This window comes from Podarcis vaucheri (genome assembly GCF_965113315.1).
Source record: "Podarcis vaucheri genome assembly, chromosome: 13".
NCBI lineage: Eukaryota > Metazoa > Chordata > Lepidosauria > Squamata > Lacertidae > Podarcis > Podarcis vaucheri.
In genome coordinates, this window is record NC_138751.1 from 2,475,757 (window position 1) to 2,615,004 (window position 139,248).

General features: G+C 50.0%; 3 protein-coding genes and 2 long non-coding RNA genes across 9 annotated transcripts; 2 read left to right on the top strand and 3 right to left on the bottom strand.

Moving 5' to 3' along the window:
- Positions 1-18,656: 18,656 nt before the first annotated feature.
- LOC309518165 lies at positions 18,657-23,508 on the top strand. Its single transcript, XR_014213380.1, has 2 exons — positions 18,657-19,684; positions 23,427-23,508. It is a non-coding gene; the product is annotated as an uncharacterized lncRNA (long non-coding RNA).
- A 4,788-nt stretch (positions 23,509-28,296) lies between these two features.
- Positions 28,297-30,610, bottom strand: MEI4 (meiotic double-stranded break formation protein 4; the record flags this gene model as incomplete). The annotated part of the gene is made up of 2 exons (XM_082196773.1): positions 28,297-29,749; positions 30,477-30,610. The coding sequence occupies 2 exons, from the start codon at positions 30,608-30,610 to the stop codon at positions 28,396-28,398; spliced, it is 1,488 nt and encodes a 495-aa protein (XP_082052899.1). The 3' UTR covers positions 28,297-28,395.
- Positions 30,611-30,802: 192 nt separating this feature from the next.
- GIGYF1 (GRB10 interacting GYF protein 1) lies at positions 30,803-81,761 on the top strand. 5 transcript variants are annotated; one of them, XM_082197527.1, is made up of 28 exons: positions 30,803-30,963; positions 48,114-48,373; positions 49,295-49,370; positions 50,565-50,662; positions 51,247-51,376; positions 52,093-52,188; positions 53,575-53,686; positions 54,678-54,789; positions 54,885-54,925; positions 56,198-56,425; positions 56,558-56,790; positions 58,318-58,477; positions 58,596-58,790; positions 59,462-59,619; positions 60,953-61,112; positions 62,549-62,715; positions 64,019-64,119; positions 64,961-65,065; positions 68,651-68,751; positions 70,496-70,578; positions 71,173-71,325; positions 72,723-72,839; positions 72,954-73,109; positions 74,788-74,963; positions 75,055-75,212; positions 76,399-76,562; positions 78,368-78,506; positions 80,313-81,761. In XM_082197527.1, the coding sequence occupies exons 4-28, from the start codon at positions 50,628-50,630 to the stop codon at positions 80,363-80,365; spliced, it is 3,333 nt and encodes a 1,110-aa protein (XP_082053653.1). In that variant the 5' UTR covers positions 30,803-30,963; positions 48,114-48,373; positions 49,295-49,370; positions 50,565-50,627; the 3' UTR covers positions 80,366-81,761. The 5 variants fall into 5 exon arrangements, with proteins under 5 accessions (XP_082053653.1, XP_082053652.1, XP_082053656.1 ...); XM_082197526.1 differs by having other exon boundaries at positions 62,549-62,712; positions 64,007-64,119; XM_082197530.1 differs by having other exon boundaries at positions 62,549-62,712; positions 64,007-64,119; positions 75,055-75,167.
- On the bottom strand, positions 81,734-81,932 carry LOC309518144. Its single transcript, XR_014213355.1, has 2 exons — positions 81,824-81,932; positions 81,734-81,773 (listed from the first exon to the last, which is right to left on the bottom strand). It is a non-coding gene; the product is annotated as an uncharacterized lncRNA (long non-coding RNA).
- A 14,488-nt stretch (positions 81,933-96,420) lies between these two features.
- GNB2 (G protein subunit beta 2) lies at positions 96,421-119,233 on the bottom strand. Its single transcript, XM_082197825.1, has 10 exons — positions 119,092-119,233; positions 111,534-111,645; positions 111,029-111,067; positions 109,630-109,736; positions 108,484-108,547; positions 105,962-106,124; positions 102,056-102,122; positions 101,726-101,927; positions 99,914-100,130; positions 96,421-97,455 (listed from the first exon to the last, which is right to left on the bottom strand). The coding sequence occupies exons 2-10, from the start codon at positions 111,588-111,590 to the stop codon at positions 97,349-97,351; spliced, it is 1,023 nt and encodes a 340-aa protein (XP_082053951.1). The 5' UTR covers positions 111,591-111,645; positions 119,092-119,233; the 3' UTR covers positions 96,421-97,348.
- Positions 119,234-139,248: the final 20,015 nt, after the last annotated feature.

Below are 139,248 nucleotides of genomic sequence, written 5' to 3' on the forward strand. Positions count from 1 at the left end.
AGCCATGGTTTTCCCAGTAGTGATGTATGGAAGTGAGAGCTGGAGCATAAAGAAGGCTGATCGCCGAAGAATTGATGCTTTTGAATTATGGTGCTGGAGGAGACTCTTGAGAGTCCCATGGACTGCAAGAAGATCAAACCTCTCCATTCTGAAGGAAATCAGCCCTGGGTGCTCACTGGAAGGACAGATCCTGAAGCTGAGGCTCCAATACTTTGGCCACCTCATGAGAAGAGAGGACTCCCTGGAAAAGACCCTGATGTTGGGAAAGATGGAGAGCGCAAGGAGAAGGGGACGACAGAGAATGAGATGGTTGGATGGTGTTCTTGAAGCTACTAGCATGAGTTTGATCTAACTGCGGGAGGCAGTGGAAGACAGGAGGGCCTGGCGTGCTCTGGTCCAGGGGGTCACGAAGAGGCAGACACGACTAAACGACTAAACAACAACAACAAATATCTCTTTTGTTACACTTGATGGGTGTTTGGTGGAGGGCAAGGAGAACCATGGGACAGGGTCTAGGATGCTCAGATTACGGCCACCAGACCTCCCCTTTCATGATGTATGAGTGATGGAGTTGAGGGGGGGAACATGAGGATTAGCAACTAATAAAAGTTTGGGTTCTCTTTTGTTTGGGGCTTCCACCTTGTTCCACCTGGTGGCAGGTGGGAGTCCTGTTGCGACAGTCTTCAATCAAGACCAAGCCAACTGGCTGCTGTTTTGCTCTGGGATTCCTGGCTAGTGTCCTTGTTTTTTGTCCAAGGGAGCCCTCAGATTTCTCCGTCAACAAGCCCAGGGGCAAAACCCACATCCGCCAAGTCATATAGGGGAGCTGGGCTTGTTCAGCCTTGAGAAGAGGAGACCGAGAGGTGATAGGACGGCCGCCTTTAAATATCTGAAAGGGGCGTCACATGGAAGATGGAGAGAGCTTGTTCCCTGGTTAAACTTTCTGACGGTAAGAGCTGTTTGGCAGTGGAATTTAAGCAAAGGTTGGATGGCCACTTGTCAGGGATTCTTTAGTTGCGATTCCTGCATTGCAGGGGGTTGGACTAGATGACTCTCGTGGGTCCCTTCTCCCCCCCCTCCGTAACACTTCCAACCCTACAATTCTATCATTCTATGTGCCAACTGGGACAAGCTGGTGGGGAGAGAAGCCTGAAGTCCCTTGAACCCTGACGTGTGTGATGGCCTGGGACTTGGGCTTGGAGCCAGAGGAGTCTCAGTCCGCACCGGATCCTTTGCCCCAGGCAGCATCTGAACCAAGTCTGGGGCCTGATCCTGAAGAGTCCCTGTCTGCACAGGTTCCCCTGCAATAAGCACCAGCTGGGCCGAGTCAGGGGCCTGATCCTGCCCTGGCTCCAGATGCGGGGATGACCTCGTTGCCTTCAGCTGGACCATCACTTACAGCTGCTCCACTACCGGTTTGGTCAGGGGAGCCTGAGGCGGCCTCTGGGTCTAGTCACCCACCAACGTCTCCCCAAATGCAGAGACTAAGGTCTGAGAGAAGGAGAGACCTGAGCAGTGGCGTAGCGTGGGGGGTGCCAGGGGTGCCTGCCGCACCGGGCGCAACATTTGGGGGGCACGTTTGGCCGGCCCTCCTCGAGGAAGCAGGAACCCCACTGTCCTCGGACCACCTCCGAAGGCTGGCGGTGGGGCGGAGAGACCTCCTCCTGCCGCCAGCCTTAGGAAGGCTGCTCCGAAGCCTGGCGGTGGGGCGGAGACACCTTCTCCCCGCGCCAGCCTTCGGAAGGCTGCTCCGAAGCCTGGTGGTGGGGCGGAGAGACCTTCTCCCCGCGCCAGCCTTCGGAAGGATGCTCCGAAGGCTGGCGGTGGGGCGGAGAGACCTTCTCCCCGCGCCAGCCTTCGGAAGGCTGCTCCGAAGCCTGGCGGTGGGGCAGAGAGACCTCCTCCCGCCGCCAGGCTTTGGATGGCTGTCCTGAAGACTTGTGGTGGGAGCAGTGGCGTAGCGTGGGGGGTGCAGGGGGGCCTGCTGCACCTGGCACAACATCTGGGGGGGCGCGGAAGAGACTCGAGTGCTAAAATCCACGGGTTAGGGGGCGCAAATTACTTGCCTTGCCCCGGGTTAGGGGGCGCAAATTACTTGCCTTGCCCCAGGTGCTGAGAACCCACGCTACGCCACTGGACCTGAGTACTTGCAGGAGGAGTGCTCGCTTTCAGGCAAAACAGGGAAGTGAGTCAGATCAGGACCGGCCGTTACCCGACAGAGATAAAAGGCTGTTGGACCCCACCTCAGGTTGCGGGAGCAATGTTGCTGTTTGCCGGAACCTGCCTGTGATCCTGTGCCTGACCTCGCCTGGTTTCCTGCCTCGTGTCCTGTCGGACTGACACCTCGTGGAACCCTTGGATTCGGGACCAGACCTGGACCGCGTTGCTCGGGTTACCCCCGGGCCCAGCACAGCGTGGCTTCTATGTGGGGCCTTCCTGGGCCCAGCCCACCCCTCGCCCTCCTTGGCTCCTTACTGCCGTCGGGATAGTCGCCTGGAGGCCCTGTCTCTTCTGTCGGCGTGTGCCCCTTTGCCCACGTCCAGTTCGCCTCGTTGTTGTTGGGCTGCAGCCAGCCGCAGAACGGGTCCGCTGCGTCGTTGAAGTTGCACTCGGCGAAAGTCTCTGAGGGCGAGGAGCACGTGAGGTGAGCGACCCCCAGTTCGCCTCTCCCGCCTGCCCGCCCAACTCTCTCACCCTCCCCACATCCGCCTCCCCTCCTTGCCTAGAGATGACCGGGGCGGATTTTACCTTCGCAGGGCGAGATCCTCACGCTGTCCACTGCGATGCCAGGCTTCCCTGCATAGGTGCCTTCGATGATGAACTAGGAGAGGGAGGACAAGGGTGACCACCAGAGAGGCCCATGGCCAGCCCCTCCATGCCACAGTCACGTTTTCCTAGTTTGTTTTTTTTATAATCATATTTATTAAAATTTCCAATAATAACAAAATAGGAAAATAAGAAAGATAAAGGAAAGAAAGAAAAAGAGAAACTAACTTAGACCCTTCTTTTCATAACCTTCTTTCTGGGACTTCCTCCTTCCCCTCCCGATTGTATTCCCCTTTATCTAAGTTGGTTCCACAAGTTCACATCCCCAATTAAACCTAATATATTATACTCATAAACCAATTTAAATTTACACCATCTTAGCATCACTCCTCGTCTTATAATAGAACAAAATTTTCCCCAAGATCCGCTCTCATTTCTTCCACGAGTTCCCCCTTTCTAAAAAAAAAGAAAAAACAGAAACGTAAAATATCAAAGTTATAAAGAATATAAGATAGAAAGTATAGAGAAATTCAAAAAGTTGGTTACAAAGCCTTTGGATTCTAAGGTTCCCCCTCCCTTCCCCGGTTTTGATTCCCCATGTCCATTTGTCTGTATGTTGTCGGCCTGGAGATCTTAAGTCCACAGCCAAATTTATCTCAGTCCATCATGCTGTTTTCTTCGGATTTGATTGTCTTAATGATGTTTAACGTCGAAAATCCAATCTAATAGAGGCCTTTAATTTTCTTTAATCTTTTGTTGCTCCTCCCATTATTCTTTCCGTGTCGTATTCAGTCATCTACTCTTTTATTTCTTGGTTTCTCAGGTTTCTGTCTTGTTCAGCTGTCAAAACATTCTTGTTCCAAAATTTAACGTCTCTACAGAGGTTTGTTATTCAGGGACACAGACTTACGTCCAGTTCCTTTCTTGCTTCAATAGAAGATTCTATTGTGTTATAGTCACCTCTGTAGACAAAATAATATTTCAGTTCTGCAGCTTTCCCAGGAGATAAGACCTTTACACATCCCAGAGTAGTTTTCCACATACGACACTTGTAATGTCCCGAATCCCCTCTAGAGGGATTACAATAACTTTGTATCCTCTAATCCAAAAGTCAATTTGTTGTTTCTTTTTCCCGACAGTTTATATCCATATTTATATCAAATTGTAACAAAATTAACCAGCAAAGAACTTGTAGCAAAATCCTCTTTATAATTTCCAGTTTTGACAGCTCCTTTGACAGCTGTCAAAATCTCCATCTCTCTTCGCCAGGCTGTCCGAATCGCCCCGGTTCCCAGGGGGGGGGTTGCTTTTTCCTCACCCTCGACTCCTCTCCTCCAGCACAGTTCTTATAATTCACATCGTGGAGTTGGTAATTTTTATCATCAATAAGCTTCTGAATAGATCTTGGTTTCTCAGTCCTTGTTTTAGCATGTTTACAATCAGGGAGGGGACTGACTTCCTTTTTTGGATCCCCTCCCGCTCGTGCCAAATCCGGAAAAAAATTCCTTTTTTCCTCCTTTTAAACCCGGTTGCCCAATTACTCACGGGTTGTTGATCAATTGTCCGAATTTCCTTTGGAAGAAGCCAGCGCTCTCCGCCGAATGGCATGCGGCTGCGCCCGGCAGGGGAAGCGGAGGACTCAAAGCACCACGCTACTCCCCGGCGCCCGATCCGTAGCCTTTAAAAAGGCTCTTTCACAAGCCGGGAGAGCGATAACGGTGCCAGCCGAGTCACCATGTCCACGGGATCCGTTCCCGTGGTTTCTAAGGGTCCCCGCGTCGCCGGCGCGGTAGGACCCAGCCCCTGCCGAGCAGACTCCCTCCGGAGCTCGGAGGGAGTCCGCCATTCGGCGATGGCGCCAACCCGTTTTCCTAGTTTGACCCACAGTACGTTTAACACAGTGTTTTGCGGGGTCAGTCTAGATGATGCCCTGAGTTCCTCCCAGTTCTCAGGGTCCTGCGCCCAGGGAGAGTTAGAATCTTGTGGAGGTTGCTGAGCTAGTCAGACAAGTTTATTTCTTCCCTTGGGAGGGGATGGACTCTCCTCCACTGGAGGTTTTTAAGCAGAGGTTATAATAATAATAATTTATTATTTATACCCCGCCCATCTGGCTGGGTCTCCCCAGCCACTCTGGGCAGCTTCCAACAGAACACTAAAATACAATAACCTATTAAACATTAAAAGCTTCCCTAAACAGATGTCTTCTAAAAGTCTGGTGGTTGTTTTTCTCTTTGACATCTGGTGGGAGGGCGTTGCACAGGGCGGGTGCCACCACCCAGAAGGCCCTCTGCCTGGTTCCCTGTAGCTTTGCTTCTCGCAGGGAGGGAACCGCCAGAAGGCCCTCAGAGCTGGACCTCAGTGTCTGGGCAGAACTATGGGGGTGGAGACGCTCCTTCAGGTCTACTGGGCCTTTGAGGCCCTTTCGGGCTTTCAAGGTCAGCACCAACACTTTGAATTGTGCTCGGAAACGTACTGGGAGCCAGTGTAGGTCTTTCAAGACCAGTGTTATATGGTCCCCCAGTCAGCAGTCTAGCTTGGATGGCCATATGCATTGGATGCTTCAGCTGAGATTCCTGCATTGCAGCGGGGTTCGGCTGGATGACCCTCGGGGTACCTCTTCCAACTCCACAATTCTAGAATTATATGAGGACCTTAGCTGGCCATTCACATGTCCTCCTGAGCACCCCCAAAGAGTGAGCCAAGTTGCCAGAGCTGCAACTAAGCGCCTGACCACATTGCCCTCTTCATTCCCCCAGGGAAACCTGCTCTCTACTGCTGAATCGGAACAAATGCCAGCCGGGTTTTCCATGGATTGTTGTTTGTTCCTATTCAGCACTAAAGAGCAGTTTTACCTGGGGAAAAGCTGTAAATCTCTAGACATGGGACTTCACAAGTGCGGACGACCGCCAAGGTTGTAGCTTTGCTCCCCGTAGGGGACAGCTGCGTATTCCTGCATTGATGGGGGTTGGAATGGATGATCCTTGGATGTCCCTTTCAACTATAGGATTCTGTGATCTATGATGGGGACCTAAGGGTGGGTCTTATCTCCACATTGGGTGAGCAGAGCTGGAGGTAGTCTGGAAGCTGGAGACTCAGAGCCCTGCCCGCTCCGTGCTGGGTTGAAATAGCCTGGGACTCAGCTCGGACTCGGAGCCAGAGGAGTATCAGTCTGCACCGGATCCTTTGCCCTAGGCGGCAGCTGAACCAGGTCTGGGGCCTGATTCTGTAGAGCCCCAGTCTGCACAGGTTCCCCTGCAACAAGCACCAGCTGGGCCGAGTCCAGGGCCTGAGCCTGCCCTGGCTCCAGATGTGGGGATGACCTCGTTGCCTCCAGCAGTGCAACACTTACAGCTGCTCCACTACCAGTTGGGTCAAGGGAGGCTGAGGCAGCCTCTGGGTCTAGTAACCCACTGATGTCTCCTGAGCTGCAGAGACTGAGGTCTGAGAGAAGGAGAGACCTGAGTACTCGCAGGAGGAGTGCTTGTCTTCGGGCGAAACAGGGAGGTGAGTCACCGGAGGATCAGGACCGGCCATTACCCCGACAGAGATAAAAGGCTGCTGGACCCCGCCCCAGGTTGCGGGAGCAATGTTGCTGTGTGCCAGAACCTGCCTGTCATCCTGTGCCTGACCTCGCCTGGTTTCCTGCCTTAGCCCTGGGGGACTGACTCCCCGTGGAACCCTTGGATTCGGGACCGGACCTGGACCGCGTTGCTCGGGTCACCCCCGGGCCCAGCACAGGGTCCAGATCTACGACTGATGGGAAAGCAAGGTCCGTTGGGGTTTTAATGCCGTGAGCTTCTCCGTCTTATGCTCAGATTGTAAATACCTGCCGAGAAAACCACCCTCCTCACCTGGATGTTCTCTGATGTCCCTGAGTAGACGGCTCTTCCCGGTTTCCAGTCGGGTCCATGTTCCCCTGCGAGACTCAGCAAGGCGGGCCCCAGCTCACCCCCTGTTCCGCACGGAAATGGGAAGAGAAACAGGTGTCTCCATTAGCCAGGCCCTCGCTCTCCTCCCCTGGGAAGCAGGGGAAGGTATGTGGCAGGATCCCACTCCTGCCACCAACAGCACCCTTTCCCCGGGCCCGACAGGTCTCCGGACACTTGCCTGGTTGTGCTGCGTACACCTTCAGCCCTGTGTCGTTGGAGACGCCGTGCAAGGTATAGTAGAAGCTGAGAGAGAGGCAGGATCCCAGGGACTGGTAGAGGGGGCTCTTCAGGAGGGCTGTGCCACTGCCGCCCAGAGAATTGAGCAACATGTAGAAGCCAACTGCAAGAGCGATATTTGGAGAAAGTCAGGGTCTGCTCTAACGGGAAGAAACGCGCCAGAGGGGTTTGAAAGAAGCAGGCAGTCATCCTCCGGGGAGGCTCGTCCGAATCTGGGACTGCATCGGTTCCCGCCTGCAATTATTTCTCAATTTATATATCTATTTATGGGGGACGCGGGTGGCGCTGTGGGTTAAACCACAGAGCCTAGGACTTGCCGATCGGAAGGTCGGCGGTTCGAATCCCGTGAGCTCCCGTTGCTCGGTCCCTGCTTCTGCCAACCTAGCAGTTTGAAAGCACATCAAAGTGCAAGTAGATAAATAGGTACCGCTCCGGCGGGAAGGTAAATGGCGTTTCCGTGCGCTGCGCTGGTTCGCCAGAAGCGGCTCAGTCATGCTGGCCACATGACCCGGAAGCTGTACGCCGGCTCCCTCGGCCAATAAAGCGAGATGAGCGCCGCAACCCCAGAGTCGACCACGACTGGACCTAACGGTCAGGGGTCCCTTTACCTTTTCCTTATATCTATTTACTCATCGCATTTATTTAGCTGCGACTCCTGCAGGGGGTTGGACTAGATGACCGTGGGGGGTCCCTACGATCCCATAATTTACGTCCCGCCTTTTCCTCCCAGGAGCTCAAGGTGGCGCACGCAGCTCTCCCCACCTCCTCGTTTTGATCCTCACAACAGCCCTGCGAGGTAGTTGAGGTTAAGAGGCAGTGATGGCGACGATAAATTATGATTAATAATAATGATCATTTGGCCTGATCCTGCTAAAGGCTCTTTGGACGCTCTGACGTGTTCAGGACTCACAGCCGGGTTTTGAGAAGTCGTCCTCTGGCCCCACTCCGGGCAGGTCCCCGGCCCCAACCCACTGCTCCCACTGGACGTCTCCGTCGGCCGGATTCTCCCATTGGCAGAGGTCGCCGTCGTCGTCAAAATTGCACCCGGTCACGCAGGCTGCAGCAGAGGAAGAAGACGAAAAGTCTCTCTCGCACCCCTTTACAGTGGGAATTATAGCGCTTGCTTTGATAGGTAGGCAGCCAAACGGGGTGTAAAGAGAAGACTTCACGGAAGAATAATGTCTTCAGCTTGGAGGGGTCCGTCTGCACGATGGCCAGAGACCCTTCCAGTTCTTGGTACAGTGGTGCCTCGCAAGACGAAAAGAATCCGTTCTGTGATTCTCTTCGTCTAGTGGTTTTTTCGTCTTGTGAAGCAAGCCCATTGAAGGATTAGCGGATTAGCGCTATTAGCGGTTTTAGTGGTTTATCGGATCAGCTGATAAGCGGCTTAGCGGCTTAGAAAAGGGTGGGGGAAGGGGAAAAAACCCGCAGGAACTCGCAAGACATTTTCGTATTGCGAAGCAAGCCCATAGGAAATTCGTTTTGCAAAGGACCTCCAAAACGGAAAACTCTTTCGTCTAGCGAGTTTTCCGTCTTGCGAGGCATTCGTCTTGCGGGGCACCACTGTACCTTCTACGAAGGAAGGGCTTAAGTGATCTTGTGGGGTGGGGGATGTTTAGAGGGAAAGAGGATGGCAGGGGGCTGGTCCTGTTGTTCTTGGGGTGCCTCCTGCTCATTTGGGTGCAAGAGTCCTCGAACCTCGGCCTTTGGAGTCCTACCCTGACGATAATAACAATAATAAGTTTTTAATATTTAATGCTATATTGTTTTTAACATTCGATTGGGAGCCACCCAGAGTGGCTGGGGAAACTCAGCCAGATGGGCGGGGTATAAATAAAATATTATTATTATTATTATTATTATTATTATTATTATTATTATTATTATTATTATTTTATTTTATTTATACCCCATCCATCTGGCTGGGTTTCCCCTGCTGCTCTGGACAGCTCCAAACAGAAGATTAAAAACACAATAAAATGTCAAACATTAAAAGCTTCCCTAAACAGGGCTGCCTTCAGAGGTCTTTTATAAGTTGGACAGTTGTTTATTTCCTTGACATCTGGTGGGAGGGAGTTCCACAGGGCGGGCGCCACCACCAAGAAGGCCCTCTGCCTGGTTCCCTGTAACTTGGCTTCTCGCAGGGAGGGAACCGCCAGAAGGCCCTCGGAGCTGGACCTCAGTGTCCGGGCTCAACGATGGGGGTGGAGACGCTCCTTCAGGTCTACAGTGGTACTTCAGGTTAAGTACTTAATTCGTTCCAGAGGTCCGTACTTAACCTGAAACTCTTCTTAACCTGAAGCACCACTTTAGCTAATGGGGCCTCCTGCTGCTGCCGCACCACTGGAGCCCAATTTCTGTTCTCATCCTGAAGCAAAGTTCTTAACCTGAAGCACTATTTCTGGGTTAGCAGAGTCTGTAACCTGAAGTGTATGTAACCTGAGGTACCACTGTACTGGGCTTTTGAGGCCGTTTAGGGCTTTCAAGGTCAGCACCAACACTTTGAATTGTGCTTGGAAACGTCCTGGGAGCCAATGTAGGTCTTTCAAGACCGGTGTAATGTGGTTTTGGCGGCTGCTCCCAGTCACCAGTCTGGCTGCCGCATTCTGGATGACAGTGGTGCCTCGCAAGACGAAAAGAATCCGTTCCGTGAGTGTCTTTGTCTTGCGGTTTATTCGTCTTGCAAAGCAAGCCCATTAGCGGCTTAGCGGATTAGCGCTATTAGCGGCTTAGCGGATCAGCTGATAAGCGGCTTAGCGGATCAGCTGTTAAGCGGCTTAGCGGCTTAGCGGATCAGCTGATAAGCGGCTTAGCAGCTTGGGAAAAAGGGGGCGAAAGGAAAAAAACCCTGCAGGAACTCGCAAGACATTTTCGTCTTGCGAAGCAAGCCCATAGGAAATTCGTTTTGCGAAGCACCTCCAAAACGGAAAACCCTTTCGTCTAGTGGGTTTTCCGTCTTGCGAGGCATTCGTCTTGTGGGGCACCACTGTAACTGTAATTTGCGGGTCACTTTCAAAGGTAGCCCCACGTAGAACGCATGGCAGTAGTCCAAGTGGGAGATAACCAGAGCATGTGCCACTCTGGCCAGACAGCCAGGGGCAGGGATGGTCTGGCCACCTCAGGAACCAGCACCCACTTGATGCAATAATAACAGCAAAAAGCCCAGGGGTGCTTACGTGCACAAGGCCCGATCCTGACGGAGATGCTGTCCAGAGCGATGGTGATTTCTTCGGTCTTGACCTGGGTGGCAGCGAAAACAACCTGTATGGGCAGAGAGAGAGAGAATGAAAAGTGGAACTGGGTTCCCCTGGAAGGTGGTGGACTGCCATTCCCTGGGGGCTTTTAAGCAGAGGTGGGATGGTCAAGGATTCTGTAGCTGTGAGCCCTGCACTGAAGGGGGTTGGATTAGATGACCTTCGGGGGTCCCTTTCCAAGTCCATCATTCTATGGTTCTTGTGCATTTTCTCAAAGCGGTAGTTTGCCCGACAAAGCGAGGCTCCGTGAGGGCCCTCGGGAACCGGCATGGGGATCGGCGGAGCTCCCTGGGGGCGAAAGGAGCAATTCACCCTTCTGCTGGACCTCTCAGCGGCGTTTGATACCATCGACCATAGCATCCTTCTGGACCGTCTTGAGGGGCTGGGAGCTGGGGGCACTGCCATACAGTGATTCCGCTCCTTCTTCGTGGGCCATGTCCATAAAGTGGTGGTGGGGGATGAGTGTTCAGACCCCTGGGCTCTCACTTGTGGGGTGCCTCAGGGTTCTGTCCTCTCCCCTATGCTTTTCAACATCTACATGCAGCCACTGGGAGAGATCATCAGGGGGTTTGGGCTGGGTGTTCATCAGTATGCAGATGATACCCAGCTCTACCTCTCTTTTAAATCAGAACCAGTGAAGGCGGTGAAGGTCCTGTGTGAGTGTCTAGAGGCGGTTGGAGGATGGATGGCGGCTAACAGATTGAGGTTGAATCCTGACAAGACAGAAGGACTGTTTTGGGGGGATAGGAGGTGGGCAGGTGTGGGGGACTCCCTGGTCCTGAATGGGGTCACTGTGCCCCTGAAGGACCAGGTGCGCAGCCTGGGAGTCGTTCTGGACTCACAGCTGTCCATGGAGGCGAAGGTTAGTTCTGTGTCCAGGGCAGCTGTCTACCAGCTCCACCTGGTGCGCAGGATGAGACCCTCCCTGCCCACAGACTGCCCACTGAGGTCCAGCTCCGAGGGTCTTCTGGTGATTCCCTCCCTGCGAGAAGCCAGGTTACAGGGAACCAGGCAGAGGGCCTTCTCGGTGGTGGCGCCCGCCCTGTGGAACTCCCTCCCACCAGATGTCAAAGAGAAAAATAACTACCAAACTTTTAGAAGACATCTGAAGGCAGCCCTGCTTAGGGCTACATCATAGGTTATTGTATTTTAATGTTGTTGTTGTTGTTGTTGTTGTTGTTGTTGTTGTTGTTGTTGTTGTTATTATTATTATTCCAGTTAGCAGAAGCTTTCCAAGAGCTGAGCTGCAACCACAAATCCGAGCTCACAGCACCTGCTCAGTCTCTCCGCCTATGCCTGAACTGAGCTGCAAGAAAACTGGCCACAGATTGCACATTTAAAAATAAATAAAACAAGGTTTGTAAGAAACCGATGAGGTTCCTACAACAGACGTTTACCCTGAGCTCAGCTCTTCCGCATCCTAAGGTAAACTTGGCAATGTCTGCTCCGCTACATCGGATCAGTGCTCTTTTATTGCTAACGGGAATTTATTATTTTATTATGTTTATTTTACATCATAAAACATACACATTTGCTTGTGGGAAACAAACAAAGCGGTTTACAGAAAGCCATAAAATTATCAGGAAGAACAGTTTAAAAATCAACCATTCAAGGTATTCCAAACATTATTTTAAAAACCGGTCGTGGTTAAATGGAATAGAGTTTTTACCTATCTTTTTAAGGCTTGCCTAAATAAGAAAAAAAAATGTTTTTAGCAGGTGCTGAAAAGGCTTTGCAAGGAACTGGAATGGGAGATCGGGGGTGAAAATGAGAGGAAAAAACCCACCTTCCATTTTTAGAATTGCAAATATGGGAGGACCCTGCGAGGAGTCTGAATCGTTTATTTCTTCATTAAATTGTCCTTTTCCATTTCAAGTGAGCTTAATGGCTGAGTGGGAGGATTCGAACCCTGGTCTCCCAGGTCTCGGCCCAGCGCTCTACACCACCCACACTGAAACGTCTCCTCGAAAGCAGCGACACCGCTTACCTTGAAGGGGCGTTGCGATGGATTCTGGATAGTCACAGCTCCTAGCAGCCAAGACGAACTCTGCATCCCTCTCCGTGTCCACAGGGTGGAGGAGTTCCCCGAAGGATATTGAACTTTCACCGCCAGCTGGCCCTTGCTGTCTAGGCTGTACAGGTAGTAGAGGAACTCGACGCAGGTCTCTGGCGCGGCCGGGTCCAGATCCGGGCTCTGCAACAGCACGGATGCTCCTTCCTCCGGGTAGACGTAATGGCCTCCTGGAATGGGGTGAGAAGTCGCTCGTTTCATGCGGGGACAGCGATGGTGTGCATTTACCTGCTCTGGAGGGCAGGATCCGAACCGACGGATTCAAATGAGTAGGAAACAGATCCAACAGGCCTTCTGGGTGGTGGCGCCCGCCCTGTGGAACTCCCTCCCACCAGATGTCAAAGAGAAAAACTACTACCAGACTTTTAGAAGACATCTGAAGGCAGCCCTGTTTAGGGAAGCTTTTAATGTTTAATAGTCTATTGTATTTTAATATTCTGTTGGACGCCGCCCAGAGTGCCACCACCGAGAAGGCCCTCTGCCTGGTTCCCTGTAACCTGGCTTCTCGCAGGGAGGGAACTGCCAGAAGGCCCTCGGAGCTGGACCTCAATGTCCGGGCAGAAGGATGGGGGTGGAGACGCTGTTCAGAGCAATAAAAACATAAAACTGGACAATAAAAACCATACAGATGTTATAAACAGGCCTCCATTAACCATTAACTGTTCAATACAGATAGAATAAAGTACGGTGCAAAGTTAAACTATGGAAATTGCCCGGCAGGAGGCAGGGGTGGCCACCTATCTAGATTAAAAGAGGATTAGACAAATTGGTGGTGGAGGAGAAGGCTCTCAATGTCTATAAGCCACGATGCTCTGTATCAGAGGCTGTATATCTCTGAGGACCAACTTCCAGGACTCATAGAGTGCCGCGTTACCCTCAGGTCCTGTTTGCGAGTGTAATACAGTGGTGCCTCACAAGACGAAAAGAATCCGTTCCGCGAGTCTCTTCGTCTTGCGGTTTTTTCGTCTTGCGAAGCAAGCCCATTAGTGACTTAGCGGCTTAGCGGATCAGCTGATAAGCGGCTTAGCAGCTTAGCGGATCAGCTGTTAAGCGGCTTAGGGGATCAGCTGATAAGCGGCTTAGCGGCTTGGGAAAAGGGGGGGGGGAGGAAAAAAACCCGCAGGAACTCGCAAGACATTTTCATCTTGCGAAGCAAGCTCATAGGAAATTCGTTTTGCGAAGCACCTCCAAAACGGAAAACCCTTTCGTTTAGCGGGTTTTCCGTCTTGCAAGGCATTCGTCTTGCGGGGCACCACTGTAAACAGAAATCTGGCCTTATTCCCTTATGGGGGACACAAGAGCCCTTATAGAGTCCTTTGCAGGTTCTCCATTGGTCAAAGAACATAACAGAAGCCAGCCAGAGAATATTGAGAAGCAAAGCAGCTCGTAAGCCTGATCTTTATTGATCTGTTGCAACAGGGTGCTCCCCTCACACGCAGGAGAAGGAGGAGGACCCAGAACCCAGGTGCGTCCGCCCTTATATAGACATTTTAAATTGCCAGCCCTGGAGTCCAAGACCACCTCCAGAAACATAATACCTATATCACAGAAAGGGGTGGTCTACAACAGAAATCTGAGTGCGTTTTTTATCTCCCATCTGGCAGGTTACCTGTTAATGCTCACTTGATTGGATACCTTGGGGAGCTTGGCCAGTCTTTTGTAAGGACAAATACTTAGTTCCTGAGCCAGGTCACAGGCTCACACCCTATCCATATCTTAAGTGTGCCCTTAAGACAGGATTTGTGAAGGAAAAGACAATGGGGAGGTTTCCCAGTTTGACCTTGCAGAGAAATATTTGAGGTCAATTTGTTCAGGACTTTTTTTCTGTGGGGTTTTCAGACATGTGGTTTATATATTTATGTCCGTGTTTGCTTGGTACATTTATGAACATTTATTACATATCTAAGACCTTAAAATTCTCACAACATGAGGACAGAACGCTGGACTTGACAGACTTCGGTCCCGATCCTTTGGTCCCGATTCTTATTTCCTTAAGATCTTAATCATACATTGCTGGAAGGAAGATTTCCTCATCTCTGCCCTGAACCTTCCATTTTATTGATCCTGAGTTCCGGGGTTACGAAAGGAGGAAAACCTCTGTCCACTCTCTCCGCACTCCCTGATACGATTTCCTAAGAACATGAGACGCGCCTGACTTCACCCCTCTAGTCCAGGGTCCTGTTCTCACAGTGGCCGACCATATGCCTCAATAGGGAAACCCGCAGGCAGGATTCGAACACAAGACCCTCTCTCCCCTCCTGTGGTTTGAAGCAAGTGGGATTCAGATTTTATCCTTCTCCTGGGGACGTTTCTGCAGCCTCCAGCCTCAAAGCAGGCCAGCCCTTCCTCTGGAGCAGGGGGGCTTTGGAAAGATACCCTCCACCAGGGCCAGGGCCTTCTCAGTGGTGGCTCCGACCTGGTGGAATGCTCTGTCCCAGGAGACCAGGGCCCTGCAGGATTTAACCTCCTTCTGTCGGGCCTGTAAGACAGAGCTATTCCGCCTGGCTTTCAATTTGAATTTAGCCTGATCTTTTATTCCTCTTCCTTCCCTTTTTATGAAGATTACCCGCTCTGGGATCCCACAGCTAATTCTCCCCTGGTCTCCTCACTGGTCCAAGTGGGACTAATTTAGCCAGCTAGCCCTGGTGATCATCTGTTTATTGGATGGATTTCCCCCCCTAAATTGATTTTTGATTTTATTGTTATTTATGCTTTATATCGTATTTTATGCTTTTTTAATAGCATCAATTAAGTGTTTTAAATTTGTTGTTAGCCGCCCTGAGCCCGCTTTCCTGAACCGGGAAGGGCCGGGTATAAATAAAAAAAAATTATTATTATTACTCTGCTATAAGAAAAAAACTGCTCCTTTGTCCCCTTTGGGGTACTCAAGAGCCCGTATAAAGTCCTTATATAGGTTCCCTATTGGTAGGAGAAAATAACAGAGGCCAACCAGAGAATATTGAGAAGCAAAGTGGCTAGTAAGCCTGATCTTTATTGAACTGTTGCTACAGGGTTCCCCACTCACCCCACGCAGGGCGGGGCGAGAGCAACCCAGAACATTGGTTTGCAAGTTCTTATATAGACTTTTGAAACTGCCTCCCCTGTAGCTCAAGACCACCCCCAGAAACATCATACATACATCGCAGAAAGTGGTGGTCCCCGGCAGAAATTTGGGTGTGTTGCTTCTCTGCTGTCTGCCAGGATATCTGATCATGCCTTATCAATTGCCTTTTCTGGGTAGCCTGGCCATTCAATGGAGATGGTAATTACTTAGTTCTTGGTATTGATAGTGTGCTCAGCTTAACAGATACTTGCCAGACTGTATTTGAAAAGGGAGGTGTAAGCCCCAAAGACCATTGGAAAGCTTTCCCCATTTCCTTCCTCCTTGCAGAGAAATATTTGAGGTCAATTTGGGAGAGTCAAAATGGCTTCGGGATTGTTCTCCTGTACTAGGACCCATGTACCTACGGGTCCGCCTCTCCTGGTATGCCCTCAGAGGACCTTAAGGTCCAGAAATGACAACACCTTGGAGGTCCCAAGTTGCAAGGTGGTTAGATTGGTCTCAGCTAGGGCCAGGGCCTTTTCAGTACTGGCCCCGACTTGGTAGAACGCTCTGTCCCAAGAGACTAAGGCCCTGCGGGACTTGACATCTTTCCGCAGGACCTGTAAGACAGAGCTGTTCCGCCTGGCCTTTGGTTTGGACTCGGTCTGACCCTTATGTTTCCCTCCCCTTTTATGGTCTGGATTTATCAGCTACCGTATTTTTTGCACCATAACACTCACTTTTTTCCTCCTAGAAAGTAAGGGGAAATGTCTGTGCGTGTTATGGAGCGAATGCCTGCGGGTGGCGGGGGGGGGATCTGCTGCAGTCGTGAGCAGAGGATCCATGGTTCCCCTTCCTTCTCCTCCGCGGCTCGCTTTGCTCGCTTTGAAACAGCAAAGCGGGAGAAGGGCTGCTGAGTGGGGAGAAGAGAGGGACAGAGAGCCTGGTTACAAAGCACGGATCCACATGGATCCTCAGGATTTTTGCATTGGGTCACCCCAAATTCACCATCAGATCACATAGCATGTCCATGGCTACAGCTTGCACCAAAAAAATCATGCACCCACTGTTGCCTGGGGTCGCAGTGGTGCAAAAACGTAGTTACAAAGCACGGATCCACATGGATCCTCAGGATTTTTGCATTGGGCTACCCCAAACTTACCATCAGATCACATGTCTGTGGCCACATAATGAACCACAAAAATCATACATCCACTGTTTCGTTTAGAATATTTTTTTCTTGTTTTCCTCCTCTAAAAACTACGTGCGTGTTATGGTCGGGTGCGTGTTATAGAGCGAAAAATACGGCACTTTAAAATGAGGCTGCATTTTAAATTACATTTTAACCTGTATTTTAAATTGGTTCCCCACCCCTTATGTTTTTATTGTGATTTTATTGGTGTTAGCTGCCCTGAGCCCGGCTCTGGCCGGGCAGGGTGGGGTATAAATAAAAAATTATTATTATCTATTATTAATAAATTCTTATAACGTACTCCGTTCGGGGACCCCTCCTGGCGGTCCAGGGCTTTCCCCGGGCTTCTTCCCCTCTCCTCGGATCCAGTCCCCGCTGTCTTCCTTAGGCTGGGTCCAGTCACAGAACGGGCTGCCGGCGTCATCGAAGTCGCAGCTGGCGAGGGCGGCTGAGTGGAAAGAGAGGAGGCAAGCATAAGGGGCTGCAGCAGCTGCAGGATACGCACAGGCACCAAGACCAAACTTCTGCACGACTCCTGCGCTGCAAGGGGCTGGACTAGATGGCCTTTGGGGGCCCCTTCCAACTCGGCGGTTGCAAAGGTTCAACACCTTCTGCATTTCGGCAGCGGCACAGGCTGTCTGACCCGGAGGTCCGGGGTGGGGAATGGCGTCGGCAGGGGCGTGTGATGGGAACGCTCGGCACACGCTCAAGAACAGTTTGACGGAGCGTGGGCCACGTGCATTGTCTGCGTGGGGATTCCCAGCCTTACTGGATCCCATCCCAAAGGATAAATCAGCATGGTGCTGATTAGCCAAAAGGTTCCCAAAATGCTAACGCCGTTGGCAACTTCGCCCAGAAAAGTCCTCATTTGCAGCTAGTGGGGTCCAAACTTTTTTCAAAGACGGCCAGATTTGATGAAGTGAAGGGCCGTGGGGGCCGACCAAAGTTGTTGACCTTTTGTTAGGACTGAAGTTTGTTATGTAGGAATAGGATCCAAACTGCAGCAGTCTGATTGGTCCTAGAACAATAGGATTCAGAATGCAGCAGTCTGATTGGTCCTAGAACAATAAGATCCAGAATGATTGGTCTGCAGGAGCCGCCCAATCCAACTCCAGGTGGAAGTGGATCTGCAACCTGATTGGCCTACAGGAGAATCCCAGAACTAGCCAATCACATGGGGCCCATTGTCTAAATAATGTATATAAAGCAGACATTTTGGGGGAACTTCCATTCCTCACTACTATGAGCTGAATAAAGAGCATGAAATCCACACTTGACTCCAAGTATACAGTGGTACCTCGGGTTACATACGTTTCAGGTTACATATGCTTCAGGTTACAGACTCCGCTAACCCAGAAATACCGTAGTACCTTGGGTTAAGAACTTTGCTTCAAGATGAGAACAGAAATCTCATGGTGGCAGCGCAGCAGCAGCGGGAGGCCGCTTTAGCTAAAGTGGTGCTTCAGGTTAAGAACAGTTTCAGGTTAAGTATGGACCTCCGGAACGAATTACCGTAAGCACTTAACCCGAGGTACCACTGTATTTCAAAGTTGTTGACCTTTTTTAGGGTTGAAGTTGCTGAGGTTTTTTCTTAGTATTTTACCCCAGGAAATAAACTGCCACAGGGGCCAGATTAGGCCCCTGAAACGGACTTTGGACATGCTTGAGCTTTATAAGAGAGTTACAGTGGTGCCTCGCAAGACGAAAAGAATCCATTCTGTGATTCTCTTCGTCTAGCGGTTTTTTCGTCTTGCGAAGCAAGCCCATTGAAGGATTAACGGATTAGCGCTATTAGCGCTATTAGCGGCTTTTAGTGGCTTTTAGCGGCTTTTCTGCTGATCGGATCAGCTGATAAGCGGCTTAGCGGCTTAGAAAAAGGGGGGGAGGGAAAAAACCCCACAGGAACTCGCAAGACATTGTTGTCTTGTGAAGCAAGCCCATAGGAAATTCGTTTTGCGAAGCACCTCCAAAATGGAAAACTCTTTCGTCTAGCGGGTTTTCCGTCTTGCGAGGCATTCGTCTTGCGGGGTACCACTGTATATGAGAGAGGTCAGGGCAGGAGAGCCTTCTAGCCTCGTCCGGGAAGCAGTTGTCGTCACTTACATTTTGCTGTGAAAGGCTTTGATGGTAGCTCAGCCCCAAGGAACTGCTTTGCCCTGAAACAGAGGAACAAAGAGTTAAAAGGGTAATAACCCCATAAGCCTTAAATGCTTCTCAGGTCCCTTCCACAAAAGCAGCATGAATGTCGACCCAGCGGGCTGCAGCTGCGGAAAAGGAGAATTACACACCAGGGATAATTAGGGGAGGAACTGAAAATAAAATTGCTGGTATCCTGCGAGCCGTTCTTTTAAGGTAAAGGTAAAGGGACCCCTGACCATTAGGTCCAGTTGTGACTGACTCTGGGGTTGTGGCGCTCATCTCGCTTTACTGGCCGAGGGAGCCGGCATACAGCTTCTGGGTCATGTGGCCAGCAGGACTAAGCCGCTTCTGGCGAACAAGCGCAGCGCACGGAAATGCCGTTTACCTTCCCACCGGAGTGGTACCTATTTATCTACTTGCACTTTGACGTGCTTTCGAACTGCTAGGTTGGCAGGAGCAGGGACCGAGCAACGGGAGCTCAACCCATTGCGGGGATTCGAACTGCCGACTTTCTGATCGACAAGTCCTAGGCTCTGTGGTTTAACCCACAGCGCCACCCGCATCCCGCCTTATATAGCCTTGCCTTATATAGGATGGGGTAGAGCTGGGGAAAGGGTTTAGAAAACGGCAACCAAAATGATGGAGGGGGATGCAGTGACTGCTGCTATGAAGAAAGGCTTCAGCCTTTGGGGCTGTTTAGTTTAGAGAACAGCCAGGTAAGAGGCAACGCGATCGTTGCTCACAAAACGATGCACAGAATGGAGGAAATGGATAGATCAAAAGGTTTTCTCCCTTTCGTATGACACCAAAACTCACAGACAGGCAGTAGTGTGGGAAGACTCGGGCAGCTGAAACAAAGTCCTTTTTCAGTACTGCATAGTTCTAGATATCCATTCTGAAGGAAATCAGCCCTGAGTGCTCACTGGAAGGACAGATCCTGAAGCTGAGGCTCCAAGACTTTGGCCACCTCATGAGAAGAGAAGACTCCCTGGAAAAGACCCTGATGTTGGGAAAGATGGAGGGCACAAGGAGAAGGGGACGATGGAGGACGAGGTGGTGGGACAGTGTTCTCAAAGCGACCAGCATGAGTTTGACCAAACTGCGGGAGGCAGAGGAAGACAGGAGTGCCTGGCGTGCTCTGGTCCAGGGGGTCACAAAGAGGCGGACACGACTAAACGACTAAACAACAAAAAGTTCTAGACACAAGTAGGTAGCTGTGTTGGTCTGCCATAGTCAAAACAAAATAAAAATATTCCTTCCAGTACCACCTTAGAGACCAACTAAGTTTGTTATTGGTGTGAGCTTTCATGTGGATGCACACTTCTTCAGATACACACGAAAGTTCGTACCAATAACAAATTCAGTTGGTTTCTAAGGTGCTACTGGAAGGAATTATTTTTATTTTGATAGTAAAAGGTAAAGGGATCCCTGGCCAGAATGCAGCAGCCAGACTGGTGACTGGGAACGGCCGCCGAGACCATATAACACCGGTCTTGAAAGACCTACATTGGCTCCCAGTACGTTTCCGAGCACAATTCAAAGTGTTGGTGCTGACCTTTAAAGCCCTAAACGGCCTCGGTCCAGTATACCTGAAGGAGCGTCTCCACCTCCATCGTTCTACCCGGACACTGAGGTCCAGCACCGAGGGCCTTCTGGCGGTTCCCTCACTGCGAGAAGCCAAGTTACAGGGAACCAGGCAGAGGGCCTTCTCGGTAGTGGCGCCCTCCCTGTGGAATGCCCTCCCACCAGATGTCAGAGAGAACAACAACTACCAGACTTTTAGAAGACATCTGAAGGCAGCCCTGTTTAGGGAAGCTTTTAATGTTTGATGTATTACAGTATTTTAATATTTTTTGGGAAGCCGCCCGGAGTGGCTGGGGAAACCCAGCCAGATGGGCGGGGTATAAATAATAAATTATTATTATTATTATTATTATTATTATTATTATTATTATTATTGGTCCAATCGCGGATGACTCTGGGGTTGCGGCGCTCATCTCGCTTTATTGGCCGAGGGAGCCAGCGCACAGCTTCCGGGTCATGTGGCCAGCATGACTAAGCCACTTCTGGCCAACCAGAGCAGCGCACGGAAACGCCGTTTACCTTCCCACCGGAGCAGTACCTATTTATCTACTTGCACTGGTGTGCTTTTGAACTGCTAGGTTGGCAGGAGCAGGGACCGAGCAACGGGAGCTCACTCTGTCATTGCGGGGATTCGAACCGCCGATCTTCCGATCGGCAAGTCCTAGGCTCTGTGGTTTAACCCACAGCGCCACCCGCAGGGATGGCCAGTAACTTAGAAGGCCTTCAAGGAGGACTAGACAAATTCATGGGGGACCAAGTCTATGGATGGCTACCGCTAGCCACGATGGCTATGCCCTGCCTCCACGGTCAGAGGCTTCTGAACGCCAGTTGCTGGAAGACACGGGACAGGAGAGTGTTGCTGTTGTGCTTGCTGGTTCCCCATTGAGGCAACTGGTTGGACCCTGCGAGGACAAGTTGATTTACTAGACGGTCCTAATGCAATGTACTGTATTACCCTGAATATAAACCACACTTCTTCCCCCCAAATTCTGATCGTGAAAAGTGCGGGCTTATATTTGTGACTTTACACCGCCGGCAAAGTGGCGCAGCTCCCTTCGTTGCAGGAAACAGGCCAGGAGCGCAGGGGAACGGTACCCGTCCCGTCCACAGCTCCCAAGCCTCCCCCAAGCCGCCAAATTTTAAAAGTGCAGCTTATTTGTGGGTGTGGCTTATATTCAGGCCAATACGGCATGTTCTCCCCCCCCAATCTTTTTTATTGATTTTCACAACATTATAAACAAACAAACACATAAGCCAAACATAATTCATAACCTTATTAAAAATTACACTTATTAACCTTATTAAGTGACTTCCTCACTTCCCTTTGGTTGGATTTCATTGCGTGTCCTTTTAACGGTTTTCCAAATCGTAGTTCTTAACACAATTTAACTTAAACATTAGCATCCTTAGATCTTCACATTATGAAATTAACCCTGTTAATTCATCCCTTAAATAAAATCCTAAGCCAATTAAGTATCTGCAATCTGTTTTCAGTTAGAATATGGTATGTTCTTATGTTGCATTATAGTGCAAAGTTCCCCTCCCTATGGCAGCAAAGATTTGCACTGGGGAAGCATCACAGAACGATGACCGAAGAGAAACGCAGTGTGGATGGCCCAGGATAACTCTGCCGCTAAAGCACCATGATTGCATCGAGGGCATGTTGCAGAAAACACACATACGCACAGAAGCCCTCCATTGTTTCACAGATCTCAACGCCTTGGGGACATGGCTGCTGTTCCTCCCCATCCTTACTTAGCACACTGGTCTCAAGAAGCCTCCTTCTCACCTGGTGACCCTGACTCTCCACCTGGGCGTTGGCGTTGCTCAAAGTTCAAGGTGGGAGCAAAACAAAGGTCACTGTGAGGATAATACTCTACAGGCTCAGAACAGCCCAGTTAGACTAAGACGTAGCAATAAAGTTCAAGGGCCTTCTCGGTGGTGGCACCCGCCCTGTGGAATGCTCTCTCACCATATGTTAAAGAGAACAACAACTACAAGACTTTTAGAAGACATCTGAAGGCAGCCCTGTTTAGGGAAGCTTTTAATGTTTGATGTATTACGGTATTTTAATATTTTGTTGGAAGACTCCCAGAGTGGCTGGGGAAGCCCAGCCAGATGGGTGGGGTATACATAATAATATATTATTATTATTATTATTATTATTATTATTATTATTATTATTATTATTATTATTATTGAGAAACGGCAAAGCGATAAATACCAGAAAGTAATGGGCTAAGGTACAGTAAGTGCGGAGGGTGAGGAGGACTCGGTTAAGCAAAGTAGGTTTACAAGGCTGGGGGCCGGGGCTTCTGGCTTCTCCAGGAATAAAAGAAAGAAGTCTGCTTGGTGCTACAGTCTCCTGACAGGGCCTTTTTGGTGTTGGTTCCCCATTTGTGGAATGCCCTCCCAGTTGAGGAGTATCTTGTCTCTCTCATCGCTCACTTTCAGGAGGAATTTTGAAACTTTCCTCTTTACCCAGATCTTTTAATGGCTGGAAGATTCTGTTTCAGGCGACCCTGAATTCACTGGGTTCTGGGTACCCCATTTTAAGAGGGATATTGACAAGGTGGAAATTGTGAAGCGAAGGGCAGACAGGCAGATGAAGGGTCTGGGAACCCAGCCTTGTGAGGAACGGTTGAGGGAGCTGGGTATATTTAGCCTGGAGAAGAGAGGACTGAGAGGGTAGACCCCTTCAAAAATCTAAAGGGCTGCCCCATGGAAGATGGAGGAAGCTTGTTCTCTGCTGCTCCAGGGGGGAGGACTTGAACTAACAGATTCAAACCAAAAGAAATGAGATTCCGACTAGACTTTCTGAGAGTTAAGAGCAGTTCAACAGTGGAATGGACTCCTTCAGGAGGCTGTCAACTTTCTTTCATTGGAAGTTTTCCAACAGAGGTTGGAAGTCCACCTGTCAGCTTGGATTCTTGGAGTATTGGCTGGGGGCTAATGGGACTCCTGAGAGTCCCATGGACTGCAAGAAGATCCAACCTCTCCATTCTGAAGGAAATCAGCCCTGAGTGCTCACTGGAAGGACAGATCCTGAAGCTGAGGCTCCAAGACTTTGGCCACCTCCTGAGAAGACTCCCTGGAGAAGACCCTGATGTTGGGAAAGATGGAGGGCACAAGGAGAAGGGGACGATGGAGGACGAGATGGTGGGACAGTGTTCTGGAAGCTACCAGCATGAGTTTGACCAAACTGCGGGAGGCAGTGGAAGACAGGAGGGCCTGGCGTGCTCTGGTCCAGGGGGTCACGAAGAGGCGGACACGACTAAACGACTAAACAACAACAACAACAATGGGACTTGTAGTCCAAATCGTCTGCGGTTCACCAGATCAGGGGGAGGCGGCATTATAGGAGAGGTTAAGGAGAAACTTCCAGAGAGCTTTGAGAGTTCTGGAGCATCATATTATTTGGCATGTCCGCAGGGTTGCCATGAAAATGCAGAGTGTGGTATCCTCTGAAAATCTGCTTTCTGTTCGATCAACAAAGGGTCTCCCTTGTTGTGGGGAAAACCAACGCAATATGTTTACTTGCTCTTTACCCTTTTGCTCCCTTTCCTGTCCCCGCACCCCAAAAATAGGGGGCTGGAAATCCTTTATGCGTCAAAAGAGCCTGCTGGTTCAGGCCAAAGGGAGCACATCTAGTCTAGCCTCCTGTTCTCACAGTGGCCAACCAGGTAACCCAATGAGAACCCCGCAAACAGGATTCGAACACAAGAGCCCGCTCTCCCCTTCCTGAGGTTTCCAGCAACTAGTATTCAGAAGCAGTTGATGCCTCTGACTGTGGAGGCAGAGCTCATGGCTAGTAATAATAATCAGTGGCGTAGCGTGGGTTGTCAGCACCCGGGGCAAGGCAAGTAATTTGCGCCCCCTAACCCGTGGATTTGCGCCCCCTAACCCGTGGATTTGCGCCCCCTAATCCTAACCCCCAGATGTTGCGCCCAGTGCGGTCGACCCCCCCTGCACCCCCCACGCTACGCCACTGATAATAATAATAAAAAATATTTATTTATTTTTTATATCCCGCCCTCCCCAGACGAAGCCGGGCTCACAGTGGCTAACAACAATAAAATAACGCAGCATTCTAAAATCAATTCATTTTAAAATCAATTCAAAATCAAATTAATGGCAACCATTGGGCTAGAGTTCTATGAGGATTACCAAAGGAAGGGGTCAGGCTGTGCCTTGGCCAAAGGCCTGGTGGAACAGCTCTGTCTTGCAGGCCCTGCGGAAAGATGTCAAGTCCCGCAGGGCCCTGGTCTCTTGTGACAGAGCGTTCCACCAGATCGGGGCCACAGCCAAAAAAGCCCTGGCTCTGGTTGAGGCCAGCCTAACATCCCTGTGGCCTGGGATCTCCAAGATGTTTTTGTTTAAAGACCGTAAGGTCCTCCATGGGACATATCAGGAGAGGCGGTCCCGTAGGTACGAGGGTCCTAGGCCGTATAGGGCTTTAAAGGTCAAAACCAGCACCTTGAACCCGACCCTGTACTCCACTGGGAGCCAGTGCAGCTGGTAAAGCACCGGGTGAATGTGATCCCGCAGTGAGAACCCCATAAGGAGTCTCGCCACGGCATTCTGCACCCCCTGGAGTTTCTGGGTCAGTCTCAAGGGCAGCCCCACGTAGAGTGAGTTACAATAATCAAGTCTGCAGGTGACCATCACGTGGATCACAGTGGCTAGGTCAGGGCGAGAGAGGTAGTAGCTACCGATAGTCCTTTCCTCCTCTGTTAATTTGTCCCATCCTCTTTTAAAGCCATCTAGGCTGGCAACCTTCTATTACTGTGTTCTATTATTAGTGATGTATGGAAGTGAGAGCTGGACCATAAAGAAGGCCGATCGCCGAAGAATGGATGCTTTTGAATTCTGGTGCTGGAGGAGACTCTTGAGAGTCCCATGGACTGCCAGAAGATCAAACCTATCCATTCTTAAGGAGATCAGCCCTGAGTGCTCACTGGAAGGACAGAGAAGACTCCTCGGAAAAGACCCTGATGTTGGGAAAGATGGAGGGCACAAGGAGAAGGGGACGACGGAGGACAAGATGGTGGGACAGTGTTCTCGAAGAGACCAGCATGAGTTTGATCAAACTGCAGGAGGCAGTGGAAGACAGGAGGGCCTGGTGTGCTCTGGTCCAGGGGGCCACGAAGAGTCGGACACGACTAAACGACTAAACAACAACAATTATATTCCAGTAACCAAAAGCCGATCCCAGCAGCTCTATCCCCGCATTCCTGCTCCCTTCCACACCGCCTCTCACCTGAACGATTCGCCTCTTGTTTGGCATCCTACAGCAATGCCCTCGAGTACCAGGAGCAACGTCAGGAGGTGCCCGGCTGTCTCCGTGCCCATCCTGTGGGATGCTGGAGCAATCAGGCCGGTGGAAGTGCAACAACCCGTTGATATATCATCTCAGCTCCCCTCCCCACAGGGCAGAGAGCAACAGGAATCACATCCCACAGAGTACCTTTGCCCCGACCATGATGATTAAACGTGTACCTCCGTTAGCCAGCCCCACCCTGCCCCACCTCTGAAGAGAGCTGTCCATCCACACTTTAAGTCCCGAGTTTCCGTGTGGGGTGGCAACGATCTGGAGGAGAGTGGGCAGGCAGAGATTTTGTGGCACGGGGAAATCTAAGGCAGTAAAACTCTACAATTCGATGGTTCTATCTGCTCCGTATCCTAAACTGCTCACATTTGCAGATCTCGCCACCAGGATTCTATGCCAGATTGTGCCACACACAAGATTGATGGGATGAAGCAAATGAAAACTCAACATCTTAATCTCAGGATCGTGTCCGGTTCGAGCCCCACGCAGGACAAAAGAATCCTCAGTTGCAGGGGGTTGGACTCAATGACCCTCGTGGTCCGTTCCAATGCTACAATTCTAGGGGGTGGGAGATGAGATAACAAAAATCTAATGTCACCCCCTAGAAAGAATTTAATGCGCAGAATAGGGGGCCTTCATTTGCAGAGTTTTGCTGACGTGCGACCACTTGAGAGCAGCAACACAGCCTATGTTTAAAGCACCCCTCCAATAATCCTGGGATCTGAGTTTGGTTAAGGGTGCTGGGAGCGGTAGCTCTGTGAGGATTAAGCTACAGTTCCCAGGATCCTGTGTGTGTGTGCTTTAAACAGAGTGTATAAGGGACGCGGGTGGCGCTAGGACTTGCCGATCAGAAGGTTGGCGGTTCGAATCCCCGCAACGGGGTGAGTTCTCGTTGCTCGGTCCCTGCTCCTGCCAACCTAGCAGTTCGAAAGCACGTCAAAGTGCAAGTAGATAAATAGGTACCGCTCCGGCGGGAAGGTAAACGGTGTTTTTTGTGTGCTGCTCTGGTTCGCCAGAAGCGGCTTAGTCATGCTGGCCACATGACCCAGAAGCTGTACGCCGGCTCCCTCGGCCTGTAAAGCGAGATGAGCACCGCAACCCCAGAGTCGGCCACGACTGGACCTAATTGTCAGGGGTCCCCTTTACGCAGCCATATATTGAAAAGCAGAGGAACATTGCAAGGTACTGCAAAACCTCCCAGCCTTTCATCGAGTGCTAATGTGTTTAGACTCAGAGCTGGGCAGAGCATGGTGGCAGCGATACCTTCCAAGTTTCTTGCGTGCCAAGGATGTGTCACGGTAACTGAACCTTGGGATGGATCCAGGGGAACCCTTTGCCATCGTCACCAACAGATAAGAGATAGAGAACATCATCTTGGGGCAACCACCCATAATAAATTAGGTTGGGCCGATAAACAAATTGCAACACATTGCTGTTTCCATGACTGCCTGGATTCCTTCCTGGGACATCTAGCTAGGGCAGCGGACAGCCTTGCCTCCCTGCAGTGCAAGAGTCATCCCTGAAAAGCAGCAACTCCCTGCACCGTCGGCTGGTTTTGGTTCTGCCACTCCTTGGATCAAGGGTGGGCATCCAGATCTTGCTAGACTACAACTCCCATCAAAAATACTGGCTGGGTATGTTAGCTGTGGCCCAAAACAGCCAGGGAGACCATTGCACTGGACTAAAATACACTTTTTTTGGTCTTGCACTCTGTGTGAATCAGCTGGCTCACCCCAGAATGTCAAATGGCAATCGTTTTTTGGTCTCGTGTTCTTGCCTGAGTCAGCTGCTTCCCACGAGAGCTCAGGACCAAAAAAAATGAGCGTACGTATTTTGATCAGTGGGATGCTGGCGGGTATAGTCCCTTGACTGTCCGCCAAGCCCACTTCCCACCATTTCTCTTCTTTCTGGTTGTGGGTTTCTCACAGGGTCATCTGGCTGGCCACTGGGAGAACAGGATGCTGAGATAATTGGGCCGCCCTTTTGCCCGATTCAGCTGCTGCTGCTGCTGGGGTTCTTCTTGTCTTCATACCTTGCTTTCTCCTCTGTCTTTCCAAGAGATTTGTTGCAGAGAGCTGGACCGTAAAGAAGGCTGATCGCCGAAGAATTGATGCTTTTGAATTCTGGTGCTGGAGGAGACTCTTGAGAGTCCCACGGACTGCAAGAAGATCCAACCTCTCCATTATGAAGGAAATCAGCCCTGAGTGCTCACTGGAAGGACAGATCCTGAAGCTGAGGCTCCAAGTCTTTGGCCACCTCATGAGCAGAGAAGACTCCCTGGGAAAGACCCTGATGTTGGGAAAGATGGAGGGCACAAGGAGAAGGGGCAAAGGAGGACAAGATGGTTGGATAGTGTTCTCGAAGCTACCAGCATGAGTTTGACCAAACTGCGGGAGGCAGTGGAAGACAGGAGTGCCTGGCGTGCTTTGGTCCAGGGGGTCACGAAGAGGCGGACACGACTAAACAACAACAACAACTGACTGGAACAAACATCAGAACGTCTTTTTTCAAACACTTGTATGCTGCCTTTTTCCAGCACGTTCAAAAGCGGGTTTACGGCAACAGACTGGAAAGCTGAATCAAAATAAAACCACAGCTCATGCGTCCATCAAATGTTTATTACGGTCAACCAGCCATTGAAGGAGTACAAAATATTTTTTTTAAAATACAAAATTGAAAGAACAAAAGGTGAAAAGCTGGGAACGAACAAAGTTAAAAACCCTGCAGTCATGGACTTTATTTATTTAATCTGTAATCCCCATGCTCTTTATGATGGCGATCTCATTTCCTTTCGGTGGTGGACATGGCTCAGTCCCTGCTAGCCTCATTTTCCAGGCTCAGTCATGAACTGCTATATAGCAGGCCAGCTTCTTCCACCAGTCTGAGTGTGTGCCACATTCAAAAGAGTGCCTAGTCGCCATAAATATATACAGAACAAGGGAAATTCGTCGCAGAGGTGAAAAATGGCTTGGTCAAGCTTCTGTAGAAACATCTTCTTCTCTTCCTCGTCGCAGCCTGAAGGGGCAGCAGCATTTCCCCCCTCTGTCCCTATTTCCAGAAGCTGTTCCAAAGCTCTACACAGAAAGAAAATATTTTCATATCGTGTGTCGCGCCCAGCTTGAACCTCATCGGCGTGCTGCAACTCATCAGCAAATCGGCTGACTTCTCTGAAGAGCAGGAATGTTGTGTGCCTTCTCAATCTGTTGCATTGTCCGATCGAAACAAGGGCATGAGATATAGACTCCTGAACCTGAAATCTGTTGAGGTGGCTACTGTTCAATACAACGTCTATGAGTCTTTCCACAGAGTCTTCCAGCTTCTTAAGCCACTTCCCCAAAATCTGTCGAGATACATCAGCATCGCTTAATAACTCGGTTATGATGGCACAAACTGCCCGAGTCATAAAATCTGAGAAGGGCACTTCGGGGAAACTATAGGCGGCGACCAGGCCATCGAGCAACCGAGAGAAAGAATCAGATATTGCGGAAGAATCCCTTCCGAGTTTTCCCAAGTCTGTTTTTAGACCTCCATGCACCGCCAGCCGCTTGAGCTCAAGGAAACGTCGTAGGAACTGTATGTGAGGAACCAAAGACTTGCTTGGGCCGGCACGGGAGGAAGCCAACATGGACAATACGGATGAAGTGTCATACGCAGGACCACGCTCGCTGTGGCTGAAGGAAACTGAGGCATCTTGTGTGTCCGCCAGGTCGTCATTTGAGACGCTGCACCCGGAATCTTCAAAATGGCCGGAGCGATCGTCCGCACGGACAGGGGCTAGAGCTTCATTGCTGGCGACGGCTGGATCCCCGTTCTCCAAACCGAACCCTGGGTAAACTTTACTCAGGAGGAGCTCCTGCCTCAGGCGAACCACTTCCGCTTCCAAAGCTTCCACTCGCGATTTCTCCCGGGGATCCTTTCCGGACACTATCCTGGCCAGGTGCTCCGCGTGCTCCTTGCCGCTTACGCCGGGCGGCTTCGAACGCAAGACCGCCAAAGCCAGGGCCAGGCGTGAGGCTTCCAGGAACCACGATGCGCCTCCGCCATCTTCCGTCCCCAAAAGCGGAGGCCCCGGGGTCCGGCCTGAAGTGGGGGTCAGTCGCCATAATCCAGCCCCCAGGCGATCCTGGCCTCGTCGGTCAGAAGGCCCAAGGCTGCCGCCGGAGAGCGCCAGGGTCGCCCGAGGCAGAGACGGCCCCAAAAGGCCCCTTTAAGAGATTTTTTTCCCTAATTTTTTTCCTTGGTTATATGTATTTTCTTTTTCCTTTGTATTTTCTTTTGTTGTCAATACGTATGTTTTCTAACTTGTACTTAATAAAAATTATTTGCTTTTTTTTTAAAGGCCCTTTTTTCTGCACGATCGCATATAAACAAGGACTCCTTGCTTCTTAAACTGCGTTGCTTTCACAGCCTGGTATTAATTGTAATTTTTAGGGCGCGTGTGCATGCAAAAAAATATTTATACAGAATATATATATATATCTTTACATGTTATATATTGATATATATGATATGTAAATCTATATAAGGTATATATGGACGTATTTAGATCTCTCTATAAATACCTGTGGGGACATACACAGGTATTTTATTGCTATTATTTTTTTCCAAATTGGAGCCTCCTCCTCTTTGGCTCCCGCGGGGCTATTTCTACCGCGCCCTTGAGAGGCGCCTCAGGGTGCGGCCTACAAGGCCCAGGAGCGGGAAGCGCCTCAGGGACACGTGACCTCGAAAGAAAAAAAAAGGAACAGGCCCCGCCCCCCGTTGGGCGACGCTCGACTCTTTTTTTAAAAAAACTATTTTCTCTTCGCGGGCGTCATTTTTCGGCGTGGCGGCGTCAGAGCGAAGCGCATGACGTCATCGCCGCAGCCAGGTTCGCCGAGGGGGCGGGGAAAGAAAAAAAGGCGCTTCGGGCGCGCGTGTGTCACGTGATACGTCTCGACGTAAGAGCGTTTTCCTCGGAGGGGGCTGCTCCGGCTTCGGCCTTGGTCACGTGACGCTGAGGCGCGGCGCCGGCCTCGCTCTTCTACCCCTGCAACGCTCGAGGGGAGTCGGGTAAGCGCGCGCATGCGCACGGGAAGAGAAAAAACCCCGCACACGTGACACGCTTGAAAGGGGAAACGGGACGCCGGGCGCTCACGTACGGAGGCGCGACTGCGCCTGCGCGACGCCTCGGGTTTTTTTTCAACCTTCTCTACCCGCCTTTCCCCCGCCACGTGACCTCCCCTGCCTTTGGGCGCCCGCGTCACGTGACCGGGAGGAGGGCGGCCATCTTGGTTACAAACACAAACAAGCGGCGAGAGGAGGAAGGAGAGCGAGAGAAGCGGAGCCGTAGACGCCGCTGCGGCCTCCTCCTCTTTCCCCTCTCCCGTCCCCCCCTCTCCTCCTCCTCCTCCACCCCGCGCGCGCGGAGCAGTTGCGGGTAAGAGACGCCGAGGGGCCTCCGCCGCCGCCCCCTCCTCCCCCCGTCGCCATGGGAACCGGGGAGCCCCCACCCCACTCCTCCCTCGGGGCCCCGCCCTCCCCCGTCGCCATGGAGAGGGGCTCCCCCCTTCGCAACACCCCCCCCCAGCACGCACACGCGCCGCCGAGGGAGAACGAGGGCCCCGCCCCCTCGGGCGGCTGCGGTGCCCGGGGGGCCGCCCCTCCCCCCTCTCCTGCGGAGGCGCCTCATGGAGACGCAGGGGACCCCCCACCCCCCATAAAAAAGCGCTTTGCTCCGTCCTGGGAGCCTTTGCATTGCGCCTCCCGTTCCCTTGCACGCCCTTCCTTTTTTGAAAAAAACGGGGGGCGCCTCTGCTGCACCCCCGGACCCCCCTCGCTCTCGTGCATGGCGGCGGAGGTCGTCCTCTTGCGCGTGCATGCAAAGCCCCGGTGCCTCTTGCTCTCGCTGCTGCAAAAAAAAAAGCCCAGCCCATTCGCCTTGCATCCCTGGTTGCATTGTGCCCTTGCCGCGCTCGCCCTGCGGAGGCCCGTGGCACGTTTTTGCAAGCAGGGGGGGGGGGAAGCCCCTGGGGCAGGACGGGCACGAGACTCTCCCCACCCGCCCCGGCGCCCTGTGGTTCCCCGGTGCCCGTGCAAAGAGGACGGGTGCGGGGAGGCTCCGGCGCCCCTGAAGGCTTTGCCGCTTCGCCACTCCCCTCCTGTCATGCTTGCGGAGACCTCGAAATGACGCGGGCTGCGAGAGGATTGCCGTGGTTCCCTGCAACGCTCCCTGTTCCTTAGGAAGAGATTTGGGGGGGGGGGCGCGCAGATCAGAGAGATCCGCAGTTCGGTGGAGTTCCAAGTTCAGTGTTGGGACAGGATCCTGTAAGGTCACCAGCCTGCAGAAAGCTATTGCACGACAGACAAACGCTTCTTGGGCAAGGCAGCGCGACGATAGATTACTGTGGCATTCTCTTGCTAAATGACCCGTAATAATTTGCATCCACAAACTCCACTGCCAAAATGCCTTTGAGAAGCGGAGTGTGATATGTGGGGTTTGGGGAGTCCTAGTTTCCTTTCCTTTCTTTTAGTCTCCTCCTCAAATATTATTCCCTTCCTGCCTGTTGAGTTAGTGTTGATGCCACCTCCTTATAAAGTTTGGGTGTATAACTCGCACGTGGACATCTGTATGTGGAGGTTTTCTATAGCAGGGCACAATGTTTGGACCTGTGCGGCAACAGCTGCTGTTGCCTGGGCTGTGTGGCTGGTTGGCTGAAGAGAACCTCTGGCGGGAAAAGGTGATTATCTGCAACCCTGCAATGTGGTAGCAAAAAATTCCTTTAAGAGATTTTAAAAGGCAGTTTGGCAGTGGGGAGTTTCATTCCTACTGCCCAGTCTTTGATTACTTCTTTGTGCAAACAGTCAATATAGGAATACCTCGCTCCCAGTATTACAGCCTTGGGACATATCCTGAATGCCAGTTTACTTGGCGGTGGGTGGCTTGTGTTGAAGTCTGGCTTCCTGGCCAACAAGCTCTTGTTCTGCTATAAAGCCAAGGGCATGTGTGTGGTGCTGGTTGGCAAATCTGCAACAGATATGGCAGGATTGGAGTGTGTATGGCAGGGGTAGGCAATCTAAGGCCCGGGGGCCAGATGTGGCCCAATTGCCTTCTCAATCTGACCCGCAGACGGTCTGGGAATCTGTGTGTTTTTACACGAGTAGAATGTGTCCTTTTATTTAAAACACATCTGGGTTATTTGTGGGGCCTGTCTGGTGTTTTTACATGAGTAGAGTGTGTGCTTTTATTTAAAATGCATCTCTGGGTTATTTGTGGGGCATAGGAATTCGTTCATTTTTTCCCCTTCAAAATACAGTCTGGCCCACCACATGGTCTGAGGGATGGCTGAAAAAGGTTGCTGACCCCTGTTGTATGGTGTAGGCGACGCTGAGTAAGGCAGAGCAATGGTCTGACTTTGTATAAGGTGGCTTTCTATGGAAACCATCAGAGAGCCGATATATTTTGGAGATTTCTTACCTCTTGTGGGGAAATAAACAGAGAATAGATTTAGAAAGCTGTACACAGTGCTGGGAGTGTTGAATAGATTCACCCATTGTTGGACCACAATGCAGCGGATGCAAAGTTATTCGCTGGCCTGACTGCAACAACTCACTTTCAACCTTCTGTGGTCTAAAAGGGAAAGGGAAAAGACGCTTTTCTTTCTTTTTAAAGAGAAGCCACTTCCTGCCTGGAGGTGGTGACTTGTTGACATGTCTGTTATTAGGTCGTGGTGGACACGTTTTGTGCAGTGTGCTATTAACCTGTGGAATTCATTGCTGCAGGATATAGTAACTGCCTCCATGCTAGGTGGACTTGCGTACGGTCATCAGCGGCAGTCACCACCCATTCCTCCATTGAGAAGCCGTTTCTCCCATTAGTAAATTTTGGTTTAGTTATTTTCATATATTGTTTTTGGGATCTTGGCAGTTGTGTGGTGTTCAGATAGTCTTCTGAAATGCGCAGTTGCGCCTGGCAGAGGACGACAGCTTGTGTTCCCTGGTGTTGTGTGGTGGCTCTCTGTTGCTTCTTCTGGAGTTGGTGCTTCGTTGGCCAACCTGGTCTGGTGAGGCTCTTCCATTTTTTGAATGGTGGGCAGCGTGAGGGTAGCAGGCAGACAGTTCTGAGGCCACATCTCCACAGAGGAAGGAGAGGAAAGTAAAAGAGTTTTAGGCACTCGGGAGACGAGCTCAGCAAGATACATCTTTCCTGGATTTCTAGTGTCTGTGATCGGAAGAAAAATATTTCCCTTGATGAAACCACACTTTATTAGGGGTCATGATTAATCAGATTGCCTTAGACACGGCCACTTAATCCATTATTGTTCTGCAGCCACTAGTGGCCAGATCACACCTAGGGGGTGTGGTCCTGGATTGAGTTCACACAATTACCTGTGCAAACCCATGGTTGTTTGAACTTGCAAAAGGGTGGCCAAAATGGCAAAAGGGACCAGAGTTTTGCAGAACTGAAACAGCAAAGGCGCATGGAGTGCCTTTCACTAGGCTTATGGCTCCTCCTGTGTGGAGAGAGCTTGTTGCAGCTCTGGCGGCGGCCTTTGGGTTAGGCGCCTGCAATGCACTGTGCATCTGTGCATAGTGTGGCCTAGGACCCAGGTACCTACGGGACAGCCTCTCCTGGTACGCCCCGTGGAGGACCTTAAGGTCCACAAATGACAACATTTTGGAGGTCCTAAGTTACAAGGTGGTTAGATTGGTCTCAACAAGGGCCAGGGCCTTTTCAGTACTGACCCCGACTTGGTGGAACGCTCTGTCACAAGAGACTAGGGCCCTGCGGGACTTGACATCTTTCTGCAGGGCCTGCAAGACAGAGCTATTCCGCCTGGCCTTTGGTTTGGACTCAGTCTGACCCTTATGTTTCCCTCCCCTTATGGTCTTCATTTATCGGCTATTTTAAAATGAGGCTGCATTTAAAATTGCATTTTAACCTGTATTTTAAATTGCCCCCCAGTTATGTTTTTACTAAAATTTTATTGGTGTTAGCCGCCCTGAGCCCGGCTATGGCCGGGGAGGGCGGTGTATAAATAAAATTTATTATTATTATTATTTTGAAGACTTCCCAGAAACAGCACCGAGTTCAAGACGCAACCACTCTAAGGCTGCTAATTGGGACCTGGCACTGGCAACTTTTCTCAGTGAGGCTTCAGAAGCCCCACTGGCTTCTGGTCTGTTTCAGAGCAATAGTGCCTGCCCTTCTGGAGGGCCAGAGTTTGCCTATGCCTGATCTAAAGCAAGGCCTGCTTGTGGAGCTCTCTCGCCATGGAGCCTTGCTTCATGCTTCGGCTAATTAATACCCCTGCTATTTTGAACTGAAGGGTGGTGTGGCAAAGTTTTAAATAAAGTAAAACAACAACAACACATGGAGACTGTGGACAATCCTCTGGGGTTTTTTAGCTTTGTGTTGTGTCCTGGGCCCAAACTCTCTTCCTGCAGATAGGAAGGTCTTGTCCCAGCCTAAGCTCATGTGTAAATTGCCTTGAGACGGTGGTTTAGAAGGTGATTAATAAATCAGTGAGAATAACAGTAATACAGGGACGCGGGTGGCGCTGTGGGTTAAACCACAGAGCCTAGGACTTGCCGATCAGAAGGTTGGTCGTTCGAATCCCCGCAATGACAGGGTGAGCTCCTGTTGCTCGGTCCCTGCTCCTGCCAACCTAGCAGTTTGAAAGCACGTCAAAGTGCAGGTAGATAAATAGGTACTGCTCTGGCAGGAAGGTAAACGGCGTTTCCATGCGCTGCTCTGGTTCGCCAGAAGCGCCTTAGTCCTGCTGGCCACATGACCCGGAAGCTGTACGCCGGCTCCCTCGGCCAGTAAAGCGAGATGAGCGCCGCAACCCCAGAGTCGGTCACGGCTGGACCTAATGGTCAGGGGTCCCTTCACCTTTAAAAGTACAGTGGTGCCCCGCAAGACGAACGCCTCGGAAGACGAAAAACTCGCTAGGTGAAGGAGTTTTTCGTTTTCTTAGCCGTTTCGCAAGACGCATTTCCCTATGGGCTTGCTTCGCAAAACGAAGCTTGCCCCGCAAGCTCCGGGGATAGCGGGGAAGCGCAGCGCGTCTTCCCCGCTGTCCCCGGACCTCTTTTGAAGCAAGGGGCGGCGGGGAGAAGATCGCTTCTCCCCGTTGCCAGCCCCGCAATCTCCTCCCCTCCGTCCCTTGCTTCAAAAGAGGGGACAGGGGGAGGTGCGCGCGCCTTCCCCTCTCTCCCCGGACCCCTTTTGAACCAAGGGGCGGCAACGGGGAGAAGCGATTCTTCCCGCTGCCCCTTCCCTTGCTTTAAACAGGTCCGGGGACAGAGGGGAAGGCGCGCGGCGCTTCCCATCTGTCCCCGGATGGTCTCCATAGGAATGCATTGATTGATTTTCAATGCATTCCTATGGGAAACCGTGCTTCGCAAGACGAAAAACTCGCAAGAAGAAAAAACTTGCGGAACGAATTAATTTCATCTTGCGAGGCACCACTGTAGTACAGTGGTACCTCGGGTTAAGTACTTAATTCGTTCTGGAGGTCTGTTCTTAACCTGAAACTGTTCTTAACCTGAAGCACCACTTTAGCTAATGGGGCCTCCTCCTGCCGCCACATGATTTCTGTTCTCATCCTGAAGCAAAGTTCTTAACCTGAGGTACTATTTCTGGGTTAGCGGGGTCTGTAACCTGAAGCGTATGTAACCTGAGGTACCACTGTAGCAAGCTTGGAAATGCTGGCCCCAGGTCCCAGCATTAAAACCAGCCTTTGACCAACCTGGTGCCTTGCATGTCTTGGACTACATCTCCCATCATGCCCGGCCAGCAGAGTTGTGTAGTGCTGGGGCTGATGGGATTTGCAGCCCCAAATGCTTGGAGGTCACCAGTCTGGGAAAAGCTGATTCAAGAAAGGCATTGTGGATGAGGGGACACTGAGGAGCCACATTCACCGTTGGCAAGCAAAGTCAGCCAGAGTGCATATATGTTCATTGCAGCGCCAGAGTCCTTCTTGGTCTGAAGTTCTAAATGGCGTGTGACAAGCCAAATATTACATATTAGAAGCGATTAAAAAGTTGAGATGCATAATATATGGACCGTGGTTCTTCGCTGCCTGTTACGAATTCCTTGATTTCCCATAAATGGTTTTTCCTTGTGTTCCAAGTCATTGGAGTTCTCTTCGCCTCACCTCTGGAAAGGGCAGGCAACATCACCAAGGGGCTGGAGCAATGTTTGGACGCTGGGAAAGGTTTCAGTGTTTGGGGCTTTCCGTTTAGGGAAATGGCTAGCAAGGCTGGGGGACGACATGATAGAGGTGTGTTAAGATTACGCACAATGTGAGGAAAGCAGCTAGGAAGAAGCTTTTTCCTTCTCATAATGCTTGAAGGCAGCGGGGTCATCCTATGATTGACGAACGTTGGAAGTTTCAGGAGAGGGAGGAGAAAGTCCTTCGCAATAGCACGTGGTTAAACTCTGTCATTTGGTCTTGCTAGGTCAGTGATGTCCAAATTTGTTTCAAAGAGGGCCAGATTTGATGAAGTGAAGGGCCATGGGGGCCAACCACAGTTGTTGACCTTTTTTATGATTTTACCCCAGGAAATAGACTGCCACAGGGGCCAAGTTAAACCGACTGGTGGGCCGGATTAGGCCCCTGAAACAGGACATGTTTGTGCTAGGTGTGCTGGAGTCTACCATCTTGCTTTTAAATTAGGTAAAGTCATGGAAGAGAAGGCTCTGATCTACCTTTGCTGCTGAAGGCAGTATATCGCTGAACAGTGAAGGAACGTAGGTGGCGCTGTGGTCTAAACCACTGAGCCTCTTGGGCTTGCCGATCAGAAGGTCGGCGGTTCGAATCCCCGCAACGGAGTGAGCTCCTGTTGCTCTGTCCCAGCTCCTGCCAACCTAGCAGTTCCAAAGCACACCTGCGCAAGTAGATAAATAGGTACCACTGTGGCGGGGAGGTAAACTGCATTTTCGTGCGCTCTGGTTTCCGTCACGGTATCCCATTGCACCAGTAGCGGTTTAGTCCTGCTGCTCACATGAGCCGGAAAGCTGTCGGTGGACAAACGCCACAACCCCGTAGTCGCCTTTGATCGGACTTAACCGTCCAAGAATCCTTTTACCTTGTCTCTGAACACCAGATCCTGGGAATCCCAAGTGGGGAGGGGGATTCTGTTGTTGCGCTCAGGTCCTGCTTGCAGATTTCCCTTTGGAACATCCGGTTGACCAGAGTGAGAACAGGATTCTGGGCTAGATTGGGAGCTTGGTGGGTCTTTGGCCTGATCCAGCTACTCTGCTTTAGGGCTCATCTTATGGACTCTGGATAAATAGTTCTGTTCTAAAGAATTGATTTAGGAAGAATCCCGGGTGGTATTTCAAGGTGATTGAAGGGAGCGAATGATCCAGATAAATAGCAACACACTTCAAAAATATTGTGCATGTAAAAATAATAAGAGTTGGTTGTTCCTTCTGTTTGGTCAGCCAGCATCTTCCGTTCGGGCTGCTCTGTCCAGTCTAGACATGAAACCTCTGGCTGTGTCTTGAGAGGGAAGCTGGATCTGCAAGGAGGACCAAGGAGAAAGACTTTCCTCCGGTGGTGGGGATGATGATGATGATATTAATAATAAAAAATTATTTATACCACACCCTCCCTGGCCAGAGCCGGGCTCAGGGCGGCTAACACCAGTAGAATTACAATTAAAAAACCCAATTTAAAATACAGGTTAAAATATAATTTAAAATGCAGCCTCATTTTGATTGTAGCCCATAGATCAAGACCATAAGGGGAGGGAAACCTAAGGGTCAGACTGAGTCCAAACCAAAGGCCAGGCGGAACAGCTCTGTCTTGCAGGCCCTGCGGAAAGATGTCAAGTCCCGCAGGGCCCTAGTCTCTTGGGACAGAGCTTTCCACCAAGTTGGGGCCACTACTGAAAAGGCCCTGGCCCTAGTTGAGACCAATCTAACCACCTTGCAACCTGGGACCTCCAAAATGTTGTCATTTGTGGACCGTAAGGTCCTCCGTGGGGCATACCAGGAGAGGCAGTCCTGTAGGTACGAGGGATCTAGGCTTCATAGGGCTTTAAAGGTCAAAACCAGCACCTTCAACCTGACCCTGTACTTCACCGGGAACCAGTGGAGTTGGTAAAGCACTGGGTGAATGTGATCCTGCGACAAGGGTCAGCTTCAAGGACAGCCCTGTGTAGAGCAAGTTACAATAATCAAGCCTGGAGGTGACCATCGCATGGGTCACTGTGGCCAGATCAGGGTGAGAGAATGGTGCATTTATTGCACTTCTTATGTGCATTTCATCCCGGGGTGCCTGTGATGGGTTTGCAACAAATAATAATAATAATAATAATAATAATAATAATAATAATAATAATAATTTATTTATACCCCGCCCATCTGTCTGAGTCTCCCCAGCCACTCTTGGCAGCTCCCAATCAAGTATTAAAAACAATACAGCGTTAAATATTAAAAACTTCCCTGAACAGGGCTGCCTTCAGATGTCTTTTAAAGATAAGATAGCTACTTATTTCCTTCACATCTGAAGGGAGGGTGTTTCACAGGGCGGGCGCCACTACTGAGAAGGCCCTCTGCCTGGTTCCCTGTAGGTTTGCTTCTCGCAATGAGGGAACCACCAGAAGGCCCTCGGAGCTGGACCTCAGCGTATGGGCAGAACGATGGGGGTGGAGACGCTCCTTCAGGTATACAGGACTGAGGCTGTTTAGGGCCTTACAGGTCAGCACCAGCGCTTTGAATTGTGCTCAGAAAAGTCCTGGGAGCCAATGCAGATCTCTCAGAACCGGTGTTATGTGGTCCCGGCGGCCACTCCCAGTCACCAGTCTAGCTGCCGCATTCTGGATTAATTGCAGTTTCCAGGTCACCTTCAAAGGTAGCCCCACGTAGAGCGCGTTGCAGTAGTTAAACCAACATTTAAGTTGGTTCAAAAACCTTTATAACCAGAAGAACAGTAAGGTGCAGTAATACAAAATATTGGGAGCGCTGACCATGGTTCTCTTTCCGAATGTATTTTGCATGTCCTGCCTCAAGCCTTGTTCTCCTTCAACTCCTCTCGGCTTTTAGCTGCCCCCTTAAGTGCAATTCAGGTGTTGTATGTGGCGCTCAAGAGACAGGTGGAGTTGGGAGCCTGCCAGGTTGGACTTGTTTGGGCTCTCTTTGCTGCAGGCAAAGTCTGGTTTCCTCCATTGTCTGCTCCACTCATCCGCTGTCAGCGGAAAGGTTCATGCAGCAGCGCTTTATTCTGAGCTACTGCAAAGCACCCTGCCCGTCATCTCAGCTGCGTGGCTCTCCTTGCGGATTTATTTGGTAGCCTTCCCTTTGTCACTTGCGTGGGGTTTTTGTCCGCTCTGAAGCTCTGGCCGTGGAAGCAACATCACAACATGGACTTCAGACCAGTCTGGGACGATACGTTGATATATTGGCCAGCCCTAGTTTGCCAACCAGGCGCCCGTTTTTGGAAGCCGGTAAGCAGGACCTGAGTGCGAGAGTGCTCTGCTCTCCTGTGGTTTCCAGCAACTGGTAATCAGAAGCAGTGGGAGTGGAATGAAGAAGCTGTGAGGGTTAGTAATCATTGATGGTGAAGTTCTACCTACATGACCAGAGTCTCTTCTTGACTTATATTCTACCATCCAGGATTTGGGGCTGGCTATTCTTCAGTAATAATAATAATAATAATAATAATAATAATAATAATAATAATAATTGCAGCACACAGCCAGACAGTTTGACCCCCCCTCCAGTCCCTAGGTTCCTTTGTTCCTTTGGCCTTGCAGGACAGGAGAGAGGGAGGAAGGCTTCCCAAAGAATTGGCTCCCTGCGGTCAGAGGATGTGGGACATTTCTTGGAAGTTGGAACTGAGCAGTTCCAACTGTACTGTTATAGGAATAAAATTTTCTCTCCCTTGAGAGTGAACAAGCAAAAGATTACCTTGTTGTTGTTGATGATGATGATTCCTTTTTTTTTAAAATACATTTTTATTGGTTTTTTAGACATATCATTTCCAACAATCATTTAACATAATTTCTTATCTTATACAATATTTTAGACTTCTGTCAACCACCTCTGAAGATTTTCCGTTCTTTATCACTTGTTCTGCATTTCTTAATTTCAACTATTACTTTTAATTATCATTGACTAGTAATTCACATCATAGTTTTTCTTGCAATATTTCAAATAATCCTCCTTACAGAACTTCTTGCAGTCCTACTAGTGTAATCTATTCATTACAATTGCTTTTCAAATAGTTGAAATATTTGCTCCAGTCTTCTAAGAATCTCTGGTCCTGCAGTTTTTGAATCCCTCCTGTTAATTTATCTAATTCTGCATAGTGCATTAATTTTATCTGCCATTCTTGTTGATGATGATTCCAATTCACTTAAATGTCCTGTGATCTGAGGCTGAACTTTTGATGTTGCTATGGCACCTTTACTTCTCCTTCTTGTTGGGTATTTGTGAGCCGCAGATGAAAAGAATAAGCCATTCTGAGATATCCAGCCTAGCATTTTGTTTCAAAGAGTTTCCATTTTCTGTGGGTGACTGAATGCTCACTGAGGTGACTGAATGCTCCCAAGCTTTGAAAAGGTGCAGGAAGGAGCAACCTAAATGATCAAAAGGCCAGAGGAAGCTGTAGACTCAGTGGGATTGTCCATTGAAACTGAATGATGGAGGATTCAGGATGCACTAAGGAAGATATTCTCACACGACACACGTTAAAAATGTGGAATTCGCCACCACCATCAAATCATAGAATTGTAGGGACCCCGAGAGTTATCAGGTCCAACTAGATCATAAACGGCACATGGCCATCCAACCTCTGCCCCAAAGCACTGCCACCTCTCGTGGAATCTGTTCCACTGTCAAACAGAGCTTACAGTCAGAAAGGTATTCAGGGTATTTAGTCGGAATCGCCTTCCTTGTCATTTGAATCCGTTTGGATCCTGCCCTCTGGAGCAGCAGAAAACAAGCTTGCTCCATCTTCCATGTGATGACAGCCCTTTAGATGCTTGAAGATGGCTGTCCTATCTCAGTCTCCACTTTTCCAGGCTGAACATACCCAACTCCCTCAAACGTTCCTCATAAGGCTTGGTTTCCAGACCCTTGGATCATTCTGGTCTGCCTCCTCTGCACACCTTCCAGCTAGTCAACATCCTTCTTAATTTGTGGTGCCCAGAACTGGACACAGGACTCCAGTTGGGGTCTGGCTAAGGCAGAATAGAGTGGGACTATTACTTCCCTTCATCTGGACACTAGACTTCCATTGATGCAGCCTAGAATAGCATTGTCTTTGTCAATGGAGTGGACAGCATCTTGAAAAGCAGAGACATCACCTTCCCAACAAAGGTCTGTATAGTTAAAGCTCTGGTTTTCCCAGTAGTGATGTATGGAAGTGAGAGCTGGACCATCAAAAAGGCTGATCGCAAAAGAATTGATGCTTTTGAATTTTGGTGCTGGAGGAGACTCTGGAGAGTCCCATGGACTGCAAGAAGATCCAACCTCTCCATTCTGAAGGAAATCAGCCCTGAGTGCTCGCTGGAAGGGCAGATCGTGAAGCTAAGGCTCCAAGACTTTGGCCACCGCATGAGAAGAGAAGACTCCCTGGAAAAGACCCTGATGTTGGGAAAGATGGAGGGCGCAAGGAGAAGGGGACGACAGAGGATGAGGTGGTGGGACAGTGTTCTTGAAGCTACGAACATGAGTTTGACCAAACTGCGGGAGGCAGTGGAAGACAGGAGAGCCTGGCGTGCTCTGGTCCGGGGGGTCAAGAAGAGTCGGACACGACTAAACAACAAGAATAGCATTAGCTTTTTTTGCTGCTGCATCACACTATTGACTTGTGTTAAGCTTACAGTCTACTAAGACCCCTCGATTCTTTTCACACTTACGGTTGACAAGCCAAACGTCTCTCATCTTAACATTTGTGCAGCTGGCTATTCCTGCTGAATACAGAACCTGACATTTCTCCCTGTTACAATTCATTTTGTTAGATTTGGCTCAGGTCTCCAATCTTGTTAAATTCATTTTGAATCCCAAATCTATCTTCAATGGCATTGGCTACCCCTCCCCACTTATTGTCACCTGCAAAATTTGAGTAGCATCCCCTCAATTCCTTCATCCAAGTTGTTTACAAAGATGTTGAACCACAGCAGGCCCAGGACAGGACCCCGCATCACCCCACTTGCCACTGTTTTCTGTGATGACAAGTAACTTTTATCAGAAAAAGAAACGAGATTTGTCTGGCATGACTTGTTTTTGCTGGGTCTTAGTAATCACAGCATCCTTTTCTAAGGGCTCACAGACCGACTGTCGAATTATCTGTTCTGGCCCCGTTAGTAGGTTAACGCAGGTGAGCAGGTTTATGTAAAAAAATTACCTGTGTAAAGAAGGCAGACTATTGCAGCTAATGGCATATGTCCCAAAACTCCATAGAGGAGAGACGTGGACTTTAAAGCCCAAACTCACATGAATTCGTTCCCCCTCCTACCACTAGGTGGCGCTGCTTTTGTGTTCTCAGTGGTTTTCAGTTTAAAAATTTGCTGGCAATTTTTCGCTTTCCAGATGTTCTTCTTGATCCATAAACTCAGGATTTCCAAGTAGAGTGGGACTCCCTTAAATTGCGCTCCTTTCTTCTTGGGATTATTCTGACTCACCTTCTCTGCTCCTCCTCTTTCGTTTTCTCTCTATCTACCTTTTCGGTTTCAAACAATAGCCCCCAGCATCAAATCAGATAAAAACGACCGAAGGTTCAGCAGTGCATTTTCTTTTCTCCCCCCCCCCAAAAAAAAATAATGTTTATTAATTTTCATACAAAAGCATAACTTTAACATAACAGAAAAAGAAAAGACAACAATAAAAGAAAAAAAGAATAAAAGAGATAAAGTAATTCAAACCTCACATATACCATCACATACAATAAGACTTGCTTAGTTAATTAAAATCGAACTTAATAAACATATTACTTGACTTCTTCCAATCTCTTCCAACTGAATTTCCTTGCAATTAAATGTAGCAATTTCCAATATCATTATTTCATATAACAATATTCCAGTCATAATCAAGCTTCCTAACTTTTCTCATCGTGCTTTTTCTTATTTATTTATTTATTTATTTATTTATTTAATCCTGATTTAGTCCTAGGCCTAATTAGTCAACAGTGCATTTTCTCAGCCAGTTCTTCTGCCATAGAATTATAGAAACACGAGTTGGAAGGGGCATCTGACCCAACCTCTAGGCCACGGGTAGGCAAACTAAGGCCCCGGGGCCGGATCCGGCCCAATCGCCTTCTAAATCCGGCCCGCGGACGGTTCAGGAATCAGCGTGTTTTTACAGGAGTAGAATGTGTCCTTTTATTTTAAACGCATCTCTCGGTTATTTGTGAGGCATAGGAATTTGTTCATTTCCCCCCTTCAAAATATAGTCTGGCCCCTGCAAGGTCTGAGGGACAGTGGACCGGCCCCCTGCTGAAAAAGCTTCCTGACCCCTGCTCTAGTCTCAACACGTCCCCCATCCAGTTTGAAACCATACCAGGCCCCGCTTATCTTTGCAAATGTGCTACTAATAGCTGAATAGTTGGTCTTGGTGAAGATTTGACGTTTTCATCCCCAAAACGTTTTTGATTTGAGTTTCTATTGAAATGAGGCTGCATTTTAATGTATTTTAATCTTGTTTTTAAGTTGTATCTTAATCAATTGTTTTATATCTGGTGTTAGCTGCCCTGAGCCCGGTCTTGGCTGGGGAGGGCGGGGTATAAATAAAAATTATTATTATTATTATTAAGAAAGTGAGAGCCACTCAAGAGAGCCTTGGATGATCAAGGAGTGCAGGCCTGCTCCAGCATCCAAGCCCAGCACCAGAGGGGAGTGTGGGGATGCCTGGATAGCTCTAAAAAGGAATTAAGGGGAAACGATGGAAATGGTTGTCAATAACGACTAGTGAAGGCTGATCGCCGAAGAATGGATGCTTTTGAATTCTGGTGCTGGAGGAGACTCTCGAGAGTCCCATGGACTGCAAGAAGATCAAACCTCTCCATTCTTAAGGAAATCAGCCCTGAGTGCTCCCTGGAAGGACAGATCCTGAAGCTGAGGCTCCAAGACTTTGGCCACCTCATGAGAAGAGAAGACTCCCTGGAAAAGACCCTGATGTTGGGAAAGATGGAGGGCACAAGGAGAAGGGGACGACGGAGGACGAGATGGTGGGACAGTGTTCTCGAAGAGACCAGCATGAGTTTGACCAAACTGCGGGAGGCAGTGGAAGACAGGAGGGCCTGGCGTGCTCTGGTCCAGGGGGTCACGAAGAGTCGGATACGACTAAACGACTAAACAACAACAACGACTAGTGTTGGGGGCCAGGAATCCTAAGTGGAGAGAGTGAGACTCATGCATGTCAGCTTCCCATAATGGGAATCTGGTTGGCCACTCTTGAGAACAGGATGCTGAGCTGAATTGGGCTCCCTCTGGCCGCTGGTCCCACTGACGGGTTCTTCGATCCATAGCCCTTTCCTACTGCTTCTCCCCAGCAGCTGCTGGCTCGGGTGCATGCGCCGCCTCTGAAGATGGGGGGGTTCTGTTCTCAGGGGCATCCAGCTTGAAACGGAGAGCCAGGGTCAGACCTCGCTTGACCACGAAGCTTGCTGGTGGTCTTGGGTCATTCGTTCGTAATAGCAATAAGTGTGCCCTCACTGGGCGTGTCGCTTTACAGAATACGGGGGTACCTCTGGATGCGAACGGGATCCGTTCCGGAGCCCCGTTCGTATCCTGAAGCGAACGCAGTCTGCATGTGCACGGGTTGCGATTTGCCGCTTCTGCGCATGCGCGTGATGTCATTTAGAGCGTCTGTGCAAGCGGTGAAACCCGGAAGTAACGCGTTCCGTTACTTCTGGGTTGCTGCGGAGCGCAACCCGAAAACGCCTAACCTGAAGCTACTTCAACCCGATGTATGACTGTACAAGAGGGCAGGATTCTGACCTGGAGGGGTCGGGTGTGCGTGTGTGTGCATGTTCACATTCCTGAAATTAACAGAGGGGGAGTCATTGCTTGATCCCAGGTCCTGAACTAACTTTTGCAGAAAAGAAGTCTGAGAAACTGAGGTAGATAGTGGTGACGAGAGATGAAGTTCTAGAGGCAAAATTAATAGGGGATAGACAGACTAATAAAGGTAAAGGGACCCCTGACCATTAGGTCCATTCGTGGCCGACTCTGGGGTTGCGGCGCTCATCTCGCTTTACTGGCCGAGGGAGCCGGCGTACAGCTTCCAGGTCATGTGGCCAGCATGACTAAGCCGCTTCTGGCGAACCAGAGCAGCGCCCAGAAACGCCGTTTACCTTTCCGCCAGAGTGGTACCTATTTATCTGCTTGCACTTTGACGTACCTTCGAACTGCTAGGTGGGCAGGAAGACAGACTAATAGATAACATTAAAACTGGCAAATTTCTGGGTCCAGATGTGAGTTCTTAAAAGAACTCAAATGTGAAATTGCTGATCTTCCAACAAAATTACTTGCCCCTACGATCAGCGTCTACTGGAAAGTAGCCACCGTGACTCCAGTTTTCAGAAGGGTGTCCAGGGGGATCGTGGAAATTACAGGCCGGTTCTGACCCAGGAAAACTGGCGGTAATTATTGTTAAAGATTTAAAAAGCGTATAGAAGAAAAATCCTGCCGAAGCAGAACCAGGGTGCCTTCTGCAAGAGCAAGTCCCTTCTCACGTCTTCCTTACAGTTCTTTGAGAGTGTCAACAACCATATAGATATAGAGACAATAGTCCTCTTCTCTTCCATGAATTTGCCTAATCCTCTTTTAAAATCTGGGTTGGTCACCATCCCTGCCTCCTGTGGCAGCGAGTTCCATAGGTTAACTATGCGCTGGATGAAGAAGTCCATGAGTTCTAGTGTTACGCGAGCGGGAAGGGAAAATCTCTCCTCTCCTTTCTCCATGTCATGTGGAACTTTAAACTTCTATCTGGCCATAGAATGGTAGACTTGGGAAGGACCCCAGGCATCATCTAGTCCAACCCTGTAGCGTTCCCAAAGCAAAGGAAGGATTGGACTCTGATTAATAGAATACACACAAGGCTTGACCAGCAAGACTCTGGGAGGAGTGCGTATAATAACAATTCCTGCCCACCCCTTGGCCCAGGTCGTTTTATTCACAAAAGAACTTTTTACACAGTGTTCGTGAGAACCAATCCGATATCCTCTGAGCATTTCAAAAAAACCCACGTGGGATAAAGTTAAAGTTAAAACTACAAAGAAACTCTTTCCTACTTGAGCATGCATATGTAGTTCAGAGTAAATAAAAGAGGAAGCAAGAAGGAATGCTTTTAGGAAACCCCAGAGGTCATAAACAAGTGGTGAACAGGAGTGGCAGTATTTATCATCGCCTTCCTGGCCCTTAAGATCTATCTAAAGATTAAACTACATCAAAGTAACCTACCATCTTTATGTACTGAGGATGCCTGATGAAGCAACTGGCCTGTGTTTTAGAATCCTTATACAGTGGTGCCTCGCAAGATGAAAAGAATCCGTTCTGTGATTCTCTTCGTCTAGCGGTTTTTTCATCTTGCGAAGCAAGCCCATTGACGGATTAGCGCTATTAGCGGCTTTTAGCGGCTTATCTGCTGATCGGATCAGCTGATAAGCGGCTTAGCGGCTTAGAAAAAAGGGGGGGGAAACCCAGCAGGAACTCGCAAGACATTGTCATCCCATAGGAGATTCGTTTTGCGAAGCACCTCCAAAATGGAAAACTCTTTCGTCTAGCAAGTTTCCCGTCTTGCGAGACATTCGTCTTGCGGGGCACCACTGTACATGCCTGTCAGGTGTAGAGAACGCAAATGGCAGAGATGCAGAGGCCTGTGGGATTCGATCAGAAACTATTGTCAATGAATCAAGCCCAGTCAGCGCAATGCTTTCATCTCCGACACAAGGGTTTGCTCCGTATTTCATAATTCCTCATAGTAATCCCACATGACCACTACACAGCCCCCTGCAATCTCATCCGAAGCTGGGGGTCAGCCAGCCTCTCCAAGGAAGGAGAGGGTTTTGTCTAAACTTAAAAAGTCCCAAGCGCAGCAACCTTCTACAAGGCAGGATCCGGCTAGTGCGGTTCCCCATCTCCCAGCCCCATGCCGTCGGCCTACGGCCAGGTGAACTAAATAATAATAATTTATTATTTATACGCTGCCCGTCTGGCTGGGCTTCCCCAGCCACTCTGGGCGGCTTCCAACAAAACACCAAAATACAATAACCTATTAAACATTAAAAGCGTCCCTAAACAGGGCTGCCTTTAGATGTCTTCTAAAAGTTTGGTAGGTGTTGTTCTCTTTGACATCTGGTGGGAGGGAGTTCCACTGGGCGGATGCCACCACCGAGAAGGCCCTCTGCCTGGTTCCCTGCAACTTAACTTCTCGCAGGGAGGGAACCGCCAGAAGGCCCTCGGCGCTGGACCTCAGTGTCCGGGCTGGACGATGGGCGTGGAGACGCTCCTTCAGGTCTACTGGACCGAGGCCATTCGGGCCTTTCAAGGTCAGCACCTAAAGCCCCATGTCTGAGCAGTCTCCCCACTGGAGCGCATGGACGCCAACCCCTCCTCTGTCTCTTCTTCCAGAGAGTTTCTCCGATGTGAATTGAGCCGCGGAGGTCGTGTCGCGGGGCCCCCAAGGCCGAGCAGCCTTCTGGGGAAATCGCCCGTGGCTTCTGGCCGTACGGGGCTCCGGGAGCAGCGCCGCCGGGAGGACCGCTCGCGTCAGACAAGGAGGCCGACTCTCCCTCACCTCCGGCCGCGCTCTTGGCTTTGCCAGTGACCCCCATCCCCGTGGCCGCTGGCAAGGAGGCGGCGTGCTGTGGGGTTGGTGCTGAGATATACAGGTATAGGGCGGTTATATTATTATTATTATTAGTTGTTGTTGTTGTTCCATCTCTCCGCCTGGGAGTCCCCAATACAGCGCCAGATCAGGCTGAAGGGGAAGCTACGAGCCCCCATTCTGCGTGGCTGCAGAGTGGGCAGACGCTATTGTATTTTTGGGACAGGGAAGAAGCACAAGCACATTTCCCCCCCCCCCAATAATATTTATTAATTTTCAATAAACATAACACAAAAGAAAATATGCAACAACACAATAGAGAAGTGAAAAGGAAAAGAAAAAAAAGAATAACAAACGTAAAATACCTAAATGGGGGGGGGAGAGAAATTCAATTAATTAATTAAAATCCTTTTTCATATACACTAATTGACTTCCTCTAATCTCCATCTGAATTTCCTCTTTAATTTGAATGTAGCAGTTTCCAATATCATTATTTCAAAAAACAATATTACAGTCATATTCCAATTTCTTTACCTTTCTTATAGTACATTTTCTTATTTGTGTATTTAAATGTAATTTAATCCTAGGCCTGGTTGGTTTTTCCAAGTGGTTACATATCTTTGATGTTAGAATATTTGTTCAAATAGTCTTTAAATTTCTTCCAGTCTTCTTGGTAGTCCTCTCCTTTCTGGTTGTGGGTACTCTCCCGGTGAGATCAGCCAGCTCCATGAATTCCATCATCTTCATCTGCCACTGAAGCACAAGCCTCTTTTGCTGGGCTGCATGTCATTTGTTCTGGCGAGTCAGTGGCACGCTGGACCCAGACCATGCAAAGACGGGCAGCAGAGGCAGTTTGCCCGCCTCACCCGTCTGGGATTCCTGGGCCACCAGCCCCAGGCTTCTGGGCAACACATCCCCAGAGTCACCAGCCCTTCTGATTGAATAAGCTTCAAGTCATAATATGCCTTTGCTCTTTTCTCTGCAGGTTCCCTGCTGTTGTGATTGGACTTCCCAGCCTGAGGGGGTGATCCAGGGCGGATCCTTGTTAAGCGATAACGCAGGTGGGCAGCATCTTTGAAAGACCCCCTTTCTCCTCCTCCTCCTCCTCCTCCTTCTTCTGTCAGCCACCCCCAGCCCAGAAGCCCAGGATCCTGAACCTCTAGTTCTCTAGAGACCCCTTTCTTCCTTCTTTCCACCTCTTGGCTTAACTCTGTAGGGATGTGAGTGCACTTTGTCTCAAACTGAGAAACCCTTTTGCTCTGGTTGCCATAATAATAATAATAATAATAATAATAATAATAATAATAAATTATTTATACCCCTCCCTTCCTGGTTCAAAAACCGGGCTCAGGGCGGCTAACAACAAATTTAAAAGCCCGTTTTTTTCGCTTTATAAGACACACCCAACCATAAGACGCTCCTAGTTTTTAGAGGAGGAAAATGAGAAACAAGAAAGCAACGCAAAGCCTCTTGAGCAAAGAGGCAGGAGTGCTCCGGCTGCGCTCAAGAGGCTTTGCATGGCTATCCCTGAAGCCAGAAGAGCAAGAGGAATCGGTGCGTACTGATCCCTCTTGATAGTCTGCCTTCAGCGATAGCTGCGCAGCCTGCATTCGCTCCCTAAGATGCACACACATTTCCCCTTACTTTTTAGGAGGGGGGAAAATGCGTCTTATAGAGTGAAAAATATGATAATTATAAAAGCAGCATAAAAAACAGTATAAAAACATGAATAACAATAAAATTCAAAAATCAATTAGATAATCCCCAGGGTTAGCTGGCCGAGTTGGTCCTACTTGGGCCAGCGAGGAGACCAGGAGAGAATTAGCTGTGGGGTCTCAGAGCAGGTGATCTTCATAAAAGGAGAGGGAAGGGAAGGGAGATAAAAGATCAGGCTGAATTCAAATTAAAGTGCAGGCGGAATAGCTCTGTCTTACAGGCCCGGTGGAAGGAGGTTAAATCCTGAAGGGTCCTTTGACACCCCTCTCCATCTACCACTGAGCCACTGGTTAAGAGTTTCAGACTAGGACCCGGGCGAGACCAGGGTTCGAATCTCCACTCGGCCCAGGAAGCTCACTGGGTGTGACGTCGGGGGGGGGGGATGGACAGTCACCGCCTGTCGGCCTAAACTACCTGGTAGGGTTGTTGTGGGGGTTAAACGAGGAAAAGGAGAACAACCACATCAGCCACTTTGAGCTCCTTTGGAGGGAGAAAGTGGCCTGTGGATGCAATAGATAACTAAATACAATGAATACCAGGTTTTTGGGGAAGAGAAGAAAGAAGACGAGCACCAGAGGAAAGCCAGCCCAGGAGCGGTAGAGATGGCAGCCGAGACACTGAACTTTGGGCCAGAGTGGTGAGTGTGTGTGTGTGTTTTTATATACATTTTTATTGGGTTTTTTAACATACCATTTCCAACAATCCTATAACATAACTTCTTCTCTTATACAATGTTTTAGACTTCCGCCAACACCTCTGATGATTTTCTGTTCTTTATCACTTATTCTGCATTTCCTAATTTCTCTGTTACTCTTTAAATCATTCTCCTCATAGTCTTTCAATATTTCAGATAATCCTCCTTACAAAACTTCTTGCAGTCCTACTAGCATAATCTGTTCATTACCATTACTTTTCAAATAGTTCGTATATTTACTCCAGTCTTCTAAGAATCTCTGACCCTGCAGGTTTCGAATCCTTCCTGTTAATTTACCCAATTCTGCATAGTCCATCAATTTCATCCGCCATTCTGAGTGTGTGTCTTTTGAGGCTGTGCTGCGCCCAGAAAGGCCCTCTGGGGCAGAGGGAAGCCGGGGCAAGCAGCCGACCTCCAGTGGGAAAGGAGGACTTGCTGGACCTGAGGGGTTGAGTGGGAAGAGACAGCTCCCCCCTCCCTGCTGTTCGCCTGACACACCTCCTCCCTCCTCCTCCCTCTTTCCTCAGGCTCCGCGCTCTCTCCAGTGGCGGGAGCGTCGCTTCCCCCCCACCCTCCCCTGCCATGCCAAAGTACAAGCTAGCCGAATACCGATACGGGCGGGAAGAGATGTTAGCACTTTACGTGAAAGACAACAAGGTGAGTGCCGCACGGTTGCGGGTCGTGCCCCCAGCATGTAGGGCTGCTTGACCCGGGGCGGATGGCGGGGTGGACCCAGGCGCAAATTGCCTTCTCCTCTCTGTTTACAATCTTTGAATTGCCGTATTTTTCGCTCCATAAGACGCACCTAGTTTCTAGAGGGGGAAAACACGGGGGGGGGGGGAAATATTCTGAATCAAATGTTGTACTAAACTGTTTAAAGCAGCAAATCAGGCAGTCCTTGTCTGCTTTTCTGCTTTAAATTTTCTGCTTACTTTCTAAGAGGGGAAAAGTGCGTCTTATGGTAAATTTGCTGCTTTAAAGCAAGCTGCGGAGGGGGGGACGGATGGGGGCCATTGCTCCCCTTCCTTCCCTCCTCCACGGCTCGCTTTAAAGCAGCAAAGCGGACAGGAGCCGCTTACACCTCCCTTCTCCGCGCAGCATTTGCTTCATGAGACGCACAGACATTTCCCCTTACTTTCTAAGAGGGGAAAAGTGCGTCGTATGGACCGAAAAATACGGTACCTTCCCTTTTGTTAAGCTGAAAGGGAACAGCAATTGCTGAGGTTCCAGCTTGCTTCCATCCCCCCCTTCCTGTATCTTCTTTACTTTCCCCACCCGTCTCCAAGGTCGACCCCTGCCAGAGCGTTGGTTTGGGTCGGGAAGAAGCTGGGTGGGCTCCTGATGGCTTCCTTCCCGCGCTTCTCCTTCCGCAGGTCCCGGAGGAGATCCAGGATAAAGAGTTCTCTGCCATTCTCCAGGACGATCCTCTGCAGCCTCTGGCGTTGGTTCCCTTAACGGAAGAGGAGCAGGTAAAAGCGGTGGCGATGGATCCTGGCTCCTGGCCACAACACCTGTGCTGTGCCCTCCACGGTCGGAGGAGCCGTGATTCTGAATCTCAGTTGCTGGAAAGCGTAGGAGCAGAGAGTTTTGCTCCAGCGCTTGGATCCTGGTTCCCCATTGGGGCACCTGGTGGGGCAGTGGATGCTGGACCCGATGGGGCCCTCTTTGGCCACACCCAGCGGTCAGTCAGTTTTATTGCACATGGCCAAAGGCTGCCGCAATGTACAGGGATACCTCAGGTTACGTGCGCTTCAGGTCACACACTCCGCTAACCCAGAAATAGTGCTTCAGGTTAAGAACTTTGCTTCAGGATGAGAACAGAAATCGTGCTCCGGCGGCGCGGCAGCATCAGGAGGTCCCATCAGCTAAAGTGGTGCTTCAGGTTAAGAACAGTTTTAGGTTAACAATGGACCTCCGGAACCAATTAAGTACTTAACCCGAGGTACCAGTGTACACAGAATCATTCAGCAATTCAAAGAAAATATGCTGGATTGATACAAAAAATTCTTAAAACATTTATATTATTCAAGACATTTCCTACTCTAAACAGAGCTAGAAAAGTATCCTAATATACAAATTAAGACATTCAACAATAAAATTTATAAGCTAAAATTGTCACATGGCCACTAATGTATTAAAAATTAATGTTAATTAATACAGTGTGCAATTATATTCGGAGTTTGGTGATAAAGATAGAATATAGCTCGATGTAGATTGGGTCAAATAAATTCATCTCCTTTACAGTTGGTGGCTACCTTGGCTATATAATTTGCTCTAATTTTCCTAGCGGCAGTTGCAAAGAGTGCTACATGCCAGGTCACATACCGAACTGTGTCTGCGAGGAGATATAAAATCATGTCAGTGGGGTTTTGGCCAGGGGACCTTGTCCTTATAGGTGCTAAAAATCTTTCTCTTGCTTCATTGTATAAGGGGCAGTGCAAGATATAATGCATAAGGTCCTTTACTTCAGGACATCCCCTAATGCAAACGCGTTTGTTTGTTGGCATGCCTCTGTGTCTCCCATCTCTATAAGCAGAGTTTATTGTATTTAATCGTAACTCTGTAAAAGCTTCCCGAAGTTGCGCAGAAGTCCATTCATTAAAATAAGACGTATGTTCATTGGCCTCTCTTGAGTTTAAAATAGAATGGGGCGCATGTAGATGTGTACATTGAGTTTAGATCGTTTTTAGTTGCCACTGCCCTTATGGTTCGCTTAAAGATATTTTTCTGGGAATATAAGGGAAGCGGTCTCTTCTTACAGTCTTCATGATGCTTTTGACAAAGCGTGGATCCAGAGGCCGCCTCTTTTCAAATTCTGCTCTCTCTCTCCCCCCCCCCCGCCAAATCTGCTTCAGAGGAACTTCTCCATGTCTGTGAACAGTGTTGCAGTGCTAAGGCTGATGGGAAAGGGGGCTGGGGCTGCCCCGGCCGGAGTCTCCCGGGGGAGAGGCAGCACCCGGAGCCGAGGTACGGAGGTATCCTGGGGACGGGTGGGTTGGCTCCCTTTCCTGAGAGCCAGTGTGGTGTAGTAGTTAAGAGCGGGAGTCTCGTAATCTGGGGAACCGGGTTCGCGTCTCCGCTCCTCCACCTGCAGCTGCTGGGTGACCTTGGGCCAGTCACACTTCTCTGAAGTCTCTCAGCCCCACTCACCTCACAGAGTGTGTGTTGTGGAGGAGGAAGGGAAAGGAGAACGTTAGCCGCTTTGAGACTCCTTCGGGTAGTGATAAAGCAGGGTATCAAATCCAAACTCCTCCTCTTCTTCCTGTCTTGCCACCTTCCCCTGCTCTCACTTGGGGAGGCGGCGAGTGGGTTCCTGTTTCTGAAAGCCGGTGCAGTGGTTTGAGTGCCGGATTAGGACCTGGGAGAGATCAGGGTTCAAATCCTCCTGCTTGGCTATGAAGCCCGCTGGGTGGGTGAGCCTGGAGGCCGGTCAGTGTCTCTCTCAGCCTCACCTACCTTGTTGAGTGAATTAGGGGAGGAAGGGAGAGAACCGTCTACACTGCCGCTTTTGAGCTCCTTGGAAAGACAAGGATGTGATATAGGTAAAGGGACCCCTGACCATTAGGTCCAGTCGTGGCCGACTCTGGGGTTGCGGCGCTCATCTCACTTTATTGGCTGAGGGAGCTGGTGTACAGCTTCCGGGTCATGTGGCCAGCATGACTAAGCCGCGAACCAGAGCAGCGCACGGAAATGCCGTTTACCTTCCCGCCGGAGCGGTACCTATTTATCTACTTGCGCTTTGATGTGCTTTCGAACTGCTAGGTTGGCAGGAGCAGGGACCAAGCAACGGGAGCTCACCCCGTCGCGGGGATTCGAACCGCCGACCTTCTGATCGGCAAGTCCTAGGCTCTGTGGTTTAACCCACAGCGCCACCCGCGTCCCAGGATGCGATACACATGCAGTCAATCAATCGATGTTATTTTGACACCTTGCCTCTCTCCACCCCGCAATTAAATAGGCCGTGGCCGTGGCGAGAGTGGCTTTTACCAAAGAAGCATTGAGGAGGCAGAAGGGGCGTTTGGCCGCGGTGGGGTCCGCGAGATACATCGCAGCCAGAGTTGGGATGACCGGTGAGTAGGGGGTCCCGGGGGAGCTGTGTCTGTGGGTCGCTGTGGGAACCTGCTGCCCTCTTTCCTTGCTCTGACACCCTCTTCTTCTCCTGCAGAGGAGAACGACGGTTTGAGAAGCCCATCCGACGGGAAGGAGGTACGGTGATTTCCCACCTAGATCGCAGGGTGGTCAGCGGGTTGGCAAGATTTGTCCTCCATGCAGTTTGCGCCCGCCAGCTTTCTTCCTCCCTTGTGCAGGAAGGGAACTGGTCCTGCCAGCCCCCTTTGAAATGAGGAGCTGTTGTTAGCCTGTGGGCATTACTGGTAGCAGAGGAGAGCTATGCCCCTATTGAAGTGGCCTGCTGCTGGGGGCTTCGCTCGCCTGTTCTGGTTCTGGAGGGTGGGGCACTCCATAGCTCTCTCACCATTCTGCTAACTCACCTGTACGCAGTTTCTTTTTGCATATGCCTTGCCAGGGAAGCACTTAATTGCAAGGGGTGTGTGTGTGTGCGTGCTCCATCTTTCCCAGCTACTCTTCCACACCTGGCCTGGGCCAGTAAGATCTTGGCTGGGGTGGGAGGGCTCAGAGGACCACACTGGACCCTTCGCACCTAAAGTCTGACTTAGAGACCCTTACGCTCGCTCTCAGGGCTCTTTTTAGAGCTTACCGGGGAGCGAGGGAGTCGCTCAGGGATACCTGCAGTAATACCAGGTCCTCAGAATGCTCAATCTAAGGTTTTTTCGGGGTTCCACAACACTCTTGCGGTCACCCCAGTCTTCAAAGTGCCGGGGCTCTTTCAGCGGAAAGAGCTCCCGTCCGCCATTGATGGGGCGATCAACCGGAAGTCTGTATGCCATACTGTTTTGCTTCATGAGCAGTGTGTCTCTACCAAATAAGCTTGCAAAGATTTGACACAAATTAATTCATCAGCCTCAACTTGATGGGTTTTGAAATAATTGGTCATAGAGCCTGTATAATAAAAAATAAATGAATGGACTTCGGTTACAAACCTTTCAACAGTGGAATGGATGACCGCGGAAGGTGGTGGTTTCAGAACCACGTTGGAGGTTCTGAAGCTAAAACTGGATGGCCACTTGCCACAGCTTCTGCAGTTGAGATTCCTGCATTTCAGGGGGTTGGACTAGATGACCCTCGGGGACCCGTCTGACTACAGTTCTATGATTCCATGAAAGGCACACACAGAAACCCATGGAAACCCCATCAATTTCCCTGTTGAAAAGCTGCCCTCATGGTAGATGTGGCAGGTCCTATCCCACTGATTGGTGTTCCTGAGGTGGGACGGCCCTAATAGAATTAGAAGGGACCCCAAGGGTCATTTAGCCCAACCCCCTGAAACGCAGGAAGCTTTTGGCCCAATGTGGGGCTCAAACCCACGACCCACAGATTAAATGTATTGCACTCTACCAGCTTATCCGCCGCCGTCTCCCTCCTTATTTGAAGCCCGGGCTCCGTTTGAGGAGGTGGCTCCCCCGGGGCGCAAGGAGTTTGCCCGCTCGGACAGCGACAACTGGCGCACCCTCCGAGAGGAGCACGAGGAGGAGGAAGAGGCCAGCACCGGTGCCGTGGCCGTGGCTAGCTGGCGGCAGAGCGGAGGCCCCCGGCGGGAGAGCGAGCGCTGGCGGTCTGCTAGCCCAGGTGAGAGCCCACGGCGGAAGCAAGCTTGGGGGAGCCGGGAGGAAGAGGGCGTCGGGCGTCCGGTTCCGGCCCCCGCAGAGGCCGCAGGAAGGAGAAATGGGTTTGCCCTCCAACCTCCCTCTCTCCCCACAGACGGAGGAGGCCCTCGGTCCGCGGGCTGGCGGGAGCACGGCGGAGAAGGGCGCCGGCGGAAGTTCGATTTTGACTTCCGGGAGCGGGAGGACGAGCCGCGGAGCGGGCGCCGGCACCGGCACAACAGCGGCAGCTTCGAGGACGACAAGGATGGCCTCCCAGAGTGGTGCCTGGAGGACGAGGAAGAGGAGATGGGGACCTTCGACTCCTCCGGGGCCTTCATGTCCCTCAAGGTGTGCAGCAGGTTCCCAGATTCCAACAGCGTTCCCCCAGAAATCGCTAGGGGAAAGGTCTTCTCTGCTCGGGGTTTTTTCCCCATTTGTCTGTCTTTCCGTCTATCTCACCCACACAGACACAGATCTAGGGTTTATCCATTGGGGGGGGCTGCTCTCATCTAGGGGGAGAGAGGAGAAGATGATGATGGTTATTATTGGCTTACTAATTGCCTTCTAAGCCACCCTTTTCCCGCCTGCGGTTGAAGACTTTTATTCCGACAGGCCTTTGGGGGCTGATTGTTCCTTAAGGAAATGGTTTTTTAATCGTTCTGTTTTTCTTAATTGTCTTGTAATTGATCTGCTTTTTAAAAATACAGTGATACCTCGGGTTAAAGATGCTTCGGGTTAAATCTTTTCAGGTTGCGTCCTGCGGCGGACCCAGAAGTGCCAGAAAGGGTTACTTCCGGGTTTCGCCGCTCACGCATGCGCAGACGCTCAAAGTGATGTCATGCGCAGAGGCAGCGAATCGCGACCCGCAGATGCGGGTTGCGTTCTGCTCCTGTTGCGAATGGGGCTCCGGAACGGATCCCGCTCGCAACCAGAGGTACCCCTGTATTGTTTTAACTCTTGCTAAGTTAAGTTATTTTTTAATTAATATATTAACGTGCTGTTTAGCTTTTTGTATTTTTTAAAATTTGTGTAAGCTGTCTTGTGGCCCAGTCTGGGGAAAAGGCAGCAGAATGATAAATAATAATAATAATAATAATAATAATAATAATAATAATAATAATTTACTCTTTGGGGTGAAGGGAGGTCATAAAGCCCCGGCCAAGTATCTCTCTCTCTCCCTCTCCTTGGAGGTTTGGTTGTTCCTTCCCTTGCAGCCTGGTTCTTGTTCCTTCCCTTCCCATAGGCCATCCTTCCTTTCCCAACTGGATCCCTTCCGGCTGAATAAGGTCTGTGTACGTAGATGAGGGGCATCCCCGACCGCCCCCCACATGACTATTCTGTTAGGATATAGTTCCATTCCACTTTTAGAACAGGCATGTGGAGTTGTTTCATGTTACATATCTGTTTACTTCCAACGCAGCTTGCTGGGAACTTCCGTCGTATATAGCTTTTGCTTATGTTTTTTGCTTGGACACGAAGGGAAGCAGACATGTTTTCCCTTGTTCTAATGCCGAATAAACGCTTGTAAATACACCTTGCATATGCCTCTCTCCGCCGCTTCCGTTGTGGAGAGTTATTCACTCTGCTGATTAGAGCGTGCTCAAGTTTCTGAAGCTATGAGTCGCTGATTGATGCTGTGCCAAGGGAGACTGGAGTTTGCCTGGATGCCGGCCGGTGGCTGGAGGCAGCTGGGGGGCCTGTGAATTGCCCCCGCCTCCCAGGCCGCATCCCAACAATAGGGTTATGGGCCCAGATCCACGGCACTTAAATGAGAGTAGGGCTGCTGATGGCTGCTGCGAGACCCGGCAGAGACAGAGGTATGTGAAGCAAGACTTCTCAAAGCTGACAACGGCCTCTTCTCGTCTCCTTTTACAGAAGAGCCCCAAAGAGCCGATCCTTGAGGAGCAGGAGTTAAGCTTCCAGCCCCTGCAAGAGGAGGAAGAGGAGGAGGAGCTGTCGGAGGCCAAGGACGGCGACAGGAGAGAGGGAGGGGAGGTCCCTGCCAGCCCCACGGCCAAGGAGGGGCCGGAGAGAGGTGAGAGGCTGGAGGAGGTGGACCTGCTCATTGGACAGAGGGCAGGAAGGCTGTAGGCTTGACCCCCCACCCCCTCAAATAACCTCCTTCTGCACCCCTTCCCCTCCTTTTCTCTCAGAACGGAAGGAGCCCTGGCAAGTGCCGGAGGAGAAACTGCCTGCTCCTCCCGGTGCCCCATGGCGAACGGGCCCCTCTTTCCCAACTGCTACTGCCCCCGTGGGTGAATGCGAGAGCGTCACGCCGGGGGTCTCGTCGAAGGTGGAGGTCTCGGGGCTGGCGCCTGGTGGCAACAAGGAGAAGGAAGCTCTCGATGGTATGTGGAAGAGGGAGGAAGGGACAGGCCTGCAATTCTCCCCTTCTCCTATTACTTCAAGGGTTGGCAAGGCTTACCAGGCCTGAGCCGGATCACACCCGTGGAGATCCTCCGTGGGCCAGACCGGTGCAGCGCAACGGCAGAAATTGCATCTGTGCATGTCTGTGGCGCCGGAAATTGCATCTGCGCATGACCGTGGCACCGGAAATCACTTCGGCGTGTGCCCAGATGCTGAAAATCGCATCTGCGCAGGAGCAATTTCTGGAGCTGCGGAAGAGAGTCCCTGCGCTGCGCCATGCCAGTTTAGTGCAGCAAGCGGGGACTTCCCAAGCGGGCGGCTGGGTTCGAGGGGCCGCTCGTGGGCCGGTTAAACGGCCTCCATGGGCTTTACGTTGCCGACCCCTGTCCTAGCGCTTCCAGGGCGTCACAACGGGCGGCTGCTTGACCGTCTGCTGCAGACTGGTGGAGAAGGTGGGCAGCAACACCGTTAAATCACGAGGAAACCTGGCAGCAAGGGAAAGGGTTGGCAGGGGCAGAAATGGGCCAGGCTGGCTTCGCAGCCCTCAAGGGAGCCTCCTCTTTTGCCCATGTTGTCTTGTTTGGGGGGGGGGTCTTGGAGACGGGGTCGTTCCGTGCGAGGGGATGAACCCTCCTCCCTCTCCCACCTGCAGGGGATCCGTGCCTCCTCAGCCACCCAGCTCAGCTCAACCCGGCTGCTGTGGCTGCCCTTCCCACGCCGGCGTCCTCGTCCGCAACTGCTGCTGCTGCTACTACTGAATTCACAGTTGGGGACAATGAGGATGAGGACGGGATGAAGCACCTGCAGCAGGTGAGCGGGGGTTGCTGGGCCAAGGGAATCTGTGTTAGGGAATTGCTGTGTTACTTTTATTGTTAGCCATTCTGAGCCCAGCTTCAGCTGGGGAGGGCGGGATATTATTAGTATCCTTATTATTATTGATAATCACTCTGCGTGGGATCGCTCCTGGACTTTGGCTTATGTGGGTGGCTGGTTGGTTGCAGTAAACGTGTTTTCGTGGCTGGCTCCCACATTCACTGCAGAAGCTCTGAATCTTCTTGCTGAGGCGGGGGCTGCCCCCCCCCCCAAATTACTAGGTCAAGATCCCAGCCTTTTGGGCTTTCGTTTGATTCATAACAGACTTTTACGAGACACCTGAAGGCAGCCCTGTGTAGAAAAGCTTTTAATGTTTGACGGACTATTGTAGTTTAATATTTTGTTCGAAGCTGCACTTAGTGGCTGGGAAAACCCAGCCATATGGTCAGGGAATTAATAATAATAATAATAATAATAATAATAATAATAATAATAATAATAATAATAATTTAACACTTTTAGCTGCCCCCAGGTGTAGCTGTGGGTTAAACCACAGAGCCTAGGACTTGCCAATCAGAAGGTCGGCGGTTCGAATCCCCGCAACGGGGTGAGCTCCCGTTGCTCGGTCCCGGCTCCTGCCCACCTAGCAGTTCAAAAGCACGTCAAAGTGCAAGTAGATAAATAGGTACCGCTCTGGCGGGAAGGTAAACGGCATTTCCGTGCACTGCTCTGGTTCGCCAGAAGCGGCTTAGTCCTGTTGGCCACAGGATCCGGAAGCTGTATGCCGGCTCCCTCGGCCAATAAAGCGAGATGAACGCCGCAACCCCAGAGTCGGCCACGACTGGACCTAATGGTCAGGGGTCCCTTTACCTTTATCTCAACCAGGTAAGTGGCTCACAGCAATGACCATGGAAAAGCAGTCGGATTAACACAGGCTTCCTCAACCTCGCCCCTCCAGATGTTTTTGGCCTACAACTCCCATGCTCCCTAGCTAGCAGGACCAGTGGTCAGGGATGCTGGGAAGTGTAGTCTCCAAAAACATCTGGAGGGCCAAGTTTGAGGAAGCCTGGATTAATGCATACCAGGTTTGTAAAGAAGCGAAAATATTTTAGTGACGGTGGGATAGCTAGGAGCTGGTGTTGCAGGTGTCCGACTCTTAAGGTCATCCAGCCCAACCCATCGCAGTGCAAAATATTTGGAAGTAGTGCGGGGAGGGATATCGTGTGCATTTCTCTGTGCGCGTTTTCACAAGCTCACGACAGACGCACATCATCTCACTCCGCATTTCTTCCCCAACCCTCCCTGCCCCCTTTTCCCTGCCTGTCCCCAGGAAGCAGAGAAGATGGTGGCTTCCTTGCAGGACAGCTCTCTGGAGGAGGAGCACTTCACCCAGACCATCGTGGACCACCGCAACACGGCCGCCGCCTTGCCGCTCTCCCACGAGGCAGCCATGAAGTGGTTCTACAAGGATCCCCAGGGGGAGATCCAAGGTGAGCTTTGCAATAGGATTGAAATTGCCCAAAAAAGATGTTAGATTGTTTTTGTATGCCACTACAGAGGCAAGGCGTGGGACGTGGGTGGCGCTGTGGGTTAAACCACAGAGCCTAGGGCTTGCCAGTCAGAAGGTCGGTGGTTCAAATCCCCACGACGGGTCCTTGCTCGGTCCTTGTTCCTGCCAACCTAGCAGTTCAAAAGCACGTCAAAGTGCAAGTAGATCTATAGGTACCGCTCTGGCGGGAAGGAAAACAGCATTTCCATGCGCTACTCTGGTTCGCTGTACGCCGTCTCCCTCGGCCAATAAAGCAAGATGAGCGCCGCAACCCCAGAGTTGGTCACGACTGGACCTAATGGTCAGGGGTCCCTTTACCTTTTTACAGCAGCAATGTAGTGATATATGGAAGTGAGAGCTGGACCATAAAGAAGGCTGATCGTCGAAGAATGGATGCTTTTGGATTCTGGTGCTGGAGGAGACTCTTGAGAGTCCCATGGACTGCAAGAAGATCCAACCTCTCCATTCTGAAGGAAATCAGCCCTGAGTGCTCACTGGAAGGACGGATCCTGAAGCTGAGGCTCCAATACTTTGGCCACCTCATGAGAAGAGAAGACTCCCTGGAAAAGACCCTGATGTTGGGAAAGATGGAGGGCACAAGGAGAAGGGGACGACGGAGGATGAGATGGTGGGACAGTGTTCTTGAAGCTACGAACATGAGTTTGACCAAACTGCAGGAGGCAATGGAAGACAGGAGTGCCTGGCGTGCTCTGGTCCAGGGGGTCACGAAGAGGCGGATACGACTAAACGACTCAACAACAACAGCAAAAAGACTGCTTTTAGCTAAAAATTGGATATCTCAAGAAATACCAACAACAGAAAAATGGCAGATGAAGATGTTGGACTTTTTGGAGCTGGCCGACCCGACTGGAAGAATCCGCGACCGGAAAGAAGAGAAGCGTCAAGAAGATTGGAAGAAATTCAAAGAATACTTAGCCAAATATTGTAACATAAGATAATTAGCAGATACTTGGAAGTATCAAACAGGTTTAGGATTAGAACAAGAATTAATTGCAAAGCATTAAGGATTAGAATACCAATAAAAGAGAAGCGGATAGTAAATTGAAGGAGATCAATTTTATTAGAAATATGATTTTGGAGAACTGTTACAAGGTGATACAATGAAATTCCGTTAGGGGGGATTTGAGGAAGTCATTTAACAATGAAAGTTAAATTAGGTCTTAGAAGTGCCCCCCTTCTTTAGTATTGTAATGTGTTTTCGTTTGTGTGTTTTGTATGTTATTTCTGTTATTAATGTGAAAATTAATTTTAAAAAATTGTGTGTGTGTGTGTGTGTGGAGCACAGCGGCTGCTCTGCGTCCGCAGCCCCGATTCTCCCCCCTCGGATCACTGACCTGCCCCTTCCTGTCTCTCCAGGCCCCTTCACGACTCAAGAGATGGCTGAGTGGTTCCAGGCCGGCTACTTCACCATGTCCCTGCTGGTGAAGCGAGGCTGCGACGAGGGCTTCCAGCCGCTGGGCGAAGTCATTAAGATGTGGGGAAGAGTGCCTTTCGCTCCGGGTCCATCGCCACCCCCCTTGCTGGTGAGAGGACCAGGGAGGGGATGGTGGGGGGGGGGGAGAAGGCGAGGTTTTTGTGTTTTTAACTGAGATCGACAGATGGAGGGCAGTACAGCGGTACCTTGGTTCTCAAACTTACTCCTTTCTGGAAGTCCGTTCCAAAACCAAAGCGTTCCAAAACCAAGGCACACTTTCCCATAGAAAGTAATGCAAAACGGATTAATCCGTTCCAGACTTTTAAAAGCAACCCCTAAGACAGCAGTTTAACATGAATTTTGCAATATAACGGAGACCATGGATCCATAAAATCCATGGCATAGGACCCTCGTACTTAGGGGACCGCCTCTCCTAAGATACCCCGCGGTGGACCTTAAGGTCCACAAATAGCAACACCCTAGAGGTCCCGGGCCCTAAGGAAGTCAGATCAGCCTCAACCAGAGCCAGGGCCTTTTCAGCACTGGCCCCGGCTTGGTGGAATGCTCTGTCTCATGAGACCGGGGCCCTGCGGGATCTGATTTCTTTCTGTAAGACAGAGTTCCGCCTGGACTTTGGCTTGGAATCAACTTGATCCCCTTCCCCTCTTTCCTTTTTCCTTTCTCATTCTGTGATGGAACTCCTATTTGGGGCCTTCCCTGGCTTTTTTCTGGCCCACATAGGACCAGTCTGGATAGCTGGCCTTGGTGAAGACTTGACGTTTTCATCCCCAAAAAAGTTTTTGATTTGAGTTTCTACTGAAATGAGGCTGCATTTTAATGTTGTACTTAATCTTGTTTTTAAGTTGTGTTTTAATCAATTGTTTTTATACCTGGTGTTAGCCACCCTGAGCCCGGTTTTGGCTGGGGAGGGCGGCGGGGTACAAATAAAATTGATTATTTTTTGTTATTATTATAAAATGAAAGCAATCAACAACTTACTGCAGTCACTCAATCAATCAGTAGCTGAACTGGGTTCCACACAGTCACAAAAACAGAAGAAAGAGCCACAAAAACACAAAATAAATAGCGCAAACAGACAGACCTCCGCACAGCACTCAAACGGAAGTGTGGCACTCAAATCGGAAGCACAGCACTCAAAACGGATCACGTTCGGCTTCCGGAAAAAGTTCACAAACCGGAACACTTACTTCCGGGTTTGCAGTATTTGGGTTCCAAGTTGTTTGAGTACCAAGGCGTTTGAGAACCAAGGCACCACTGTAATACACATTTCAATGGTGATGGATTGTGACGCCCATCGCCTGTTGAGCCAGGCTCCCTCCCTCCCTCAACTCCCTCGGCCGCTTCCCTGCTTGTGACCTGGGCTGGTTTTGTCTCTTCTCCTGTCTGCCCAGGGAAACATGGACCAGGAGCGGCTGAAGAAGCAGCAAGAGCTGGCCACCGCTGCTCTCTACCAGCAGCTTCAGCACCAACAGCTGCTTCAGCTCGTCAACAGGTAGCCGACCTCGCAGGGCGCTCGCCGCCGTTCCCTGGAAGATTTTTTTTTATTATTATTTTTATAATTTATACCCCGCCCATCTGGCCGGGCTTCCCCAGCCACTCTGGGCGGCTTCCAAAAGAATATTAAAATACTATAATACATCAAACATTAAAAGCTTCCCGAAACAGGGCTGCCTTCAGATGTCTTCTAAAAGCCTGGTAGTTGTTGTTCTCTTTGACATCTGGTGGGAGGGCGGGTGCCACCACCGAGAAGGCCCTCTGCCTGGTTCCCTGTAACTTGGCTTCTCGCAGGGAGGGAACCGCCAGAAGGCCCTCGGAGCTGGACCTCAGTGTCCGGGTAGAACGATGGGGGTGGAGACGCTCCTTCAGATATACTGGACCAAGGCCGTTTAGGGCTTTAAAGGTCAGCACCAACACTTTGAATTGTGCTCCGAAACGTACTGGGAGCCAGTGTAGGTGTTATATGGTCTCGGCGGCCGCCCCCAGTCACCAGTCTGGCTGCCGCATTCTGGATTAGTTGTAGTTTCCGGGTCACCTTCAAAGGTAGCCCCACATAGAGCGCATGGCAGTAGTCCAAGCGGGAGATAACCAGAGCATGCACCACTCTGACGAGGCAGTCCGCAGCCAGATAGGGTCTCAGCCTGCATACCAGATGGAGCTGGTAAGATTGATTGCATTGCAGAAGAGGGGGAAGGAGGCAGGCCTTGGGGCCTCCTCCTGATGGGCTGTTCCATGGGGGGGGGGTGCACGCCGATCTCAGGAGGTCAGAGCTGCTACTTTGCAAGCAGCAGATGGGTTCCTGACACCCCTTCTCCCCCTTTCCTTTCCCCCCACAGCAGGCAGTATGCCCAGTGCTCCCTCCAGCAGAAGGTGGCGGCGGGGGACTTGACGCAGCAACAGCTCACCACCTTCCTGCAGCAGCTGCAAGCTCTCAAGCCAAGGTGAGGCCTGTGGCCCCAGAGTCCCAGGGAAGGAGGCTTCCCAGCAGCCCTTCTCCCAAGCCCAGTAATAATAATAATAATAATAATAAGGTAAAGGGACCCTGACCGCTAGCTCCAGTCGTGACTGACTCTGGAGTTGCGGCGCTCATCTCACTTTATTGGCCGAGGGAGCCAGCGTACAGCTTCCGGGTCATGTGGCCAGCAGGACTAAGCCGCTTCTGGCGAACCAGAGCAGCGTACGGAAATGCCGTTTACCTTCCCGCCAGAGCAGTACCTATTTATCTACTTGCACTTTGACGTGCTTTTGAACTGCTAGATGGGCAGGAACTGGGACCGAGCAACGGGAGCTCACCCCGTTGTGGGGATTCGAATCGCCAACCTTCTGATCGGCAAGTCCTAGGCTCTGTGGTTTAACCCACAGCGCCACCTGCGTCCCAATAATAATAATAATACTAATTTATTATTTATTCCCCAGCCACTCTGGGCGGCCTCCAACAAAGCACTAAAATACAATAACCTATTAAACATTAAAAGCTTCCCTAAACAGGGCTGCCTTTAGATGTCTTCTAAAAGTCTGGTAGTCGTTGTTCTCTTTGACATCTGGTGGGAGGGCGTTCCACAGGGCGGGTGCCACCACTGAGAAGGCCCTCTGCCCGGTTCCCTGTAACTTGGCTTCTCGCAGGGAGGGAACTGCCAGAAGCCCCTCGGAGCTGGACCTCAGTGTCCTGCTTGAACGATGGGGGTGGTGATGCTCCTTCAGGTATACAGTCTTCTCTCGCTGCACCCAGGGGTGTTTATGATCGTTCATTCAATCTGCTAGTCGCTTTGTTTTGCCCAAGGCAGCCAGAAGTGACTCACAACCACTTAATAATAATAATAATAATAATAATAATAATAATAATAATAATAAATTTTATTTATATCCCGCCTTCCCCAGCCGAAGCTGGGCTCAGGGCGGCTAACAACAATCAAAATAGTCCAATATTCTAAAACATTCATTGTAAAATTAATTAAATCAAATTAAAATCAAATTAGTGGCAACCATAATAATAATAATTTATTGCTTATACCCCAGGGACGCAGGTGGCGCTGTGGTGTAAACCACTGAGCCTCTTGGGCTTGCCGATCAGAAGGTCGGTGGTTCGAGTCCCCGCGACGGGGTGAACTCCCATTGCTCAGTCCCTGCTCCTGCCAACCTTGCAGTTCGAAAGCATGTCAAAGTGCAAGTAGATAAAATAAAATTTAAAAATTCCTTCCAGTAGCACCTTAAAGACCAACTAAGTTAGTTATTGGTATGAGCTTTCATGTGCATGCACACTTCTTCAGATACACTGATAGCTTTATCATGTATAATAATAATTCTTATCTCATTATACATGATAAAGCTATTTTTAGCCATCTCACCCCTTGCTTTTTCCTGTAAGACCAATTGCAGTCGTTAACAGTCATCAACAGGTTTACCTCACCTATCAGGCAATCGCCCATTCCCACCACCCTTCTGAGTAATATGCCTCCCCACCCTCTCACTAAATATAAGGGTCTCATGACTTCTATTTCAGTGTATCTGAAGAAGTGTGCATGCACACGAAAACTCATACCAATAACTAACTTAGTTGGTCTCTAAGGTGCTACTGGAAGGAATTATTTTGTTTTGTTTTGTTTTGACTACGGCAGACCAACACGGCTACCTGTCTGTAACTGCAAGTAGATAAATAGGTACCACTCTGGCGGGAAGGTAAACGGCGTTTCTGCGCGCTGCTCTGGTTTCGCCAGAAGCGGCTTAGTCCTGCTGGCCACATGGCTCCCTCGGCCAATAAAGCGAGATGAGTGCTGCAACCCCAGAGTCGTCCGTGACTGGACTTAACTGTCAGGGGTCCTTTGCCTTTTTTTACTTATACCCTGCCCATCTGGCTGGGTTTGAAAAGACTCCACGTAGCTACATTAAAACCAAAACAGGTGGAGGAGAAGGAGTAATGCACTGAAAACATCCCCCCTGCTCTTTACTGATTATAATTTTCTATGCTTCTAGCTGTTATTATTTTTATCTGTACAGGTGACACTCGAAAATTTAGACTATCGTGGAAAAGTTCATTTATTTCAGTACAGTGGTGCCCCGCAAGACGAATGCCTCGCAAGACAGAAAACTCGCAAAACGAAAGAGTTTTCCGTTTTGGAGGTGCTTCACAAAACGAATCTCCTATGGGCTTGCTTTGCAAGCCGACAATGTATTGCGAGTTCCTGCTGGGTTTTTTCCCTCCCCCCCCTTTTTCTAAGCCACTAAGCCGCTTATCAGCTGATCCGATCAGCAGATAAGCCGCTAATAGCGCTAATCCGCTAATCCGTCAATGGGCTTGCTTCGCAAGACGGAAAAACCGCTAGACGAAGAGAATCACAGAACGGATTCTTTTCGTCTTGCGAGGCACCACTGTAATTCAAATTAAAAGGTGAAACTAATATATGAGATAGACTCATGACCTGCAGAGCGAGATACGTCAAGCCTTTATTTGTTATAATTGCGATGATCATGGCGTACTGCTGATGAAAACCCCAAATTAACAATCTCAGAACATAGAATATTGTGAAAAGGTGCAGTAGCTATTCAATCCATAACACCTTCAATGGGTTCCTGAGCCTTTAAATGGTCTCTCCGTCTGGTTCAGTGGGAAGCACAATCACGGGAAGGTTGCTGACCTGACAGTTGTGCAGAAAGCCATCCTTGAGACCCTCCATAAGGAGGGAAAGCCTCAAAAGGTAATTGCAGAAGAAGTTGGATGTTCCCAATGATTTCATTTAATATTCTGATTTTCCGAGATTGTTAAGTTGGGGTTTTCACCAGCTGTACGCCATGATCATCACAATTATAACAAATAAAGGCTTGACATACCTGGCTTTGCATGTCTTGTGTCTATCTCATATACAGTGGTACCTCAGGCTAAGTGCTTAATTCGTTCCGGAGGTCCGTTCTTAACCTGAAACTGTTCTTAACCTGAAGCACCACTTTAGCTAATAGGGCCTCCTGCTGCCGCTGCGCCGCTGAAGCACGATTTCTGTTCTCACCCTGAAGCAAAGTTCTTAACCTGAAGCACTATTTCTGGGTTAGCGGAGTCTGTAACCTGAAGCGTATGTAACCTGAAGTGTATGTAACCCGAGGTACCACTGTATTAGTTTCACCTTTCAAGTTGAATTACTGAAATAGAAGAACTTTTTCACAATATTCTAGTTTTTCAAGTTTCATCTGTATGCTTTTAGCTGTTATTATTTTTATCTGTAAGCTGCCTTGAGCCCCTGTTAGGGAAAAAGGTGTTGTATGAGAAAATCTATGTGATGATGATAATTAGAACCAGATGTCTCAGTGGAAAACACACAAGCGCCCCCTGAACGTTATCTCCTGTGGTTTCCAGCAACTGGGATTTGTTCAAAAGCATTGCTGTCTCCCAGCCGCGGAGGCGCAGCATAGCCAACCATGGTTTAGCAGCCATGGCTCGTCTTCCCAGCTTCCATGGGTTTGTCCGATCCTCCTTTGAAGCCCTGAGACGCTTGAGTTTCTCCCCTGCCCCCTAACTTTGCCACTTTGCTTGTTTCCAGAGCCGGGGAGCAGGGAATGATTCCTTCTATGAACCGATCAATATCTGTGCCAGATACCGGGTCCCTGTGGGACACACATACCTCAGCCTCACCGCAAGCAGGTGACAACTCGGGCCTCTGTGCATAAGAAGAGTGAAAGGAGGAGGAGGAGGAGGTGGTTTTGCGCAGTTCCAAGAGCAGGGCCTTGGCGTTCAGCCAGCCACAGTTCTTGGAATGCGGTTTAGTACTCGTGGGCTGGGTTCAAATCCTTACTCGCCCCTAACCCCCCGAATGGGATTGTTCCTCAGCTGGCTTGCAAGGTGATTGTATGACCTAAGAATTGCCTGACCCCGCAAGCGCCCGCTCAGCCACTTGGGTCAGTGGAATTGGCACTGCTGCAGATGTTTAGAAAATGGATAATGGTTTTAATCTGTCATTGCTTTAAAAAAATATATATTTTTTTGTTAGAGCGTTTATTAATTTTCCAATAAAAGACATCCAATTAACATATCAGATCATAATCCAATAAAAAAACAAATCCAGTTGTCTTCCGAATTTACCGTATTTTTCGCTCTATAAGACGCACCAGACCACAAGACACACCTAGTTTTTGGAGGAGGAAAACAAGAAAAAAAATATTCTGAATCTCAGAAGCCAGAACAGCAAGAGGGATCGCTGTGCAGTGAAAGCAGCAATCCCTCTTGCTGTTCTGGCTTCTGTGATAGCTGCGCAGCCTGCATTCGCTCCATAAGATGCACACACATTTCCCCTTACTTTTTAGGAGGGAAAAAGTGAGTCTTATAGAGCAAAAAATACGGTAATTCTAATTTTACGACTTCCCACAATCTGAATGTCAAAGCAACTCCAGATTTCAGTCCTGCCTCTCACGATAGTTCCATATTTCCATATCCGATTTTATCTCTTCAAGATTCTTGTTGCTTTAAATTTTTAAAAGTCCCAGATTGCTATTGTTTTTTCTTCCCCTTTGTTTTATTGTAAACCTCTCCGGAGTTTTTCCCCCCTCCTTAAAAAAGAAAGAAAGCGGTGTATAAATTTTGTGAAAGTAAAAAAAGAGAATAAAACAGGATAACTTCCTTATCTTCCAAGCCGGCTCGCCGCTAGCATTCAAAAAGCGAGGTGCAGGCTTCTGGATCTCACAGGGCTCTTCCTTGGGAATTAGGGTTGGGGAGTTTTAATGTTGGTCTCTCGCACACAAGCAAAACAGCAGCTACACGTGCCTCAGTCAAGGGCGTGTGTGTGTGTGTGGTTTTGAGCAACATTCGTTCAATCATCACCTTTCTTTTCCCGTTCCTAGAACTGGAATCACCCTTGGCGTGGGTGGGTCTTCCATTTCCCCGTAGCTCACAGATTAAAGTTCAGCGGTTGCGAAACCTTTATCAAAATACATTCAAAGTCCACTGGGAGAAAAACGCGAGTGCAGGTAGAAGTGTAAGCAGAGCGGCAGGCCTAAGCTTGACTTTACACCCCTGGCTCCCAGAGTTGGCAATGGGGTAACCTGGGATTGGGGGGGGGTGTGCTAATAGCCAGGTTGGGGGGGGGCCTTGGAAGTTTAAATAACCACCAGACGCCAAAAAAGCTGGTATCAGTGGATCAGGCTCGTCAAATAACAGACCAGAGGATTTCATTAAACGAAGCGGCTTCAATTGGATTTGAATAAAGGTGCAATTAAGCGCCACTGTTTTGAGTTTTACCTTCCGGGGTCGGGCAAACCACTGTTCTGAACAATGCTTTTTATAGGGTTGGGGGGCACTGGACGCGAGGGGATCAAACTCGTGATTTTCATATTGCTAACGCCTCTTCTCTTCTCCCACCCACGGCCTCAAATTCCCTCTTTTCTCTTTCCAGGTGGTGAGGCCAGCTTATGGGATATTCCAATTAATTCTTCAACTCAGGGTCCAATCTTAGAACAACTTCAACTGCAACATAAAGTGAGTTGCGCGTTGCGTGGCGGGGCTGGGGTGTGTGTGTGTGGTTGAATTGGGGCCTTCCTGCAACTTAGGCTCCGTGGCAGGGAATCTGCCTTGCCCGTGGAAAGTGTCCCGGACCGATCACCAACGGCACCTTAATAACAATAATAATAATTATTATTATTTATACCCCGCCCTCCCCAGCCAAGGCCAGGCTAAGGGCGGCTAACAAGCAATAATAAAAACAAGTTCAATGAATACAACTTAAAAACAAGAATAAAATACAACATTGAAACATTAAAATATTAAAATGCAGCCTCATCACAGGAGGAGAAAGGAAAAAGAAAAAAGAAAAAGGTGGAGGGAATCAAATTGGTTTGTGGGTCAGCTTCAAGGGCAGCCCCGCGTAGAGCGAATTACAGTAGTCAAGCCTGGAGGTGACCATCGCATGGATCACTGTGGCCAGGTCACATTCAGACAGACTTCCCTGCCTGAAACCCTGGGGCCACTCTGGGCAGGCGGTGCTGCGCTCGATGGGACCCCCGGCCACCTGATTCTGTTCAAGGCGGCTCCTCGCGCCCTAACCGGCTTGTCCAACCCCTTCCCACCCCACAGCTACAAGAGCGGAGAGGCGCCGAACTCAGGGCTAAGAGGGACGAGGACGAGCGGAAACGGCGCCAGGAGGAGCAGAAGCGCCGCGAGGAGGAGGAGGTGTTCCGGCGCAAGCAGGCAAGGGCAGCGAGCGCCAGCACGGCCTCCCATGCGCAGGTGGGACCCCAGCCCGATAGCTCTTCTTCTTCCCCGGCCCAGGCAGCCCCCCCCTCTTCCTCCAGCTCGGACCCCTTGCGAGCGTGTGGGTCCACAGGAGCTCTTGCGCTGTGGGTGTAGAGCGGCTTCCTTCCTCTCCCCCCCCCTTTCTGAAGGCTCTGGGACTTGGCCTGTGTGGGGGTACTCTTTGGAAGAAAGTGGGGGCCTTCTTTGGGTGGCTTTTGGGGGGAAATTCATTTTTTTTTGGAATTTGCATTTTATTTGTTAACATTCTTATATTACATCGGCAAACGTTGTCATATTACATTACAGGACTTACTATAATTTCCAATATGTATACAAAAAAAAAATTATGGTAAACGTCACATTACAGGGCTTACTATAATATAATTTCCAACATGTACAGAAAAAAAATGATGGGATGCGGGTGGCGCTGTGGGTTAAACCACAGAGCCTAGGACTTGCCGATCAGAAGTTCAGCGGTTCGAATCCCCGCGACAGGGTGAGCTCCCGTTGTTCAGTCCCTGCTCCTGCTAACCTAGCAGTTTGAAAGCACGTCAGAGTGCAAGTAGATAAATAGGTACTGCTCTGGCGGGAAGGTAAATGGCGTTTCCGTGTGCTGCTCTGGTCCACCAGAAGCGGCTTAGTCCTACTGGCCACATGACCCAGAAGCTGTACGCCGGCTCCCTTGGCCAATAAAGCGAGATGAGCACCGCAACCCCAGAGTACGCCAGCTTCCTCGGCCGATAAAGCCTGACGTATTAGCGTTGGGCTATTGTGTCTACTATTTGGCCTTCATAGGATAGGCTGTCGACAGCGGTATATAGGCTGATATTTTGCTAGTTGGGGTTGGGTGGAATGGGGGGTATTGATTATAGGACAGGCTCCTCTAGGTTGATATGGGACACCGTCAAGTCCTTTGAGTTTCAAGTTTTTCACTTGTAGTTCTCTGGCGGAAAGTACTGTACAGTGGTGCCCCGCAAGACGAATGCCTCGCAAGACGGAAAACTCGCTAGACGAAAGAGTTTTCTGTTTTGGTGGTGCTTCGCAAAACGAATTTCCTATGGGCTTGCTTCGCAAGACGACAATGTCTTGCGAGTTCCTGCTGTTTTTTTTCCTCCCCCCCCTTTTTCTAAGCCGCTAAGCCGCTTATCAGCTGATCCGATCAGCAGATAAGCCACTAAAAGCCGCTAATCCACTAATCCGTCAATGGGCTTGCTTCGCAAGACGAAAAAACCGCTAGACGAAGAGAATCACAGAACGGATTCTTTTCGTCTTGTGAGGCACCACTGTATAGGTAACTATCGATGTTCAGGCCTTAGCATAGTAGGGTATCTAATCCTAGTTTGTTTCTAAGCTTTTGTGTGGAGTTAATTCCCTCTCTCCTCTGCCTCCAGCTACCCTCTTCCTCCTCGTGGGGCCAGCAGTCCGTGAACAGCTCTTCCTCCACCCAGAACAGCTTCAGCATCTCGGATATCCAGAAACTGGGGGACGTGCGGGCCTTGCGGGAAGAGGTGAGCCCTGCTCTGGTGCGGGTTTTTGGGTGGGGTGGCCCTCCTGGATTGCCACGTGCCAGGCTCACTTCTCGCCCTCCCTTCTTGACGCCTCTCGTCCTCCCCCCCACCCAGTGCCGCCACCAGGAGCTCCTGAAGCTGATCCAGCAGCAGCAGAACTCTCACCCGCTGTGGACCAAGCAGAACGTCTCCATGAAGGCCTTGCTGGAGCTGCAGCAAGAGACCGAGAGGCACATGCAGAAACAGCAGCAGAGGGCGCAGCAGAGAGCCGTGAGTCAGCCCCTCCCCTGCTCCCCCCCCGGGGGGGGGGCAGCTTGAGAGGACCCAGCCAGGCGAAGGAAGGAAGGAATGAGAATCATAATTTATTATTTGGCTGGGTTTCCCCAGCCACTCTGGGCAGCTTCCAACAAAGTATAAAAACACATCAAAATGTCACACATCAAAACAGTGTGACGCGGCAGCTAAAAAAAGCCAATGCAATTCTGGGCTGCATCAACAGGAGTATAGCATCTAGATCAAGGGAAGTAATAGTGCCACTGTATTCTGCTCTGGTCAGACCACACCTGGAGTACTGTGTCCAGTTCTGGGCACCACAATTCAAGAAGGACACTGACAAACTGGAACGTGTCCAGAGGAGGGCAACCAAAATGGTCCAAGGCCTGGAAACGATGCCTTATGAGGAACGGCTAAGGGAGCTGGGCATGTTTAGCCTGGAGAAGAGGAGGTTAAGGGGTGATATGATAGCCATGTTCAAATATATATAGAGGAGGGAGAAAGGTTGTTTTCTGCTGCTCCAGAGAAGCGGACACGGAGCAATGGATCCAAACTACAAGAAAGAAGATTCCACCTAAACATTAGGAAGAACTTCCTGACAGTAAGAGCTGTTCGACAGTGGAATTTGCTGCCCAGGAGTGTGGTGGAGTCTCCTCCTTTGGAGGTCTTTAAGCAGAGGCTTGACAACCTTATGTCAGGAGTGCTCTGAGGGTGTTTCCTGCTTGGCAGGGGGTTGGACTCGATGGCCCTTGGGGTCTCTTCCAACTCTAGGATTCTATGATTAAAAACTTCCCTGAACAGGGCTGCCGGTTTACCTGTGTAAAGGGCCTTCGATGACGATGTACTGAGTTTCCCCAGCCACTCTGGGCTGCTTCTAACAAAGTATAAAAACACCACAAGACATCAATCATTAAAAGCTTCCCTAAGCAGGGCTGAGACCCCACCTGCCCGCAGACTGTCTTGCCAGAGTGGTGCATGCTCTGGTTATCTCTCGCTTGGACTACTGCCATGCGCTCTACGTGGGGCTACCTTTGAAGGTGACCCGGAAACTGCAACTAATCCAGAATGCGGCAGCTAGACTGGTGACTGGGAGCGGCCACAGAGACCACATAACACCCGTCCTGAAAGACCTACACTGGCTCCCAGTACGTTTCTGATCACAATTTAAAGTGTTGGTGCTGACCTTGAAAGCCCTAAACAGCCTCGGTCCGGTATACCTTAAGGAGCGTCTCCACCCCCATCATTCTGCCCGGACGCTGAGGTCCAGCTCCGAAGGCCTTCTGGCAGTTTCCTCCCTGCGAGAAGCCAAGTTACAGGGAACCAGGCAGAGGGCCTTCTCGGTGGTGGCGCCCGCCCTGTGGAACGCCCTCCCACCAGATGTCAAAGAGAAAAATAACTACCAAACTTTTAGAAGACATCTGAAGGCAGCCCTCTTTAGGGAAGCTTTTAATGTTTAACAGACCACTGTATTTTAATACTGGAGGCCGCCCAGGGTGGCTGGGGAAATGCAGCCAGATGGGCAGGGCATAAATAATAAATTATATCCTATTCTATAAGTAATTTATTATTATTATTATTATTATTATTATTATTATTATTATTAATATTGCAGCAGCTGCTGTGTTGGGTTTGGGCTTCTGCAAACAGGTTCACGCTTCTCTCTTTCCCCCCTCAGCACGGCGGCCACAGTCTGACCAGCCTCCCGTCGCAGTGGGGGGCTGACTCGAGCCCGCTGTGGGGAGCCCACGAGAAGAACAGCTCCATCAGCCTCTGGGAGGAGAGCATGAAGAACGCCGGCCCCCTCGCCAGGAGCCTGGGCTTGAAGAACAGCCGCAGCAGCCCGTCCCTGGGGTGAGCAGCGGGGCGGGCGGGCGGTGGGGCTTGGCCAGGGGAGAGGGGCAGGATCCGAGCTCACACAACCCCCCGGTCTCCTCCTTTTCAGGGACACGTACAACGCCTCCTGTCGTCAGAGCCGGAAGAAGACGGACGAGGAGGAGAAGCTGCTGAAGCTGCTTCAGGGAATCCACAAGCCGCAGGACGGTTTCACGCAGTGGTGTGAGCAAATGCTCCATGCCCTCAATACCTCCAGCAACCTTGATGGTATGGGGGGAGGCGGGAGGGGGAGGGGGGAGAAGAGGAAGAGGAGGGACAGCAGGACAGGGCCCCCCCTCCCCCCCAGGCTGCCCCGGGGTGGATCGGAAGGAGGGTAGCGCAGGCCCAGAGGCAGGCGGTTGAGAAAACCCCAAACCTCGGCGGGGGTTGGGATAGATGACCCCCCCCGTGTCCCCTCCAGCTCCACGAAAAAGCTGTTTTTGGGTGCCAGATTTTAGCAGCGCAGTTAGGGGCGGGAGGGGGCAGCTTTAACGGCACCTGCGTGGATCCTTCGCGCATGGAAGAGGGTGGAGGCAGGTTGTGAATACAGGCACCCCCCAAAAAAAAATTTTTAGCTGGAAATTTGGAGGGAGAGACCTGAGCAGCCTAAGCAAAGCTGTGTTACACCTGTGCCTCGCAAGGAGACCCTCCCTGGAGCCCAAAGGGGGGGCCGTCCTCTTCAGGCTCCAGGGAAGGCCTCCTCGTGAGTTGGAAGCACTGTGAGGCCAGCCCCCCCCCCAATTTATGCCCATTTTGCATGAACGGGGAGTCACCTGTAATGAACGGGAACAAATAAAGCATGTTTTAAAAAAAGCAGTCGTCCCACAAAGACTGCATGTACACAGTCCTTGGGTTACAGCCACTTCAGGTTGCGTTTTTTTGGGTTGCGGACTGCCGAAACCCGGAAGTACGAGTTACTTCCAGGTTTCGGCGGCCGCGCATGCGCAGAAGTGCTAAATCGCACTTTGCACATGCGCAGAAGCGCCGAATCGCCACCCGGCATGTGCAGATGCAGGTTGCGAATGCAGCGGGTTGCGAACGTGCATCCCGCACGGATCACGTTTGCAACCCGAGCATCCACTGTACATAGAGAAACGCAAAGAAATAAAAGCCAAGACTCTTCCCCCTCGTTCTGCCCCCCTGACCCAGAGAGAGGCCTTGCTATCATAGAATCATAGAATCATAGAGTTGGAAGAGACCACAAGGGCCATCGAGTCCAACCCCCTGCCAAGCTGTCTTCTGTTGGGAATCGTCTGTAGCTGTGACCCGGGAGGGAGGGTTGATATTTTCTCCCTCTCTTTCCACGCGTCTGTGTAGGGATTACCCTGCAATAGGATGTGGCAATATCCTGTTTCTCCTCTTCTCTCCTCCGCCATCCTCTCCCCCCACCCCCCAAAACACCACCCCAACCCAGTCCCCACTGTGGTGGCCTTCCTGAAGGAGGTGGAGTCCCCCTACGACGTCCACGACTGCATCCGCTCCTACCTGGGAGACACGGTGGAAGCCAAAGAGTTCGCGAAGCAGTTCCTGGAGCGGCGTGCCAAACAGAGAGCCAGCCAGCAGCGCCAGCAGCAGCAGGTGAGCGGCCCTCGGTTGCGGGAACTGGCCCCCAGGTGTCAACATATGCAGAAGAGGGCAAGGGAAGTCCCACCCGGGTCACGTTTGACTTGAGAACACACAGCTCCCCAAGAAACAGCAAGGTTTGGTAGGGTGGCCATCTTTTGAAGAGCAAAAAACTGGACGCATTTGCCGACTTCTGCTTACCTACAGATCACTGACGACACTCGTTTCAAATACCGTATTTTTCACTCCATAAGACGCACCTTTTTCTTCCTAAAAAGTAAGGGGAAATGCCTGTGCATCTTATGGAGGGAATGCGTGGTCCCTGGAGCCAAATTGCCCAGGGGCAAAAAGCAGATCATGCTTTTTTTTTTTTTTATCGTTTGCAGGGAGAGAGATAAGGGACGCTAGAAATAAAGGAGGCTGCCTGGGAGTGGGGAGGTAAAAGCCTAAGGATCCTCAGGATTTTTGCATTGGGTCACCCCAAATTCACCATCAGATCACATAGCATGTCCGTGGCTGCAGCCTGCACCAAAAAAAAAGCGAGCCTGGGGCCGCAATGGTGCAAAAACCTGGTTACAAAGCATGGATCCTCAGGATTTTTGCCATAGCGTGAACCACAAAAATCATGCACCCACTGTTTCATTCAGAATATTTTTTTTCTAGTTTTCCTCCTCTAAAAACTAGGTTCGTCTTACGGTCAGGTGCGTCTTATGGAGTGAAAAATACAGTATATAGGCTATAGAATCTCTGATATATTGCTAGTAGCTAGTTACCTCTCGCCCTCCCAGGCTCCTCCTCCAAGATTTTGTAGCTGAGCCAGAGTCCTTTTAGTTCGGCCAAAAGAGAAGGGATTTATACAGTAGGTAGGGAGTTTAAGATGCTGCTCTGTTGTGATTCTCTGCTGCAGACTAGCTTAGCCGGGCGCCTTAGATCTGAGTCACTAGCATAAAAATTTTGGGTTACTGTAAACAAAAAAACCAAGCAGAAAAACCCAGACATTTTGCCAGATTTTAAAAATCCGCCCAGACCGAAATTTTAATCCTGAAAAAGAGGTTGTGTCCTGTACCCCTTGTGGGGAGCAAAAGGAAGTGAGCCTCGTCAAGTACTCAATTTTATATAGTAAAGGTAAAGGGACCCCTGACCATTAGGTCCAGTCGTGGCCGACTCTGGGGTTGTGGCGCTCATCTCGCTTTATTGGCCAAGGGAGCCGGCGTACAGCTTCTGGGTCATGTGGCCAGCAGGACTAAGCCGCTTCTGGCGAACCAGAGCAGCGCACGGAAACGCCGTTTACCTTCCCGCCGGAGCGGTACCTATTTATCTACTTATACTTTGATGTGCTTTCAAATTGCTAGGTTGGCAGGAGCAGGGACCGAGCAACGGGAGCTCACCCCGTCGCAGGGATTTGAACCACCGACCTTATGATCAGCAATCCCTAGGCTCTGCGGTTTAACCCACAGTGCCAGCCACGTCCCTCAATTATTTTTGTGTGTGTGTGTGTGTGTGTGTGTGTGTGTGTGCATGTATGTATTTTAAAATCTTTGGCTGCCAGCTCGGCTGATAGGGTGCCCCAGTGGTCTGGCTCTCGCCTGCCTGCACTGAAGCCTGTCAATTACTCCTCACTCCTTCACCCGAAGATCACCGGGTGGTTCACAACATAAGAACGCAAAATGCACAATAAAAACAGAAGCGAAAACAAAAGCCCCTCCTACGAATGCCGTTAAAAGGACATGGAGTGTTAAATCAGGCGAGTGCCTGGCTTCGCGCCCTGGGCGTTTTTGTCCAGTCTCCCTTCAAGCCATGCCCTTTTGTGTTCCTCGCAGGAAGCCTGGCTGTCCTCCAGCAGCCTGCAGTCCCTCTTCCAGTCCAACCACAGCCCCAAGGCCCCGTCCTTCGAGAACAGCCAAGCCGCCAAGATCAAGAGGCGCCCGGTGATGCTTCACGCGGACCCCAGCATCCTGGGTGAGAGGCCTGGCGGGGGGCGAGCCCTGGGCCTTCGGGGGTGGAGGGAAAGGGGGGCTGGGACTGGGGCTCCTGTGGGGTACGGGAACGGGAGCCGGGTAGTGGGAACCATGGCTGTCAACTTTCAGATTTGAAAACAAGGGATCAGCAGCCTCACCTGTCCCGGGGACAGTCTACGGGATATCTAACAATCCGGGATAGCTGCGGGAAACGGCGCTGGAATAAGAGAATTTCCCGCAAAAAGAGGGAAGGTTGACCGCTATGGTGGGAACCCACTTCCCCCTCCAAACCCCCACCCCAAGGGAGGGTCCCTAAAACTCCCACCCCAGGGTCCTTAACCCATTTTTGTCTGGAGTCCCTTGCCTGCTCCAGTTCTGTTGCCTTAATTCCTGTAGGGCTGCAGTTTCCAGCATGGGGCAAACGCCCCATAGGGGGGCAATTTGGAAGGTTGTTTAGACTATGGTTACCAGATTTTTTTCAGTGAATCCGGGGACACTTTTTTTTTTTTTTTGACGTTGAGTAGCAACAGGGAGTCAGTACAGTGGTACCTCGGGTTAAGTACTTAATTCGTTCCAGAGCTCCGTACTTAACCTGAAACTGTGAGTCACCACGAATGGGGCCTCCCGCTGCCGCCGGAGCATGATTTCTGTTCTCACCCTGAAGCAAAGTTCTTAACCTGAAGCACTATTTCTGGGTTAGCGGAGTTTGTAACCTGAAGCGTCTGTAACCCAAAGTACCACTGTAGTGGGGATGATGAGGCAAAAGACCCTTGGGCCAAGCACACATGCATATTGTATAAAGGTGCAAAGCCCTTCTTTGACACCCTGTGAAACATAAATCCGCAGTTTTTTTTAAGAAACGGGCAATGGCACGCACTCCTGTGACTCCCAAGCCTTCCCCGATCTCCTGCCCCCTTTGTTTTGACAGATCAGGGGAGGCTCTGGAGTCACGGGCGGGCAGCCGTTGCCCAGGAGGGGCCAGCCTGGTAGCGCAGTTGGCTCTGGCTGGCTTCAGGAGCTGCTCGCTGCCGTGGCGCCGGGAAAATGGCGGGCGCCACGGCAGCGAGCAGCTCCTGAAGCCAGCCAGAGCCAACTGCGCTACCAGGCTGGCTCCGGGCTGCTGAGGCTGCCACTGCCACGTTTCCCGGGGACAGATTTGCAAATCTGGGGACGTCTGGTAACCCTAGTTTAGGCCAAGTTGGTGGCCTTTTAGGCTTCCTCCACGTGAATTGGAGTTCGCTTTTTGAATAACAAGAATCACTGTATTTTCTCGTGCATAAGACTATACAGTCATACCTCGGGTTACAGCCGCTTCAGGTTGCGGACTGCCGAAAACCAGAAGTAACGGGTTACTTCGGGTTCTGGCAGTCGCGCATATACAGAAACGCCGAATCGCAACCTGTGCATGCACAGATGTGGCTTGCGAACGCTGTGGGTTGCAAATGTGAATCCCGCACAGATCACATTCGCAACCCGAGCGTCCGCTGTATTTCCCCCCCAAATGTTTTAAGTTTTAAATTGGGGCTCGTCTTATTATTTTATTTCTTAATTCTGGGCTCAAAAAACAGGGGTCGTCTTACATATGGGGGCATCTTACACACGGAAAAATACGGTGTATGTCACCGTGGCCCCAGGATTTTAGAGATGCTGCGGTGGGGCATGGCCCCAGAAAGGTTTGAACCACTGCTATGGGTTTCCAGGACGGAAAGGGGAGGGAGTGGTTAGGGGGGCGGAAGGATGGGTCAGATAGATTTCAGGGGGGGGCACTGTCCTCGTTCCTGACTGGTTCCCCTTCTTCCCATTCCAGGTTACGCTCTTCACGGCTCCTCGAGCGAGCTGGAAACGGTGGAGGACTACTGACTCACAGCAATAGGAATATCTCTTCGTTTTCATCTCTCTGTGTCTATATCTCTTCTCTCTCTCTCTCTCTGTATCTCTGCCGCTGCTGCCTTGATCTAACCAATTTCAGTTTCGGCTGAATGTGCACTGCAAGAGAGGCGGCCAGGTGCCCCCATCCCAATCATCACCCCCCTTCCCCTCCTGGACCGGAGGTCGGAAGTCGTGGGGAGGGAGCGGTCAGTGGCGGCAACGGTCAGTTGGACACCGGCCAGGAGGAGGATGTTTAAGCACTTCTTTCCTTACGAGAAAAAAAAACAAAAAACAAAAATAAGCACCTTAACGAACAAAAAACTTTTTTTTTTTAATGCCGATGCACTTTATCTAAGAAAAGAAAAAAGAACTTTTTTTTACAGCAACTTGTTAAAAAGGAAAAAGGAAAAAAAAAAGGAAAAAAAGAATTTTTTTTCTTTGCAATCGCAGAAGATTTTTTTTTCCTATATACATATATATAAAGAAAATCGTAAAAAAAACCTACAAAAATTTTTATCTTTGAGAAGAAAACACTTATTTTTCACACGGGGATAAGTTTTCAGAAAACAAAAAAAACGTGAATGGCAATTTCACAAAAGGCTTGATATAAAAAAGATTTATAAGACAAAAAAAAGAAAAACTTGAAGAAATGCACTTAGAAAAAAAAGGAACTGTGTTTTTTTTTTTACCATTGTTTGGATAACTATATATATATAAATATAAATATATACATTTGTGTAAATACTGTTCAGACCTGCCCCGCACAGTATATATATATTTTCTCTTACGAAGAGGCCATTTTTTATAAGACTTTTTTCTTCTGTTGTTGTTCTTGTCGTCATTTTTTTAAAAAAAGAAAATTGCACAAATGCCTACCCTTTCCTCCCCCCCCATCCCGCCCTCTGGACATTACAATTCTATCTGTTTTTTTTTGTGTGGATTGTTTTTTTTTATATAATCAAAGGAAAAAAAGGAGGAGGGGGAAAAAAAGAACTTTGCAAAAAGAGTAATTTTACACTAACGTCGAAGCAGGTTTGCTCGTACCAGAAGCTGCTTTTGCTCTGCAAACCCGGCCCCAAGAATTCCTGCCGGCTCCGGACGAAACCTTCTGGCTTCATCCAAGGAATCCCGCAAAGCGAAGAGCCTTCCTTTTTCTCAAAAGCCGCCTTTTTCGAAATCTCCCCACCTGCGAATTACCGTACAAACCTTTTCTTTCCTGCGTGCTGCAGAAGGCGACGTGATTTTTCCCCCGGCGACTGTTTTGCATGTCTGCATGAGACGCACTTTTTTCCCATTATGAGATATAAGGAGAGGAAGGGAAAAACTCCGAAGGGAGGATTTGGGGGTGCATTGTGAGTCTTCTGGGGTTTTTGTGCGTTTTGTTTTTTTTTAACCTTCCCTACCCTCCTTTCCCACCCCGATTTCTTCCCTTTTTTTTTTAACGTGTACACAGTTGAGAATCAAATCGTTATTGAAAGTGTTGTCTCCCCCCCCCCTTTCGTTGTTTTGCGGAGAAAAAGACCTGAGTTAATTTACCGACGTCAGGAACTATCTCCCTGGTGCACTCAGAGCAGAATTGAATGTACTGCATCCTCGGGCGACAATTTCGAAGCTGCAGAACCACGTTTATTTCCCAAACCCCAAAAGCTGCCTGTTACAAAATGGTGTTTCAAGAGCAACAAAGAGCTGTTTGTAAAGGGGGGGCGGCGGATGTGCTTCCTTCTTAAAATCTCACTTTAAAACCAGGAAGCCACCGCCAATGTCTTACTCGCGGTCTCCCACTCTCGGGAGAAACTGCGTTTTTAAGAGTAAACGCTTCCCCCCTTCCACACACAATTGCACCCCGATTTAGGGAGCTGACAGTTCGGGGTGTGCTTTTCCTGTGCATATGTAGCTGTGGTTGTGCTTGTGTGTATATATATATATATATATATATATATAGTATATTTACAGATGATAACCTTTTATATCTATATATATATATATAATGTTGCTTGAACAGAGATTTTTGTGAGCTCGCAAGGAACTTAATTTTTTGTTCTGTTTACAACCCTTCCCATGCGGGTGGGGGGTGTCGCTGCGTGCACACAAGGTACTACTTGGAAGTCAGAACCCCGAGAAGTGGCGTGGGGCGGCCGGGGGTCATAGGAAACCAATTTCCTTCTCCCCGTCCCCCTTCTTAAGCCCCCCACCCAACCTCTCTTTATAACCTCCCTCTCACGGAGACTCACAGGTTGAGGCTGCAGGGAGACCCTCATCGTCTTCCGCACCTCGCTGGTAAACGTGTGTGTCGTTGCAAAAGCCCACCTGCTCTTGTTATTTGGGGGGGGGCTTATTGTTGCGAACGCCCCTGGCCCAAGGGTGCCGGTCGCGCCAAGGTCTCGGAGGAGCTCTTGCCTGGTGCCATTGGCTCCTCCTCTCTGTGGCATTGTGCGTTTTTTTTAAGGCAGGGTGTGTGTGTGTGTGTGTGTGTAGAAAGGGGGGGGAGAAATCCTTTAAACGAACGCAGCTTTCGAGCCGCGACACAAGCGACAAAAAATACACACACACACCCTCGGGAAACAGTCCCACGCTCATGACCAAAACGCTGGAATGCCCATCGTCGTTTTTTTTGTTTGCAATCTTCTGATGTTCCGTATTTTATGTTTGCGCGAGACCACAAACTCGGAAGGATCGATTGTGTGTGTGTGTTGTTTTGAATACCCACCCCCCACTTAAAATACTGTGATTTTTTTTATAATGGTTCCTGTGTTACAAGGCAGGAGGACGAGGCGATGGCTTGGAGAGGTCCGGTCCTCCCTCTCCGCCTCTTTCTCTCTCTCAAAGTAGGATGGAAGAAGGCTGCTCGTTTTTTCAGGGTGGAGGGGGGATCGGACCCCCCCCCTGGTGCCTCTGCCCCACTCGCATTTACCTTCTGGTCAGTATTCATCTGTGGAGGAGGGGAGACCCCACCCCAGGCGCCCCGAATCGAGGGCCACCTCCTTCTCCTCTTCCTCCTCTTCTGTGACTCCAAAAGCTGTTTCCCCCTTTGGCGGCAGTGGGGCGTGGGGGGTCCACAGTGGGTAAGGCCTCCTCCTGAGTAGACGTCCTCTTTGGAGTGTGTGTGTCAGGGAGTTGGGGTTCCCAAGGTGGCCAACTTTGGCATTATTCCTCCACCTCCAGCGGCTCTCCGACGAGAGTGGCACCCGTCCGTCTCTCCTGCCAAACGGGCGATGAGCTACGGAGACGGCATCTCTCGCGTCCGAAGACTTGGTACCATTTCACCCTCTCCTCATTTTATTTTATTTTTGCCCTGGGGGGGGGGGAGCGGAGAAGGATATTGCCTCAAGAATGTATTTTAGGAAAGCTGCTTCCTTTGCCAATCAAGGGCTGTTATCGTCGTCAGACCCTCGTATCAATCGCTCGCTTGCAAAACGGGGGGCTTTGTTGCGTATGTGTTGGGGGGGGTCTTTTCCCTTCCCGCACCGTCCTGCCATATAATTTTGCGTGTGTCCTGTTGGGATATTGCTCCCCCCCTTTCTTTGTTCCTTTTGCACCGAAACCTCGGGACGGGGTTGCGAGCTGTAATAATCCTAAGACTTCTCTGTTCCTTCGTGCATTTCTTTTTATCAAGGTACGGGCAAAGTTTACAAAAAAACACACAACTGGCTTTGTGGCAGCGGGAGACTCCTCAGCCCTGACCTGTAATCCGGGGGGGGGGTCCTTTGTTGTTGGAGGGGGGGTCTCAAGAGTAGAATGACAGAGACGCAGCCCCTTCCTCTCTTGACTGGAGGAAACGCCCACCCAGAATAATATTATTATTTTCCCCCAATCTGTGAGAAGAGTGCGAGAGACTGTGAGTGAAACGGGACGCGCTCCCCGTCCGCGATCGGCGGATTTGCCACCCCCCTCGCCCCCCACCTCTTAAACATCTTCAATTGCATAAACGCTTGATTTCTCCCACACGCAGAACCTGTTTTGTGCGCGCATGCATTTGTGCGCAAACTTTTGCCTTATCAGTTTATGGGGGGGGGGGCAAAAATGACCTTCAACCACCTGTTGGTCCTGGGGGTGTGTGTGTGTTGGTGTGTGTGTGTTGTTCTCCCAGTATTATCAATGGGTGTTTTTTCTTTAAAAAAAATATTAAAAACCCCGAGCAATAAGGAGATTAAAAAAAGAAGAATTGTAGCACATGAAGAAGCTGGGAAAAGGTTTTAATTCCAGCTGTTAATTGGGACGGTGGAGGGGGGGCTATTCGTGCTTAGGAGGGGGCCCCCAAACCCCTTCTTCCCCCCACCCCAAATTTACGTGGGGCTTTCGTTGCTGTGTTTCGAGAGGAAATCCACCAAATGTGAAGATGGTAGAAAGGGGTTGTGCGTTGGGGGCCGGGGGGGGCGCAACCCCACAGCCGCCACTACAGTGGGGGGACTCCTCTTCCTCCGCCTTTGCCCCCCCCCCCGGAGGAAAGAGTCCGATTTCTGATGCCAGTTTCACTCTACATAAGACAATGTTTTGGTTTTTGTGTGTGTTTTTGAGACACAAGTACTTCCTTCCTTAGTCGTAGCAGCAGCAGCATCAATGCCTTTCTTTAACTGATATATATATATATATATATATATTTGTGTGTGTATTTTGGTCTGGGGGGGGCAACCATTTGGAATGTGACTATGAATGTAAAAATTGCTGGGTTCAACCTCCCCTGGCTGCCAGTGTGGGAGGGTTATGTGTTGAGGTTTTTTCTTTTATTGGTATGTGTGTTTGCTTTGGGGGAACTTGGTTTTAATTTTTCCCACTTTACCGGGTGCCAGAAGGGACGCCAGAGTCCCGTGCGTTGGGGGAAAAAAGGGAATGGATCGCTTTCCAACGTTGGCTGCTGGGACGGGGGAAGGCAGAAAGAGACCGAGGGATGCTCTGCGTCTCGGTTTGGCCATTTTGGGGGAAGATCTCAGAAAAGAGCGTCTCTCCCCTTTCTGCCACGGCGTCCCAAACTCTCGCCGTTCCCAAAATTAGCGAAAAGCTTTGCGGGGGTGTTGTTTTTTCCGTTGTTGCGTTTTTCCCGATGCCTTAAATTGTACAAATTGACTTGCTTCTGGGGAGGGGCGAGATTTCTGGCGGCGGCGGCGACCTCTTTTTGTTCCAGTGGGTGGTTGTGTTTCGATCGGGGAGTGTGTGTGTATGTGTGCGCGCATTATTATTATTTTTTTGTCTCAGAGCCTCTTGAGCCAACCAAAGGGGTGTTAGAACTTGTGCCAGCTCTGAGCGGCGCGAGGGTTTGGGGAGGGGGTGTTGCGAAGCCGGAAAAGAGCCGTCGCCCGGACGCCTGGGTCCCCCGCACTCGGTTTTCGCTCGTCACAGGGGCCGGCGGGAGACGAGCGAGGGGGCTCGCCTGCTTCTACGTTGGCAGAAGGCGGACGGTCGGGGTGGGCAGTGGATCTGTGCCACCTTCCCACCCTCCTCTGGACTCTCGGGTGCGGATCCTGCTCGCCTCCTTTTGTTTTTCATGCTTCTAGTCCTCATCAGCCAAGGGTTGGCTAGAAGCCCATCTACCTCGCCCCTGCTGCTGCTGCTGCTGCTGCCGTCGGCGCGGAGAAGAGACCCCCCTTCTCCCCCCAAGTATTACACGAAACTGTGATGGGGCGTCCTTGGCCTCCCAGCTCCTACTGAGAGTGGAAACATGTTTACAGAGCTTTTTTCCGATTTGTTTTGTTGTGTGTGTGCGTTTATTTCCCCCCGCCTCTGGTGCGAAATCGGCACGGACTTGAAACTCCGAGAGATGGGGGAATCCCCCCTCCTGAACTTTGTGGTTCGCTGAATGTTAAGGGCGGTCGCTGCCCGAGGACTTGACTTCTCTCTCGGCCAGCTGCCCGCAGGACTCCTGGGTTCCTCTGCCGCCTTTGCAAAGAGAGCGCCCCCCCCACCCGTGGGGCGTCGGACGGAGCCACGGCAGCCGAGGAAGATGATTACTAAAGGAGTTAAAAGACTCTTTCCCCCACTACCCGACAACAAAAACGGACTTCTTTTTGTAGCTTCTGACCCCCCCAGGTGCAAAACGTGGCGGGGGGGTGAACGCTTCCACCCCTCTTGTTTCGGGTGGGGGGTGGAGGCAGGACTGTTAAGCTTCTATTCCTGGGCCTTAAGTTTGGGGGATTCTCTTTGCTGTACATAATTGCCAGCCCCCCCCCCCATTTTTGTTATGCTCCTCCTCTGGAAAAAGACGTAGGAACTGTCTGGCTTTTCAATTAGGGGTTATATGTATAAATATTCATGGGTGTTAAAAGATGCCAAATCCCCTTCGCCCCCGCCCCTTTCTGTACAATATCCCCCCCCCAAAAAAAATGCATCTTTTGTAAATAACAAAAGTTTTTCTCTTTCACCCTGCAAAGTTTGCAAGGAAATAAAAGCTTAGATGGTTGTGGAACCGGCTGCTGACTTCCTAGATTTGGATGGCGCTCCTTCCAGGTTGGCCCAGCGATCCGAAGCCCTCGTCCCTCTTCAGTCCACAGCGGGGCCTTTCATTTCGTCATTTTTATCCCTAGCCGTTCGATTGTTAAAAAGGCCTCGGAGTGGTTTGCAAAAAACAAAACCATCCCTGAAAAGATTACCAGCCACGGTTCAAAACATGCAGTTCATTAAAATTCTTAAAGCAGGTTAAAATTCACACTGACCTAAGCATCTGGGCAGACTTCTCTAAATCTTTTGTGCTTTTAGCAGGCCTCCAAAAAGCTTACAGCGAAAGGGTCTGCTTGATATCAGTAGGCAAGGAGTTCCAAGTGCGCAGGCCACACGAAACCATAATGGAGTTTCTGTATACGTCGCCACACCTCCCATTGCCCCAGGGTCTGGTAAGCCAGGGCTGATGGGATTTGTAGTCCAAAGCACACCCCAAGGGCACCGGGCTGGCGAGGGCTCTTGGGCCCTGCCATGAGGCAGGATGAGGCTCCTGCCTCGGGCGGCGAGTGCTGAAGGGCAGGGCAAGTGTTGGGCAGCTGGTAGTAGTAATTATTATTATTATTTATACCCCGCCCATCTGGCTGGGTTTCCCCAGCCACTCTGGGCAGCTTCCAAGAGAATATTAAAATACCGTATTTTTCGCTCTATAACACGCACCTGACCATAACACGCACATCATTTTTAGAGGAGGAAAACAAGGGAAAAAACATTCTGAATTAAACAGTGGATGTATCATTTTTGTGCTTCATGCTGTGGCCACAGACGTGATCTGATGGTGAATTTGGGCTGACCCAATGCAAAGATCCTGAGGATCCATGTGGATCCATGCTTTGTAACCACGTTTTTGCACCATTGCAGCCCCAGACAACAGTGGGTGCGTGATTTGGGGGGGGGCAGGCTGTAGCCATGGACATGCTATGTTCTCTGGTGGTGAATTTGGGGGTGACCCAATGCAAAGATCCTGAGGATCCATGTGGATCCATGCTTTTTAACCACATTTTAAGTGGGGAGGGAAGGAAAAACAGAAGGGCTAAGAATACAGGAGTGGGGTGTTAACGGAAAAATCTGAGGGCTCCCTTGGACAAAAAGTAAAGACACCAACCAGGATAACTTGGAGCAAAACAGCAGCCTGTAGGCTTGGCCTTGATTGAACTGTTGCAACAGGGTATTCCCCTCACTTGCAAGAGAGAGGAAAAGACCCAGAACAATGGGCTGCAAGACCTTATAAAAACTTTTGAAATTCCCCTCCTCTAGCTCAAGCCCACCCCCAGAAACATCATGCATACATCACAGAAAGGAGGGGTTGACATCATGCATACGTTACAGAAAGGAGGGGTTGAGGGAGGAGTTGTGGTGGTAACCTGAGTGTCCTGTCACCCGGCTGGTTCCTCCTTTCCCCCTCCCCATGAGTACTTTCCAGGTGACAATGAGGAGTTTGCAGTTTCCTGCCCCCAGAGGGAAGAGCTGATCATTGTCCTTTGTTTCAGTCTGTGGTGAATCCACTGTTCTTTGTGATTTTGATTGTCTTCTGTCTGGGATTATCAGGGTTGACATAGCAACTGGGCAGGGCTCCTGTGGATGTGCTGGGATGGTGAAGGGATTATGGCTGACCAGAAACCAAACCCTTTGATAGTCCTTGTCACATGGAGTAAAAAAATGGAACAGTGCAAATCCGATGTATGGTTGATTTTCTATGAATTTATAACAGAAATGTGGCGTATGTAGTGTGTGAGTGTGAGTGTGTGTGAAGTTTGTGCAAACAGAATGATTGGGGTGGGGGGGGGTCCTGCTACAGGGGTATAACAGGAGGGAGGAAAGGAAGGCAAAAGTTTCCCCCACGCACCCACCCAAGCCAGCCAGCGCTCTCTCTCTCTCTGTCTCTCTCTCCCACCTGCATGTTTTCAGCAGCACCGGAGCACAGAGAGGAAGGAACGGCACTCTGCTTTCCCCTCTGCTTGCCTGGAGGGGAGGGGCTTTCCCTGCTCTTTGTTCTGTTTGAGCAAACACAGCAACGAAACAGAAAAGGGTGGGCAGTAAGACCCTGAGGCAGAATGCAGGAAAGCAGCAACTTCCTCTTTTCAGCTTTCCCTTCTTCGTGAAGCACGATTTGATTTTTGCCTGATTTTTCGGCTCCAGGGACCACACATTCGCTCAATAACATGCACAGACATTTCCCCTTCCTTTTTAGGAGAAAAAATCTGCGTGTTATAGAAAGAAAAATACGGTACAATAATCTATTCAACATTAAAAGCTTCCCTAAACAGGGCTGCCTTCAGAGGTCTTCTAAAAGTCTGGTAGTTCTTGTTCTCTTTGACATCTGGTGGGGAGGGCGTTCCACAGGGTGGGTGCCACCACCGAGAAGGCCCTCCGCCTGGTTCCCTGTAACTTGGCTTCTCGCAGGGAGGGAACCACCAGAAGGCCCTCGGATCTGGACCTGAGTGTCCAGGTAGAACGATGGGGTTGGAGACGCTCCTTCAGGTCTCCTGGGCCTTTGAGGCCGTTTAGGGCTTTAAAGGTCAGCACCAACACTTTGAATTGTGTTCTGAAATGTCCTGGGAGGCAATGCAGATCTCAGGACTGGTGTTATGCGGTTTCGGCGGCCGCTCCCAGTCTAGCCAGTGTGGTGTAGTGGTTAAGAGCGGTAGTCACGTAATCTGGGAAACCGGGTTCGCGTCTCCGCTCCTCCACATGCAGCTGCTGGGTGACCTTGGGCCAGTCACACTTCTGTGAAGTCTCTTAGCCCCACTCACCTCACAGAGTGTTTGTTGTGGGGGAGGAAGGGAAAGGAGAATGTTAGCCGCTTTGGGACTCCTGAAGGGGAGTGAAAGGCGGGATATCAAATCCAAACTCCTCCTCTTCTTCTAGCTTCCGCATTCTGGATTAATTGTAGTTTCCGAGTCACCTTCAAAGGTAGCCCCACATAGAGCGCATGGCAGTAGTCCAAGCGAGAGATAACCAGAGCATGCACCACTCTGGCCAGACAGTCCGCTGTTAGGGGAGCATGTGGTACCCCATTAAGCAGACCCTTGGCCTCGAGCGCAGTGGAACCCCTGCCCCATGGCAAAGAGCGAGCCATCTGCCAGCCTGGTTGCTTTGCACGTGAGATGGTGGAAGGCTCATAGAATTGCAGAGTTGGAAGGGACCTTGAGAGTCAACCTAGTCCAGCCCCAGGTGTGCAGGAATCCTGCCCATAGCCTTGCCCCCTTCTGGTTAACAGCCAAATACACACTGTGTGTCTGTTGTTTTTTTTAAAGACCTATAGTGCAAATTACCTGCTTTGGCAAGCAAACGTGAACCGATGATGCGCTGTCAGTAATTTCACTTGCAGGCCTTCTTATAAAGAAGAAACCTGTTTTATTTTGGGGTGAACATTAGGAACAAAACAAGGCTGTTCTTACTACGGTGCCCTTTATCAGTTCTGCTAAATTGGCTGCGCTGGAACTGGGAAATGCGTTGGCACCGGCAAGTCTGGTGATTTGGGGGTCTTTTCAGTGAAAATGCAATACCCCATCTCATCTCGTCCTTCGCTTCAGGCAGCAAAATGTCTTGGGCTCTTCTCTTTCCACCAAATGAATGTGAGGTGGGTGGACAGACTTTGTGGATCTAGTCACTCTGCACATATACATTGCCAGGATTTGCCCATTATCCCTCCCCCCCTCTTAAATTTTCTGTTTATTTACAAATTTATGATATTCTGGTTCAAGGGAGTTCTGCAACCACATCCATTCCAAGTGCAATTGCAATAATAGATTTGCGCAAAAGCGTTTGTTGTAGCATTCAAATTTTGCTCTCCCCTTTTCCTAATGATCCCTAACCTGGAACTTGCCATTTGCATATCATTGTTTTCATCCTGCTAACCCCCCCACAAGCCCAATATCATTTCCCTAAGTCAGTCACTGCCAGCTGCAGATCTTCTCAATCAAAACACATCACTTTATCCAACGGCTTTCCCTGCTTTAATTCCCATCCATCTTTTTTTTTGGGGGGGGGGGCGCGTTGAATGTTCCTAACGCATTTTATAATGTATATAAAACAGAACAACTGTAACAGATCAAAAACAGCTGTTCTTGCTAATTGGTTGAGTATCTTTCCATCATTGGCCCGTCCAGATTTAAGTGGGAGTTTATGGTAGACAAATATCACATCCAATTTGCAGGGGATTAAATAGTATACAGGATAGCAAGAAGTGCAGCAAACCTTTTAAATTAGATGTCTCGAAAGCTTTTGATTCTCCAAACTGGTCTTTTTTTTTAACTGAAGTATCAGAATGGTTTCTTTAGATTTAGGAGGTTCTTAAAAACTCTTTGATAGTTGTATCGGGAAAGAACAGCCAGCATTGGACTAAAATGCCTTTGAAAATGGCATTCTTAAAATTAACTTTGCAAGGCTGTCCTGCCATCTCTGCCTTTTGCTCTTGCGGCGGAGGATTCAGACATTAAGGGTTATGAAATTGCTGGTGCACAACATAAAACCGGTTTACTTGCAGATGTCCGCTCCCTTGATTTCAGAACCAGTTTCATCCGCTGCCGAGATGAAACATATAATAATAATTTATCATTTATACCCTGGTGTTTTATTAATTCAGACATCCATCGGGATTCTCAAATGACTAAACCCATTTATAAATTTAGCACCTAAAACCCACTTGCAAAAACTTGGCTTTTCTTTTTGAAACAAAATTGAGAAGTGTTAGCAAACTTTGCCCCTTCTGGACTATTTATGAACTAGTCCCAAAAGCAACTCTTAGTCTGGTGGGAGGGAAACCCCCCCCCCAATTAATATCCCTCTGTTGTGAGATCAATCCATTTATTCCTCTCAGTTCCTTAACCAGTTATTTAAGGGGCCCTCTCTTATCCGGGACGCGGGTGGAGCTGTGGGTTAAACCACAGAGCCTAGGACTTGCTGATCAGAAGGTTGGTGGTTCGAATCCCCGCAACAGAGTGAGCTCCCGTTGCTCGGTCCCTGCTCCTGCCAACCTAGCAGTTTGAAAGCACATCAAAGTGCAAGTAGATAAGTAGGTACCACTCCGGCAGGAAGGTAAACGGCGTTTCCGTGCGCTGCTCTGGTTTGCCAGAAGCGGCTTAGTCATGCTGGCCACACGACCTGGAAGCTGTACGCCGGCTCCCTCGGCCAGTAAAGCGAGTTCAGCGCCGCAACTCGAGTCGGCCACAACTGGACCTAATGGTCAGGGGTCCCTTTACCTTTCACTCTTATCCAGGAGAGGCAGTGTGGTGTAGTGGTTGCTGAGACCAGGGAGAGTCGCTGCCTCTCTTAGCCTAGCCCTCCTCGCAATACTGTTGTGTAGATTAAACAAGACCCTCCCTGGAGGTCCTCGTGTGTGATACAAATGCAATAAATAAATAACCTTACCGTGCGAGCCATTAATTTGCTCCAGAGTCCTTGGCCAGGAACATTTATCAAAAGCCTTTTTTGGGCCGCTGTTCAGCAAGTCACTTACTTTTGAATATGACTCTCTCAACAATTAATTGGACATGATTTGCACCTGCCATGCCAAGTCATCTTCAGCAAGGCTTGCTCTGTATCCTTGAACGTTGTTTAATTTACCTAGAAGATGGAAGCAGTCCAGCCTTGCAGTTCCCAGTATTTATTTTTTAAATGTGAAAGTGTTAGGATTGGTAACTTCTCAGTCGTAGAGTCATGGTACTGGATGGGACCCCTGCCCCCCCCCAAAAGGTCTTTTCGTGCAACTACGTGCAATGCCAGAATCACAACCAAAGCACCCTTGACAGATGGCCGTCCAATGTCTACTTAAAAGCCTCCGAAGAGGGAGAGTCCATCACCTCTTGATGTTTCCGAGCACAATTCAAAGTGTTGGTGCTGACCTTGAAAGTCCTAAATGGCCTCAAAGGCCCAGTAGACCTGAAGGAGCATCTCCACCCCCATCATTCTGTTCGGACGCTGAGGTCCAGCTCCAAGGGCCTTCTGGCAGTTCCCTCCCTGCAAGAAGTTTTAAGTTGCAGGGAACCAGGCAGAGGGCCTTCTCGGTGGTGGCACCCACCCTGTGGAACGTCCTCCCACCAGATGTCAAGGAAATAAACAACTATCCGACTGTTAGAAGACATCTGAAGGCAGCCCTGTTTAGGGAAGCTTTTAATATTTTGTTGGAAGCCGCCCAGGGTGGCTGGGGAGACCCAGCCAGATGGGCGGGGTATAAATAATAAATTTATTATTATTTTATTATTACAGTGGTTGCGAACGTTCCTGAGCCCTGTTTCCATTCTGAAGCGAACGCAACCCGCGCCTGCAAGGATCGCGATTTGCCGCTTCCACGCATGACGTCATTTGGAGCGTCCGCGCATGCGCAAGCGGCGAAACCCAGAAGTAACGCATTCCGTTACTTCTGGGTCGCCATGGCGCACAACCCGAAAACACTCAACCTGAAGCATATTTAACCAGAGGTATGACAGTATTGTGGGCGTCTGTTCCACTGTCAAATAGCTCTTGCCACCTGTTAGTTCTTCCTGTTCAATCGGAACCTCTTGTCACCCGAAGCCATGGATTCGAGTCCTACCTTCTGGATCAGGCGAAAACAAGCTTGCTCCATCTTCCTTTTAGATATTTGAAGGCGTCGCTCATGTATCTCCTCTGTCCTGGGCTAAACATGCCCACGATGGGCAAATGTCCAGGCAGAGTTTAAGAGCAGCAATCTCCCCTCCTGCAGTTTCCAGCAAGCGAAATTCAGAAACATCGCTGCCTCCCCAGCTGCGGAGGCAGAGCTTAAACATCATGGCCCATAGCCATCGATAAGACAAATTTATGGAGGAAAGCCTCTTTTCAAGCCATTCAAGTGGGAGGGAGTTCCATGGTTTAACACTGTGCTGCGCGAAGGACTTATTTGTCCTGAACCTCCCAACATCCAGCTTCATCGGCTAGTGCTATGAAGGGCGAAAACCTTTTCCTCTTATCAGAGAATCTTAGAATTGGAAGGGACCCCTGGGGGTCATCCAGTCCAACCCCTCTTCGATGCAGGAATCTCAGCTAAAGCGTCCGTGACTGATGGCCATCCAATTTCTGTTTAAAAACCTCCAAGGAAGGTGAATCCACCACCTCTTGTGGGAGTCTGTTCCACTGCTGAACAGAAAGTTTTGCCAAATGTTCAGTCCAGGCATAGGCGAACTTGGCCCTCCAGCTGTTTTGGGACTACAACTCCCATCATCCCTAGCTAGCAGGGCCAGTGGTCAGGGATGATGGGAGTTGTAGTCCCAAAACATCTGGCGGGCTGAGTTTGCCTATGCCTGGTTTAGTCAGAATCTCCTTTCTTGCAACTTGAAGCCATGGGTTCGAGTCCTACCCTCCAGAGCAGCAGAAGACAAGCATGCTCCCTCCTCCATGTGGCAGCCCTTAAGATATTTGAATGCGGCTTTTCATATCTCCTTTTTTTCCAGGCTAAACATCCCCAACTCCCTCAACCATTCCTCACAAGGCTTGGTTTCCAGACCCTTGGTTTCCAGATCTCTGCACACTTTCCAGCTTGTCCACATCCTTCTTAAACTGGGGCACCCAGAACTGGACACAGGACTTCCAAGTGTGGCTCAACAAAGGCAAAATAGAATGGTACTATGACTTGCCTTGATCTAGACCCTAGACTTCTGTTGATTCAGTCTAGAATAGGTAAAGGGACCCCTGACCATTAGGTCCAGTCGTGGCCGACTCTGGGGTTGCGGCGCTCATCTTGCTTTACAGGCCAAGGGAGCCGGCGTCCAGCTTCCGGGTCATGTGGCCAGCAGGACTAAGCCGCTTCTGGCGAACCAGAGCAGCGCATGGAAACGCCGTTTATCTTCCTGCCGGAGCAGTACCTATTTATCTACTTGCACTTTGAGGTGCTTTGTAACTGCTAGGTTGGCAGGAGCAGGGACTGAGCAACGGGAGCTCACCCCGTTGCAGGGATTCGAACCGCCGACCTTCTGATCGGCAAGTCCTAGGCTCTGTGGTTTAACCCACAGTGCCCCCCGTGTCCAGCAGCCTAGAATAGCATTAGCTTTTTTTACTGCTGCATCACACTGTTGACCCGTGTTAACCTTCCAGTTTGCTAAGACCCCTCAATCCTTTTCACATTTATGGTTAGCAAGCCAAATGTCTCTCATCTTATATTTGTGCAGCTGGCTATTCCTGCTAAAGTTCAGAACCTGACATTTGTCCCTCCTGCAATTCATTTTGTTAGATTCGGCCCAGTTCTCCAATCTGGTTAAATTCATTGTGAATCCCAAATCTATCTTCAGTGGCATTGGCTACCCCTCCCCATTTATCGTCATGTGCAAATTTGATTAGCATCCCCTCAATTCCTTCATCCAAATCATTTATAAAGACGTTAAACGACAACATGTCCAGGTCAGAACCCTACTTGTCACTTTTTCCCAGGATGACGAGGAAACATTCATGAGTCGTCTTTGGGTTTGGTCTGTCAACCAGCTACAAATCTAACAGTTACCTCGTTGAAACCACATTTTACCAGCTTCCTCGCGGGGATATTATGGGGGACTTTGTCGAAAGCCTTACTGAAATCAAGATAAACTACCGTATTTTTCACTCCATAAGACGCACCTGACCACAAGATGCACCCACTTTTGGGGGGAGGAAAACAAGAAAAACCTATTGTGAATGAAACAGTAGGTGTAAGATTTTTGTGGTTCGTGCTGTGGCCACAGACATGTGATCTGATGGTGAATTTGGGGTGACCCAATGCAAAAATCCTGAGGATCCATGGGCTTTTACCTCCCCCCTCCCAGGCAGCCTCCTTTATGACTAGCGTCCTTTATCTCTCTTCCGATCCCACCGATCAGCTGCTTCCTTTCAACACTCCCTTCCCTCTTGTTTGCCTTAGTGTCTTTTCCTTTTTTGCTCCTCCTTTTCTTCTAATTTCTCTCCTCATTGCTTTGGTCTTCCTGTTTCCCCCCTTTGCAAGTTTGCTGTCTTTACCCCCCCCCCCTCCGCAGCCTCCTTTATCTCTAGCCTCCCTTATCTCTCTACCTGATCGGCAAATGATCAGCGGCTTTATTTCAACACCTACTTTCCTCTTTCAAAAAAAGAAGCATGATCTGCTTTTTGCCCTTGGGCAATTTGGCTCCAGGGACCACACATTCGCTGCATAAGACGCACCAACATTTCCCCTTATTTTTTAGGAAGAAAAAGGTGCGTCTTATTTTTTAGGAAGAAAAAGGTGCGTCTTATGGGGCGAAAAATACAGTACATCCACAGCATCCCCCTGATCCACCAAGCTTGTAATTCCAGCAAATTATTTCTCCTTGCCGTGCAGAATTCTGCAAGCGTCTTATCAGATCGCCTCTTGTCGTTCCATCCCTTGACCTTTCCAGTTTCCCATCCCCAAAATCTCCAATATACTTTTTACGGCCAGTCAACCAGCGCACTGTGCACAGTTACCCTATAGATGTGGGTTTCGCCCTTGCTAAAATCCCACAAAGGTCTTTTCTGTGGCATGCCTGCACGACCCGTCTTGGAAGAAAGGGCAGGTGTGAAATCAAAGCACCTCCCCTCCCCCCCAAAAAAACCTTCCAAGCTCAACTCCCCCCCGACTCCAAATACCACCCCCCAAAAATTAATAAACAATGACAAATGACAAAACACCAGACACGTCGTGGTTGGTTTTCTGTTGTTTACAGGTTTACACACGGACCCCCCACCACCACGGCCGGGGCAGGGCGGGGGTCCCCCAGCGCCGTCACGCTCCTCTTTTTTATTTTTTTACAAAAACCAGCCACGGATTAGGAGGAAACAAGGCCACGGTTGCGGCTGCCACGAATTCCTTGAAAGCACCACCGGGAAGGAGGATGTTGAAAGACGGGGGTGGGGGGTGGAAGTGAGGGAAATAAGAGGACACGAAAGGTTGCCACACTGCAGATTTGGGCCTGCCTTGGATCGGGGCCTCCCCTGCTTGCGAATAAAGGGGAGTAAGCATCTCTTGGGCATGAGAGAGAGAGAGGAAGAATTAGGAGTCTCTCTGCCTCCCTCCCCCCAAAAAATTCCTTCCCCTGCAAAAAAGGCAAGCTCAGCCCCTGGTCCCTGGATGAAGGATGCTGCTGCCATGTTTGGAAACCGTTATGGGATGGCCTCGGCTCTCTTTCTCCCCCCCCCCAAATTTTGCTTCTTGAGAGGAGGGAATGCTTGGACCCCTTCAACCCTAATGATAAGCCCCCAATCCTTTCTTTAAACCGAACCGAAGTTCCCTATACTCTATAGGAGAGACAAACGCGGCCAAGACAGGGCCCCCCCTCCAAGGAAAAAAAAAAGTGTTACCGCTGGAGAAATCAGCCTCTTCCTCCTCCTCCGTGCCGGAAATCTGGCTCGGTCAGGACATCATTTTAAAAACGAGAGCAGGGGAAAATAAAAGGGACGACAAAAAGTTTTGGGGGGGAAGTGTTTGTGGTGTTCAAGGCCACAGGGCCCCCTTCAAGGCAGCAGGAGAGGAGGGGGAAGAGGCTGGGTTATTGGGGGGGGGACGTCAAGGGCTTTCCCTCCTGCTTTTCTCCCTCCCCACACTGTACCCCCCCCAAGCCAGAGCAAGGGGGCTCAGTTCCACACTTTCAAGAAGCTGTCCCAGGAGCCGGTGGCGATGGCCATCCCGTCGTCCGTCACGCCCAGGCAGCTGACGCGGTTGTCGTGGCCGGCGAGGACCCCTGAGGAAGGAAAGGGAGGAAGGAGAGGAATTGGTCGGGGCACCCAAAGGTCATCCAGCCCAGCCGCCCCCCCTGCAGGAACCGGCAGCTGGAGAATCCGTGGTGAGGGGCCACCTATGTTTAAAAATGTTCCAATGGAGGAGAATGTCTGCCCCGTGCAAGGGGGCGGAATGGCAGAGTTGGAAGGGACCTCTGAAGGTCATCTATCCCAACCCCCCGAGCAATGCAGGGTTCACAGCTGAAGCCTCAAGAGAAGAAGGAGGTGCACACGCATGTTTCCTAGCATATGCACCTTCGGGTGAGAAACTCGCGGGAACAGCCATTACGGCTCAAATTCCACACGCGGGAAACTCCGAAAATATTTTTCGTTGGTGCTGTGATGGAAGGTTGCTTGGCAAAATAATAATAATAATAATAATAATAATAATAATAATAATAATAATAATTTATTATTTATCCCCTGCCCATCTGGCTGGGCTTCCCCAGCCACTCTGGGTGGCTTCCAAAAGAATATTAAAATACTGTGATACATCAAACATTAAAAGCTTCCCTAAACAGGGCTGCCTTCAGATGTCTTCTAAAAGTCTGGTAGTTGTTGTTCTCTTTGACATCCAGTGGGAGGTAGTTCCACAAGGAGGGCGCCACCACCGAGAAGGCCCTCTGCCTGGTTCCCTGTAACTTGGCTTCTCGCAGTGAGGGAACCGCCAGAAGGCCTTCGGAGCTGGAACTCAGTGTCCGGGCTGAACGATGGAGGTGGAGACGCTCCTCCAGGGATACTGGGTCTTTGAGGCTGTTTAGGGCTTTCAAGGTCAGCACCAACACTTTGAATTGTGCTCAGAAATGTACTGGGAGCCAATGCAGATCTCTCAGAACCGGTGTTATGTGGTCTCCCAGTCACCAGTCTAGCTGCCACATTCTGGATTAGTTGCAGTTTCTGGGTCACCTTCAAAGGTAGCCCCACGTAGAGCGCATTGCAGTAGTCCAAGAGGGACATAACCAGAGCATGCGCCACTCTGGCCAGACAGTCTGTGGGCAGGGAGGGTCTCATCCTGCGTACCAGATGGAGCTGGTAAACAGCTGCCCTGGACACAGAACTGACCTGCGCCTCCATGGACAGCGGTGAGTCCAGAACGACTCCCAGGCTGCGCACCTGGTCCTTCAGGGGCACAGTTACCCCATTCAGGACCAGGGAGTCCCCCACACCTGCCCGCCTCCCATACTTCTGTCTTGTCAGGATTCAACCTCAATCGCCTCCTCTGCTTTCCAGGGATGAAGAGTCAGGGTACAGCAGCCTCTGGCCATCTGCCCACCCCCATTTCACTGGCTTGGACTACCACCAGCCCTTTCTGGACCTCCAAAAAGGTGGGCCAGTCTATGTGAGGCTCACTGAGCCCAGAAAACCGCAAGCAGGAGTCGAATGCAAGACCAGCATTCTCCCCTCTTGCCCTTTCCAGCAACTGCGGTCCAGAAGCATCACTGCCTCTGACCGTGGAGGCAGATTGCAGCTGTTCTGGCCAGTTACCCATCGATCGCTCTCGCTTCCTCCGTGAATTTGCCCCGTCCTCTTTTAAAGCCATCCGATTTGGTGGCCATCACTGTGGCAGGCAGTTCCACAGCTCAACTGCGCAATGCATAAAGAAGTCCCTTCCGTTGCATGTCCCCAATTTTTACAACGCAGGTACTTCAAGGCAGCCAGTAGGGAGTGGTAGTAATAATAACAAGAATGATTTTATTACCGTATTTTGCGCCCCATAGGACGCTCCGGCCCATAGGATGCACCTAGTTTTTTGGGGGGGAAATAAAGAAAAAAAATTTTATTTCCCCCCCAGGTGCGGGGCTGGAAGAACCAGGTCGGGGAACAGTGGGAAGGCACACTCTGCCTCCCCGCTGTCCCCCGAGCTTGTGGGGCTGGCTATGGGGAGAAGTGCGCTGATCCCGGGACTGCAGGCAGCTCTGCGCAACCCTCGGAGCCTGCATTCACCCCATAGGATGCACACACATTTCCCCTTCATTTTTGGAGGGGGAAAAGTGTGTCCTATAGGGCGAAAAAAACGGTATTTATACTCTAGGTTGCCCCAGCCATTCTGGGTAAAGCTGGAACGAGGCTCTCTTTTAAAAAACTGCCAGGATCAGGCCAGCGGCTGTTCTCAGATGCCCGTTACGGGAAATCCGCGAGCAGGATCCGAGCGCAAGATCAGCTCTCCTCTCCTGTGGTTTCCAGAAACGGAGATTTGGGAGCGTTTACGTTCCAGCTTGTCGATATCTGTCTTAAATTGGGGCGCCCAGAACCGGACACAGTATTCCAGGCTTGGAAACGACTGTTGACTTGCCTATAATAGCATGAGGATTTTTTCCTGCCACTGCATCACGCTTGCGACTTTGAGGGAGGAAAAGGAGTTTTCCCCACCCGGGATAACAACCACCTTATTCTCGAAAGGGACTTTGCGGCGCTACTCACCCGCCCGGTCGCCCTTCATGGAGTCCCAGATGTTGCAGTTGAAGTCGTCGTAGCCGGCCAGGAGGAGGCGCCCGCTCCGGGAAAAGGCCACGGAGGTGATGCCGCAGATGATGTTGTCGTGAGAGTACATCATGAGCTCCTGGTCGGCCCGCAGGTCAAAGAGGCGGCAGGTGGCGTCGTCCGAGCCGGTGGTGAAGGCGTTCCCGTTGGGGAAGAACTGCGGGGGGGGGGGAGAGAAAGGAAGGGGGCATCAGGAGGGGGTAAGGATGGGAGAGGACCCCGGAGCCTCGCCTCCCATGGCCCCCATATCCCGCTTCCCATGGCCCCCATAGCCTGTTTCCCATGGCCCCCATAGCTCGCTTCCCCTGGGACCCAGAGCCTCGCTTCCCACGGCCCCCGGAGCCTCGCTTCCCACGGCCCCCAGAGCCCCGCTTCCCGTGGCCCCCACTGCCCGCTTCCCATGGCCCCTATAGCTCGCCTCCCATGGCCCCCGGAGCCTCGCCTCCCATGGCCCCCATAGCCTGATTCCCATGGCCCCCATAGCTCGCCTCCCATGGCCCCCCATTGCCTGATTCCCATGGCCCCCATATCCCGCTTCCCATGGCCCTCGGAGCTTCGCTTCCCATGGCCCCAATAGCCTCGCTTCCCATGGTCCCTGCAGCTCCGCTTCCTATGGCCCCCAGAGCCTGCTTCCCATGGCCTGCTTCCCATGGCCCCCAGAGCCCGATTCCCACGGCCCCCGCAGCCCCGCTTCCCATGGCCCCCAGAGCCCGATTCCCACGGCCCCCGCAGCCCCGCTTCCCATGGCCCCCAGAGCCCGATTCCCACGGCCCCCGCAGCCCCGCTTCCCATGGCCCCAGAGCCTCGCTTCTCATAGCCCCCGGAGCCTCGCGTCCCATGGCCCCCATAGCCCACTTCCTGCGGCCCCCATAGCTCGCTTCCCATGGCCCACGGAGCCTCGCTTCCCACGGCCCACGGAGCCTCGCGTTCCCATGGCCCCCATAGCCCACTTCCTGCGGCCCCCGCAGCCCCGCTTCCCATGGCCCCAGAGCCTCGCTTCTCATAGCCCCCGGAGCCTCGCGTCCCATGGCCCCCATAGCCCACTTCCTGCGGCCCCCATAGCTCGCTTCCCATGGCCCCCCGAGCCTCGCTTCTCATAGCCCCCGGAGCCTCGCGTCCCATGGCCCCCATAGCTCGCTTCCCATGGCCCCCGGAGCCTCGCTTCCCACGGCCCCCGGAGCCTCGCTTTCCATGGCCTCAGGTCCCTTGGGTGCCTCCTGCCACTGGACTGCACCAGCATCTGGTCATTAGAGGAACATTTTTAGAAGCCAGTGCCCAATATTTATTTCCTCATCCCTCCCTGTTCCCTTTTCCTCGTGTGTCTTCTTCTTCTTCTTCTTCTTACTATTACTATTAGCCTGCAGGGGGCAGGAACCGCCTTCTTTTCTGGGAGCCTTTTGGGCTGGAGGGTGGGGGGCACAAACAACCACATTAACAGCCTTTCCCCACGTTTCTAAAGAACCTGACCGTGTAGCATAGCGGCACCTACACCTATGGAACTCCCTGCCTATTGAGATCAGGAAGGGGCCTTCATTATGTGTAACATAATAATTAAAAATAAAATAAAATGCCCCCTTGTCCACAGAGAAAAAAGGCCACAGGTTGTTTAAACAGGCTGGTTTAAGGGGAATGTTTCCGCCTGGCAACTATAGATATGTAAGGAAGTTGCCAGAGCAGCACACGAATGGGAAGCCACCACCAAAAAGGCCCCGTTCTCATTCTGCACCCCTCCGCAGCCGCCCCGGCACTCACGCAGACGGCGTTGATGTCGGACTCGTGCCCCGTGAAGGTCTGCCGGCACATGCTGTCCCGGATGTCCCACAGCTTGATGGAGGCATCGCAGGCGCCCGAGACAAAGGTCCGCATGTCGGGGGCCAGAGACAGCGACATGACGTCCCCGCTGTGGCCCGTGAAGGCGGTGGTCTGCTGGCCCGTCTCAATGTCCCACAGGGCGCTATTTGGGGGGAAGAGGAGGAGACGCAGAAATCAGAGGGCTGCAGGGATTCGCAAGGGACCCCTAAAGGTCATCCATCCCAACCCTCCGGGGGCGCCAGTCAGGTGGGGCACCCTGGCACTACTCACCACGTTGTGTCTCCGGAGCTGGTGATGATCTGGTTGTCGTTGAGAAACCGGCAGCAGGAGAGGTAGCCTTGGGAAGGAAAGAACGCAGCAGTTGCGGAGAGGGAAGTCTCGAGGGCCGCACCCCTCTCTGGGCAACATTTGGAGGGCCGCACCCCAGCAACACCTGTTGTTTTTCTTCTCTAACCCCCTCAGCCCAACGCAAGTTTATTATTATTACCGTATTTTCCAGAGTATAAGACGACTAGGCATAAAATAATAACACTAATAATACTAATAATACTACTAATAATAATAATTTATTATTTATACCCCCTCCCATCTGGCTGAGTTTCCCCAGCCACTCTGGGCTGCTCCCAATCAAGTGTTAATACAGCGTTAAATATTAAAATCTTCCCTAAACAGGGCTGCCTTCAGATGTCTTCTAAAAGTCAAATAGCTGTTTATTTCCTTGACATCTGGTGGGAGGTGCCACCACCGAGAAGGCCCTCTGCCTGGTTCCCTGTAACTTCATTTCTCGCAGGGAGGGAACCACCAGAAGGCCCTCGGAGCTGGACCTCAGTGTCTGGCTGGACGATGGGGGTGGAGACGCTCCTTCAGGTCTACTGGGCCTTTGAGGCTGTTTAGGGCTTTCAAGGTCAGCACCAACACTTTGAATTGTGCTCGGAAACGTACTGGGAGCCAATGTAGGTCTTTCAGGACCGGTGTTATGTGGTCTTGGTGGCTGCTCCCAGTCACCAGTCTGGCTGCCGCGTTCTGGATTAGTTGTAGTTTCCGGGTCACCTTCAAAGGTAGCCCCACGTAGAGTGCATTGCAGTAGTCCAAGCGGGAGATAACCAGAGCATGCACCACTCTGGCCAGACAGTCTGCAGGCAGATAGGGTCTCATTCTACGTACCAGATGGAGCTGGTAGACAGCCGCCCTGAACACAGAACTGACCTGCACCTCCATGGACAGAGGTGAGTCCAGAATGACTCCCAGGCTGCGCACCTGGTCCTTCAGGGGCACAGTTGCCCCATTCAGGACCAGGGAGTCCTCCACACCTGCCCGCCTCCCATACTTCTGTCTTGTCAGGATTCAACCTCAATCTGTTAGCCGCCATCCATCCTCCAACCGCCTCCAGGCACTCACACAGGACCTTCACTGCCTTCACTGGTTCCGATTTGAAAGAGAGATAGACGACACCCCCCAACTTTTCCAGTTAAAATACAGAGTTTGGGATATGCTCGCCATATGCTCTTCCAACACAAAACCAAATAAAAATTAAAAAAACAAGTCTCCAGTCCGGCTCAGAAATCTGCCCCACTTCCCAGTGGCCGGGGGCTTCTGGGGCCCATTTTCAAGCGTATTTCTGCTTCATTAAAGAGCTTGGTGTCCTCCGATTTAATTTGCTGTCGTTTTATCCTTTGGTGGGGAGTTGCTGCAGGAGCTGCCGCTGTAGCTGGCGTATAAGTCGACCCCCAACTTTTGAGAAGATTTTCCTGGGTTAAAACGTAGTCTTCTACGCCAGAAAATACAGTATTTATTTACTTAACTATTATTTATTATTATTATTATTAATTTACTTGTTGCATCTTTATATATCCTGCAGTTGTTTTTTCTCTCCCAACGCAGAGACAGTTCTCTCCCACTTGATCGTTTCGGGCAGGAGATATAGAAGTATAATCAGTCTAAAAAACAGTTTCTATCCAGGGGCTGTTAGGCTGCTGAACGGAAAATAATATAGCGCGAGTGACTATATTGGGGTTGGTGTGTTGTGCGACAAGCACACGAGAGTGCAATGAGATTGAGGGTTTGTGTGGCAAGGCGGAGAGGCCCGGTTAATTTCATTGCGCGCAAGTTGTCCATGTAGAAAGACTGGGCCATTATAAAGAGATTTAGTGGTTCTTAATTGACCGGCGATGTGGTAGTGTATTGTATTATTTCTGCAAATTGATTTCCTCTGGAGTGAAAGATCGGACTGGGACAAACCTTGTTATGTTGAGCTCGTATTTTGTACCATTTGTATGTGGTGTCTGTTTGATCATGTATGGTTTGCTATGCCTAATAAAGGATTGATTGATTGGCAATAAATATACTATTATTATTATTTGCCTTTTTTGCTGCTGCATCACACTGCGGACTCACGTTAAGCTTCTGGTCTACTAAGACTTCCAGATACTTTTAACCTGGAGCGTAGGAAGGTGCCTTATACCGATTCAGACCACGGGCCATAATTATTATTATTATTAATTATTATTATTATTATTATTAATCCAAATAATGTCCTTGCAAGGCTAGGCTGGGGCAGCAACCGGGCCCCTCAAGGTCGCACGCCAGGCGAGCTTTGCTCACGGCCAAGCGTGGGGCATTTGAACCCTTGGAAACCAGAGGCCGAGGGAACCCTCTGCAACAAGGAAGCGAGTTCGAAATGCGGCGAGGGGTGACTTAGCTGGGCTCCTGAGCGCCACAGGGAAAGAATGCAGCTGGTCTAGGGAGCCATGGACTCAAAATAGTAATAAATTTTCATTTCTAAACCGCCCTTCCCGGTTCAGTAAACCGGGCTCAGGGCGGCTAACGACAAATTCAAAACACTTAATTGATGCAACCAAAAAAACGGCATAAAATACAGTATAAAAACGTGAATTCAGAATTCAAAAATCAATTTATGAGGGAAATCCATCCAATAAACATTAGACGATCACCAGGGCTAACTGGCTAAATCAGTCCTATTGGAAAGGCTTTGCGTTAACGGCACTTTTAATCCGGATCCTGCCTTCTGCGGTGTTAGCTACCCCTCCCGGTTTGGGGTTGAAAGGTGGGAAGGGGTACAGGGGAAGCAAAATTAAGTACAGTGGTATGCTGAAAACCCAGAAGTAAGTGTTCCGGTTTTCAAACTTTTTTTGAAGCCGAACGTCTGTTGCGGCTGTCGGCTATTGTTTCCGGGGCGCCTGCACCAATCAGAAGCCGCGCCTTGGTTTTCGAACGTTTCAGAAGTCGAACGAACTTCCGGGACGGATTAAGTTTGGTGCTTTTGTTTTTGCTATTTATTATGTGTTTTTGAGGCTTTTTTGATTAACTGATCATGTGACTGCAGAAATGGATAAAAGCCCCTCATCCAAACGACGACTATTATCAGTGCAGGTAAGGAAAATAACAATTTTAATTTTTAGCATCTACAACACTGCCTTATTTATTTTACAGTACAGTACCTTGATTGTTGCTTTCATTTTATGGCTCAACGGTGTCGTTAGGTGGCAAAATTCATGATAAATTGCTGCGGTGGTGGCCCCCGCCCTGTGGAACGCCCTCCCACCAGATGTCCAAGAGGAAAAACAACTACCAGACTTTTAGAAGACATCTGAAGGCAGCCCTGTTTAGGGAAGCTTTTAATGTTTAATAGGTTATTGTATTTTAATATTCTCTTGGAAGCCGCCCAGAGTGGCTGGGGAAACTCAGCCAGATGGGCGGGGTATAAATAAATTATTATTATTAAAAAATGCCCCCAGCTGCAATATCCGTGCATAAGACGAGCCCAGATTATGAACATTATTCTACAGTGAAAGAAACCATAGTCTTATACACAGAAAAGTACAGTAATCATCATTATCAGCAATTATCATTGTGAAATAATATATTCTCTTGGCTGGGCAGGGGGGTCAATGTTGTTTATTTACTTCACGAAATTTATGACGCTTTATATTTATTATTATTATTACTTTAGGGGTTGTTTCTAAAAGTCTGGAACGGATCCATCCGTTTTGCATTACTTTCTATGGGAAAGCGCGCCTCGGTTTTGGAACGCTTTGGTTTTGGAACGGACTTCCGGAATGGATCGAGTTTCAGAGGCAAGGTACCGGTGTAACCAGTTTGGTTTCGCGAAGGAGGCGAGAGGGGGGCAAGAGGGCGGGGTTTGGGGGAGCCCCTCACCTGTGTGCCCAGGGAGTTCCCGGCTGACCCGGACGTTCCCTTCCCGGGTCTTGAGGCTGTAGATGGAGCAGATGTTGTCCAGGCCGCCACAGGCCACGTAGTTCCCGGATGGGGCGTAGGCACAAGTCATCACCCACGACGACCGCAGAGGGATGGCGTGGACCTGCAGGAAGCAGGAAAAGGGGGTGCGTGAGATACAAAAAACCAGGGACCCCAACAGATCAGCATCATCTCTTCCTCCCTACAGTGGTACCTCGGGTTAAGGGACGCGGGTGGCGCTGTGGGTTAAACCACAAAGCCTAGGACTTGCCGATCAGAAGGTCGGCGGTTCGAATCCCCGCAATGACGGGGTGAGCTCCCGTTGCTCGGTCCCTGCTCCTGCCAACCTAGCAGTTCGAAAGCACATCAAAGTGCAAGTAGATAAATAGGTACCACTCCGGCGGGAAGGTAAACGGCGTTTCCGTGCGCTGCTCTGGTTCGCCAGAAGCGGCTTAGTCCTGCTGGCCACATGACCCGGAAGCTGTTCGCCGGCTCCCTCGGCCAATAAAGCGAGAGGAGCGCCGCAACCCCAGAGTCGTCCACGACTGGACCTAATGGTCAGGGGTCCCTTTACCTTTACCTCGGGTTAAGAACTTAATTCGTTCTGGATGTCTGTTCTTAATCCGAAACTGTTCTTAACCTGAAGCACCACTTTAGCTAATGGGGCCTCCTGCTGCTGCCGTGCCGCCGCTGCTCAATTTCTGTCCTCATCCTGAAGCAAAGTTCTTAACCCGAGGTACTATTTCTGCGTTAGTGGAGTCTGAAGCGTCTGTAACCCGAGGTACCACCGTACCATATTTTTCCATGTATAAGACGCCCCCTATTTTTGGGGACTCCAATTAAAGACCTACACTGGCTCCCAGGACGCTTCCGATCACAATTCAGAGAATAATTGGGTGAACTCTCCCTACCTTGGATCAAATCTATGCTTACAGGTGCCATAAGAAAGCTGCAGAGATAGCGCAGGATAGTGCGCACCCCGGAAATGATCTCTTTCAGTTTCTGAAACAGTTTCTACCCAAATGAGATTCTTTATTTATTTCTCCTTTATTCTTTATAAATTATTGTATTTTTATATTCTGTTGAAAGCCACCCAGATTGGCTGGGGAAACCCACCCAGATGGGCGGGGTATAAATAATAAATTATTATAAAGAAACCCCTCCAGCTGCAATATCTGTGCATAAGACGAGCCCAGATTATGAACGTTATTCTACAGTGAAAGAAACCATAGTCTTATACGTGGAAAAGTACGGTGATCGTTATTATCAGCAATTATCATTGTGAAATAATATATTCTCTTGGCTGGGGGGGGGGGTCAATGTTGTTTATTTACTTCACAAAATTTATGAAGCTTTTTTTTAAAAAAAAGTGCTTCAAAGCAGTACGAAAAAGGATACAGCAAATAAAGGGATTGCTAAGGAAAAACAGCAGCGGCAACTTTAAAAGTCTGCCAAAAAATTAAACCAGCCACATAGCGGCTAAAAGTCGTGTTGGTTTTTCTAAACGCCTGGGGACAGGCCTGCCTAAACTCAAAATGCTTTTTCGTGACATTGGAATTTGCGGACATCCCAGGAAGTCAATTGTTGGAAGATTCGGGGAAGATAAAAGGACGTCCGCCTTAAGACTCTTAAACTGTGGAACTCCCTGCCACAGGAAGGGCCACTTACCTGGATTCGACCAATTCAGAGGGCTGCAGCCATGAGGACCAGTTTCTGGGTGCCACATGATCCCGCCTGACAGTTTCCCATAATGGCTGGCCACTGGGAGAACAGGATTATGGACTGGATTGGACCCACCCCCCACCCCGCTTTGGCCTCATTCTTCTCACGGTCTTATTTACGAAATGTATTGGTTGCTTTTTTTAAATTTTACAAAGGCAACTCGAAACGACTTACGCTGTATGGTGGTACCTCTGGTTGCGGATGTGATCCGTTCCAGGGTGCCATTCGCACCCCGAAAAGTCCCTAACCAGAGCGGCACTTCTGCGCACTTGCAAAGCGCGACAGAGCGCTTCTGCACATGCGCGAACTGCGCAGAACACTCCTGTGGTTGCAGCAAAACCCGGAAGCAAACACTTCTGGCTTTGCCGCATTCCTAACCCAAAAACATGCAACATGAAGCGTTCGCAAGAAGAGGTACGACTGTATTAACAAATAAACCGATGCATTTTTTAAAAATCGGAAGAGAAAGAGAAATTTATGTTCCAAAAAGGCAGGACTCGGACGCAAACACCCCACTCACACACAAAAAGGGGCCCTGGATAAGTAGAGTCCTGGTGGGGAAAAAGCACCTAGAGATATGCAAAGCGAAGGTGCAAGGAGAGCCCTCCCTGGGGAGAGCTTGCTGCAAGTGGGGAGCCACCACCAAAAAGGCCCCGCTCTCATACGGCCACCCTCCAGGCACTGAGAAGGGCCCCGGGTGACGCTCGAAGGGTCCCCCGGGGCCAAATAGCAGGGCCCACTGACAGCCACACAGGGCTTACCTTGTTTGTGGTGTAGCTGTCCCAAATGATCAGTTTGCCGTCTTGGGAGGCACTAACCAGCAGCCTGTGGAGGTGGAGAGAGGAAGAACGGAGGAGGCGTGAGATTGGGTGGAACTCAGAGTGAGATAGAGGGTTTCCGAGTTGCTCGGGGACAAGAGGAGACCCAAAGCCCTTTCCTCTTCTGCACGCCCAACACAGGGAGATGGGACCAAGCCCATTGGCGTCCATTGAGCTTAGTGTTGTCCACACGGGCCGGCAGCTGCAGCTGCCCAGGCGAGTGGGGTCTCACCCAGCCCTGCCAATACTTGCTACAGGAGATCAAACCTGGCTCCTTTTGCATTGCAGGGGGTGGGACTCAGGGCGGATTTGATTTAAATCAAACTGATTTAAATCCCGATAAAAATCGCTAGTCGGTAAGACTTGATTTAAATCATTTTTTTACAGAAAGACTCATTCCGGCTGGTATAATCTTAATATTTACAACCAGATGGAGGTTTCATTTCTGGAACAAAGAATTTTCAGAGTGGTTTTTACAGTTACATCAAAAATCGCTGATTTGGTTATACCATTAGAAATACACAGACAGATAATGATGGAATGATGGTGAGGTTTAATAAGTTGACTGTTTATAGTTGGGCAACTTTTCTGCTGTACTTCATTGGAAGGAGAAAAAAATAATCATTTCCTTAGTAACCATTTAAACGATCTGTTTAACTAAAACAACAACACTATGGCATATGTATCCATGTTCGTTAACTGATGTGGTCAAACAATTAAAAAACAAACACTTAAGACTGAGTTTTAGCACACGTGAAAAACACACGTTAAAACAAATCCTTATTTCCTGATGAACAGCCTTTGGACTATAATGCAAATGAAATAGATTTAGAAAGACTTTTCCTCCAAAGGCATTTTATTTTACAAATCCAATTTAAATAAAAATAAATAAATCCGATTTAAATTTTAAAAATCCAATTTAAATTTTAAAAATCCGATTTAAATTTTAAAAATCCAATTTAAATTTTAAAAATTCAATTTAAAATTAAAAAAAACATTTTTTTTTTGTCCACCCTGGTTGGACTAGAGGGCCTTTGGGGGTCCCGTCCAATCCCACAATTCCAAGGGGCAGCCGCCCTTTGCTCTCACCTGGAGTCTGTCCCCCAGTGCATGGCGTAGATCTTCGCCAGGTGACCCCGTAATGTGCGCCTCGTCCGCATCTGGATCCGGCCCACCGGATCGAGGCCAGCTGTGATCTGGGGGGGGGGAGAAAGAGAGGGGGGGTGTCAAAAGACGAAAGGCCCCCCCAGAGAGGAGGAACACCTCTGCGCAACACACACAACCTCCAGAGACCCTCGCCTGCTTCTTCCAACAACATCTCAAAGTGGGGGAGGAATTAATAATAATAATAAATTTATATTATTTATTTATACCCCGCCCTTCCGGGTTCAGGGGGGCTAACAACAAATTTAAAACACTTAATCGATGCAGCAAAAAACAGCATAAATACAGTATAAAAACGGGAATAACAATAAATTCAGAATTCAAAAATCAATTTAGGGGGGAAATCCATCCAATAAACATTAGGTGATCCCCAGGGCTAGCTGGCTAAATTGGTCCTATTTGGGCCGGCGAGGAGACCAGGGGAGAATTAGCTGGAGGATCGCATAAAAATCTTCATAAAAAGGGAAGGAGGAAAAATAAAAGATCAGGAGGAATTCAAATTAAAGGCCAGGCGGAATAGCTCTGTCTTACAGGCCCGATGGAAGGAGGTTAAATCCTGCAGGGCCCTGGTCTCCTGGGACAGAGCATTCCACCAGGTTGGAGCCACCACTGAGAAGGCCCTGGCCCTGGGGGAGGATAATCTGACTTCCTTAGGGCCCTCTAAACTATGATTACTCATGGACCTGAAGGTCCTCAGCGGGGCAGACCAGGAGAGGCGGTCCCGTAAATAAGAGGGTCCCCTAAGCCAGTGTTTTTCAACCACTGTTCCGCGGCACACTAGTGTGCCGCGAGATGTTGCCTGGTGTGCCGTGGGAAAAATTGAAAAATTCGAAAGATTTTTTAAAAGAAAAAAGTCAGATTTTCGCCTACTATGCGGGCGCCGGACTGTGTCCACCCTATTTTCCATCCATCCTGGGCGGTCCGCTCTCATCCGATTCCCCATAGAGAGCAGCGGGGTTCTGACATCTCCCTCTCCGCACACAGTGGTGGTGTGCCTCGTGATTTTTTTCATGAAACAAGTGTGCCTTTGCCCAAAAAAGGTTGAAAAGCACTGCCCTAAGCCACAAAGGGCTTTAAAGGTCAAACCCAGCACCTTAAACCTGACCCTATACTCCACCGGGAGCCAGTGCAGCTGGAAAAGCACTGGGTGAATATGCTCCCATGGCAGAGACTCCGTGTGGAGCCTTGCTGCAGCATTCTGCACCCGCTGGAGTTTTTGGGACAGCTTCAAGGGCAGCCCCGCGTAGAGCGAATTACAGTAGTCAAGCCTGGAGGTGACCGTCGCGTGGGCCAAAATATATTCAAGGGGTTTCTTTCGCCTCACCTGGGTCAGCGTGGAGTCCCCACATGCTTTCCTGGCGTCCTGCGGGAAGGGAAAGGGAGAAGAGAGCAGGGGTGAGTGCAAATTATTAATTATTATTATTATTATTATTATTATTATTAATATTATTAATACCCCACCCATATGGCTGAGTTTCCCCAGCCACTCTGGGCGGCTCCCAATCAAGTATTAAAAACAATAAAGCGTTAAAACTTCCCTGAACAGGGCTGCCTTCAGATGTCTTCTAAAGATAGGATAGCTACTTATTTCCTTCACATCTAACGGGAGGGCGTTCCACAGGGCGGGCGCCACCACCGAGAAGGCCCTCTGCCTGGTTCCCTGTAACCTTACTTCTCGCAGTGAAGGAACCGCCAGAAGGCCCTCGCCGCTGGACCTCAGTGTCTCAACCCCGCAAAGTCTCCATCCCCGGAAAAAAAGAGAAATGTTGAGCCCAGCACCTCAATGAGGGCTAGAAACTTGGCTGGCGCTGCCAACTGCAGCCACTCACCCGGATCTGGTTGCGCAGTTGTTCCGCCTCCTGCCTCAACTGCTCCAGTTCGCTCATGGTGGAGTCGGGCGCGGGGGGCTTGGCCAGCAGCCCCTCTCAGCCGGCCGCAATCCTGTTTAATGGGGGGCAAAGAGGTGGTTGCGTTAATTTGTTTGTTGCGAAGCAAGCGCAGGGGGTTGAGATAGATGAGCTCTGGGGTTCCCCTCCTGAATAATTCTTAAGTCCTGGGTCGCCTTCTCCTCCCAGGAGTCTGAAGCGAAGGGTCTAACCAGGCTCACGGGGGAAAAACTAAGAACACCCCCCCCCCCGTCCCTGGGGGTAACTGTGACCCCCCAGGTGACCGTTGGGGTTGCCAAAGCCTGGCGGAGAACGCTTTCTGCTTGCAAAACTGCTTCGTACGGTCTTCCCTGCGCGAGCAATAGCTGCGCCCATTTTACAGATGGAGGCAGGGGAAAGTAGAGGGTCAAAATCGTCAACACTTTGAAAATGAAAGAGTTTTGGGAACTGATCTATAATGAATTGAAAAAGATGCTTAAATATACTTTTCCAAAAAAGCCTGAAGAATTATTGCTAGGTTTGATGGGAGAGGATATTAAGAAGACAGACCAAAGGTTATATTTGTATGCGACGACAGCAGCTAAGAGTTTTGATAGCCCAAAAGTGGAAAACACAGGAGATACCGACTGTAAAGGAGTAGCAGACAAAGTTGGTCGAGTACGCAGAAATGGCAAAACCGACACACAGAATTCGCAGTCAGGAGGAGACGAAGTACCAAAAAGAATGGAGTAAATTTATGGTTTATCTAAGTGAGAACTGTAGAAATTTGAAGATGTTAGCAGGACTGAAATAAATCTTATGTCATGGTGTAATATTTACTTTTTCAGCAGGGGGCCAGTCCACTGTCCCTCAGACCTTGTGGGGGGCCGGACTATATTTTGGGGGGAAATGAATGAACTCCTATGCCCCACAAATAACCCAGAGATGCATTTTGAATAAAAGGACACATTCTACTCATGTAAAAACACGCTGATTCCTGGACCGTCCGCAGACCGGATTGAGAAGGCGATTGGGCCGGATCCGGCCCCCGGGTCTTAGGTTGCCTACCCTTGCCCTATACAGCTTCAGGGGGTCTTCGAAAATATCACCGTGATGCACCCAACGGATCCTGCGCTTACCGAGAGAGGGCCTCGCTGCAGGTAAGCCTATCAGGAGCAGGTCCGTTCTGTACAATTTTTAGGAGCCCGGAAGGACCTAGCCTTTGGGTTTTTTTTAAAATGAATTTATTAGCATTTTCTATAATGAAACAAAAACAAAAATAAACAAGCACAACAAAAAAGAAATATATATATATAACAAACATACAAAAATATAAAACTTAAAAACAATTAAAAACCAGGTCGGAGCCACCACTGAGAAGGCCCTGGCTCTGGTGGAGGATAGCATATTATTTATTTTACTTTTTCTCTTTCATCCATTTCCTCAATTTATTTTTCCTAACCTTATTTTCATTTAATTTAGTTCATTTTTTAAAAAACCAATTTTACCTTATCCAAACTGAAACATCAATACTTATACATCAATACTCATTCTTAAAACATTTTTTCTAAAGTCGATCCAAATTCCCTTCCATGAATTTCCCAATTTTCATACAAATAACAAAACAGCCTTTGGAACTGCCTGCCACTGCAGGGCTACTAGCCAAGAGGGCTGGGGCTCTGCCTCTGTGGCTGGAGGCAGTAAAATGTTCCTGGGTTCCAGTTGGGGTTGGGCTGGATGACCACGAGGACCCTAATAATAATAATAATAATAATAATTTATTATTTATACCCCACCCATCTCTCTGGGTTTCCCCAGCCATTGCAAGACTATGCAGAATTAGACAAACTGACAGGAAGGATTCGAAACCTGCGGGACCAGAGGACCGGAGTAAATATCTGAATTATCTGAAAAGCAATTGTAATAAACAGATCGTGCTAGCAGGACTGCAAGAAGTTCTGGAAGGAGGATTACGCGGAATATGGCAAGGAAGATCACGGAGAGGATGTTAGTTAAGGATAATTAAAAGTAATAAGAGAAATTAAGAAATGATAAAAGAATGGGAAATCTTCAGAGGTAATTGAATATTCTATAAGATAAAAATGTACGTTAAATGACTTCTGGAAACGATATGTTCAAAAAATTAATAAAAATGTATATTAAAAAGAAGAAGAAGAAGCCATTGCAAGGGGGCCTGCTAACGTCCCCCCACTCTTGCCCTCCGGCCAATATTTGCTTTGGAGGATAGAGAGGACCCCCCCAAATAATGCAAGGTGGGGGGCAAAACAGAGGTGGCTTTGCTCCTCCCGGAAAGCAGAAAACGCCCCCCCCCCGGAAAAAATAAACCAAAAATGGTGCGCAGGGAGGGGGTCTCTCTCCCCCCCCCCTTGGGAAAGCCAAATAAAAGAGAGAGGGTCCCGGGTCGTCACCATGGCAACCGGACCCCCACCGCCACCTCTCCCAGCACAAAACACAAGAGCAGCATCTTTAAACTCCAGCTGGCGGTTGCCGTGGCGATGGGATGTGGGGGGGGGAGCCCAGAGACCAAGATGGATTTGCAGCAGCTGAGCTCCCCAATTCCCAATAAATAAATGGGGGGGGGCGGGAAAACGGGTGCGCTGGCTCAGAGGTGCCCCCGCGGCGTGGCACAGAGAGATGTGGGGCGATGATGGTTTTCCACACCAGGCCAGAGATCCGAGGCTTATACGCCTTAATCTCCAATCTCATTTGCTTCGTTAGGGAAAGTGCATTAGGCAAAATAAACAAATAGGCGAGAGCCGAGCCAAATCTCCCGGCAAGTGTAAACGAGATTACAGAGGGATTACGGAGGAGGATGAGTTCAACGCAGCTTGGAAAACTACGTTTCCCCCTGCACAGGGTGGTACGTTAGTGGGCAGCGAGGCCGGGAAGCAAGGCGTTTCGTGGGTTAAAGGCAGAGGGGAAGCCGGACTCCTGGGTTCCTCGGATCAGGAGAAAGGGACTTGGGAACATCCCGGGCGCTGAGCCAAGCCACAGTGCCCTCCTGGGCGCGATCAAAAGCCCTCTCTTGGCGCTTTGCAGCACAAAGCCAGGCGCCTGGTCGGGGTCCGGCGAGGACGCCTGATTTTCGGACCCCCTGTTGAGGGCGGATCAGGAGAAGGCGGATGCGCAGAGCTCTGATCTCTCCGGCAAAAGCTTGTAAGGAGCGATGCTCAGCAAGAACAACCCATCGCTTCCAACCTGTTTGATTTTTCTGTTAAAAAAACCGGGCGCCGCTCCAGACTACAACTCCCACCAGCCCTGACTGCATGAGCCCCTCTAGCCCAACATCTCACAGCGGCTGACCAGATACTCGCAATGGGAAATCCGCCACCCCCCCCAGCATGATCTGAGTGCGAGAGCATCACTCTCCCCTCTGGCTGGGGAGTCGCAGGTAGACTGCGCCTGGGCGTGGAGGTTTTGCTGTTGTAACAGACTCTCCAAAGACCCACCTAATCTGCCCGCATCCTGTTATCGGAGCGGCTAGGCAAACGCCCCAAAGGGAGGCCCGTAAACAGGACTCGAACTCAAGACAGCAGTTTTCAGAAGCCTTACTGCCCCCAATTGCGAAGGCAGAGAACAGCCGTTCTGGCTAGCATCCGTCAACAGCCCTCTCCTCAAACGTGAATTTGTCCAATCCTGCAGCAGGGAGTTCCACAAATTCGCCAGGTGATGACGACAACAACTTCTTGGCTTGCAAACGTAAACAACGCCTTATCCATGAGTTAAAGGTATAGGGACCCCTTGACCATTAGGTCCAGTCGTGGCCGACTCTGGGGTTGCGGCGCTCATCTCGCTTTACTGGCCGAGGGAGCCAGCGTACAGCTTCCAGATCATGTGGCCAGCAGGACTAAGCCGCTTCTGGTGAACCAGAGCAGCGCACAGAAACCCCGTTTACCTTCCCGCCGGAGTGGTACCTATTTATCTACTTGCACTTTGATGTGCTTTCAAACTGCTAGGTTGGCAGGAGCAGGGACTCAGCAACGGGAGCTCACCCTGTCATTGCGGGGATTTGAACCGCCGACCTTCTGATCGGCAAGTCCTAGGCTCTGTGGTTTAACCCACAGCGCCACCCACATCCCTTCTGCCCATGAGTTAGGCGTTCCCAACTGTGGGGCAGCGTTGCCCTTCCTTATCGTCCATTATGATTTATTTAATTCCCGCCCTCTTAAGGTCCCCAGATCAGGTTACGGCGTTAAAGCGCAACATCGGATACAGTTCGCCGGAAGTTGTGCAATGAGGCTCTTTGGGGAGGGAGTATCACAGCTCAGGGGCCACCACTGAGAAGGCCCTGTCCTCTCCCCCTAATTTCTGAAGGGGGGGAAAGGAACTACGAAGAGGACTCCCTCCGCTGGTCTCAGCACCCAAGAGGGTCTGTAGGGAAGGAGGTGGCCTCCGACAGGGCTTTGTTCGAACCCCCTGGATCAGGCCCAGAAACAAACTGGCAGCTGTTTTAGAACAGGGGGAGTTATATGAGATCTTAAAAGGGAATCCCGGCCAGGAATCCGGCTGCTGCATTTTGGATATTTCCGAGTCGTCTTCAAGGGTGGCCCCAGGCGGAGCGCTTTGCAGTAGTCCAGCCTGGAAGTTACCAGCGCATGCAGTACACCGGCCAGCCAAAAGAGCATCGCCAAAGGGCATTGAATTCACATTCAGCGACCCCGAAAAGGTGTGTTTGCTTCACTCCGCACACACAATCAGGTCGATCCGGGATATACAGACACGGGGTTGGACTAGATGACCAACCCCGGTTCTACGAGTCTCAGCTTTGCTCACAAGCGTGCAACGGAAGAGGGCAAGCCAGCCAATTAAGTGGTCTCCACTAAGTGCCCTTTGTTATTTGAGATCGGCACTTAATTTGCACAAATTCTAGATGCCAGAAAAAGCAACAAGGACAAAGGAATGCCGGGAGCATCCTGCTGAAATATTTCAAGATCCGCAGAGGGGCGGAAATCTGGAAATCTGCCCTCCTGGACCCCCTGCCGCCTTTAAAGGCTTTCCTCCAGGCCTTGAGGACTAGGAACCTGCTAAGTCTTGCAGCGGAAAATAAAAGGGGGTCTCTTCTTGATCCTCCAAGAACTGCGACTTTCAGGACCAGTTTACATGGACCTTGCAGCCCCAAGCGCATCTCTTGGGGACATCAATATCGATATTGGTTATATATAGTTTTTCCGGCGCCCTTGGGTGTCCCACTCTGATACACCCACGTGAAGGGTGTCCGAGGGGGAAGGCGCCTGGAAAAAGCACCCCGCTGTTTCCTCGCCCCAAAAGGCACGTCAAAATCATCAGCTGAGCAAGCTAACTATTCCTGGGCGCATCATTAAAAGGCAGGACTCCTGGGTTCCACCCTCAACTCGGAGAGCGAGGGGTATTGGGAGACGTGAAAAGGACGCCCGAGTTGCACGTAAAATGCAAGGCGTGATAATATCTGGGGGGGGGAAAGGAGAAGCAGCGCAGAATTGTAGGGTTGGGGGCCACCCAGCGGTCATCCATCCCAACCCGCTGCTGCAATCACAGCTGAGGATTCCCTGGCAGCCCTCTGTTTCACAACCTCCAATGAAGGACAGTCCACCACCTTCCAAAGTTCAAAATTAAGAGGGGGGGGGGTCTTAATTTTCTACAAAAGCCTCAAGTGGGGTTTTTTTTAGGGGGAGGGTTTTTTTGGGGTCCAGGCATCCCACCGTCTCCCGACACTTATTCCCACCCCTCTCTCTTGCAACGCCATCCCCGCAGCATCCTGCCGCCACCAAAACAGCAGTGGTACATCGGACTCTACTTTCCCTTCTTCAGATCTGTAAAATGGGAACAGCGAGAAACCACACGACGGTTTTTAAAGGAAAAGCAACACCACCGTGAGGGTTTTTTTGTTTTGCTAGCGGGAGGTATTAAAATGTAAACAAAGCAAAATATAAATACTAGGGGGGGAATAAAATGGGTGTTGGCTGTGCCAGATCAGACCTCAGCAAGCACCCAAAGGGCCCCCCACCCTTAATTTTTACTTATTGTGTTAATATCCCACCTCTCCCTCAAGACGGCACGTAGCCCCCTCCTCATTTAACCCCCACAACTACCCTGGAAGGTACGTTAGGCTGAGAGAGGCAGCAACTGCCCCCCAAGGTCAGACAGGGAGCTAAGAAGCCGAGTGGGAAGATTCGAACTCTGGTCTCTCTGTTCCTAGTCCAAACACTCTAACCACTACGCCCCACTGTTTCTGTGGGGAAGAGGGGAGGCCGTCCGCCAACTCCAGGAGGCGTCCAAAGAGCCCCGCTGTCAAGGGAAGAGGGCGGGCCTTGCGGGGCCTCGTTAGCGGTAATTAAAGGTCCCCAGACAAGTTCATTAAGCGGAGAGGGCCTTGGGGAAGCCGCCAGCTGTACCTTCCGGGAGACGAGGGACCCAGGAGTCCGAGGAACCCAGGAGTCCTGCCTCCGCTTGGCAGCAAGCCTGACCCATACCCAACAGGCTCCCAGTTCCTCTTCCGAAGAACCCAGGCGTCCGGGCCCCACACACAAGCACACCTGCTATATCCAAAGAACCCCAGGTGTCCTGGCCCCCATCTCCCCATGGATTCTCTCTCTCTCGGCCCCACATCTGTCCAGAGAACCCAGGCGTCCTGCTCCCCCCCCCCCAATTTCCCCTCCGCTTTTCTTCTCTCTGGGTAGGCCCCACATCCTTTGCGGAGAACCCAGGAGTCCGGCGGGGGACACATCTCTGCTGGCTACCCTATAGATTTTTTTTGGGGGGGGGAGAAGAATAGAGATAACAGAGACCCCCCCCCCAAAAAAGCGTGGTCTACACAGCAAGGTTGTGGGGTGGATCCTGTCTCTTGCTGGGCAAATGCATTAATCCCGGACTTCCTCCATTTGGAAGACCCTGTTGCAAAATTGGGGGGGGGCAGAAAGAGGCCTAAAAATGGGGCGATGTGGGGGGGGGGCTGTTTGACTAGGAAGGCTCCTTGGGCGATGGGGAAGTCTTTTAAAGGGCAGATTTTTGGCAGGGGGGGAGGAAAGTTGGGGGGGGAGGGAAAAACCCACCAAGTGGGGGGGGTGAGAGGGGGGCTACTGCTGCTGCAAAGGGGGGGGGAGGTTGCTATGGGGCGTGGGAAAAAAGGGCAGGAGGTTGCCAGGATGAGATTCCTGGAGGGGGCGGTTGCTAAGGAAGGGGGGGAGAGAAAAGAAAAGGATCTTGGGGGGGACAAACATGGGGGGGCAAAGAGCTTGCAATAAACCAAGAGGGGGGGAGTGAAGGGCTTTGGGGCTGGGGGGGGGGCTGCGCTTTGCAAAGGAGTGGGCGTTGCTATGGGGCAGCTGGGGAGGGGGGGTTGCATGTGCAATGGGGGGCCCGTTGCTATGGGGCAAGGAGCCTTCAAGGGGGGGGGGAGATTAAAAACCAACAGGCATGAATTGTTAGGGGGGGAGAGGGAGGGAGGGAGGGAGGCTATGGGGCGGGAGAAAAAGGAAACCCCCCCATCTCCACCCGCCCCCCTTTCCACCCTGGCCCCACATACCTGCTGCTGCTGCAGCCCCGCCGCCGCCTTGCTGGGGGGGGCAAGGGGGGAGGAGGAGGGGTGGGGGTAGGGACTCGTTTCCGCTGCTGCTGCTGCTGCTGCTGTTCTCCCAGCGGCGGAAGGATCGCGCTCTGGCGGCGCCTGTTTTCGCCCCTTCCGAGGCAGGCGCAGCGGCGGCTTCAGCTTCAGCGGAGGAGGCGGCGGCCGGGACTCGTTCCCCGAGCGCGCGGAGCGATCCCGCCCCACCCAGCCCCGGTGATGCGGCCGCCGCGCCCAGAGCCGGACGCGAGCGAGGGAGATACCAAGTGGCGCCCACTCGCGGAGGGGGGGGCGCCGGGAGGGGGAAAGGAAGAGGGGGAGCAGGGGGGAAGCCAACCGAGGTGGGGTTCAGAAGAATAAGAGACAAGATAAGAAGGGGAGTGAATATGGACCTTCCCTTTCTAGGAAAGTTTCTTTTTTTAAAAAGAGTGGGACGTACCAACTGGGGTCGCCTGGGAGAGGCCAGTGTTGGGAGAGGGGGGTATCCGGGAAAGACCAAGTGACTTTCTCGGGGGGGAGGCAAAAACTCCACCCTGGTTTTTTTGCTTTCTTTTTTAAGTAAAGGGGGATTTCTTGTTTAAGGGCATTTTTATTTTTCTGGTAGGGAGGGTATGTTTCCTCCCAACCCAGGAGGGGATGAATGGGGATTGGGTTATACCAAGTTTTGGAAGGTGCTCCCCCCTCCTCCATGCCCTTAACAAAAATTATTATTAAATTGCAGAGAGGAAATGCTAATTTCAGTCTTAGCCATCAACTTCGGTCAAAGGGGTGGGGAGGAGGGAGTTTGGTGGCGGGGGTGAGTCATTTCTTTAGGGAAGCAGCACCACCCAAAATGGGAGGCGGAGATGGTACAGTCCAAACCACACACACACTCAGTAACCTTTGCACAATTGTGTTGCACAAGCGCCCCAGCTCCTCTCCCTCCCCCTCCTTCCTCCTGCTCTAAATAACTCTGGTCACTGCCAGCGCCTTCCCCTTGCACAAAAAAGCAGACAAGCAGACCTTTTTTTCCTTTAACCTCCCTGCTCCCAAAAAAAGAACCCAGGAGTCCGGGAATCTGCAAGCTCTGAGCCTTTAAAAGCAGCAATCAACAGGTGCAGCTTGAATTCTGGCCCCATCTGTTGAATTTCTGCCTGCCAGGGCGGTGTTGAGAGGCTCAAGAGCCCTGCTTTCGCCACTAGACATCATCATCCTCATCATCATTATTATTATTATTATTATTATTATTATTATTATTATTATCCTCCTAGACTCAGAGGAGCCAGGAATCCTGACCAGCTGATAAGAGGCAGAAACTTGAATTTTTCCTCTGCCTGAGGAAGGAAAAAACATCATCGAGGGGGTGAAAAAAGAGGAAATTCGTGTGGGTGGGGGAGAGAGAGGAAATCCCCTTCCATCTCTTAAAGCGGTGGTTTGGAAAGGCTGAAAAGCACTGTGGGAGGTGAAGAGAAAGCAGACCTTTTGAGGGGCTGGTTTGGAGCCCAAAAGCGTCTACAAGGCAGGCAGAAATTCAACAGGAAGGGGCTTCCAGTCCAGGATGGAGTCTCTGGGCTGCATCAATAGGAGTATAGCATCTAGATCAAGGGAAGTAATAGTGCCACTGTATTCTGCTCTGGTCAGACCTCACCTGGAGTACAGTGTCCAGTTCTGGGCACCACAGTTCAAGAAGGACACTGACAAACTGGAACGTGTCCAGAGGAGGGCAACCAAAATGGTCAAAGGCCTGGAAACGATGCCTTATGAGGAACGGCTAAGGGAGCTGGGCATGTTTAGCCTGGAGAAGAGGAGGTTAAGGGGTGATATGATAGCCATGTTCAAAGATATAAAAGGATGTCCCATAGAGGAGGGAGAAAGGTTGTTTTCTGCTGCTCCAGAGAAGCGGACACGGAGCAATGGATCCAAACGACAAGAAAGAAGATTCCACCTAAACATTAGGAAGAACTTCCTGACAGTAAGAGCTGTTCGACCGTGGAATTTGCTGCCCAGGAGTGTGGTGGAGTCTCCTGCTTTGGAGGTCTTTAAGCAGAGGCTTGACAACCATATGTCAGGAGTGCTCTGATGGTGTTTCCTGCTTGGCAGGGGGTTGGACTCGATGGCCCTTGTGGTCTCTTCCAACTCTAGGATTCTATGATTCAGGATAAAACAGACACCTGTTGATTGCTTTCCTGTTCTCCAGCTCTTAAAAGAGTCTCTTGTGCCCTCAAATGCCAAAATCCACAGCCGCCTTGGAAAGGATGTACCTGCCGGATTTCTGCCCGTTGTTCAGCTCCTGAAAACTCCAGGACCCCTGTCAGGAAAACAAAATAATAGTATTTTTTTAAAAAGGAGAAAAACAACAACAATTGAAGCCCTGGGGGAGGGAAAACTAAAGAGCAAAGTGGGACTTGCGGAAGAAGACAAGACCCGTGAATTTTCAGACAAATTTGGGGTTAAAAAGTACCCTGCTTTTTATTATGGGGGAGAGAGTGTTTCAAAAGTTAGGGTGCAATGAAAGAAGGGTTAGCTACCGCTTTTGATTCCCAATAAAAGCATTCAAATCATAGAGTTGGAAGGGGCCATCAAGTCATCCCCCCCCCAATACAAGAATCTCAACACATGGCCCCCCACCCAATTTGAAACCACACCGGACACTGCTTAGATTTGCAAATGTGCTAGCAGTTTTATTGCTGCCCCACTGGGAGCTGTTCGGCGGGGGAGCGCAGTGGCATAGCGTCGTTTGCTGGTGCCCGGGGCGGTGAACAGCAGCCATGCAGTGGGAGCCTGGCCAGGCAACACAGCCCTCGGCAGGCACACACCCCACCATGCTGCCCGGGTGGCAATTGGCCCAGGGGCCCAACATAGCTGTCAACCGTCCCTTATTTGGCAGGACAGTCCCTTATCCCAGCGCCGTGTCCTGCTGCTGTCCCTTATTTGATGATGTCCCTTAAATTTCCCGGGTTTCAAAGGAAGCAGCTCCTCTCCCTCCCTCCCTCCTGCCGGCCAGGGAGGAGGGAGGCTCCAGCTGTGTTGCTTGGCTGCGTTGCTCACCCAATAAGGAGTCTGAGAATGACTGGGGGGTGGAGCTTGCATGCCTTGTGCCAATCAAATCGGCCGCCTTGCCTGGGGACTCGCCTTTGCTCAGCGCTTCCCAGCAGAGAGGGGACGGGGGTTTTCCTTGCTGCGTCCCCTTTGCTGGGTTGCTGTGCTGTGGGAACCACCGCTTGAGGCTTCGTTTGGCTGCTGGCTGGGCTTTCTGCCTTTGGCTCAGAAGCTGAACATACCTGTGCCCTGAAAATCCCTTATTTTGGCTGCTGATCCCTTATTTTCGAGGCCGCTGGTCCCTTATTTTCAAATCTGTAAGTTGACAGCTGTGGGGCCCAAGGGCCCAGCGGCAAGGTCAGGCCAGGCTCTGGGGCCCAGAGATGCCCAGCAGCAGGCAGGGCAGGGACCCCTGTGTGCTTACACCCCCTCAAAATCATGCACCCAGGTCTACAGCCCCACTAGCCCTCCCCACGCTATTCCCGCCCCTGCTCCCAACTCCCAATTCAAGAAAATATCTGAAAGAGATGTTGTATGGGTGATTTCAACTAGCACCCCACAGACTATGCATTTTGGTCATAACAAAGGGGGACATAGATCGCCAGGAACTAATTTCAGCTGCGGAAAAAACATGTTCCCCTCTTTATTTTCAACTCTCTTGGGCGCAGGAATTTATTTAACCTTACTTATGAATCCCAAGCCAGAATTAAGATTGCCGGAAGAAATATCAACAGCCTCAGATATGCAGATGACACAACCTTGATGGCAGAAAGTGAGGAGGAATTAAAGAACCTTTTAATGAAGGTGAAAGAGGAGAGCGCAAAATATGGTCTGAAGCTCAACATCAAAAAAACGAAGATCATGGCCACTGGTCCCATCACCTCCTGGCAAATAGAAGGGGAAGAAATGGAGGCAGGGAGAGATTTTACTTTCTTGGGCTCCATGATCACGGCAGATGGTGACAGCAGCCACGAAATTAAAAGACACCTACTTCTTGGGAGAAAAGCAATGACAAACCTAGACAGCATCTTAAAAAGCAGAGACATCACCTTGCCAACAAAGGTCCATATAGTTCAAGCTGTGGTTTTCCCAGCTGTGATGTATGGAAGTGAGAGCTGGACCATAAAGAAGGCTGATGGCTGAAGAATTGATGCTTTTGAATTAAGGTGCTGGAGGAGACTCTTGAGAGTCCCATGGACTGCAAGAAGATCAAACCTGTCCATTCTTAAGGAAATCAGCCCTGAGTGCTCACTGGAAGGACAGATCCTGAAGCTGCGGCTCCAAGACTTTGGCCACCTCCTGAGAAGAGAAGACTCCCTGGAAAAGACCCTGATGTTGGGAAAGATGGAGGGCACAAGGAGAAGGAGGGACGATGGAGGAAAGTGCGGGAGGCAGTGGAAGACAGGAGTGCCTGGCATGCTCTGGTCCAGGGAGTCACGAAGAGGCAGACATGACTAAACGACTCAACAGCAACAATTTATAATTTTTGTTTAACCTGCAAGAAAGAAGGGCTTTTCCACTGGCTAGGTTCAATTCTAATCCTTTTAACCTCTTCTGCCCAGATGCTGAGGTCCAGTGCCGAGGGCCTTCTGGCGGTTCCCTCCCTGCGAGAAGCAAAGCTACAGGGAACCAGGCAGGGCCTTCTCGGTAGTGGCGCCCGCCCTGTGGAACGCCCTCCCATCAGATGTCAAAGCGATAAAAAACTACCTGACATTCAGAAGACATCTTAAGGCAGCCCTGTTCAGGGAAGTTTTTAATGGGTGGCGTTTTAATTTTTGGTCTTTGTGGAAGCTACCCAGAGTGGCTGGGGAAACCCAGCCAGATGGGCGGGGTACAAATAAAAAATTATTATTATTATTATTTGGGATAGGTTTGGCAGAAAGAGACAGGATCTGCCCATACGATGCCCACCTGGTGGAAACTCCAGCTCACATGGCCCTTAAATGTAAAACGTATGATGATCTCTGCCAACAATTTTTAGACCATCTATGTATCCCAACATGGAAACCAGAGACTGAGGTTATACGCTTCTTATTACAGGGGAGATACCAGGACCTCACCAAGACAGTAGCTAAGTTGCTCTATTTGGTTTTTTTGTCGCCGAAGTACGCTACAGGATCCTGCCCTTCCTGGAGACCCACAGAGATGAAATAGATTGCTCGCCTCTTCTTCTTCCCTTTGGCAAATGACTGTACTGTTGAAATGGCGACGAGATCTTACTGGCCTATTTATTCTGAATGTTTGTATGTGATGCCAATAAAGGTTTGATGGTGATGCCCTAAATGTCTGTGCCCTAGAAGAGCTGTTTGTGGAACTGACCTGAGGGGCAGCAACCGTGGACTCCATTTTGAGTGGTGACCTTTCGCCCGGGTGCAACATGTCAGTGTTGTCGACTCCACTGGGAGCAGTGAACATCATGCTGTTGGATTGCACATCCGCGCAAATGTCCGATTTCTAAGAAAATCCAGCACGTCGCACTGGGTTTCAAAAGAAGAAACTTCCCCCGAATGAGGAGGTTGGTAAAAAGGAAGTTGAAAGTCAGACGGGTCAGATCACTCCAAAATGCTTGGGACTTCTTTAAGGACACTATACAGTATTAGAAACTCAACTGGAGTTTGGGCTGCAGGTCTGGGAAGTGTGGTTAATGAGCAGAGTCAAAGAAGCTTTCAGAGGCCAGAAGGCTTCTTTCGAAAAAGTGGATGTCTTTAAAAATAAAAATATTCATTTCCCTTTTTCATTCATTACATATACGATATATGATATCTTTATTGTTATTGTCCCATGCAGAACAATGAAATTGAAAAACTACATAAAACATTCAAAACCCCCTAAAAACTCTGAAACCCCATTTTAAAATACACTATACTATACAGACCCCTTATGCTGCGTTTAGAACCAGAATTGCATTTGCGTAGAAACTGTTTCTCAGGCGGCTAATCCTGGTCTTTATAACCCTGGACCTTCTTCCAGAAGGCAGAAGCTGAAAGAGATCATTTCCGGGGTGCGCACTATCCTGTGCTATCTCTGCAGCTTTCTTATGACACCTGGAAGCATAGATTTGATCCAAGGTGGGAAGAGTGCACCCGATTATTCTCTCCGCAGTCTTTACAACCCTGGACAGCGTTGTTTTTTCCCTGGCCGTGCAGCTCCCAAACCACACACACAGACCATAAGTTAATACCCTCTCCACAGTGCAATGGTAAAATGCCATCAACAGGTCATTTGAGAGATTGTTTTTCCAGAGGATTCTCAGAAAATATAACCTCTGCTGTGCTCTCTTCATCAGGTCTTTACTCTTTTCTCCCCAGGTTAGGTCGTCTCTCAACTCCATTCCCAGAAATCGAGACCCCGAGACCTGTTCCACGCACTTCCCCTCAATAATGAGTGGCTGAATATTCAATTTGCATTTCCTAAAGTCCACAATGATCTCTTTTGTTTTATTTAAGTTAAGGAGTAAGTTTCCCCAACTGCTCAACTTCCTTCCTAGAGGCCGCCTCCCCCTCTCCAGCTGTGATTAAACCAACCACCGTTGTATCATCTGCAAATGATATCTCATCTCATATTAATAACATTTACTATGCGTTCCTCCCTTGCTCCCCTCCTGGGCTTCCCCCAACTTCCGCTTCTGATTTATTTCTCCTTTCACCTTCTTTGCTACCTCCTAAAAGAAAACAACTACTAATAAAATATTTATACAATAACATCAAACCTAAAAACATAAAAATAACAATAAATACACCATATTGTTTCTCTGTCTTCTACACATTTTCTAATACTAATAACATGGACGTTTATTTAAATCCTGCCATCAAGTCTACAGACTTCCTTTGTTTCTGCAAGTATAATATAAATGGTTCCCATTCTTTTTCAAAGTCACTGTTGCCTTTTTCTCTTAGTCTGTCTGCCGTTTTTGCCAGTTCTGCATAGTCCATCAACTTCTCTTGCCATTATTCTTTAGTTGGTATTTCTCCAGTCTTCCAGTTTTGTGCAATCAATATTCTTGCTGCTGTACTGGCATACATGAATAAAGATATACCGAAAGAAAAGAGGAAAAAGCGGGTGCCTTTCTTGCAGAAACGAAGAGATCTGAAAGGAACACAAATTCTGGCAAAAATAAACGTGAGCAGACAGTAAGGGATGGGGGGAAAGAACCAGAGGAACACATTGCTAGAAACATGAAGGCTACCAACAGGAAGTTATTTTAAATATATTGTTGTTGTTGTTTAGTCATTTAGTCGTGTCCGACTCTTCGTGGCCCCCTGGACCAGAGCATGCCAGGCCCTCCTGTCTTCCACTGCCTCCCACAGTTTGGTCAAACTCATGCTGGTAGCTTCGAGAACACTGTCCAACCATCTCGTCCTCCGTCATCCCTTCATCCCTTCTCCTTGGGCCCTCCATCTTTCCCAACATCAGGGTCTTTTCCAGGGAGTCTTCTCTTCTCATGAGGTGGCCAAAGTCTTGGAGCCTCAGCTTCAGGATCTGTCCTTCCAGTGAGCACTCAGGGCTGATTTCCTTAAGAATGGATCAGTTTGATCTTCTTGCAGTCCATGGGACTCTCAAGAGTCTCCTCCAGCACCAGAATTCAAAAGCATCCATTCATCGGTGATCAGCCTTCTTTATGGTCCAGGATGAAGAGGAACCATTGATGAGCACCCTTTGGGTTCGGTCAGTCAGCCAGTTACAAATCCACTGAGTGGTAGCATAGTCAAGACCGCATTTTACCAGCTTCTTTACAAGAATATCATGGGGCACCTTGTCAAATGCCTTGCTGAAATCAAGGTAGGCTACATCCACTGCGTTCCCTTCATCTACCAGGCTTGTAATTCTGTCAAAAAATGAGATCAGGTTAGTCTGACATGACTTATTTTTCAGAAATCCATGCTGACTATTGGTGATCACAGCATTCCTTTCTAGGTGCTCACAGACTGTTTGCTTAATGATCTGCTCCAGAATCTTCCCTGGTATTGACGTTAGACTGACTGGGCGGTAATTATTTGGGTCCTCTCTTTTCCCCTTTTTGAAAATAGGGACAACATTTGCCCTCCTCCAGTCTGCCGGGACTTCGCCTGTTCTCCAGGAATTCTCAAAGATGACTGCCAGTGGTTCTGAGATCACATCTGCCAGTTCTTTTAATACTCTTGGATGCAGTTCATCTGGCCCTGGAGACTTGATGTCAGGGAACTGACATCGGAGGAAAGGGAAGTGGTAGGGCTCCCAGAGACTGGGAGAGAGTCAACAGCTAAAGCAGGGACCAGTAGGGGGAGCGCGGGGTCTCTGGAGGAGGATCTCAGTAATGCTGAGAGAGACGCAGCAGCCCAGGCAGGAAGCAGAAGGGGGGAGAAAGGGGTGAGAGAGACTTCGAGCGAAAATAGCGGGGAGGTGTCAGAAGCAACTGCAGGGAGACCTATGCTTCGCCGGAAGCTGTCACGTCGTGAGTCCAGGAGACGCGTTTCCGTTAAGGAACTTCTTTGCTGGAAGCGCTTCCGCAGACAGCCACTGTCGGACTCTACAAGTGACTAGAGCAGACATGTCTGAGGAGCTCTGTCACACACAGAGGTTTGTGGGGTCGCACAAACTCTGAAGGGGCACTATTTTAAGCACAAGCAGCTAATCATCCCCTGACAGCAGTCCGACAGTCTCTGTACGCTGCCTGTGCAGGAGAAGGCATCATGAGCGACCCAGCAGGAGCCGGAGCCGCAGGGGGTGGAGCTGGTCCAAGCTTGGAAGACAGATACCGAGCATTGGAGGTCCAACTTGCGCTGCAGACGGCGAGGCTCGAGGAGAGGAGGGCTCAAGATGCAGACAAGAAGGGGAGAACCACTCAGTTCCCCAGAAAGGTACCAGGATTAGTGCAGAAGTTTGGGGGGGACCCCAAGGATTACCATGCCTTTAGGACTGAAATGCAATATGCCCTGAATGTGCAGTTTGATGAGTTCCCTGATGAGGAATCCCGAGTTGCTTTCGTAATTGGGCATCTTGAGAAGGGGGCGCGGGACTGGGTTCGACCCCTGATGGCAACGCACAACGATATCCTGAAGGACGCTATGAAATTCTTTCGTGCAATGGATATCTTGTTCTCCAGCGATATTGAGGAGGGGGGAGTGCGCAGACAGCTAATGGCTTGCAAGCAGGGAAGCAGATCTGTCCGTGAGTACTGGACTGAATTTACCATGCTGATTCACAGATTGGGGTGGGATTTATCGGCAGCACCCATTCAGATGCTATTTGAAGAAGGTCTTTCTTCAGCTGTGAAAGACGAGCTGGCCAGGAGCCCCAGGGCGGTGTCTATGGATCAGCTGACCAAATCTGCGCTGACCATTGGAGCGCGCCAGGAGGCAAGAGCCTTGGAGAGGCGGGAAGGGAGAGGGGAACGTTGGAAGGAGTTACGCATTCCAGACATTCCTGAGCCAGCTTTCCCGCCGGCAGAGCCGATGGAAATCGGAACAGCCCGCGCGCGCGCAGTTTCAAAGCCCAGTGAGGGGGCGAAGAAGGAGGGAAAGGGACCCCGGAAATGCTATCTCTGCCAACAGCCAGGCCACTTTGCCAGAGTCTGCCCCCAGAGGAAGGAATGGCAAGGGATGGTGGGAACTGTTGAGGGGGAAGAGCAGGGAGAAACGGAGCAAGTAAAAGCCAACGCCTGGTTGCCAGCAGGGCACTGCAGCCAGGCCAAAGAGCAGTGAAAGTGCCCCTTTCCCAAGTGCCAGTGCCAGAAGCTCCTCGACCTGCTCTAGTGATTGAAGTGTCGCTAGAGTTGCAAAATGGACACCCCCTAAAAATAAAGGCGCTGTTGGACTCAGGCAGCTCCTGCAATTTCATGAGCAAGGAGTTTGCGGCTGAACACCAGATACAGACTATCCCCTTAAGCAACCCCCTGCAGGTGACCACGATCGATGGCAGAGAACTGTTGGGAGGAGGCGTCAGCTTGCAGACCATCCCAATGATAATGAGGGTGGCAAGGCACACAGAACTGATAGCGTTTAATGTGGCCACCTTGGGAGGCGCTCCCATTATTTTGGGAATGAGCTGGCTAGCCCTACATGATCCGCTGGTGGGCTGGCATCAAAGAGTGGTTTCCTTCGGTTCCGCACATTGCTTAGAACACTGCAGGGGGGAAAAGGGGTCAGCAGGGGCCCAAGCCACCCTAGCAGGGACGGAAGTGATGGAGAAAGGGAAGGTGCCATCACAGTATGCTGATCTCAGCGACGTGTTCAGCGAGAAGGAAGCTGACCAACTACCCCCGCATAGGCCCTTTGATTGCCAGATCAATTTACTCCCTGGAGCACAGCTTCCTGTAGGCAGGTTGTATGCCATGTCAGACAGGGAGATGCAGGAGTTGCGAGCGTTCATTGACAAGAACCTGAAGAGAGGCTTCATCAGAGAGTCCAAGGCAGCGGGGGGTAGCCCAGTGTTTTTTGTGGATAAAAAGAACACGGACAAGCCGAGACTGGTATGTGACTTTCGGGCCCTAAATGCAGTGACAGAGCCGGCGGCTTTTCCTATGCCCAGGATTGATGATATTTTGACCAGGGTGCGAAAAGGAAAGATTTTTACAAAGCTGGACCTAAGGGGGGCGTACAACCTGATACGTATAAGGAAAGGGGATGAATGGAAGACCACCATGTTCACCCCTTTGGGGGCATTTGAATATCTCGTTATGCCTTTTGGATTACAAGCAGGCTCCGCGTGTTTTCAAGCCTTTATGAACCATGTACTGGGGCCTTTGCTCTACAAGAATTGCGTGGCCTTCTTAGATGACGTGTTGGTGTATTCGGAGAATGAGGAGCAACATGTGAGAGACGTCAGAGAAGTGTTGAGCAGGCTGCATGCCAACAGACTGTGGGTGAAACTGGAGAAGTGTCAGTTTCATACCAAGGAGGTGGAATTCCTGGGGTACCGCTTGTCAGACAAGGGGTTGGCCATGGACCCCGGCAAGGTTCAAGCGGTGCTGGAATGGAAAACCCCCAAGACTAAGAAGGATGTGCAGAGGTTCCTAGGGTTTGGAAACTTTTATCGTAAGTTCATCCGAAACTTCGCTCACCTGACGGCGCCCATCACGGACTGTCTCAGCAGCAAAAAGAAGTTTGTTTGGACGGGGGAGGCGGAGCGAGCGTTTGAGGAACTGAAAAAGGCCTTCGCCTCTGACGAACAACTTCTACATGTGGATTTACAAAAAAAGCTGAGGGTCGAAACAGACGCTTCTGACAGAGCCATAGGGGCGGTGCTTCTTCTGCAGCCAGGGAAGGAGGAGTCCGAGTGGCGACCGTGTGCCTTCTTTTCGCGAAAGCTGAACAAATCGGAGAGAAACTACACGGTGTATGACCGGGAACTTCTTGCGATTTATGAGGCCTTCCGGAGATGGAGGCACCTACTAATTGGTGCACAACAGAAGGTGCAAGTACGCACGGACCATAAGAATCTAGAGTATTGGAGAACTGCGCGAGTGCTCAACCAACGGCAGTTGAGATGGGCCCAGGAGCTCTCCAAATTTAACTTTGAGATTTGTTACGTACCAGGCCAGGAGAACGTTAGGGCGGACGCTCTATCACGCAAACCTGAATATTTGGAGGGAGAGGGTGCACCCGAAGAGACACATGTCATTCCCGAGGATCGCTGGGTGTGTGGGGCGGCACTGGTGGGGCTAAGGGAACTGATAGAGGGAACGGTGCAGGATGAATATGCCCAGGACAAACTCAGGGGTCTCAGGAGGGAGGGAGACAAACCCGGGGGTTTTGAGGAGAGAAACGGGGCGTTGTACTACAAGGGAGCATTATACGTACCTGAAGGAGAATTGAGGGAAAAGGTACTCAAGCAACTGCACGATAGCCCCACAGCAGGGCATTTTGGGCAACACAAAACCATGTGGCTGGTTACCAGGGAATTCTGGTGGCCCAAGGTCAGGGAAGATGTGCGGGAGTATGTGAGAGGGTGTGACCGATGTCAACGAGCCAAGGGGGAGAGGCGGGCACCGGCAGGTTTATTAGAACCACTACCCACGCCGGAAAGACCATGGGAGGCAGTGGCAATAGATTTTATGACTGATCTGCCCAGGTCCAAAGGGAAGACAGCCATTATGGTTGTGGTAGACCTGTTAACCAAGATGGCCCACTTTATAGCCTGCTCACATGCGGTCACAGCAGAAGAAACCGCTAAATTGTTTGTGGAAAATGTGTTTAGATTGCATGGTGCCCCCTTGAGGGTGGTTTCGGACCGAGGGAAACAATTTACTTCCAGGTTCTGGAGGAAGCTCATGAGCTTATTGCATGTAGAGGTGAATTTCTCAACTGCCCGTCATCCAGAAACCAACGGGCAGGCGGAAAGAGCTAATGGTGTCCTCCAGCAATATTTGAGGTGTTATGTGAATGACAGAGAGAATGATTGGGTGGAGAAGCTGGCGTTGGCAGAATTTGCCTATAACAATGCGGAGAACGTGTCCACGGGAATGAGCCCTTTTTTGGCCAATCACGGGTGTCATCCCCGAGCCTTCCCAGGGGGGGAGGGGGAGAACTGGAGCGTTCCAGCCGCAGAACAGTTCGTTGAAGAAATGGAAGCGATCCATCGCCAGCTCCAACTTAATTTAAACAGGGCGAAGGAGGAATATAAGAGGCAGGCAGACAAAACCAGAAGGGAAGGAGAAAGCATTAGGGTGGGGGATCAGGTGTGGTTGTCCACCCAAGGGTTACCATTTAAAGGAGGTTGTAAGAAGTTAAGACCCAAAAGACTGGGCCCATTTGAAGTCACGCAACAGGTCAACCCAGTGGCTTTCAGACTCCGGTTACCTAACCACATGAAGTTGCACCCAGTGTTCCACAGATCATTGCTGTCACCGTATATAGGGGACAGAGAGGGGAGGGTCAATAGGGGACCAGCTATGGAGGAAAAAGCACACAGCTACCATGTAGCGGAGATTCTCGATTCCAGGTGGAGGGGAGAGCAAGTAGAGTATTTGGTAATGTGGGAAGGGGAGCCGGAGTCGGAAAACACCTGGGTCAGGGCAGAGGATGTAGATGACGAGGTTTTGATTGAAACTTTTCATCAGAGATTCCCTCGGAAACCCCAGCCAGTGGCGAGGTTCCGGAGGGAATACTTCGCCACCACCGACGAAGAAGAAGAGTTGGAGGGGTTCGCTGATTCCGAGGTGGAGGAGGATTCAGCGAGTCGGAACGAAGACCGATGGAGGGAAATGTTCGAGACGTCGGAAGATGAGGAGGATTCTTTTAGGGGTTTCAGCTCCTCACCGCCCAGAGGAGAGAGTAGGGGCGGGGGAGAGGGGGGCCCTGGAGGGGAGGTGGATGTCAGGGAACTGACATCGGAGGAAAGGGAAGTGGTAGGGCTCCCAGAGACTGGGAGAGAGTCAACAGCTAAAGCAGGGACCAGTAGGGGGAGCGCGGGGTCTCTGGAGGAGGATCTCAGTAATGCTGAGAGAGACGCAGCAGCCCAGGCAGGAAGCAGAAGGGGGGAGAAAGGGGTGAGAGAGACTTCGAGCGAAAATAGCGGGGAGGTGTCAGAAGCAACTGCAGGGAGACCTATGCTTCGCCGGAAGCTGTCACGTCGTGAGTCCAGGAGACGCGTTTCCGTTAAGGAACTTCTTTGCTGGAAGCGCTTCCGCAGACAGCCACTGTCGGACTCTACAAGTGACTAGAGCAGACATGTCTGAGGAGCTCTGTCACACACAGAGGTTTGTGGGGTCGCACAAACTCTGAAGGGGCACTATTTTAAGCACAAGCAGCTAATCATCCCCTGACACTTGAATACATCTAAACTAGCCAAGTATTCTTGTACTATCTCCTTAGTTATTCTGGGCTGTGTTTCCTTTGCTGAATCATTTGCTCCAAATTCTTCAGGTCGGGCATTGTTTTCTTTATCGGAGAAGACTGAGGCAAAGAAGGCATTGAGGAGTTCAGCCCTTTCTGTGTCCCCTGTTTGCATTTCACCATCTTCTCCTCTGAGTGACCCCATTGTTTCTTTGTTCTTCCTTTTGCTACGAACATACCCATAAAAGCCTTTTTTGTTGCTTTTAACCTCTCTAGCAAGCCTGAGTTCATTCTGTGCTCTAGCTTTTCTGACTTTGTGTCTACACGTGCTGGCTATTTGTTTGAATTCCTCTTTGGTGGTTTCCCCCCTTTTCCATTTTTTGTACACATCCTTTTTTAATCTTAACTCAGTTAAAAGTTCTTTAGATAGCCACCCTGTCTTCTTTAGGCACCTTCCATGTTTCCGTCTCATTGGTATTGCCTGAAGTTGTGCTTTTACTATCTCCCTCTTAACAAACTCCCAGCCATCATGAACTCCCTTTCCTTTTAGTATTACTGTCCATGGGATCTCACCCAGCACTTCCCTAAGTTTTATGAAGTCAGCTTTCTTAAAGTCAAGAAATTGAGTCCTAGTATGCTTGGCTGCTCCTTTCCGCCTAATGATCCTTCCACTTCTACCCCACTAACCAGGTCATCAACATTGGTTAGGACCAGATCTAAAATGGCTGTTCCTCTTGTTGCTTCTCCCACTTTCTGGACAATGAAGTTGTCTGCAAGGCCAGGGAGGAATCTGTTTGACCTTATGCTCTTGGCTGAGTTTGACATCCAACAAATATCCGGGTAATTGAAGTCCCCCATTACTACTGTCTCCCTTCCTTTTGCAAGCTTGGCCATCTGTTCCAGGAAGGCATCATCTATGTCCTCCGTTTGGCTTGGGGATCTATAGTAAACTCCCACAATGAGGTCTCTGTTATTCTTCTCTCCCTTAATTTTGACCCAGATGCTCTCACTTTGGCTTTGAGGTTCTAAATCTTTGATCTCTTCACAGGTATACACATCCCTGACATATAACACCACTCCTCCTCCTTTCTTGTCTGGTCTGTTTCTCTGAAATAGATTGTATCCCCCCATTATTACATTCCAATCGTGGGACTTATCCCACCAGGTTTCAGTGATGCCTATTATGTCATATTTAGTTTGCTGTACCAAGAGCTCAAGCTCATCTTGCTTATTTCCCATGCTTTGCGCATTAGTGTACAGACATTGAAGTCCATTAATCATTCCCCCGTGTCTCTTATTTAAGGATTTTTTCCTCCACCACTAGGCTGTTTGCTCCATTTGGTCTATGACATTTGGATGATCATCTTCATCAATTGATAGACTCCTGCCTTCAGGAGCACTGTCTCCCTCCCCCACATTAGTCAGTTTAAAGCCCTCCTGATGAGGTTTCTGAGATTTTTGGCAAAAACATTTCTCCCAACCGTTGTGAGGTGCAGCCCATTGCTTGCCAGAAGTCCATCTTCAAGAAACTGCAGTCCGTGATCTAAGAATCCAAACCGTTCCTGTTTACACCATTTGCGAAGCCAGCTGTTCATTTCCACTATTTTTCCCTCTCTCCCTGGGCCACGTCGTTCAACTGGGAGGACAGATGAGATGACAATTTGTGCATTTAATTGCTTCAATTTCCTGCCGAGAGCCTCGTAGTCTCTTTTGATCTTCTGGAGGCTATTGCTTGCAGTGTCATTGGTTCCCACATGGACCAAGAGGAAGGGGTATTCGTCAGTGGGTTTTATGATTCCTTGCAGTCGTTCAATTACATCTTGGATCTTAGCCCCGGGGAGACAGCACACTTCCCGAGACATCTTGTCAGGCCCACAGATCACTGCTTCTGTTCCCCTCAGTAGGGAATCCCCTATCACCACTACATGCCTCCTCTTAGGTTTGGTCGGGGTTCTTCCGTGAGCTGTCCGTTCCAAGGTCGCCTGCACATTCCCTGAGGACCGACTTTGCTGCTCGTCTTCATATACCTGATCGACTGTAATGAGGGAGAGATCCTCAAATGGAGTCTGCTCTTCGTCTTCCATGCTAGGGGAGAGGACCTCAAAGCGATTGTGTATTTCTAAACAATCAGAGCGAACCCTGGGCCTCCTACTTCTTTGAGTCACGTTTCTCCATATATCTGGCTCCTGTGTTGGTGAACTAGCCTCCTTCTCAGGGGAGTCCCCTGTCTCCTCCTTGGTGGAGACGGTGTGCTCTGTTGCTTCCAAGAAGAGCTCCAGCTCTCTAATTCTTTGGAGCGTAGCTACACGTTCCTCCAGTTGCTGGACTTTGTCTTTTAAGAGGGCAATCAACATGCAATTGCTGCAGGTAAAGCTGCCTGCAACCTTTGGCAAGATGGCAAACATTGCGCAGCAATCGCAGGCGACTGCAGCTGTTCCCTCCCCCTCCATCTTGAGAACGTGTCGTTGGGGGTGGCTACAGCGGTCCTCCATCATAAAAAGCGTGAAGACAGGACAAATAACTCCCCCCCAAAAAAACCCTAGGTCTCCCCCAACAAACATTTGAGACTAGCTCCCCTAAATCTAAAAGATGGATCAAACTGCGCGCGCTGCTAGGCGTGCGCCGCTGCCCTGCAAGCTCTCAAAAAGAAAGAAGGTACTTTCTATCACATGTGGTGGTCTTGCAGTAAAGTTAAAGCTGACTGGGAAATGATATTTAATGAATTGAAAAAGATGTTTAAAGTAACATTTGTAAAAAAAGCACATAGAAGGCTTTATCTTGGGAATTATAGGGACAGAACTACCTAAACAGTATTGAAATCTATTCATGTATGCAGCTATAACATCAAGAATGTTATTTGCCCAAAAATAGAAAGAAGAAGAAGTCCCGAGGGAAGAAGAATGGATACAAAAACTTATGGACCATGCTGATATGGCGAAACTTACCGGAAAAATAAGAAATCAAAATAACACACTTTTTATAAAAGAATTGAAATGGTTTATTGAATATGTACACATTAATTGTAAACAGATAAGGACATTGGAAGGATTATTGTAAAATGTATTTCATAAGAGTTTCATAACAGTAAATACTTAAAGTAGATGAATAAAAGATTAAGTTACGTTAGTTTAGAATATGCAGGAAATGATAAAAACATTTTAATTTTTTTAAAACAGTTTCTTAACCATCTTATGTTACATCTGTATACATTATCATATTACATTGCATATCTTATTATAGCATAATATGTATACAAAGTTTATATACAAAATTTATATACCTAAAAAGAAAAAAACAACACTATTCCCAGATCATATATGTACCAACACTACAGACTTCCTGTCAATCACATTGTATAATCCTTTTTTTAACAAGTGAATGTACTCTTATTATTGTATATTTCTTTGCATTTTATCTAATACATTCGTATATCAAATTGTACCCTTAATCTTATTTCTCAATTCAATTTCTCTCCAACGTCAATCAAATGCCAGCATAGATAGTGAACCTTTACTGTATTTTTGAACATCTATCTTATATCTATCCCATTTTCCCAAAAATTTAAGGAACCAAAGGAAGAGGAGGAAGGAAGTCGAGATTTGAAATGTAAAAATGACTGGAAAACTATTGAAATGTGTATAGATGAAGATCATATAAAATAAAATAAACAAAATGTGCAGAGAAAAGGTTTTATTATTCCCTTCTAAGACTGCATCTCGTGGTTATCCACTGAAGCTGAATGCTGAAAGATTCAGGAAAGTTAAAAAGAAGCTCTTCTCCATGCAGCGAATAGTTAAACAGTGGAACTCCCTGCCACAGCAGGCAGCAGCCCACAACAGGAATGGCTTTGGAAGAGATTGGGCAGAGAAAGCCTTTGATAATATGTCATGGAATTTTATGAAAAAGAATTTGGAGTTATTGGATATGGGACAATCTTTCTCAAAAGTATAGGAGCTATATATTCAGAACAGAAAGCTAGATTATAGTGAATAATGTATTCACAGATAACTTTGAAATCACAAAAGGAACAAGACAGGAGTGTCCGTTGTCACCACTATTATTTATAACAGTCCTTGAAGTCGAGAAATATAAGAGTGAATGAAAATGTAAAAGGAATTAGAGTTGGATCCAAAGAATATAAATCGAAAAGCGTTTGCTGACGATTTAGTAATAACAGTAGCAGAACCCCTGTCCAGTGGATCTAAAGCACTGGACAGGATTGAGGAATTTGGACAAGTAGCCGGTTTTAGACTTACAGGTGAAACTCGGAAAATTAGAATATCGTGGGAAAGTTCATTTATTTCAGTAATTCAACTTAAAAGGTGAAACTAATATACAGTATGAGATAGACTCATGACATGCAAAGCGAGATATGTCAAGCCTTTATTTGTTATAATTGTGATGATCATGGCGTACAGCTGATGAAAACCCCAAATTAACAATCTCAGAAAATTAGAATATTAAATGAAATCAGCAAAACAAGGACTGCAAATAGAGCAATATTGGACCTCTGAGAAGTAGAACAGTGTTTCCCAACCGGTGTTCCGCGGCACACTACTGTGCCGTGAGACATTGGCTGGTGTGCCGTGGGAGGGAGGCGGGTGAGTCGGGTGGTGAGAGGCGGCGGCGGCGAGGATCCGCGTCGAGCCGGGGGCGGCTCCGCGGTGGTGGTGCCGAGCGGCGGGGCAGCGCGTGCAAAAGGGAGGAGCGCGAGACAGCGGAGGAGGAGGAGGCCGGCATGTCCGGGCAGCAGCAGCAACAACAGCAGCAGCAACTCCCGGCGACGGCTCCTCAAGCCCCGCCGCCGCCCCCTCCTCCGCCCGCTATCGCCGCCACCACCACAACAGCCGCCGCCGCCTCAGTTGCCGCCGTCCCTCAGTCCCTCGCTCTGCTGCCTCCTCCCACCCCCAAAGCTTGAAGGTTCCCCGGCAAGGGGGAGGGAAAAAACTTTCACTTTCGTGCGTCCTTCCCGGCGTGACGCTGCGCGCTGACGTCACGGGGCGGGGCTTTAATGGTGGTGTGCCGCGAGATTTTTTTTCAGTAAACAGGTGTGCCGTTGCCCAAAAAGGTTTGGGAAACACTGAAGTAGAAGCATGCATATGTACTCAGTAATTGGTTTGGGCCCCTTTTGCATCAATTACTGCCTCAATGCAGCGTGGCCTGGATGCTATCAGCCTGTGGCACTGCTGAGGTGTTATGGAAGACCAGGATGCTTCAATAGCAGCCTTCAGCTCTTCTGCATTGCTCGGTTTCATGTCTCTCATCTTTCTCTTGGCAATGCCCCATAGATTCTCTATGGGGCTCAGGTCAGGCGAGTTTGCTGGCCAATCAAACACAGTAATCTCATGGACATTGAACCAGGTTTTGGTACTTTGGGCAGTGTGGGCAGGTGCCAAAGTCCTGCTGGAAAATGAAGACAGCATCCCCATAAAGCTCGTCTGTGGAAGGAAGCATGAAGTGCTCCAAAATCTCCTGGTAGAAGGCTGCGTTGACCCTGGACTTAATGAAGCACAGTGGACCAACACCAGCTGATGACATGGGTCCCCAAATCAACACAGACTGTGGAAACTTCGCACTGGACTTCAAGAATCTGGCATTGTGTGCCTCCCTGTTCCTCCTCCAGACTCTGGGTCCTTGGTTTCCAAAAACTGCTCTCATCAGAAAAGAGATTTGCTCTATTTGCAGTCCTTATTTTGCTGATTTCATTTAATATTCTAATCATCATGATTATAACAAATAAAGGTTTGACATATCTCGCTTTGCATGTCATGAGTCTATCTCATATATTGTTGTTGTTTAGTCGTTTAGTCGTGTCCGCTTCTTCATGACCCCCTGGACCAGAGCACGCCAGGCCCTCCTGTCTTCCGCTGCCTCCTGCAGTTTGGTCAAACTCATGCTGGTAGCTTCGAGAACACTGTCCCACCATCTCGTCCTCCGTCGTCCCCTTCTCCTTGCGCTCTCCATCTTTCCCAACATCAGGGTCTTTTCCAGGGAGTCTTCTCTTCTCATGAGGTGGCCAAAGTCTTGGAGCCTCAGCTTCAGGATCTGTCCTTCCAGGGAGCACTCAGGGCTGATTTCCTTCAGAATGGAGAGGTTGGATCTTCTTGCAGTCCATGGGACTCTCAAGAGTCTCCTCCAGCACCAGAATTCAAAAGCATCCACTCTTCGGCAATCAGCCTTCTTTATGGTCCAACTCTCACCTTTTAAGCTGAATTACTGAAATACAGTGGTACCTCGGGTTAAGTACTCAATTCGTTCTGGAGGTCCGTTCTTAACCTGAAACTGTTCTTAACCTGAAGCACCACTTTAGCTAATGGTGCCTCCTCCTGCTGCCGTGCTGCTGGAGCAC

Excerpts from the sequence above, each read along its gene's own strand:
- GIGYF1 (XM_082197526.1), top strand. The coding sequence starts at position 50,628 with ATGGCAGCCGAGACACTGAACTTTGGGCCAGAGTG. Across the intron at positions 56,426-56,557 it reads CTGGCGGTCTGCTAGCCCAG|ACGGAGGAGGCCCTCGGTCC; the intron begins GTGAGAGCCCAC and ends CTCTCCCCACAG. Across the intron at positions 56,791-58,317 it reads GGGCCTTCATGTCCCTCAAG|AAGAGCCCCAAAGAGCCGAT; the intron begins GTGTGCAGCAGG and ends CTCCTTTTACAG.
- GNB2 (XM_082197825.1), bottom strand. The coding sequence starts at position 111,590 with ATGAGCGAACTGGAGCAGTTGAGGCAGGAGGCGGAACAACTGCGCAAC. Across the intron at positions 108,548-109,629 it reads CACTGGGGGACAGACTCCAG|GCTGCTGGTTAGTGCCTCCC; the intron begins GTGAGAGCAAAG and ends CCACCTCCACAG. Across the intron at positions 102,123-105,961 it reads GGAACTCCCTGGGCACACAG|GCTACCTCTCCTGCTGCCGG; the intron begins GTGAGGGGCTCC and ends TTCCTTCCCAAG.